This window comes from Dendropsophus ebraccatus, chromosome 8 (genome assembly GCF_027789765.1).
Source record: "Dendropsophus ebraccatus isolate aDenEbr1 chromosome 8, aDenEbr1.pat, whole genome shotgun sequence".
In the NCBI taxonomy this organism is placed as follows: domain Eukaryota; kingdom Metazoa; phylum Chordata; class Amphibia; order Anura; family Hylidae; genus Dendropsophus; species Dendropsophus ebraccatus.
In genome coordinates this window covers 98,046,314-98,172,204 of record NC_091461.1, presented here as the reverse complement: position 1 = coordinate 98,172,204, position 125,891 = coordinate 98,046,314, and the positions used below count along the sequence as shown (strand labels likewise).

At 42.7% G+C, this 125,891-nt stretch overlaps 2 protein-coding genes across 2 annotated transcripts; one reads left to right on the top strand and one right to left on the bottom strand.

Annotated features, from left to right (window-relative positions):
* The first annotated feature begins 9,385 nt into the window (after nt 1–9,385).
* Nucleotides 9,386–51,786, top strand: LHX4 (LIM homeobox 4). Its single transcript, XM_069981900.1, has 6 exons — nt 9,386–9,419; nt 18,764–18,935; nt 41,093–41,295; nt 45,664–45,818; nt 47,938–48,106; nt 50,987–51,786. Exons 1-6 carry the CDS (start codon nt 9,386–9,388, stop codon nt 51,346–51,348), a joined length of 1,095 nt encoding a protein of 364 aa, XP_069838001.1. The 3' UTR covers nt 51,349–51,786.
* Nucleotides 51,787–62,406: 10,620 nt separating this feature from the next.
* Nucleotides 62,407–125,675, bottom strand: ACBD6 (acyl-CoA binding domain containing 6). The gene is made up of 8 exons (XM_069979347.1): nt 125,283–125,675; nt 114,854–114,918; nt 104,997–105,093; nt 91,190–91,275; nt 86,871–86,976; nt 84,778–84,867; nt 64,395–64,425; nt 62,407–62,619 (listed from the first exon to the last, which is right to left on the bottom strand). The coding sequence occupies exons 1-8, from the start codon at nt 125,496–125,498 to the stop codon at nt 62,429–62,431; spliced, it is 882 nt and encodes a 293-aa protein (XP_069835448.1). The 5' UTR covers nt 125,499–125,675; the 3' UTR covers nt 62,407–62,428.
* Nucleotides 125,676–125,891: the final 216 nt, after the last annotated feature.

Genomic DNA, 125,891 nt, shown 5'->3' with positions numbered 1-125,891 from the left:
ATATATATATATATATATATATATATATATATATATATATATATATATATATATTACTGATCTAGCCACCAGTTGGTGTGTAGCGTTGTGTTGCAGGGCTATGTGCACAGTGGCCTCCTCCTCCTCCTCCTCCTCCTCCTCCTCCCCCTGTACAGTAGATGCTGCTCCGGGATATTACAGGCGGCCAGTGCCCTCCGCACCCCGGGCCATCCATCACTCCCTGGCAGCCGGGCACTGGGCAGCCACATAAATTCTTCTCCGATGCAATTCATGGGTATATTATTATGAATCTTCACTCCACCAGGGAAGCCACACAGCTTATGTATTATGTTCATTATTACAAAGGAGATTCATGTATTTATCTGTATGTCTATCTAGCTATCTCCTGTCGATCTAATTATCTATCTATCTATCTATCTATTATCTATCTATCTATCTATCTATCTATCTATCTATCTATCTCCTATCTATCTATCTATCTATCTATCTATCTATCTATCTCCTATCTATCTCCTATCTATCTATCTATCTATCTATCTATCTATCTCCTATCTATCTATCTATCTATCTATCTATCTCCTATCTATCCATCCATCCATCCATCCATCTATCTATCTATCTATCTATCTATCTATCTATCTATCTATTATCTATCTCCCATCTATCTATCTATCTATCTATCTATCTATCTATCTATCTATCTATCTATCATCTATTATCTATCTATCTATCTATCTATCTATCTATCTATCTATATCCCTCCTTTCTATCATTTATCTGTCTATCTCTCTATCTACACAAATGTAACAAGCAGGGGCACATTCTGTATATATATATATATATATATATATATATATATATACATATGTGAATACTACATACAAAGGCATGTACATCTATTATATAGAATAGATGATAGATAATTCGATAGACGATGTGAGATAAATACATAGATAGATAATACTAGATAGATAGATAGATAGTAAATATGCAAATGAATAGGAGATAGACAACTAGATAGATAGATAGATAATACTTAGGTATATACATATGTGAAAGATGGAGAGATGTGAAATAAGATAGATAAGAAATGGAAAGATAGATACACATGAAATAAATAAATAAATAATTATGGGAGATAAATATACAGATGATAGATAAACGAATTAATAAATAATTACAGACATATATATATGATAGATATGAGATGGAAATAGATAGATAGATAGATAGATAGACATAGACAGATAGATATATAGATAGATAGATAGAGAGATAGATGATAGATAGATAGATAGATAGATAGGAGATAGATAGAGAGATAGATGATAGATAGATAGATAGATAGATAGATAGATAGATAGATAATAGATAGATAGATTATAGATAGATAGATAATAGATAGATAGATAGATGATAGAGAGATAGATAGATAGATAATAGATAGATAGATAGAATATAGCTAGCTAGCTAGCTAGCTAGCTAGATAGATAGATAGATAGAAGATACATAGACAGATAGATGATAGATAGATAGATAGATAGATAGAAGATACATAGACAGATAGATGATAGATAGATAGATAGATAGAATATAGCTAGCTAGCTAGCTAGATAGATAGAAGATACATAGACAGATAGATGATAGATAGATAGATAGAAGACAGATAGATAATTGATATTAAGATAATAAGATAGATAAGAAATGGAAAGATAGATACACATGAAATAAATAAATAAATAATTATGGGAGATAAATATACAGATGATAGATAAACGAATTAATAAATAATTACAGACATATATATATGATAGATATGAGATGGAAATAGATAGATAGATAGATAGATAGATAGACATAGACAGATAGATATATAGATAGATAGATAGAGAGATAGATGATAGATAGATAGATAGATAGATAGATAGGAGATAGATAGAGAGATAGATGATAGATAGATAGATAGATAGATAGATAGATAATAGATAGATAGATTATAGATAGATAGATAATAGATAGATAGATAGATGATAGAGAGATAGATAGATAGATAATAGATAGATAGATAGATAGGAGATACATAGGAGATAGATAGGAGATAGATAGATAATAGATAGATAGATAGAATATAGCTAGCTAGCTAGCTAGCTAGCTAGATAGATAGATAGATAGAAGATACATAGACAGATAGATGATAGATAGATAGATAGATAGATAGATAGATAGAAGATACATAGACAGATAGATGATAGATAGATAGATAGATAGAATATAGCTAGCTAGCTAGCTAGATAGATAGAAGATACATAGACAGATAGATGATAGATAGATAGATAGAAGACAGATAGATAATTGATATTCAATATAGATAGATATACTGTAGATGATAGGCAACCAAATAAATAAATTAATGGGTAGATAGATAAGTAGAAATGGGATTGATACATTTATAGATAGGGAATAGATACATATATATATATAAATAAATAAATAAATAAATAAATAAGCAGCTATAGGATAGATAGATAGATAGATAGATAGATAGATAGATAGATAGATAGATAGATAGGAGATAGATAGATAGATAGATAGATAGATAGGAGATAGATATAGATAGATAGATAGGAGATAGATAGATAGATAGATAGATAGATAGATAGATAGATAGGAGATAGATATAGATAGATAGATAGATAGATAGATAGATAGATAGATAGCTGATGATACACACATAGTAATATAGAAGTAGATTGATGGATGTTGCTGATCCATTTATTTACATACACAGCAGACATAGATTGATAGACGTCAGTAAATCTCTTCTCCTGGTTCATTAGTTGATTGTATGCGGTATCAGTGCGGTATCCCTGGCTATAGAGATGCCGTGTGCTGTATGGACTGTCTATGGACCTCATACTAGTAGTGGGGATATGTCACTGCCTTATACTATACTAGCAGAAGGATCTTTGGTGTATAGAGCCCAGTGCTCACAGCTGCGGTTCTGCACAGATAACAGAACACAGATGAGATGGAACACACAAATCAATGTCAGCAAAGCCTCTCCCCATACATAAATTTTATGAGATGAAATATAATTTATTCTATTTCCTTACAAGAGCATAATAAAAAATCATAGCCCAGCCTCACATAGCCTTGTTTTCCCCCATTATATTATATTATATGCTGGTAATAAATATGCAGATCTAGCCCAGACTATAGCATCTCCTCCTGCATCATTAGGATTAGGGATCCCCACACCTTCCTGGTATAATCTGGGGCTTCCTGAGAAGAATAGAATAGAGAGTCCTATATATAACAGGACACTTCTGATTAATGAAGGTTGTAAACTTATTATAATGCCTATAAAAATAAACTTGTTGTTGACTTCCGGTTCCGGCGCCATGCTGTAAGCCACGCTTTGCCTCGGCTCCGCTCGGCGGCTCCCGTACCTGACATATATACACCCGCAGCTGCGATCTAAACAAGACCTTTTCCCCCCCCGCTCCTGTTGGGCATCCAGATGGATAAGTACGTCCACAAGAAAGGGCAGCAAATTAAGCAAAAGAGCCGCTCCCGGACCCGGAGGACAGAAGGAGTTGAGACCAACATGGCGCCTTCGCCCGCGTCATCCAGAGCACCCTCACCGACAAGGTCAGAGAGAGAGCTGTCCGGGGGAGAGGAGGAAGTAGATGCTCCTACCTTGGACTATGTAGCATTGGCTGCGGAGGTGGCCAGACACATTACGCCGGAATTGCACGGTACCGTCACGGCGGCGGTGACCGCGGCCATACAACAGCTGCAGGCGGAAGTAGGAGCCCAGGGGACACGTCTCACAGCAGCAGAGGAGAGAATCAGCGCCATAGAGGATTCGGCTGATTCCTGGCACACGAGAGTAGTCGAGGTGGAGAAAGAAAATAAAAGGCTGTGGGACAAAGTCGAGGACCTAGAAAATAGGTCTCGGCGAAATAACTTGCGAATAGTGGGGGTCCCGGAAGCGGTCCGCCAAAAAGACTTAATGCAGCTGTGTGAGGTAACCATACCCTCATTGTTGGGCCTCCCGCGTCCGTGCAAAGTGGAGCGAGCTCACCGGCTAGGCATGGAAGCCCGCCAGTCTCCCGATGTCGGGATCCCCCAAGGACTAGCACACAGAGACAGACCACGGCAAGTAATTGCCAAATACCTGGATTTCACTGATAAGGTTGCTATCCAGCGGGCCTTCCGCAATTTGCCTGAGGGACTTCGCTATGACGGGCAGCGTCTCCTTATCTTTGGCGACTTCTCAGCAGAGGTCACCCGCAAGAGAAAATTGTTTTCCCCCATCTGCACTATGCTGTTCAAAAAGCAAGTACGATTCGCATTGATATATCCGGCAGTGCTAAAGGTGTTTCATGCTGATGGCTCAATGCAAACCTTTCTGGGTGTTGATGAGGCTGCGGACGGCCTGAGAGAATATATCTCTATTCTCCCATCGGATGGTATCTCCAGCCCCCGCCGAGGTGGAACTACTGCAACGACGTCCTTGGCTATACCGAGACTCTCTCAAAACCAATGGCCCGAATTACCGCGGAGCCAGAGAGCTCGCCGGATGTAGCCCTGTGGAGTCTTGATTCAGATTTCGAGGCAACGTTTCCATGGCGGATGTAAATTGGCAACGTGGAGAAGGGTCATGCCGGGAACTGACTTTTGACACAAGGGGCTTTTTGGGTGCTACCCTGTTTAAACTTTTGTTCTCTTAGCTGTAGTAAGGAGTCAATTTTTTGGTTTCATCTAGGCTGCCCCCCTCTTCTTTCCCGGGGCTATGGTTGCTACCCCCCCCCTGTTCCCCCCTCCCTTTCCCACCCCTCCGCCACATCCCCTTCCCCCTCCCTTTTCCCCCTTCCCCTCTCTCCCCCCCCTCCTCCCTCCCCCCCTTCCCCCTCCCTTCCCCTTCCCCCCCTCCCCTCTCTCCCCCCCCCCTTCCCCCTCCCTCCCTCCCCCCTCCCCCCCCCTTCCCCTTCCCCCCTCCCCTCTCTCCTCCCCTCCCTTCCCCCTCCCCCTCTCCTTCCCCCTCCCCCCCTCCCTTCCCCTTCTTTCCCCTCCCCCCCCTCCCTTCCCCTGCTTCCCCCCTCCACCCCCCCCTCCCCCTTCCCTTTCTTTCTGGGTCTTGGATCCGTTGACGGCAACGGTTGGAAGATTGACGATACATGTGATCAATAATATGCTGCTTGAGCCTTAGAGCCGTAGGCGTTATTACTAGAAGTGTTGTGAGATTTCTGCGACTTTGCTGTGGAAGGCTCAGCATGGGAAGAAGTGAAGTCCTTAGCCATATGGCATGTACATGGTTTTATGTGTTGTTTTCTGTTGGGTGGGAGGGTTGTGTTTGTTGGGTTGGGGGTGGGGGGGTGGGAGTTCTCTGCTTGCGGTTCACCAGTGGTCACTCATCCGGGTTACATAGAGTTATCCTATATTTTGTCCAAACATGGTACATGTGATATCATGGAATGTTAAGGGCTTACGCTCTCCTCACAAGAGAAATATGGTTTTGCGCCACCTAAAGAGGCTTGCTCCCGACGTGGCGTTGTTACAAGAAACACACTTGGATGATGCGGACTTCTTTAGGATGCGCAAAGGGTGGGTGGGTGAAGTGTATGGGTCGGCCGCTGTCTCCCACAAGGCAGGGGTCATGATACTAATACATAGATCGTTTAGTCATGACACTATTGACACCTGGGCAGACTCCGAAGGGAGAGTGTGTAAAGTACGTCTCAAAACTGCAGCAGAGGAAATGGAGTTCATCAATGTCTACGCTCCTAATGATACTAACATAGCTTTTTTTGACTCTCTCACCCCTATAGTACTCCGGGAGGCAGTCCGGACAAAGGTGGTAGGGGGCGACTTTAATACTGTTATCAACCGTGAGGAGGACAGGAGATCGAGCAGGACCGTCAGCCAGGGGTCCCGGAGCAGGGATCAGGTACTGTCGCAGTGGACTCGAGCGGTGGGCATGGTGGACGCGTGGCGGTGGAAACACCCTGATGATAGGGAATATTCCCATTTCTCACACCCGCACAACTCGTGGTCCAGAATAGATTACGTTTTTGTCGCTGATTCTCTGCTGCCTCGCCTCCACCATGCGCAGATCGAGGACCTGGTCATCTCGGACCACTCACCTGTATCTATTCTACTGCAAGACACCATTCCGAGGGGCTCAGATTTTATATGGCGGTTCCCAATGGGCTTAGCCAGAGATGAAAATTTTCAGTCTCTCCTTAAACTCTGGTGGTGGGAGTATACTAGGGACAATGCAGAACACGTAGCTCAACCCCAATTATATTGGGAGGCCGCAAAGGCGGTTTTGCGGGGGCGCATAATGGCATATGTCTCAGGACAGAAGAAACAAATTGCATCTCAACTTAAAACACATAGTGATGCTCTTCGGAGGGCGTATACTGCTTTTGTGGGGGCTCCCTCCTCGGAGACCAAGGAGGCTTGGCAATCAGCCAAAACTGCCTATGAGAGTTGGTTAGAACGTAGTGAGAACATAAACAGGTCTCATTTTGAGGCATCGTTATTCCGATATGGCAATAAGCCGGGTAGAATGCTGGCCAGGCTAGCAAAAGGCAGACAGAATCTTAATCATATTCAGTCTCTCCGGGATGGTGCGGGGACTCTCCGCACCCATCCGGGTGAGATTAACGATGTCTTGAGATCCTTTTATGAAACTCTATACGCTGACTCACCCTCCCAGGCGTCCTCTGTCAGGGACTGGTTACGGGAGGCGGGCCTCCCTACGCTGACCCCTGAAGAAAATGAATCTCTCAATGCTACCATCACCATTGAGGATATTACTAAGGCCATCAAGGATATCAAGCCCAATAAGGCCCCTGGGCCTGATGGTTTCACCGGAGACTTCTACAAGGTGGCAATTTCAGAGATTGGCCCGGCCCTACAGTCCTTGTTCAACGCCTATTTGCAGGGGTCTCCGGTGTCCCCCACCATGAACACAGCTGTCATCAAGGTGTTGCCCAAACTTGGGAAAGACCTGACATCTCCGGGGGGATATAGGCCTATATCCCTCATCAACGTTGACCTAAAAATTATGTCCAAAATCTTGGCGGACCGGTTGGCGGCGGTCCTCCCTCGCCTTATCTCTCCGGCACAGGTGGGATTCGTCAAGGGACGATCGGCAGTATCCAACTTGCGCAAAGTGATAGGTGTCTTGGACACCATCCGCCTACATCCTGACTCACACCCCACCCCCGCAATTCTTTCCATAGATGCCGAAAAGGCTTTCGATAATGTGCGGTGGGAGTGGGTGTGGGCGGTGATGTCCCGGATGGGTTTTGAGGGGTCATTTATGCATTATCTCTTTGCATTATACTGTGAGCCATGGGCCAGGGTGGGAACCCCGGGTTTTTTATCTCGTCCATTCAGGTTGTACAAGGGGACCAGGCAGGGATGCCCACTATCACCCCTTTTATTCAACATAGCTCTTGAGCCTCTGTCAAGGGTCTTGACGGCTCTTCCAGATGTTAGGGGCATAATGGTAGGTGGCATCCCTGTCAAAACTGCCCTTTTTGCGGACGACTTACTTTTGTTCTTGGAGCAACCTGAAGTGGATCTCCCCGTGGTACTGGACTGCCTCCAGGACTTTGGGGTCAGCTCAGGCTTTAGAATCAATGTTGCCAAGAGCACGTTGCTAGACCTTTCCACTGGACAAGAGGGATTCCGGGACGGGACATCTGTGGCAGTCACGCGAACTGCCATTAGATATTTGGGCATTATGATAGGCCAAACTCCGGGCTCGCTTTATGGGCTCAATTACCCACCCCTCATCCAGTCGATCCTCGGAGATGTGGAAAGGTGGAGGTCGCTCCCCTTGCCTACCATGGCTAGGTGCCACTTACTCAAAATGCTAGCCTTTCCAAGATTACTATACCCTATGCAGACCCTTCCTGTTCTACTGAGGCATGCAGACATCCATAAGTTACAATCGGCCTTTCTTAAATTTATTTGGAAGGGGAAAAGGCCTCGGATAGCCCTCAAAAAATTACAACTGTCTCGGGATCAGGGGGGATTAAATTTCCCGGATCTTAGAAGATATAACATTGCGTGTTTGCTCCGCCACGGTTTTGACTGGATGAGGGGGGGAGGTCCATACTCTAATTATAGTATAGAGGCGGCTATGGCGGCCCCCTGGTCTCTGAGAGCAATGCTCTACGCCAAATTCTCGGAGATACCCTCCTTTATAAAACGTTCCTTGCTACTTCGTGACACCATTGCAGCCTGGAAGGCCGGATTGAAGGATATCAAACTCCCTGCTTTTATAGGAAAACATATGCCATTGTGGGCCCATCCAGGGTTATGTACGAGTCAATTGGACAAGTCTTACCTTATTTGGCAGGGAAAAGGGATAACTCAGGTACTCCACCTTCTGCATGATACAGAACATCGGTACCTCACCTTTCCCGAGTTGAGGGCGAAGTTTGGTTTGATGGTTGGACATTTCCTGCTGTACGGCCAGATCATGGCTTTTCTCAGACCTAAACTGAAAGATCTTTCCTCTTTCTATTGCTCGCATTTGGTACATGATTTGTCACAGCTGGAGACCCCCAACCATTCACTTTCTTACATTTACTGGGCGCTACGTCAACGGGCCTCTCAACCCTTTGGGGCGGGAATCTTCCGATATTGGGAGGATAAGCTAGGCAAAACTGAACTGGTGAAGCCGATCTTAGATGGGTGGGCAATGGTGCGGAAGGCGGTGGTGAGCGAACACTGGAGGGAGACTCAGTTTCGCATTATACACCACGCCACATATGGCTTTACATTACCTAGAACGGTAGATAGACCTGATAGGATAGATGCATGCCCTAATTGTAATCTCAGAGGAACTGACTTGTTACATGGGTTGGTGACGTGCCCTATGACTCGTCATTTCTGGGTAGGACTGAAGGACCTCTTATACACAAAGATTCATGTGCGTCTCTCATTGAAGCCCGATTTCCTCTTGCTGCATATCCCTTCAGGTGATGGGGCGCCAACGCTACTTACTCATGTCTTTGTGTTGGTAGCCAAGCGCTGCTTGTTGGCTCACTGGTTAGAGTCATCCATGCCCTCCACTGCTGAGGTGGTTTCCCAGGTTAAGAAATACTTGCTATACGACCAGTTGGAGGTGTCGCGCACAAAGGAGAAATCCACGAAGGGCTTCTTTAAAAAGTGGACGACCTTCATTTGCAACTTTCTTACTCAGACTGAAATAAGACAAGTAGTCCTGCCCTTTAAGAATACCAAATGGTATCTGGCTAAAGATGTAGCCGGAACTTTGGGACGACTGAAGGTGTAGAGGTTCTTACAATAACCTGCAGATAGTGCCTCTATACTGCCTTTCCATGGTACCTACGTGATGAGTGATGATCTGGAATTCTCAGGGGACACGGGTGTGACCGCAGGAGGGGGGAGGGGGGGAATTTTCTATTGTTTCTATTGTTTCTGTTTATGTAATTGTTGCTTTTCACCTGTTGCATTATGGAACTTTAAGTCACGGTCTGTGCCAGAACTGTCATTGAGAGATGCAATGTGATGTGCCTTTGAATATCTGAAGTGGAGGTTTGTCTCCGCTAACTTTGTTGACATATGTAAAAGGGTGGAAAATTTTGAATAAAGTATTTAAAAAAAAAAAAAAAAAATAAACTTGTTTTGAGTAGATACTATATGGAGTTATCATCTAGGTTTGTACATTGACCAAGTCACTGCCCTAAGATTGATTGTCCTAGAAAATATACCTAAATAGCATTTCCCTCTCTCCAATGTGTATGGGAAATACAGCTCATGACTAGGGCTGATCTGTGAGAGGCAAGAAATAATGACAGATAGATAGATAGATAGATAGATAGATAGAAGATAGATAGATAGATAGATAGATGATAGATAGATAGATAGATAGATAGATAGATAGATAGATAGAAGATAGATAGATAGAAGATATATAGATAAATAGAAGATATATAGATAAATAGATAGGAGATAGATATGAGATAGATAGATAGATAGATAGATAGATAGATAGATAGATAGATAGATAGATAAATAGATAGGAGATAGATAGCTAGATGGATTGGCAAGAGATAGATATATAAATTATATGTAGGAGATAGATAGGAGATAGATCGATTGATAGATAATAGATAGATAGATAGATAGATAGACAGATATGAGATAGATGATAGATAAATAAATAGATAGGAGAGAGATGGGCAAGAGATAGATATATAAATTATAAGTAGGAGATAGATAGATAGATAGATAGATAGATAGATAATGCCTAGTTAGACAAATAGATTTAATATAGACAAACATAACCAAACCCATATGACATAGGTGAGAGATAGTTATAATACAATATTTTTATATAGATACATTTTCAATAGATAAAACAGTATACACATAGATAAGATATGGATATATATGAGCTAGGTAAAAACCATTAGATAGATAATAGATATATAGATAATAGATAGATAGATAGGAGATAGATAGATAGGAGATAGATAGATAGGAGATAGATAGATAGATAGATAGGAGATAGATAGATAATAGATAGATAGATAGATAGATAGATAGGAGATAGATAGATAGATAGATGACATAGATAGATAGATAGATAGGAGATAGATAGATAGATGACAGATAGATAGATAGATAGATAGATAGATAGGAGATAGATAGATAGATAGATGACATAGATAGATAGATAGATAGATAGGAGATAGATAGATAGATGACAGATAGATAGATAGATAGATAGATAGGAGATAGATAGATAATAGATAGATAGATGAAGAAAAGGCTGCACTTCCAATACTCATTGCAGCAGCTGCTCAGGAGAATAGTCCCTTGATATGGGATCCCACATGTAGCAAATGAGAATCCGTAGCCCACCAGTTCTGGTGGAAGAAGGTGTATTTTATTGCAAAGAAAAAAAGAGACAAACAGGATGCAACATTTTTATTCTCTCACAGAATCATTGTCAAGCCTGCTTTATCCTTACTCCCTCCTCCAGCCTGCCCCCCACCCCCATACACCAGGTAGCATTCTGTCAGTCAATGAGAAGAGAACATATTGCAGGACTGCATAATCTTTCTCTTTTTAAAGAGGTTCTGTAGCAGCTGAGAGGTGCAGAATGGTAGATTGTTTGGTTATTTTCAGACAACATTTTTTGATCTCCGTTTAAAATGGCGTCTGTCATTTTGAGTCTAAAATAACGGACGTTATTTAGCACCCTGACCTCTCCTTAGTGCACTGACAGGTGTTTGTACATTATTCTAGTTTGGTTACTAATTGGACTTGGGATGCGGCTTAATTAAAAAGTCCATTGAATTTAACAGTAAAAACGGAGACAGAACGATGACAAAAGGAAAACTGTGTGTGAACTACAAATAAAAACGTCCGCTGTTTGCAAAAGATGTCCGAAAATAATGATCATGCTCATTATTTTGACGCCCGCTGCAAAAACGTCCGTTATTCAATATGCTGTGTGCATTGGACGTCTGTCTTCCCATTGACTTCAATGCATTGCATTGCAGTCAGTTAAATCTCGGCAAAAACGGATGTTATTTTAAGTATGAAAATCGGCCGCCTTTTTAATATTTTTGGCGTTGTGTGAACATAGCCTTTCTAAGTACAATTTCTCTCCTGTTTTCCTAACCTTCACGCTGCCAGCCTGCTAGTTCCTTGGCCGCTGCCTGTGTACATTCCTACATGATGTCCCTATGAAGGACGTATCAAGTGAACCTTCATCTTCTGGAGACTGAAATAACATCACTTGTGTACAATATCTTGTATAGGAAATATTGATTTGGCCACAAACATATGAGCATTTGTAGCCATCTGCAACTGCATGGACGCATTCATAGGTGAGTGGTTGTCTGTACTAGGGCCTGCCAGTATTCTTTGCAGTACGGATCACAGCCCCATCATGGACGCGTAACACCAACAGCCATGTGAATGGCGTCATACAATTGAATGGGTCCTGTAATCTGTCCAATTGTGGACAGAAATTGCCCTCTAAGGCCTTATTCACACGCCCCGTAATCTACAGATCCGTATTTCCATACTCTGGCTAGTGCACATTGATGTCTGTAGGGTTATTTACACGATCAGTAGATTACAAGGACACAAACCAATCCTGGAAAAAAACATGTCCTACTGCGGACCCAGATTGTTTTTGGATTCTCTCGTAGACATCAATAAGATCCGCTATTTTCTATGGATTGTAACTTTTTGGCATCCGTATTTCCGTAAAAAAAATAAGGAGTCATTAGTCACATGTTGAAAGGTTATAGGGGAGATTTATCAGACATGGTGGAAAGTGAAACTGACTCAGTTGCCCCTAGCAACCAATCAGATTCCACATTTTCTTTTCCAAAGAGTCTGTGAGGAATGAAAGGTGGAATCTGATTGGTTGCTAGGGGCAACTGAGCCAGTTTCACTTTACACCATGCTTGATAAATCTGCCCCATAGTATATGCTCCGGCCGTGATTCCATCCGGCCGCATGAAAAACTGTCAGTTTTCTGCGGCCGCCATTGTGTGCAGGGGTGATTTGGGATGCGGTCGCACATGGGTGCACCCGCATCTGAATTCAGTAGAAATGAAGATCATCTGTCTGGTACTGCAGTGTTAGCCGGGATGATCTTCAGTAACTACGGCCGTTCTGTGACCCAGCCGCGTCACAGAACGGCTGGTCTTATACTTCGTGTGAACAGGACCTATAGAACCAAAGGAACTTTGCCATGTGTTTCTGACATCCATCAATTTACTTCTTTCATCTTTTTATAATTTATTTTAACTTCTAGAATTCTTTGGGTCCTCTAGAAAAAATTAGATTAACACCCCATTCTCAATCCAAGTTGTTTCTATCATTGTACAATTTCATACAGTAATACATCTTAGTAGTAAGTGAGTCAGCCCCAGATGGGGTTTATCATCTGCTAGGCTGACTGTGTTAGAGCCCGGACCTACCTGAGAATTGTCCGGTATTCCGTTGGGCCAGTCTGTCCCTCATTCAGTCTGGATTTCAGGGCACAACCCTGCAGGGTGCTATGTCGTGCCACCAATGGTGTCAATCCATGTAACTGTCCATACATATCAGTATCAGCAAGCCAGAGACTAAAGGGACTATTACACAGAACGATTAGCGGCCAAATACCTTTGTAATGGAACACAGCGACCAGCCGACATGAATGATGTTGGCTGATCGTTGTAGTCGTTTGTCTTTCAACATGTGGAAAGACAAACGACTCATATAGCAGCGATCTGCTGTCGCTCCGTGGAACATTTCGTTTACAAATCCCTTAAGGGTGCGTTCACACGTACAGGATCTGCAGCAGATCTGCAGCAGATCTGCAGCAGATTTGATGGTCCAGAGTTACTTTGCATTGAATCTGCAACTTCAAATCTGCGCCATCAAATGGCTGCTGCAGATCCTGTACGTGTGAACGCACCCTAATTAAAGGTGAACCAGACATCCTCTGCTCTGCCAAGCCGGGGGCACTTAATTAAATGCTCAAGTCTTCAATTGATTTTAATGAGGTTTGTTGTGCTAGAGTAAAGGCAACATTTTTTATTAAAGTATTGTATTGCCCCACCAGTTATACAACTCCCCAATATACACTGATTACGGGAAATTCTTATAAAGTGCTTTTTTTCCCTGCACTTACTACTGCATCAAGGCTTCACTTCCTGGATAACATGGTGATGTCACTTCCTGGATAACATGGTGAGGTCACTTCCTGGATTACATGGTGATGTCACTTCCTGGATAACATGGTTATGTCACGCTCTGACTTCCAGAGCTGTGCGGGCTGTGGCTGCTGGAGAGGATGATGGCAGAGGGATGCTCAGTGTCCCTCCAGTGCCCTGTGTCCCTCAGTGTCTCCCCGCCATCATCCTTTCCAGCAGCCACAGCCCGCACAGCTCTGGGAGTCGGGTCGCGCTGGCGGGTGATTTACACAGTATACTACTATAGGTGACAATGAAGGGGTTACACTAAGCATTGATCTGCCTTTCTGTCTCTCTCTAGCACAGAGCAGTGGCTAAGACCCGCCCACACTTTCTGTGATTTGTCTTTAACTACATTCCAGAATTCAGAATTGCCTTAACAACAGGCATGGGACAGCAAATATCAGGGAAGGGAGACACCTAGTGGCTATTTTTTCTAGGGTAAGGAGTCATTTTTTGGTAAATGGATGATTTACAGAAATGTTAGGAATGCCATTGAATATCACATGGAGGAAAATTATTTGAAATGAGAGTGACCATTTGAGGCTTTGATAAGTAAACTAGTGCATGGACCTTTAGAAATGTAGTTGCATAAGATCCAGCTTCATCCCCTCATTTGCCTCAGTTGTTCACTCGCCTGCTTCTTCTGTTTTCAGCACTCGATATTGCCCTAATTTCCTGGTTTGGGAGGGCAAGATGTTCTAGTTTTGTGTTCACCCCCAGTGCTGTTGTGGTAAGCACTCACAGCAGCATAGGGACCAACAGAAGGATCACAGAACCAGACCTGAAGTTGGGAATCAGAGACTCAGTCAGATTGGGGCCACAAGTTACTGCGCATGTAATAGGATGCGCACTGCCAAGACCCAACCATCTCCAGATGTTATGTAGCTGGTAACAAGTGCGCAGGCATCTCCCCTACTGCATTGGTCGTAAATAAAGTATATTGCGATAATACTAGGTATGGCTAGGTGGGTCTTTACAGATATATTTGCATAGATGGGAGGAGGAAGGAAGGGAGGAGGAGGACAGAGTGGTAAGGAGTGCTAGAGTACGTCATTAGCGCAGCACCTCACCATAACTCCTCTTTGACTCTTGGTTAGGGTACGTTCACACTACAGAATTATTGCGGATAATATCCCACGACATCCGCCAATCGCTTCTGCGCACTCCCACTTGACTCTTCATAATCTGCCCGTGCATAGAATGGAGTCTATGTCACGGGCAGAGAGTCAATCTGGAGCACAAGGGGGGCGAGTGGCAGAATTTGTGGGATGTTATCTTTCGTAGTGTGAACGCACCCTTACAGTTGAAAACTAGCCACAGGTAACCTGCTAACTGATGTAGTACCACATACAGCATACTGTCAGCACCGCGGGTAGGATTTCCTTAAAGTATACTTTGCACCTACATGAATGAAAAGACATTTCTCCCATGTGGGTGCAGCCTGTATACACCCCGCTGGGTCACGGAACGTTCGGTCTCAAAAAAGATCATCTTTAGCGCCGCTGAGTTCTGAAGCGGGTAAATCAGTGTGCGCCCGCATCAGAACTCCCCACAGCACACAATGGAGCGTGCGGCCGGAGCCGCTAGCTCCATTGTGTGAACTGCCTAAGGCTATGTTCACACTACATAAGTTCCGCAGAAATCATTTCTGCAGTACTTACGTAGTGCTGCAGGCTGAGGACCCCTAGCGACGCTGTAGAAAACTGACATGTCAGTTCACACAATGGAGCGAGCGGCTCCAGCTGCACGGAGTTCTGTGGGGAGTTCTGATGCGGGCGCGCACAGAACTCGGCGGCACTAAAGATCATTCAGCCAGTACTGCAGTCCCGGCCGGGATGATATTTTCTGAGACCCAGTCTCATACAGGGCCGTCTTACCCATTGGGCATGGTAGGCGGCTGCCCGGGGGCCCTTGCGTTCTAGGGGGCCCCTGTCCGCTGTGACATACCCGTATTTTTCGATTTATAAGACGCACTTTTTTTCCTCCCACAGTGGGAGGAAAAACTAAGTGCGTCCTATAAAGCGAAGACGGCTCCCAAGCAGTGCCGAGCACCGCAAGGAAGCCGCCCCGCCCGCCCCCTTTATTGACGCTCACTATACATATGCCCTGAGCGACCCCCTCCGCCTGCCCAGCCCGCCCCTTCTATCGCCGTTCAGCTGAGCCGATCAGAAGCCCAGGAAAGTGCAATGAGCAGCAGGGGAATGGCTACTATGGGGGGCACTATATGGGGGCATTGGCTACTATGTGGGGCACTATATGGGCGCATTGGCTACTATGTGGGGCACTTTATAGGGGCATTGGCTACTATGTGGGGCACTATATGCAAAGATGGGGGGTTTTGATGGCAGCGGCCATAATGCTGTTAAGACATACTACGTGTGACCATAGCCTAATGGCGGGAAAGTCACATAAAAACCCTGTGACCAGGTAACACCATGCTAGTAAATAAGACCATCTTAGAACACAAACGTCTGTGTATCAGCAGTGTCCTCTGCTCCTCTATACAAGTGCATTCACACACAGATGGACACCAATCTGCCAATCCATTAGCATATTGCAGCCTTTCATAGAAAGTATACACTTACTGCACAGTATTTAATACTAGGCACAATCCTATTTACAGATAAACAGCAGCATTTTCTTAAGATGTATTGCTGTTCTGCTTCTTTGCGTGTCTGGAAGATTTTACTCTAATTCTTTTGTAGCAGATCTTGGAGAAGGGGGGGGGGGGGGAGGTTGGAGATTATGATCTGACCTTAATCTTAATCCCTCATTGCCCTGGGGACCTATAAGGAACTCATAGGCAATGTGTCATCCCCGAGAATATATCTTCTGCAATATTGCTACAGAATTTCACTGCAAGTTCTCTTAACGTCGCCTCCCTCTAAAAAAGGGGTAGGGAACCTTGGCCCTCCAGCTGTTGCAAAACTACAACGCCCATCATCCCTAGACAGCTAAAACTTTAGCTCTGGCTGGCCAGGCATGATGGGAGTTGTCGTTTTGCGACAGCTGGAGAGCGAAGGTTTCCTACCACTGCTCTAAAAGCTGTGTGGCTTAATGGGATATAGGATTCTGCTATAAAGCTTATTGGCAGTGGTTCTGGGTGATCCTGTGTGGATAGGCCATCGGAGTAAAATGTCTGGAAAACCCCTTTAAGTGAAAGTGTTTAGACCTATATGTAGTGGTTTGGCATTGCCGAAACATTGGGGTACTGGATAAACATGCAACTGGAGTGACATAGGAAAAGAATTGTATGTCCCGCAGCTGCTCGTTTCCTCTTGCACATCAATATTACAGTACATCTTGTGTAATTGTTCTTTCTATAATCTAGGATGAATATAAAAGCTTGTAAAGGTAGCCATATGTGTTTGTTTTAAAGTTGCTCAAAACAGACAATTTTAATTAAAACTATCTTTTGTCAGATGAAATTTAAAGGGAATCTGTCACTAGGTTTATGCTGCCTTAAATGAGGGCAGCATAAACTAGTGACAGAAACGCTGAACAGTTCAGTGTATTACTGACATCATTCTGTTCAGCTGTTCTCCTAATAGGCAGGAGAATAGGATTCTTGCCACACCCCTCCTCCCACCCTCCAGCTGCTGATTGGGAGTTGATTGACTATACACAGCATGGATAGATAACCGCCAATCAGCAGCTGGTGGGTGGAGTTTTCTGCTTCTCATGAATATTGAGGACTACTGGGCTCACGCACATAATGGAGAGGACTACTTATTGTCCATGTTAGTTACTAGTCCTGAATATGGTGCTGTCGGCCATTACATGAACAACAGGTGTGTGATAAAACATTTCAAATGAAAAGGTTTGGTGTCATTGATCATGTATGGTATGTTTAAAGAAGCACTCACCCCAATTTATTTTTTTGGGGCTCCCCGCGTGCAAGCTGACATGTATACTCATGATGATGATACTCTCTTTCCTGTGGCACGGTGTTATTCTGCTGCTTCGACTCGGCGCCAGGGTGACCTCTTCTGCACCCAGCCTGCATATTCCGAGTTTTCTATGTATCCAGTCTTTAAAACCACCTGTGGGTTTTGAATGGCGTTTGAGCACCAGAATAACACCGTGCCGCAGGAAAGCCATCATAAGGGGTGAGTATACTTGTGAACCTGCAGCCGATTAAAAATTAGGGGGAGTGCTTCTTTAAATGACTATAATGTGGACTAAGATACTGTGGGGGAGATTTATCAAACATGGTGTAAAGTGAAACTGGCTCAGTTGCCCCTAGCAACCAATCAGATTCCACCTTTCATTTTCCAAAGAGTCTGTGAGGAATGAAAAGTGGAATCTGATTGGTTGCTAGGGGCAACTGAGCCAGGTTCACTTCACACCATGTTTGGTAAATCTCCCCCTGTATGTCTGGGTGCATCTGCAAAACAATTATTCACCAGATTGTTCACCCATCAACCTCCTATTTAATCTGCAGAAATTACCGTCATTGAATATTGTGGCATACAATTTTTTGACACTATATTATAGGGGTAGTTCATTAAAAAAAATCTTTCAAATCAGCTAGTGCCAGAGATTTGTAATTTACTTCAATTACAAAAATTACAAAAATTCGATGGGGATTTTCTAATGCTCTGGACAGTTCTTGTCACGGACAAAGGTGGCAGCAGAGAGCACTTTGTCGGAATGGAAAGAATACACTACTTCCTGCAGGACATACAGCAGCTGATAAGTACTGGAAGACTTGAGATTTTTTAATGGAAGTAAATTACAAATTTCTGGCACTTTCCCCCCCCCCTGAATCAACATAAGAGATACATTACCATAAAGTGCTGGGTTTATGAGACTATAGTTAGGGATTTGTCTACTTATCCGATGTCCCTAGAAACAAGAAAAGACATACCCAACTCCTCAATGGGTTCTTGAAGAAGTGTTGGACACTGTCTTATATACTGAGGACTGTTACAGTACCTGGCGATGTTCTCGTTCCCCTTTCGTTTACGGCTTCTTGTCTTTGCTCTTTCTTTTCACAGAGATCCCGCGCTGCTCTGGATGTAATGAGCACATATTAGATAAATTCATCCTGAAGGTTCTAGATCGGCACTGGCACAGTGCATGCCTTAAGTGCTGCGAGTGCCAGGTCCCCCTGGCTGAACGCTGCTTCTCCCGGGCTGGAAATGTTTACTGTAAAGACGACTTCTTCAAGTGAGTTCCAAACCTTTAATTGCATTTCAGCATCTTTGAATATTTATACAGGATAGGGCTATGTTCAGACCTCGTATGAAACAGGCCGTTCCGTGACCCATGGCCGGTCTCTGAAAAGATCATCCCGGCCGATACTGCAGAGTTCTAAAGCGGGTGCATCCATGCGCGCCCGCATCAGAACTCCTCACAGCACACTATGGAGCAAGTGGCCGGAGCCGCTCGCTCCATAGTGTGCACTGACATGGTTTTCTGCGGCCGCTATTCAATGAATAGCGGCCACAGAAAACTGACATGTGCATACACTCCGTCCGGAGGCAATATTACGTATATTTTAGTAATAACAACTGCGGTAGTTTTACAAAAATATACATTATGTGAACATAGCCTAGGAGTAGATGGAATAAGAGTCAATTAGAATCCATCCGCTTATACCCTAAGTCTTATGATGTGAAGATTTCTATAGACACCAACTACATTTTCTGCTCGTACTTGCAGCATCTGCATTGCATATGGTGGGAGTGATTTCTTGTTCGTTGGCTCATTGTATTGCATGAACTATTTTTTGTATAATGTACTGTATATGAGTTAAAGGTTTTTGGGGGGCTAATATCAATGACACAGGATATCCAGGGGATGGGTCATCAATTGCTGATCTGTTTGGTGCCGACACTCCCCCCCCCCCCCCCCCCCCCCACCGATCAGCTGTTCGCTTCGCTTCGGCTGTCCAGACATGATGGGATTTGTAGTTTTGGAACAGCTGGATGGCCGAAGGTTCCCCATCACTGCACTACACAGTGAATGGGGCTGGAAGCAGTAGGCTTCATTCACTGTGTAGCTGTGCTATATGATCTGCAGTAACCAGGCCCAGCTACTTCTCACTGAATAGAGTTGACTGTTTCTGGCCCCCTGCTGTGTAGGTGTATGGGTAGGCCATTAATCATATTAACCCAGAAAACTCCTTTAAGGGTGCATTCACAAGTACAGGATCCGCAGCAGATCTGCAGCAGATTTGATGGTGCAGATTTGATGCTGTGTTCAGCTATTTAGATCAAATCTGCTGCAGATCTGCAGCAGAAAATCCTAAAAGGGTTGTTCACCATTTTGTTTCCTTTCAAATCACTTGGTGTCAGAAAGTGCCAGGGATTTGTAATTTACTTCTATTAAAAAATCTCAAGTCTTCCAGTACTTATCAGCTGTTGTATGTCCTGCCGGAAGTGGTGTTTTCTTTTCAGTCTGAGACAGTGCTCTCTGCTGCCACCTCTATCCATGTCAGGAACTGTCCAGAGCAGTAGCAAATCCCCATAGAAAACATCTCCTGCTCTCCAGACTGAAAAGAGTACCACTTCCTGCAGGACATACAGCAGCTGATAAGTACCGGAAGATTTGAGGTTTTTTTGGGGGGTGAACAACCCCTTTAAGGGTGTTTTTAAAGTACATACAGTAGAACACTATAGGAAAGCCTTTGGAGTACATATGTCTTACAAAGTGGTTCTCTTGCAATTTACCTAAAGCCCTTCAATTCTGTGATGGTACGATCCATGTTTGACCATAAGGCTGCCCAGTGGGCACAAAGATTGCTCCTCATGGTCGTATTCCGGGATGAGATGCATGAAAACAAACCATATTTCTCATCTTGTAGTTGTGATCCACAAGACTGAGGAAGAGTCTTTAGTGGCAAATTGGCAATCGTAGTGGCAAATCCATCTACAGTATGTGATATACTGTACATTACTGGCTCTTAAATAGAAACGAGCGAACTTTAAGCACACTCGGATGAGGACAAACCTGAGTTTGCGACATTACCGGTGGCTGGAGGAGGTAGATGCAGCCCTAGAGAGTCCTGGAAAACATAGATACAACATATGGCCTATGGCTGTACCCTAGTTTTCTAGGCAGCCCTAGGGACTGTATTAAAGGGCAACTCCGGCGATTTTCTTTTTCAGCTTATTTAACACACATTAAAAAGTTATATAAGCTATCTGGCCCTGTCCTCCCCCCCTTTCCGACCCCCAGTTGTTATTGCTGAGGAAACAATTGGTCATGTGGACGCACTAAGGAAACAATTAACACCAATTGTATCTGTTTGTAAAACTAAAGATTTAATAAAAACCTGTATAAAAATAAAATAATTTAAGTAGGAAGTTTATGTATAGGGCCTTGTTATTTTAGGCTTAGTGTTGTAATTCATACAATTCCCCATAGAGAGATGAGAGAGAAGTTAGAAATGATTGGACTTGATTCCCTGGATAGTTTAGTGGTTTTGTTGTTGGCTGAAGGATAGATATCAGAGGGTTGTTGGTAATGGTGTATATTCTGAGCAGAGACTGGTTACAGTGGTGGCCACAAGGGTCTGTTCTGGGTCCTGTTCTTTTTAATATGTCTGTAAGTGACATAGGAGAAGGTTTGGTAGGTAAGGATAGTGACATAGGAGAAGGGTTGGTAGGTAAGGATAGTGACATAGGAGAAGGTATGGTAGATAAGGATAGTGATATAGGAGAAGGTTTGGTAACTAAGGTTAGTGACATAGGAGAAGGTTTGGTAGGTAAGGATAGTGACATAGGAGAAGGTTTGGTAGGTAAGGATAGTGACATAGGAGCAGGTTTGGTAGGTAAGGATAGTGACATAGGAGAAGGTTTGGTAGGTAAGGATAATGACATAGGAGAAATTTTGGTAGGTAAGGATAGTGACATAGGAGAAGGTTTGGTAGGTAAGGATAGTGACATAGGAGCAGGTTTGGTAGGTAAGGATAGTGACATAGGAGAAGGTCTGGTAGGTAAGGATAGTGACATAGGAGAAGGTTTGGTAGGTAAGGTTAGTGACATAGGAGAAAGTTTGGTAGGTAAGGATAGTGACATAGGAGAAGGTCTGGTAGGTAAGGATAATGACATAGGAGAAAGTTTGGTAGGTAAGGATAGTGACATAGAGGAAGGTTTGGTAGGTAAGGATAGTGACATAGGAGAAGGTTTGGTAGGTAAGGTTAGTGACATAGGAGAAAGTTTGATAGGTAAGGATAGTGACATAGGAGAAGGGTTGGTAGGTAAGGATAGTGACATAGGAGAAGGTTTGGTAGGTAAGGATAGTGACATAGGAGAAGGGTTGGTAGGTAAGGATAGTGACATAGGAGAAGGTTTGGTAGGTAAGGATAGTGACATAGGAGAAGGTTTGGTAGGTAAGGATAGTGACATAGGATAAGGTTTGGTAGGTAAGGATAGTGACAGAGGAGAAGGTTTGGTAGGTAAGGTTATTGACATAGGAGAAGGGTTGGTAAGTAAGGATAATGAAGTAGGAGAAGGTTTGGTAGGTAAGGATAGTGACATAGGAGAACTTTTGGTAGGTAAGGATAGTGACATAGGAGAAGGTTTGGTAGGTAAGGATAGTGACATAGGAGAAGGTTTGGTAGGTAAGGATAATGACATAGGAGAAATTTTGGTAGGTAAGGATAGTGACATAGGAGAAGGTTTGGTAGGTAAGGATAATGACATAGGAGAAATTTTGGTAGGTAAGGATAGTGACATAGGAGAAGGGTTGGTAGGTAAGGTTAGTGACATAGGAGCAGGTTTGGTAGGTAAGGATAGTGACATAGGAGAAGGTCTGGTAGGTAAGGATAATGACATAGGAGAAAGTTTGGTAGGTAAGGATAGTGACATAGAGGAAGGTTTGGTAGGTAAGGATAGTGACATAGGAGAAGGTTTGGTAGGTAAGGTTAGTGACATAGGAGAAAGTTTGATAGGTAAGGATAGTGACATAGGAGAAGGGTTGGTAGGTAAGGATAGTGACATAGGAGAAGGTTTGGTAGGTAAGGATAGTGACATAGGAGAAGGGTTGGTAGGTAAGGATAGTGACATAGGAGAAGGTTTGGTAGGTAAGGATAGTGACATAGGAGAAGGTTTGGTAGGTAAGGATAGTGACATAGGAGAAGGTTTGGTAGGTAAGGATAGTGACATAGGAGAAGGTATGGTAGGTAAGGTTTGTCTATCTGCTGACACAATAGTGTTTACCTATGTTGTTGTCTATTTTATATGTATTGTACCTGGTTGTTTTTAAATACTTTTTAGTGATATTTTTATATTATTTTTTATCATGTCATCATTATAATTGTGATAAATAAACTTTGTAGTGATTCAGAATCTATGTCCATGGCTGTTTTTTGTATTCATCTTTATGGTGGGTTTTTCTGATAATTGAGTAGAGTGACACCCATAGCTATAACTAATTAGTAAGCTATACTGTGATTAAGGGTGATTAAGTCCCTCTACCGTGAACCTTTTTGTATATATGACACAATAGTGTGCAATGAGGTTGATATTCCTGAAGGTGTCAGTAATATAGAGTATGCTTTAGCTTTACTAGATATGTGGTCAAAACACTGTAAAATAATGCACTTGGGGAGGAGGAATCCTCAATGTAAGTATCATAACAGTAGTTCTGCATTAGCAAAGACCTCAGAACAGAAGGGTTTAGGGGTAGTAATTTCTGGCAGCCTTAAAATGAGTCACCAGTGCAACCAGGCGGTAGGAAAAGCAAATCGTATGCTGGGTTGTATAGCTAGAGGTATAACCAGTAGGAAGAGACATACTGTGATCCCGCTGTATAGAGCTCTGGTGAGACCACATCTGGAATACTGTGACCAGTTCTGGAGACCTCATCTAAAAAAAAAAAAAAAAATAGAAACCTTTAAATATGTTAAAGGGATAAATAAAGGTCGGGAAGGCAGTGTTTTAAAAAAAACCTGAATAGAAGAACAAGGAGACATAATCTGAGATTAGTTGGGAGAAAGGTCAGAAACAACACAAGAAAATATTACTTTACTGAAAGAGTAGTAGATGCTTGGAACAAACTTCCAGCAGATGTGGTTGGTTAATCCACTGTAACTGAATGTAAACCTGCCTGGATAAACATCTATCTATCCTAAAAAGGGGCAGATTAGATGGTCCAAGTGGTCTTTTCTGCAGACAATCCTTTATATTTTTTTAAGCTTGATGTGTTCAGCCATAACTGCACATAGGGATTCATGGGTGTAACACAAGAAGATAGAGCAGGCACTACGGCTTTCTAGGCCCCGTAGACACAGCGTACCGGTGGCGACGTGCTCGCTCAGGTGGTGCTCGTAGGAATAGCACTAGGTGCAACAATGGTATAAATGTCCAACAGAGAATACCACGGCACTCACCGATGTCAGCGAAGTAGATGCAGATTACAGGAAGATATATACAACAGTGGCAGGTGCGTCCCACAGAAAGGAGGATTCATGGGTGTGCGGCCTCTGTGACCACTTAGGATGTAGGAGTATTTCCTCCTGAATGGGCCATCAAAGACTGACCAACTTTATATGAATTGTATACCATTGTTGTTAGCTTACTTTATATATAGATGTGTTATTTGTGCCCCATATGTTGCCATTATTTGTCTTCTATATGTTGAAATCATTTGTGCCCTGTATATTGTTAGTATTTGTGCCCCGTATATTGTTAGTATTTGTGCCCCGTATATTGTTAGTATTTGTGCCCTGTATATTGTTAGTATTTGTGCCCTTTACGTTGTTAGTATTTGTGCCCTTTACGTTGTTATTATTTGTGCCCTGTATATTGTTAGTATTTGTGCCCTGTATATTGTTAGTATTTGTGCCCTTTATATTGTTATTATTTGTGCCCTGTATATTGTTAGTATTTGTGCCCTTTATATTGTTATTATTTGTGCCCTGTATATTGTTATTATTTGTGCCCTTTACGTTGTTAGTATTTGTGCCCTTTACGTTGTTAGTATTTGTGCCCTTTATATTGTTAGTATTTGTGCCCTGTATGTTGTTAGTATTTGTGCCCTTTACGTTGTTAGTATTTGTGCCCTGTATATTGTTATTATTTGTGCCCTTTATATTGTTATTATTTGTGCCCTGTATGTTGTTAGTATTTGTGCCCTGTATATTGTTAGTATTTGTGCCCTTTATATTGTTATTATTTGTGCACTTTATATTGTTATTATTTGTGCACTTTACGTTGTTAGTATTTGTGCCCTGTATGTTGTTAGTATTTGTGCCCTTTACGTTGTTAGTATTTGTGCCCTTTATATTGTTATTATTTGTGCCCTGTATATTGTTAGTATTTGTGCCCTTTACATTGTTATTATTTGTGCCCTTAACATTGTTACTATTTGTGCCCTTTACATTTTTAGTATTTGTGCCCTTTACATTGTTATTATTTGTGCCCTGTATATTGTTAGTATTTGTGCCCTTTACGTTGTTAGTATTTGTGCCCTTTACGTTGTTAGTATTTGTGCCCTTTATATTGTTATTATTTGTGCCCTGTATATTGTTATTATTTGTGCCCTGTATGTTGTTAGTATTTGTGCCCTTTACGTTGTTAGTATTTGTGCCCTGTATATTGTTATTATTTGTGCCCTTTACGTTGTTAGTATTTGTGCCCTGTATATTGTTAGTATTTGTGCCCTTTACATTGTTATTATTTGTGCCCTGTATATTGTTATTATTTGTGCCCTGTATATTGTTAGTATTTGTGCCCTTTATATTGTTAGTATTTGTGCCCTGTATATTGTTAGTATTTGTGCCCTTTACGTTGTTAGTATTTGTGCCCTTTACGTTGTTAGTATTTGTGCCCTTTATATTGTTATTATTTGTGCCCTTTATATTGTTATTATTTGTGCCCTGTATGTTGTTAGTATTTGTGCCCTTTACGTTGTTAGTATTTGTGCCCTGTACGTTGTTATTATTTGTGCCCTTTACATTGTTATTATTTGTGCACTTTACATTGTTATTATTTGTGCCCTTTACATTTTTAGTATTTGTGCCCTTTACATTGTTATTATTTGTGCCCTTTACATTGTTATTATTTGTGCCCTGTATGTTGTTAGTATTTGTGCCCTGTATATTGTTAGTATTTGTGCCCTTTACATTGTTATTATTTGTGCCCTTTACATTGTTATTATTTGTGCCCTGTATGTTGTTAGTATTTGTGCCCTGTATATTGTTAGTATTTGTGCCCTTGACATTGTTATTATTTGTGCCCTTTACATTGTTATTATTTATGCACTTTACATTGTTATTATTTGTGCCCTTTACATTTTTAGTATTTGTGCCCTTTACATTGTTATTATTTGTGCCCTTTACATTGTTATTATTTGTGCCCTGTATATTGTTAGTATTTGTGCCCTTTACATTGTTATTATTTGTGCCCTGTATATTGTTATTATTTGTGCCCTTTACATTTTTAGTATTTGTGCCCTTTACATTGTTATTATTTGTGCCCTGTATATTGTTATTATTTGTGCCCTGTATATTGTTATTATTTGTGCCCTGTATATTGTTAGTGTTTGTGCCCTGTATATTGTTATTATTTGTGCCCTGTATATTGTTATTATTTGTGCCCTGTACATTATAATTTGGGAGCTGTATTTTATTATTATTTGAGCACTATATGATGGTATTTATGCCCAGTAGACATGAGTGAACTTATAGTAAGTTCGGCCGAACGTGACCTCTTAAAACATTAAATCCTGTTGCCTGAAAAAGATGGATGCAGCCCTAAGAGACCTATGACTGTATTTGTGTTTGGTTGAACTTACTGTAAGTTTCATCTCTGATGTCTTATATGTTGGTATTATTTGTGCCCTGTATGTTGGTATAATTTGGGCACTGCATATTGGCATTAATTGAGCACTATGTTGGTATTATTTCTGCTCTGCATGCTGGTTTTTATATGAGCACTGTATGTTGGTATTATATCAGCGCTGTATGTTTGTATTATATGAGCGCTATATGTTGGTATAATATGAGTGCTGTACGTTAGTATTATTTAAGCCCTCTATGTTGGTATTATTTGAGCACTGTATGTTGGTATTATATGAGCGCTGTATGTTGGTAATATTTTTTGCCTTATATGCTGGTTTTATATGAGCACTGTATGTTGGTAGTATATCAGCGCTGTATGTTGGTATTATTTGTGCCTTATATTTGATGATTTTATTTGAGCCCTCTATGTTGGTATTATTTGAACACTGTATGTTGGTATTAGATGAGTGCTGTATGTTGTTATTATATGAGCGCTGTAAGTTGGTATTATATGAGCGTTCTATGTTGGTCTTATATGAGCGCTGTATGTTGTTATTATATGAGCGCTGTATGTTGTTATTATATGAACACTATGTTATTATATAAGCGCTGTATGTTGGTATTATATGAGCACTCTATGTTAGTCTTATATGAGCGCTGTATGTTGGTATTAGATGAGCGCTGTATGTTGTTATTATATAAGCGCTGTATGTTGGTATTATATGAGCACTCTATGTTGGTATTATATGAGCGCTGTATGTTGGTATTAGATGAGCGCTGTATGTTGTTATTATATAAGCGCTGTATGTTGGTATTATATGAGCACTCTATGTTGGTATTATATGAGCGCTGTATGTTGGTATTAGATGAGCGCTGTATGTTGTTATTATATAAGCGCTGTATGTTGGTATTATATGAGCACTCTATGTTGGTCTTATGAGCGCTGTATGTTGGTATTATATGAGCACTGTATGTTGTTATTATATAAGCACTGTATGTTGGTATTATATGAGCACTCTATGTTGGTATTCTATGAGCGCTGTATGTTAGTATTGTTTGTGCCCTGTATGTTTGTGCCCTGGTTCTATATGGCGGCATTATATGAGCTCCACTAAGTGGCATTGTGTTCTTTTTTTCAGGTGCCATCATATGGCACTATTATTTAGGCATCTTCCTGTATGAGGATAATTCAGCACATGATAAAATAGTTAGTAGCCTCTAGGATAGTACATCATATGCAGACACTGGCAGAAGTCACCACAAAACGCATTGTCAAACCTATGCTTGTATGCTTGGTCCGATGGCCAGTAAGCAGTGAAATACCAGTAAAAGTGTGTAATGTCTCTGGTTGGTGTTATACAGCAACACGTCTGACTTTCTTCCCTATCCAGAGCAGCTAGTAACTAAGGGAAGAGTCATTCCAAATCAATCAAAAAGTTTCTACCTCCACAGGATTTATATTTATAGTGATCAATACCCAATGGTACTATTCTTAATAAATATGTCACAGTTTTAAGATTTATATGTAAATGTGATGTTTTTTGATTTTTTTTTTATAATTTTTTTAGCAGTGCCCTCCCTATGCCCACAGACAGCAATACAGTGAAAAGTCACACCTGTGAAAAGACAATAAACCATTCTCAATAGATGAAGCTCACAGCTCAGCCTCCCCCTTCCCTTTGCAGAGGTCACAGAGCATACCTAGAAAACACTATTTATGTGAATAGGGTCTGCTATAAAAAAAAATAAAAATAGCTAACTAATAAATAGATAATAAAATGAAATAAATAAAATAAAACAATAAATAAAATTAATAATAAATAAATAATAAAGTACAAGAAATTAAATAATCAATACAAACAGAAATTAAAAACCAATTAGGTGGCATTCACTTTTCAATTACTTTTTTCCCCCCTCTTTGCATTTAAACAAAAGGTAGGTAAATTTATGAAATTTTGAATATATGAGCTTTAGAATTTATTTTTTTAGCTTTTAAATTTTGCAGCTCTATGGGAGTTTTACTGAGGCTATGAAGGGCTGAGGCCCAGTTTAGAGCCTTCATTGGTAAGTCCATTTACTGCCACAGAATGGAGATGAATGGTCTATTCAAGAACAGACACTAACTGATGCAGATGGATACCTGAGAGATCCTATTGACTTCAGTGGGGTCCAGTGGGTTTCCCATTTATTTTGCAGTATTTGCACGGACAAAAAAATTACTGCTTGCATTATTTTGCAGTTTCCACAAAATAAATGGAATTTGAGACGTTGCACTGTGGAGTTATATTGCAGTACCTTGCACCAGTGCTACTAATAGTAATAGTGGAGATGCAGGTACCAGTGCTTGTAAACATCAAAGGGGCTGCAACACTTACACAAGCAGCGCAGTTCCTTCAGCAGGGGTGCTGGGAGTGGGACCCCCAGTGATCACTTATCCAGAGGACAGATCATCAGTTTTATAAGGTTTGATAAACCCTTTAAACTATGGGACAAACTTGCCCAATATGATGGGGGGAAAAAGTTGTCCAAGTTTCCATGTTTTCCCAGACTCCCTAGGGCTGCATCTAACTTCTTTAGCCACCAGTATTCAAATACTGAGCTATGAGACTCAAGAATGCCCGAGTTGCACTCTGCACCATTGTTCTATTGCACGGAAGGACCCTTTACGACTGTGTTCACACTCCGTAAGAAAAAAAAAAATACTGCCATAATTATGAGGTTAAAATACGGCTGTAACAATGTCCTCCATTGATGTCAATGAGAAATTGTCCAGCAGTAAAAACAGCATAAGGAATTATAGCCGTAGTTGATTATGACCATCCAAATAATGAAAATGCTTATATTTACCTCCTGATTTTAAAAAATACAGCAGTTTTTCCCCCCACCTGTTCCCATTGTTTTATTTTCCATCACAATTTCGACTGTATTTTTAATAATTATTATTATTTAAACATTACTGTTTTTACTGTGTGAACATTGCCTTGGACTGTGTAGTTTTGTATTATGTATTAGTTTTATGGCAAAAATGTGCTCCTAAAGTGCTGCATTTTTTGGTGTAAATAAACCACACCCCCTTTTAGCAAAGCCATGTCAGTAAGCCCTGCCCCTTTGTCACTCAACGCCCAAAAATGCCTATAAAGTGTCTAAAGCACATTGAAAATCTGTTGGAAGTCTGGTAAACAAGTTATAAGTATGGGGTTACTCAATACACAGCTCCACACCCAATGCACAGAACTCCCCCTGGACTGACCGCTGCAGCTTTCTCATCACTAAGACTCCTGTGTACAAGTAGCTTCATTCCCTTAGATTTGGTGGCTTTGGATTATGTAAGCCCTGTAATGCCGTCTCTGAGTAGTTAAGTCACATACTGCTGCAGGAAACATTGACCTGAGGGGTAACGCTGTCTACTAAACAGCAAATGGCCCCCTTACATAATGTTATATAAGTAACAATAAGTGTGCCCCGCCACCATGGTGTGAGAATAAATCCTAAGATCATCATCCATAATACTGATGGTATTTACATGTAAATGAGATATTAGTACAGGCAATCTAATGGCCAATGTCACCATGGATGCAGAATAAAACATCTATCTATCTATCTATCTATCTATCTATCTATCTATCTATCTATCTATCTATCTATCTTTCTATCTATCTATCTATCTATCTATCTATCTATCTATCTATCTATCTATCTTTCTATCTATCTATCTATCTATCTATCTATCTATCTATCTATCTATCCAGGGCCGGATTAAGGTTGGTGGAGGTCCTGGGCAACAATTTTGTTGGGGGCCCCCCATTTTCTTCTCCCACAAATAAAACATACAGCAATCTATATAGGTGGCTGATTACTGTAGTGGACTTAGCACCTACCCCTCCTCACTCCTGGCTGTATGGCTCAGCATCCTCCTCTGTTCTGCATATGATGGTCCCTAGAGGCTGCAGTGCAGAGGAAGATGCCAGGCCCTAGAGACAGGATGGGGGAGGGGTGAGCATTGCGGTGTGTTTAATGCGAGAACACAGCACTTCAGTACTTTCTGTGCTCTCCTGCCCACTGTGTCAGCCACCACAGCTAGCATATGCAGTTGTGAATCGCAGGCAGAACCTGGACTTGCAAGTCTAGGTCCCATCTTCAGTTCCCAACCATATAAACTACCTGAAGCAGTAAAGAGCACCCAGAAAGTACTTAAAGGTTGTGTATAATCTATAGCGGATATGGTACATATGAATATACCCTAAGGATCATGGCATATATAGCTGCACACAGGCTACATGTCATATGCTGCACACAGGCTATATATCATACTCTACACACAGGCTATATATCATACTCTGCACACAGGCTATATATCATACACTGTAAACAGGCTATATATCATACACTGCACACAGGCTAAATATCATACACTGTACACAGGCTATATGTCATACACTGCACACAGGCTAAATACCATACACTGCACACAGGCTAAATACCATACACTGCACACAGGCTATATATATCATACACTGCACACAGGCTATATATCATACACTGCACACAGGCTGCATATCACACACTGCACACAGGCTAAATACCATACACTGCACACAGGCTGTATATCATACACTGCACATACATATACCCCTGCTCTGATATATGCCCCCATAGTATATACCCCTGCTCTGATATATGCCCCCATAGTATATACCCCTGCTCTGATATATGCCCCCATAGTACATGCCCCCTGCTCTGATATATGCCCCTATAGTATATACCCCTGCTCTGATAAATGCCCCGATAGTATATACCCCTGCTCTGATATATGCCCCCATAGTATATGCCCCCTGCTCTGATATATGCCCCCATAGTATATGCCCCCTGCTCTGATATATGCCCCTATAGTATATATCCCTGCTCTGATATATGCCCCTATAGTATATATCCCTGCTCTGATATATGCCCCTATAGTATATATCCCTGCTCTGATATATGCCCCTATAGTATATATCCCTGCTCTGATGTGCCAATACAAAACAAAGCCTTATACTCACCTGATTTGGGCAGATGACAGGTCTTCTCTCCTCTGGCTCTTCTCTGTTCCTTCAGCCTGAAAGCCACTGTGACAGATCCTCCAGCATGCTTCATGATGTCACATCCCTGCTGGAGAGATCAGGTTTCCTTGCTGAGGTCCCACGCTGTCCTTTCCTCAGTGAGGGGGAGGGGCGAGGGGGGGAGTGAGGGCCTCAGCAGGAGACAGGTACCCGGAAGCTTGACAGGAAGAATCCATTCAAAGACCCACCAGGGGGGAGTCTGAGCCTGCCAGGAGGGAGATGCTTACACAGGATTAACCCTACACCTCCCTACCTGGACAGCATGCAGTGTGGCCAGTACTGTGTCCAGGTAGGGTTTCCACATGCTTTTTGTGCGTGGGACTGGCTCCCAGACACCACTTCCAGGTTTGGGCTAGTGGAGGCCCCCTAGTGGTGGAGGCCCCTGGGCACGTGCCCATGGTGCCCTCTCTTTAATCCGGCTCTGTATCTATCTATCATCTATCTATCTCCTATCTATCTATCTATCTATCTCCTATCGATCTATCTATCTATCTATCTCCTATCTATCTATGAAAACCAAGCTGAGCTGGTTAGATATCACTGGGCACCTCTGCTCCTTTGTCTTGCAGTTGGCGGGGGTCTCAGTATGATATGTACATTTTTATTTTATATCCTTTTTAAAAGGGCTTTCCTACAATAGTAAATGATAGCATATAGTGTGAACATTTCATCACTTTCCAATTGATCGTATCCATCTTCTGAGTGTCTAGTGCTAGGTAAGGCTATGTTCTCACACCATAAAATATGTCCGTATTTCCAATATAATAATTTGCTCGATTGAAGTTAATGGGAAATTGGCCATATAGAATAACATCCGTAATTTATTACGACCATCCAAATACTGAACGTGCTCATTATTTACCACCTGCAAAATACATCCGTTTTTTTTCCATCTGTTCCCACATTTATTTTTACTCGAAGTTACAGTCCTATTTAGCTTTTATTTTACTGTGTCTGAACCTGCCCTATAGGAAAGGTATCACCTACTTGGTATTGAAACATGTGTATGTTCTTTTTTTTCTGTTTCTATTTTCTGAATAAATAATTTTATGTTACATTTTTAATAAATTTTTATGAGGACAGCAAACTGAGCTGCTATTAACAGCATTTAGAGGTATGCTTTACAGCAATCCCCATGGACATATAAAACAATAGACATTGGGGGACATTTACTATTGAGTCTAAAACATGCCATTTTTCTATTGAGTATTTGTCTGTTTATTTTCCCAGCTGAATAGCACTACATTAACAAATATTCATAAATTTGTGAATAAAAATAACCATGGATTATGCAAATTTTTGGGTGAATATTTTAAACAGACAGATATTAAAAAATCGCATCTAAAAAAATATTCCCCCAAAGAGTGCAAAAACAAAAAAATAGGTGTAAAATGGTATGTTTGGTAAATATATGGGGGAGATTTATCAAACTGGTATATATAAGAATTGTCTCAGTTGCCCCTAGCAAACAGATTCCACCTTTCATTCCTCACAGATTCTTTGGAAAATGAAAGGTGGAATCTGATTGGTTGCTAGGGGCGACTGAGCCAGTTCTACTTTACACCAGTTTGATAAGTCTCCCCCATGGTTTTTACACCCATTTTTGGACTAAGTTCTATTTATGAACCAGGCGAAAATTTTTTAGAAACAATTTTCTCGTAATCTGCCTTTTTTCAGTATTGGCCTAAAAATTTGCATATTACAGGATTTGTGCCCAATTTATCATTTGTGCAATTTAAAAAATAATCACAAAAACAAGTGTAGGCGTTCATCTGGTCAGTAGTAGGTGAATTTTTTTTTGCACAATTTGTTTGTGAATATTCTGCAATTTTTATTCACATATTTATTAATTCTTGAACTAGTCCTATCTGACTGGGTAAAAATTTTTTTTTTAATATGTCATTTATTTTTAAAATCACATTTTAGACTCAATAGTAAGTGTCCTTCATTGAGTTTTCTCAATGTAATGTATCACCTATAGAGAATTAGTCTGGTCCGATCTATATAGTGGTGTCAACTTTCGTGGTGATGTTGCCTGTAATGAGGAGGAGGGGAGTATCTGTTAACTTATTGATAGGCTTCGTAGTCGGATTAAAAACTGCAAGATTACCGGATTATTTTATAATATAGTGAAATGGAAAATTACAGAAATATTTTCAAAAAGTCTTAAAAATATGTTTAACAAGACAAGTTGATTTAGAAAATAAGTAATTTTCCGATAACATTTTTCTTTAGGCTATGTTTTTACAAAGGGAAAATGATGTCTGTCTTTCTGGGTGGCTGCTATTTTAGCAGCAAAGGATGGCCTTCTATTAATAATGACGGACACAAGTAATGATCATGAACGTTATTTCATAAAACTGTTGGCGTGATAATATTATTATTATTTGTGGGCATCATTACTAATAAATAGATGGTCATCTTTTGGTGCTAAAATGACCCTATCCAGAAAGATGGCCATCATGACCAGACATGTCGAAACGTTTGATTGGTCAAGGTCCCTTTATTCTTGTGCACTTCACTCACTGGCTCGTGTACTGATCCGACTCAGTATATGGGCTCCGTAGACTAAGGGCCCTATTACACGGCACGATTATCGTGTGAAAAATCGTTAAATTGTTTAAATTTAAACGATAATCTTTCTGTGTAATTTCAGGCAATGATCGAAAAATCGTTCGTATGTCGTTGATCGTTGATATAGATCTGAACCTAAAATTATCGTTAATCGTTCGCTAATCGTTGTAATTGCACATTGTCCATTGTTTTTCTGGGCTCAGAAGCAATAAACGATCATAGTAACGATCGCAATAGATTGTAGTAACGACTGTAAGTAACGATTATCGTTCTGTGTAATATGGTGAACGATTTCAGGTTAGCGATAAACAATCTCGTTTGCGATCCTTTATCGTTATGTTGGGTTTACACATAGCAATAATTGGCCCGATCGTATGATTAACGATTTCGAAGTAACGTTTTTTTTATAACGATTAGCGTTTAGATGGAACAATACATTGTACGCAAAAATTGTTTTGCGATCGCTTAAGTCTATTTTGCACATAGGTTAAATCGGTGAACACGGAACTATCTGCGACTTTTTTGCAAACGACCAACGACGATTTGAGAACTTGTTTAAGGGTCAAAATGAACGATTTCTCGCTCGTCGCTTGCTTGTTCGCTGCGTTTGCACATACGATAATCGTTCGAATTCGTTCCATGCCGTGTAAACACAGCAATAGTCGTTAATCGTTAAAAATCGCTCAGTGTAATAGGACCCTTACAATAGAGTCTCTGTCCTGCAATCAAATTGGGCGGTGAGCTGAAGAGTGACCTGTTAAAGCCATCACTTCAACAGGTCATGGTTTTTAAGATATCTTAGGGTTGCCTGTTTTATCCAGGTCATGTGATAGACATCCAAGTACTGTGCTCTACTATTCCTGGACATACAGATAGTGCCGGACTGGCCCACCCGCGGACCGAGGAATCCTCCGGTAGGCCCCCAGCTTTAGAACCTACCACTAACACTGAATGACATGCCGTTTCTCACTGATTCTTCATTGGTGGGCCCCCAGGATCATTTTTCTCTGGTGAGCCCCAGATACTCCAGTCCGACACTGCATACAGGTATTGGCCTATACCTGTACTATAACAAGCCTTGGACGGACTGGGGTATCTGGGGCCCACCAGAGGAAATGACCCTGAGGGGCCCACCAATGAAGAATCAGTGAGAAACGACATGTCAGTCAGTATTAGTGTAGGTTCTAAAGCTGGGGGCCCACCGGAATATTCTCCGGTTCTCTGGTTGGCCAGTCCAACACTGCGACCTGTGTGATCATCACATGACCAGGACCCAGTAAATAAGGAGGGATCCCATTTGATGACAGCAAATAGCACTATTGCCACTTAGCCCTAATAATGTACAGATTGTATAAAAACAATGAATATATCTCACATGCGTATCATATAGCACCAGAAAGAAGCGTATATTCCAGTTGGTGTTTTGGCCTTTCACCTATATAAAAGACAGAGCATGGAGTGGCTCAGTAAGGGTCTTAGGCATTCACAAGCAGTCTAAGCCCAGCTGTGCCCTATGACACAGAATACATAATGCAATCTTCTCCTGTTGGCGCCCCCCCTCCCGGATGGTCACCCTAACCTCTGTAATCATTGCTGTAGAGCGGCAGATAGCTGGCTTGTATTTATAGGCTGTATTTGTTATGGTCTTTTACTGATACTCAAATGGCCGGTATTACTGAACATATTCTCCCCAGCCTTGAGAATGTAATCCCAGCAATGCAGGCTTTATCCTTGGAAGTACTGAGATAGCTGGAAGCCGTCACCGTCTTGATGCTTAGAATGTCAAGAAGCTTGGAAGGATTCGGAGACGGAGGCCAAGTGTAACAGTCAGGAACATTTATTCCGGGGTGAGGCTTAATTACATTTAAAGCGGCCCTGTCACCGTGAATTAACATGTCCTGAATCAATGGGAGAGAAATACTTTGATGCCAGCCATTAGGACCAGAAATCAAGATTTTAAGGCTGTTTACTGAAATCGTCTCTCATTTCTATCCTGTTTAGAACCAACACCTTTACAGCTTTGCTTAATTGAATAAATAGCAGTTAAAATTTATTATTTAAAGGAGTTGTTCACCCCCAAATTTTTTCATTCAAATCGACTGGTCTTAGCAAGTGCCAGAGATTTGTAAATTACTTCTATTAAAAAATCTCCAGTCTTCCAGTACTTATCAGCTGCAGTATGTCCTACAGGAAGTGGTGTATTTTTTTTTCCAGTCTGACACAGTGCTCTCTGCTGCCACCTTTGTCCATGGCAGGAACTGTCCAGAGCAGTAGCAAATCCCTAAAGAAAACCTCTCCTGCTTTACAGACTGGAAAATATACACCACTTCCTGCAAGACATGCAGCAGCTGATAAGAACTGGAAGAATGGAGATTTTTTTTATAGAAGTAAATTACAAATTTCTGGCACTTTCTGTGTAATGCGCCCCTATTCACTTGAATGATTCGTGGAGTCACATGATGAGAAATTGCTACATGCTGGTTTCTGACCAGAAATCTGAATAAATAGCAATTAAAATTTAATTCCAGTATGTAAATTTTAAATCTAATAAATCTCACACTGGTGCAGTAGCTGAATCTAGACCTGGTACTTAAAGGGGTACTCCAGTGTATATTTTTGTCTTTCAGAACATCTGGTGTGGTCTGCAGGAAGTGGTGTATTCTTTTCAGTCTGACACAGTGCTCTCTGCTGCCACCTCTGTCTGTGTAAGGAACTGTTCAGAGCAGTAGCAAATCCCCATAGAAAACCTCTCCTGCTCTCCAGACTCTACCGTAGATTTGAATGGGTTTGTTATGGTTGTCTCAAAAAAGCCATTGCTGTGCGTATTTTTCTGGCACTTTTGTCACCTTTTGTGGTCCCGCAGCTAGGTCATGTGATGGCAGAGGGGAAAAAAGTTCAGTACAAAAAAACGCCTAAACCACAAAAAAGATCATTCACACATAAAGTCAAAAACACCAGAAAAAAATGCCTGAAAAAACGCAAATGCATGGGTTGGCAGATTTTGGAGGCCTGAAAAACGCCACAAAAAAAGGATGTGTGAGGGCACCCTCAAAGAAGTAAATTACAAATCTGCAACATTGCACAGCTATTGGCAAGAAATTTGTGTAACTATGAACATGACCACATCGGATCTCTAGCCTTCCAGTACTTATCAACTGCTGTATGTTCTGCAGGAAGTGGGTTATTCTTTCCAGACTGACACAGTGCTCTCTGCTGCCACCTCTGTCCATGACAAGAACTGTTCAGAGCAGTAGCAAATCCCCATAGAAAACTTATTCTGCTCTCCAGACTGGAAAGAATACACCACTTCCTGCAAGACACACAGCAGCTGATAAGTACTGGAAGATTTTTTAAATAGGAGTAAATTCAAATCAACTCGTGCCAGAGATTTGTAAAGATTTTTTTTTTTTTTGCCTTTAATCATGTCCACTTCTGTCCTATGATGTCTCTTTGTAAAGAATCTACTTATACTTTTCAAATGAAGTCTTTACCTACCTATATAGTAGGAGAGCTCATCTATAGTTATATATTATATAATATAGAGAGCTCCATCTAACCGCTAGTTATATATTATATAATATAGAGAGCTCCATCTAACCGCTAGTTATATATTATATAATATAGAGAGCTCCATCTAATTGCTAGTTATATATTATATAATATAGAGAGCTCCATCTAACAGCTAGTTATGTGTTATATAATATAGAGAGCTCCATCTAACAGCTAGTTATGTGTTATATAATATAGAGAGCTCCATCTCACTGCCAGTTATGTGTTATATAATATAGAGAGCTCATCTAACCGCCAGTCATGTGTTATATAATATAGAGAGCTCATCTAACCGCCAGTTATGTGTTATATAATATAGAGAGCTCATCTAACCGCCAGTCATGTGTTATATAATATAGAGAGCTCATCTAACCGCCAGTTATGTGTTATATAATATAGAGAGCTCCATCTAACCGCCAGTTATGTGTTATATAATATAGAGAGCTCCATCTAACCGCCAGTCATGTGTTATATAATATAGAGAGCTCCATCTAACCGCCAGTTATGTGTTATATAATATAGAGAGCTCATCTAACCGCCAGTTATGTGTTATATAATATAGAGAGCTCATCTAACCGCCAGTCATGTGTTTTATAATATAGAGAGCTCATCTAACAGCTAGTTATGTGTTATATAATATAGAGAGCTCCATCTAACCGCCAGTCATGTGTTATATAATATAGAGAGCTCCATCTAACCGCCAGTCATGTGTTATATAATATAGAGAGCTCATTCTAACCGCCAGTCATGTGTTTTATAATATAGAGAACTTATCTAACCGCCAGTCATGTGTTATATAATATAGAGAGCTCCACCTAGCCACCAGTCATGTGTTATATAATATAGAGAGCTCCATCTAACCGCCAGTTATGTGTTATGTAATATAGAAAGCTCATCTAACCACCAGTTATGTGTTATATGATATAGAGAGCTCCATCTCATCACCAGTTATGTGTTATATAATATAGAGAGCTCCATCTAACCGCCAGTCATGTGTTATATAATAGAGAGCTCATCTAACCGCCAGTTATGTTATATAATATAAAGAGCTCATCTAACCGCCAGTTATGTGTTATATAATATAGCGAGCTGCATCTAACCGCCAGTCATGTGTTATATAATATAGAGAGCTCCATCTAACCGCCAGTCATGTGTTATATGACATAGAGAGCTCATTCTAACCGCCAGTCATGTGTTATATAACATAGAGAACTTATCTAACCGTCCGCCATTCATGTGTTATATAATATAGAGAACTCATCTAACTGCCAGTCATGTGTTATATAATATAGAGAACTCATCTAACCGCCAGTCATGTGCTATATAATATAGAGAGCTCATCTAACCGCCAGTTATGTGTTATCTAATATAGAGAGCTCATCTAACCACCAGTTATGTGTTATATAATATAGAGAGCTCATCTAACCGCCAGTCATGTGTTATATAATATAGAGAGCTCCATCTAACCGCCAGTCATGTGTTATATAATATAGAGAGCTCCATCTCACTGCCAGTTGTGTTATATAATATAGAGAGCTCATCTAACCGCCAGTCATGTGTTATATAATAGAGAGCTCATCTAACCGCCAGTTATGTTATATAATATAAAGAGCTCATCTAACCACCAGTTATGTGTTATATAATATAGAGAGCTCATCTAACCGCCAGTCATGTGTTATATAATATAGAGAGCTCCATCAAACTGCCGGTGATGTGTTATATAATATAGAGCTCCATCTCACCACCAGTTATGTGTTTTATAATATAGAGAGCTCCATCTAACCGCCAGTCATGTGTTATATAATATAGAGAGCTTTATCTAACTGCCAGTAATGTTTTATATAATATAGAGAGCTCATCTAACCGCCAGTCATGTGTTATATAATATAGAGACTCATCTAACCACCAGTCATGTGTTATATAATATAGAGACTCATCTAACCGCCAGTCATGTGTTATATAATATAGAGAGCTCATCTAACCGCCAGTTATGTGTTATATAATATAGAGAGCTCCATCTAACCGCCAGTCATGTGTTATATAATATAGATAGCTACATCTAACCGCCAGTCCTGTGTTATATAATATAGAGAGCTCCATCTAACCGCAAGTTATGTGTTATATAATATAGAGAGCTCATCTAACCGCCAGTCATGTGTTATATAATATAGATAGCTACATCTAACCGCCAGTCATGTTATATAATATAGTGCTCAGTGTTTTGACTGTTACTCATGTTTTACCATCCCCCTATGAGGAGAGTAATATTTGCTGCCATTTTAAAGTATAAAGTTTTATATATATATTTATTTTTTTAATTTTTTTTTCACTTTTACCCATTTTGTACTGTATTGCTAATACATATAGATAATTATTAACATGTATGTAGGAGTGGATTGACCATTCGTGGATCAGGGCAGTGCCTGGAGGGCCCTACACCTCTGGGAGCCCACGGCCCCTCAAAAAGTGCAGGACTAGTAACAATTGAAAAAGTATTGTATGGAATAGAGATGAGTGGCGGGTAATAACTGAGAGGAGGTTACTGCATAACATCACATTCTCTGGCTTTGTACACAAGGGCCAAATCATCAGCGAGGTCTCATTGGTCATTTGTGTATTATCTCATAAGAGATTAACGATAGCGGCAAATGATTTCATCCAAAGCCAACCTTAAATGTCTTCTGCAGAACACTTGGGGCCCTGTTGTATTAGGAGCCCATATGGTGGCCAGCCAGTGGTGGTCCAGTCTCATGCTATTAAGAATTAGTAAATATATATTACATATGGTAACAGTACATGACTAAAGCTTCACCACTCATCAGCGAACAGAAACCCTAGTATTAAAATGCAAACAGTAATGTTTTTTTTTTTTGTTTTGTCATTACAGGGATGTTCCGGAGAAAAAAAAATGTTTTAAAATCAACTGAACGTTATACAGATTTGTACATTACCTCCATTTAAAAAATGTGAAGTCTTCCAGTACTTATCAGCTGCTTTATGTCCTGCAGGAAGTGGTGTATTCTTTTCTGCGATCTCGGCTGCCACCCCTGTCCATGTCAGGAACTGTCCAAAGCAGTAAAGGTTTTCTATGGGGATTTGCTGCTGCTCTGGACAGTTCCTGACATGGACAGAGGTGTCAGCAGAGAGCAGTGTGTCAGACTGGAAAGAATACACCGCTTCCTGCAGGACATACAGCAGCTGATAAGTACTAGAAGACTTTAAAACAGAAGTAAATTACAAACCTATAAAACCTTCTGCCACCAGTTGATTTGAAAACATTTTCTTTTCTCTCTCGAGTACCCCTATTATTTCTTTGACATCTTTTCGAGGTTTTTCTATTGTAATTTCTAATAATTATATATTTTTTTTACCAGACGATTTGGCACTAAGTGTACAGCCTGTCAGCAGGGGATCCCTCCAACCCAAGTGGTACGGAAAGCTCAAGACTTTGTATATCACTTACACTGCTTCTCCTGCATCATCTGTAGTCGACAGCTGGCCACCGGAGATGAGTTTTACCTAATGGAGGATGGCCGGTTAGTCTGTAAAGAGGACTACGAGACTGCAAAACAGAACGGTGAGAATTGGTTTATTTTATGTTGGTGTATGCTGGAGTCTATATTGCAGTGGTTATATGTAGTGGTTTTCTTTGGTGGTTTGGGTGTATAGTTAGCTTGATCAGTGTGTGATCATTGGTTTGGATGTATGGTTAGCTTGATCATTGGTTTGGATGTATGCATAGTTGCCAAAATTAGTTTTTTTTCCCCCAGGGACACTTTAGCGTTTACAAGAACGGATGTGGTTTAATGTGGGTGGGTATTGATGGGGTGTGGCCTAGAGAGGTGTGTAGTTTGCAGGGTGTGGCTTGTCACCAGTGTTTTTTTCCCCCACAATTTTTCAGTTAGAACAACACAAAAGGAGCATTACACACCCCAGTATCAGGTATCCAGCAAATTAGACACCCCAGTATCACGCCTCAGCATATTCCACACCCCAGTATCAGGTCCCCAGCATATTACACACCCCAGTATTAGGTCCCCAGCATATTACACACCCCAGTATCAGGTCCCCAGCATATTACACACCCCAGTATTAGGTCCCCAGCATATTACACACACCAGTAACAGGTCCCCAGCATAATACACATCCCAGTATCAGGTCCCCAGCATATTACACACCCCAGTATCAGGTCCCCAGCATATTACACATCCCAGTATCAGGTCCCCAGCATATTACACACCACAGTATCAGGTCCCCAGCATATTACACACATCAGTATCAGGTCCCCAGCATATTACACATCCCAGTATCAGGTCCCCAGCATATTACACACCCCAGTATCAGGTCCCCAGCATATTACACACCCCAGTATCAGGTCCTCAGCATATTACACACCGCAGTATCAGGTCCCCAATATATTACACACCCCAGTATCAGGTCCCCAGTATATTACACACCCCAGTATCAGGTCCCCAGTATATTACACACCCCACCTCAGAGCAGCATACAGACTGTGACCCAGGCATAGCACTCCTTCTGACTGACTGTATATACTTGTAGTTTGTGCCAATATGATGCAGCTGCACCCCATATCATAATACTACTACGCCCTTTTACCTCCTGCCCCTCCATCATCATGCTACTACCCCCTTCCTCCTCCTGCTCCTCCATCATCATACTACTACCCTTTCATCCTCCTGCACCTCCATGATCATACTACTACTCCCTTCATCGTCCTGTTCCTCTATCATCATACTACTACCCCCTTCATCCTCCTGCCCATTCATCATCATTCCACTACTCCCTTTTTCTGTAATGAAAACAAAAAAACTATACTCACCTGTGAGTGAGATCACTTGCGTGGACAGGGGGCAGGGCTTCCCACAACAGGGGTGGAGCTTCCCAAGACATACCCAGGACATGGTTTATCGGGGCTGTCTCCGGAAAATCAGGCAGTGTTGGCAACTATATGTATGGTTAGCTTGATCAGTGTGTGAACATTGCTTTGGATGTATGGTTAGCTTGATCAGTGTGTAATCATTGGAAAGACCAAGGTAGATTCAGACTTCACTTCTTATGTGATGTTGGGCAGAAATTGATATTGGGCAAACCATCTACAGCAGGGACGGGGAACCTTCGGCTCTCTGGCTGTTGCAAAACTACAATTGTAGTTTTGCATTAACTGGAGGGCTGAAGGTTCCCTGTCCCTGATCTACAGTAACATTGATGATTTGTTTTTGTGTCTCTGACACATTTTATGGAATGTTTGGTGGGAATTGCTATTTACAGATGTCATGCCCACATGGCTAGATTAATGGGGTGCGCCAGCAAAAATGTTATTCTTTCAAATCAACTGATGTCAGAAAGTTAGAAAGATTTGTAATTTAATCTCTAGTCTTCCAGTCCTTATCAGCTGACGTATGTTGTGGTGTATTCTTTCCAGTCTGACACAGTGCTCTCTGCTGCCACCTCTGTCCATGATAGGAACTGTTCAGAGCAGCAGCAAATCTCCATAGAAAACCTCTCCTGCTCTAAACAGTTCCTAACATGGACAGAGGTGGCAGCAGAGAGCACTGTGTCAGACTGGAAAGAACACACCACTTCCTGTAGGACAAACAGCAGCTGATAAGTACTGGAAGGATTGAGATTTTTAAATAGAAGTAAATTATATATCTGTATAACTTTCTTATACCAGTGGATTTGAAAGATTTTTATTTTTTTTTTGCCAGAGAACCCCTTTATAGGGTTATGGTAGTTCAATGGCTGTGTAACCATGAGGCACTAGTAAAGTATATGTCCATGTGTTGGATAGAGCAATGTTAGAATGTTACAGGAATAATCCAGTACTAAGGCTTGTATTATGCGTATTATACTTCCTAGAGAAGCCTGAGAGCCCCAGTTCTTGTCTCTGCAATTTGTACAGAATGTAAATTTTGCTGCAACTTTTTGGTAGCCAAATGTTTGATTGAAATAGAATGTAGTAATTGGCTTGATGACATCATCACTGACAGCAGAAAACGACCGCTTTCTGGTAACAGATGAAGCCTCTTCCCAGATGTGCTATTCGTCATGTACGGTGTGAATGATGATGATGAGAGTCCCTGAATGATGATACTCTCAATCTGTGAATCAGGAATAAAACAGTTGGCTATAAATACATCACAACTTTTAAAGGGGAACACATTGTCATTGTCTTATTGCACTATTAAAATACATAGCATAAAAAATACAATTTGGCATTAAAGTACCCAGTTTGGGACCGACTTAAACATTGATGGCATAATGTACCACACAACTGGGGGTACTGGTGACATCAGTAAACAGGCTTGTATCAATATATACCAGTAGAAGTGTAAATTGAACCCAAACCCTGTAATGGTACCCCAATCTCTCATGTGACATTTAGAATCCTGGTGTCTTGTTATGGGACAGAGAGGTACAGTATTATGGGCTCCTTAGGTTGTAGGGCCCAGGTGCATGGCTGCATCCTCTATAGCTACACCTCTGCCAATGCTAGTGCAGCATCATGTATTACAGGGGTAAACATACCGAATAGATGCAGGAAAAGTAAGCAATTTTTCTGAAATCACCTTCATTTCTGCAGGTGCCGCAGTCACTTTAAACAGTTGACCAGTAGTGGTGACAAGAGTCAGACCCCCACTATTCTAATACTGATGGCTTAGGCTGGGTTCACACTACGTTTTTGAAGTCCGTTTATTTTTCTCCCCATCCGTTTTTGCAAAAAACAAATAGAAAGGCGGGTGCAATTTTGGTCCGTATTTCGATTGACTTTATATAAAAACTATTACTATTGACTATTATAAAAAAAATAAAAAAAAAGGATCAAAAAAGATTTTTTTTTTAGCTAACACAAAAAACATGGTCTACTGAATATTTGTGTACGCTAAAAAAATGCACCCGTTTTGATCCCTTTTCTTTTAGAATGGACCAAAATAGATTGCATACAGTTTTGCAAAAACGGATGGAAAAAAAAAACGACTGGAAAAACATAGTGTGGCTCTAGTCTTATCCAGATTTTAAGATAACCAGGCTTTCGGCCTGTGTAAAAGTGTCAGCAGTCAATCGGCCGTTCACATCTTTTGTGTGGTGCTTAAATTCATCACTATCAGACGCACATGTGTCCTGTAAACAGGACACGTGTGGCTGATAATGGCCACACAAAAGATACAGTGCGGCCCTGGAAGCGTGATTAACAGCAATGCAATGCGAGCTCTGATCTCGCTGATCGTCGCTCATTTGTGTCCGTGTAAACGGACCTTAATGCAAGAAAATCACAATGTGTGCAAAGGTAATGACAGCTCACGTATAGGCAATGTGGTGGGATATCCCGATATCGCATTAAGATTCCAGCATCAGCATCTTCACAGCCAAGAAAGTCGATTAAATCTTCATCCTGGCCATTATAAAGTCATTGGGGGAGATATATCAAACATAGTGTAAAGTGAAACTGGCTCAGTTGCCCCCAGCAACCAATCAGATTTTAACTTTCATTTTCCAAAGAGTCTGTGAGGAATGAAAAGTGGAATCTGATTGGTTGCTAGGGGCAACTGAGCCAGTTTCACTTTACACCATGTCTGAAAAATCTCTCCCAATGTGCTTGAAAACCGTAACTGTTTCTTGTGTATAAAATAACCTGAAGGTTGGATTAACCAGAATCTTAATGCAATATTATACGTGGGAAAAATCACCTATGCATTTTAAACTTCCAATTTTTCGACTCCTGTGCCTAAAGTACCTATCAGCAGACACCGGCTGTTTGTTACCAACCACTGCACCAATATAGTCTGCTGACAGGTTTACTAGGTGACCATGGTGAACCTGAAATCTTGCGCAGCCCAGGAATAAATTATTATTGCACTAACTATATTTGGTACATATGATATGTATAATTTCTAATGGTATTCTATATCCCTGTATTATTTAGATGATTCAGAGGGTGGAGCTAAAAGGCCTCGTACCACGATAACAGCCAAACAGCTTGAGACGTTAAAGAACGCTTATAAGAACTCACCAAAACCGGCCCGGCATGTGAGGGAACAGCTGTCGTCTGAGACTGGGCTGGATATGCGTGTTGTGCAGGTATATCACAAAAACATATATATTATATAAATTGTTGTAGCAACCACAAAAAATATGGACAATCGCTATAGCAATGGTAAATTTCTATCTTTTATTATATACTGCCCTTATGATTGTCTAACTGGTCCCAACATAATTGACCTTGCACATAATTCATGCAGATGGTGCCAAATCACATGCTAACCATCCATGGTATAGAACAGGGGTGTCAAACTGAAATACACAGTGGGCCAAAATTTAAAAATTGGAGAAAGCCGCGGGCCATGATATTTAATGAAGATTGCATGCAGCGTTTTTGGCACTGCCTATCCTAAAGTAATTTTCCCAACATGGTAGTTACCCATTATCCCTCAAGCAGTAGGTAATCCCATAATTGTGCCCCATGTAGTAGCCCCCCTCCCAATAGTGCCCCACATACTAGCCAGGCCTACTATTAGAGCCCCACATAGTAGCCAGCTCTCCCAATAGTGATCCATATAAAAGCACACCTAATAGTGCCCGATATAGTAGCCAGACCCCCGATAGCATCCCATATAGTAGCCAGCCCCCAATATGTCTTATATAGTAGCCCCCCTCCCACTAGTGTCTTACATAGTAGCCAGCCCTCCCAATAGTCTCTTATATAGTAGCCAGCCCTCTCCCATAGTCTCTTATATAGTAGCCAGCCTTCCCAATAGTCTCTTATGTAGAAGCCAGTCCCTAAAATAGTCTCTTTATATAGTAGCCAGCCCTCTCCAATAGTCTCTTATATAATAGTCTCATAAAGTAGCCAGCCCTCCCCAATAGTGTCTTATATAGAAGCCAGTCCCTAAAATAGTCTCATATAGTAGCCAGCTCTCTCCAATAGTCTCTTATATAACAGTCATCTATACCCAATAGTGTCTTATATAGAAGCCAGTCCCTAAAATAGTCTCTTATATAGTGGCATGCAGCCTATGAGATTATAATATGGGCGGTCTGAGTGGCCATCCGGACCACCCATATTATAATCTGCTGCAATGTCAGGAAGGCCAGATTTAACACAGCAATGGAAAAGTGTGGCGGGCCATAAATAATGGCACCATGGGCCAGATTTGGCCCGCGGGCCAGAGTTTGTCATGACTGGTATAGAACTTGCATATAGCAACAAAACCATATGGTGAAAGATGGTATTGTTTGTGGGAACACCAATAAAAGGGGCTACTAGGTAGTGATGACAGTGGTGCAGGTGGCTTTATACCAAACTATGGTCTACCTAAATCCAGTGATATGCCTAAAGAGCATATTGGAAACAGCTCTCTTGTGCTACCTTCAAAGTTAGTTTTTCTTTCAGGCCACTGTTTGTGCTCATTTAAGAAGCCTCAGACCATGACTGGGGAATAAGCCAAGCAAAAAAACTTCTCCTAATGAATATGATTGGGGAAGTATTTCTCCCCCTTTTTTTTAGCTTGGCTTATTAAATTCCCAGTGCACTTCTTAAAGGGGTTAGAAAACATTCTAGAAGACAGCGCCACTCTTGTCTCCAGTTTGGTTGGTGTTTCGCAAATCAGTTCCATTGAAGTGAAGGGAGCTTATTTGCAAATCAAGAGTGATGCTGTCTCTAGAAAAAAAGTGGCCAGGTTTTCCTAATGCTGGAAAATCCCTTTAAGGAGAAACATTACAAGACACTACCCCTTTGGCCGCCATCAGAGCCTGTACCTCCCTAAATTTTTCTTGGATGGACTCTACCAGTACCAGCGTTGTATGAATATCAAGTTGGAATATCACTAAGTATTGGACTGGGCAAATCTACAATACTTTAAGTCAAGGATGGGAAACCTTTGGCCCTCTAGTGGCAAAACTACAATTCCCATCATGCCTGGACAGCCAAAGCTTGAGCCTACAGAGTGGGGGATTTTTCACACTGATCTATCTAAAAGACCAAAACCTAGAAGGGCATAGTCTGATCTTAGATTCTTCTTAAGTATCTCATACTGGCAACATCTCTAATGAAGATAAGGCCAACGTCACCAATGAGTTGGCTTTATTAATGTGTGTCAGTAAATGGTACACTTAATCTGATATTATAGAACATTATGTCCTCACCCTTCCTTTCCTTATACATTGTGTTCAGAGGATGACGTGACTCTTCTCTCCTCAGGTTTGGTTCCAGAACAGAAGAGCTAAAGAGAAAAGGCTGAAAAAGGATGCAGGCCGGCAGCGATGGGGTCAGTTCTACAAAAGCGTAAGGAAATCACGGGTAGGAAAACCAGGGAAAGAGAGTTCTACAGAGGATTGTGGAGTCAGTGACAGCGAACTAAGTTACAGAGGTAAGTAGCATTACACTTCCCAATGTTCCTAAGCCATATACTCTTACCCAAGACTATGATAATGCTCATAGAGACTGGGCTACACATACCACATTTTGGCATCCTAGACTCTTAACCCACAAGATCATATTTCAGTGGACCATTGGTACACAACAAGGGGCTGCTTAAAGGGATTATTCCAATTGTCAATGCAGTGTGCCTGCCTGGCTACCACTTCCTTCACTTTTTATGGGACCTACAAACATAGTGGAGTTTAGCACCTGGTAATGTTTGGAAGTAGAACATAGAATGAAAAGTGTGGTGATTGAGTGTGTGTGTGTGTGTAACATGTATATATTTAAATATATTTGTTTAATGTATATATGTGTAATGTGTGTATATAAGTGTGTGTGTGTGTGAATATATGTATATAAGTGCATATGTGTGTGTGTAGTGTGTGTATATATGTACCTAATGTGTGTGTATATGCGCTTAAAGGGAACCTGTCACCCTCCGTGCCGGGGTGACAGGCTCCCGACCCCCGCTACAGCCCCCTATACTCACCTGATCCCGCCGGGTCCCGCTTCTGTATCGGGTCCGGTCACGGAGATCTCAGCCGCTGCAGCCCGGCGCGAGAGATGAGTCCAACGCTCATAGAGAATGACGGAGAGTCCAGCACACCGTCATTCTCTATGAGCCCTGGACTCATCTCTCAGCGCGCGCGGCGGGCTGCATCGGCTGATATCGCCGTGACCCGACCGGATCCAGAAGCGGGACTCGGTGGGATCAGGTGAGTATAGGGGGCTGTAGCGGGGGGTCGGGAGCCGGTCACCCCGGCACGGGGGGTGACAGGTTCCCTTTAATGTGTATATGTGTTTGTGTATATATGTGCCTAATGTGTTATATGAGTAGTGTGCGTGTGTGTGTGTATATATATATATATATATATATATATATATATATGTGTGTGTGTGTAATGTGTATATATGTGCTTAATGTGTATATATTTATATATGTGCTTAACATGTATATGTGTGTGTCTGTCTATATATGTGCTTAATGTGTATAAATGCATGGTATGTGTATATACATGTGTATGTGTACATCTTGCATACACGTGTTTATGTAGCCACTGTATGAATGGGATGAGAAGCCCAAACACACATCTCTTACCAAGACCTTGTGTTGTCGGAGTCCACTTCCGATGAGCAAATGTGATCCTGTTTCTGGAAGAAAGCAATGATGTTTTTCTAACCCCGTCCAACCCCTTTAAAAGTGCCATTAGAATATTCACGTCCAATTTAGAAAAGTTACAGTGTTAAATGTCAGAGCACATAGAAGCCTGTATAGCTCAATAGCCATAAAGGACTATAAAAAATTCTGCTTGCGCTCCATTAGCTTCATGATGCCAGTAGCTGGCTCAGAATCAAGCAACATCTGGAATGCTGAAGATGGCCCATTTTAAAAAGTGCAAAGCAATTCACCCAAGCCTTAAAGTTCCAATGAATTATGGGAGTTGATGCAGTGTTGTTGTGAAATATAGTGTATTGTAATGAACTTTGTATTTGTCGGCCGTTTCTAGAGCTGCAGGAAAGTTGTAGCCACAACGGAGATGACAGCAATCGGTAGTTACAAACCCCTCTCCATCTCCAGTAAATACCTGAGTAGTATTCCCTGCAGTCCATTTGTCAAACACGGCCGTGAACCAGGCAATTGATCAAATAAATAAGGACGCGGAAGGACGATTAATCATACCTCTAGTTCAGCCATCAAGCGGTTTATGATGATTTTTGTGCGTGTGGAATATTAAACAGCTTATAATTCAAAGCCGCTGCCTATTATTTTATATCAGACTAATTTCTTCATTATATCTATGCTTTAGTATACTATAAAGAAGAGCTTTATACTGTGACTTGTCATGTTTAATGACATACTAGGACCGTCCTGGAACCTAGCCCCTGGCCAACATTCAACTATCTAGGAACACAACTCCATGCTCTATATATTGTATTCAAAAGGTTGACTTGCAGAAACCATTTTTATATCCTCTGTATAGTCTTAAAGGGGGATTTCTGCATTATTATTATGTTGCTAGGGCTAAGTTAAGATTTAAACGCCTATACTTACCTAGCCCCGGTACCCCGTTACCCCCATTCAGCTCCTGTTATTCCTGCAGCGACCAGTGATTGGCTGAGCCATCATGTCCTGCACTTGTCTTGGAAGAAGACAGAAAATCGCGGGACTGGACAGGGCTGAATAGATAGTGGTCCGCAATTCATAGACCACTACATTCTAGACAGTAGCCCATTCCGCAATTGCTACAGCATGTTCCTTTTTTTTTTTTTTTTTGGGGCCTATTGCGGATGTGTGAAATCAATGGGGGACATGTATAAAAGGCGAAAATGCCTTATTTTGGCGCAGATGGGGCAGAGTGGTGTAAAAATTATCGCAAAAAGGGTATTTTTTTTTAATTTTTTTTTTGCATCAGCCCCATCTGCGCAACCTTAAACAGTGGGGCGAAGAGGGGGCATTACAGGGGGTTCGGCAATGAGCCTCTACATAAATCCCCTGAGCTCCGGAGCTGCGGGAACATTTGTAAGCCCCGCGTAAAAAAAACACCGGACTTCATAAATGTCCCCCAATGTGTTTTCAATTTTCCATTATTGCAGATACGCAATTACGGACAAATTTTGCGGCCGTTTGAACTCTCATTGACTTTCATCAATGCATTATAGACCAATTAAATAGAACATTATGCTGCAGATGTAAAGACATCTCTACCAGAAATATCATGGTTACAGCTGTGTATTATTACACAGTCTAAATCTCCTTAAAATTTTGTATATTTAAAAATATAAGAATTTTAAATTTCATTACATTGTGTTTTTTTTAACCCCCCAGATGACCAGATTTTGTCAGAACTGGGATCAACGGCTGGTCTTTACAGTACTGGAGGGGACCTTGTGAATGGGCCTCTAGTCAACGGAGGATTTACAATAGATGCAACAGGACAGTCCTACCAAGAACTTCATGATGGTAGCCCATATGATATACCACAATCGCCCTCTTCTATTTCATCCCTTCCATCTCATGGCTTACCTTACAACATGGACAATGCAGGAGGGCTTCTCAACCACCCTCCTTTACGAGCACTACCAGCTGCTCCAACCTCCGACATCTCCACAGAAAGCAGCATGGGCTATCCAGACTTCCCAACCAGCCCAGGTTCCTGGTTAGATGAGATGGACCATCCTCCATTTTAGAGAGAAAGGGATTGAGGTCAGATGATTATCGAGTTTGCCAAACTCTGCAGACACCACACTCAGCCTTTGGAAATCTCCGAAAATAAAATGTCATGCTCCCCCATTCTGGACAGTTCTGCAAAACTGAAACTACTGACACCCATATCCAGTCAACTTGGAGATGGTGACGTAGGGTGGAGGATCTCCCATAGACGATGCTCGGTAAAACAATGTATTGATATAGAAACGGAATGTTTGCACTTTTGTGGGTTCTGAATCTCCCTGCCTAATCCTGGGTGATCAAGAGACGTCTTCCCACATTTCTCAATTCTCAAGAGTCCATACTCACGAGTATTTGTGTCATCTTGCCACTTGACAACATCAGATGGATCCAACCAACACCAACACCAGCCTTTGTACAAGGCACAGACCATCAGTTTAACATGCAACCGACAATCTATACCCATTATAACGCAGCATTTGTTGTGGGACAGAATCATATGTTTCTGAATAAATGAAATAGTGAGATGAAAGTATTTGAGTTTATTATCTCATTTTCCGTTAAAGAAATCTACAAAAGCTAATGGAAACTGTTAAGCATACTACAGATTAATGTTTATTGGATGGCAATGGGGGTAATTACTAAAAATATTAACAAGGAGGGGAACCACATTTCCCGGAAGTAAAGGGTTAAAAGTATATACTAATGGTTCCCATACACCTTATACTTTTTCCGACAGTACCTTTTTCTAGCTTGTGGCAGGTTCAGCTGTCAGTATACAGTGTATGGGGATCTCCCCCAGGTGTCCACCGAAGATGACGTTGGTGGAGATAGGGTTTGGGCATGATGGAAAATCAGGAATGCTAAGCTGTGACGAACGTTCCTGTGTTTGGGGAGGATGGGGGCTAGACAGGAGAGATACCTGGCGGCTGAATTATCCGTTTTGCCATCAGTTAGTGAAGGTGTATGCCCACCTTTAGGCAGACTCTCACAATTTTTCCCCCCCCCCTGATGTCTTTAATGTCACTACGCACATGTGGAACTGTAGAAACCACCTCTATTGGGCTAGGCTCATATTATGACTTTGACTTCCATGGTATGTGTATGTTAGCAGTTTGTCAAAATGGGATGCCGACAGGCACAGGCCCTATTGACTTCAATGGCCCAAATATAGCCAACTAGTAATTATGTTTAACTAAGTTTTACGACTGTAATAGGCAATTACATTGCAGAAATAAAGATCCAATGTGGTTACCAATAGCAGTGCGACGTTGCCGATAATCTTGACCAATTCTCGCGGCTTTTGGTTATAAAATTCTGCAATTATGCGAACGTTGTATTAGTATTTTTGGACTTGGTATTAGGGTATGATGGGAACAACTGATCCTGAATAGACATGAGCCTGAACATACTGTAGTTTCGCTTATCTCTAATCCTAAATATTCTGTAGGGAATGTATCTTTAGTATTTCGAGTTTGGACAAAGAAACCTGTGGGTCAACCCAGGTATTCTGTATACCTTACTGAATATTATCATGGACTCAAGGTTCCCATCTATTAATGTGCCGCACCTATATATCAGACATAACTATATATCAGACATGGACTAGACTTGGTCTGTTTTCTGCTGATTTGTTTTATTTGTGGGACTAGTATAGCGGTGTATGCAGGAATCCTTCAAACAAACTATATATGGCAGATGTAAAGCTTTGTCAAAAAATCTTGTGCTTGGTGGAGATTACAAGTAGAGATAATTAAACATCGGAAGATCATAAGGTTCGATCAAACTCGAACATTCTCGAACCTTCCGCATTAGATTGCTGATGCCTTCCCGGTCCGTGGGGAATGAGGAACGCACCCGGAGACCACCTGGAATTCCGGGATTCAGCCTAGGTAACAGGCTGAATCCCGGAATTCCATGCGGTCCTCGGGCACTCTCCTCCTTCTGCACGGACCGGGAAGGTATCAGCAATCTAATGCGGAAGGTTTGAGATTGTTTGAGTTCGATCAAACCTACGATTTTCCAATGTTCGATCATTTCTAATTACAAGATTAATAAAAGTCAAAAAGTAAGTCGTAATGATTTCAGAGACGCGTTAAAGTGAATGACTATGGTTGTTACCAGAGATGAGCGAAACTACAGTAGAAACAAAGCAAATTGCTTCGTTCCTATTGGAACAAGTTTCCCAGGACTGGTTCCATCTTTTTCCAGCACCCCGGGAGGAGCAGCACGACACAGAGCGGAGCAGACTTCAAAGCCCACAGCATGATCAGCAGAATCCCGATAGGAACAAAGCGCTTCGCTTCGTTCCTGCCGTTGATTAGAGATGACCGAACATCGGGAATTTTCAGGTTTGTTCGAACTAGAACCATCGGCATTTAACTCCCGCTGCCTTCCCGTTCCGTGGGGAAGGTGGAGACAGCCCGAGTACCGCCTGGAAAAAAGGGATACAGACTATTACCTAGGCTGTATCCCTGTTTTCCAGGCGATACTCGGGCTGTCTTCACCTTCCCCACAGAACGGGAAGGCAGCGGGAGTCAAATGCTGATGGTTCGAGTTTGAACGAACCTGAAAATTCCCGCTGTTCGATCATCTCTACTGTTGATTCGCTCATCTCTTTTTATTTCCATATCAGCTTCTTTTGTTTCCTTCTCTGACCTTCTAAAATTTTACTCTGTCCATCATCCTTGTTGGCATTGTACCTGGGAGCTACTTTTGGCCTTTGTGAACATGCCTACTCGTCACCAGCTTCCATTTGACACTTGGTAGTGTTAAAAATTATTAATTATGAATAGAGATGAGAGAACCTCGAGCACGCCTGGGTTTGTCCGAACATGAGCGCTCAGCGTTTGATTTCCAGTGGCTGAAGATGTTGGATGCAGCCATAGGCTATGTTCACACATAGTATTTCCGTTAGTCTTTTGGTCAGTCTTTTTTCATCTAAAACCAGAAGTGGATTGAAAACGCAGAAACTGAAAATCTTTTCATTATAATTCTGCCCTGTCAGTTCCACTACTGATTTTGGTTGAAAAAAGACTGACGGACATACTGTGTGTGAACATAGCCATAGGTTGTATCCATATTTTCCAGGACTCCCTAGGGTGCAGCCACCGATATTCAAATGCCGAATGGTCCAACTCAAGCATGCTGATCGCACTGATCTCTACTGTCAAGCACTAGGAACATCAGCTGTCAATGGACAGTCATGTTTGTAGGAGAGGTAGTAGGAGAGTACTGACGGAGTTACAGGGTGTCACCAAGGCACAAACACTATGACAAATTTCTGGTGTCATTTGTGCCCCCAAAAACTGGTGCACATGCTTTGCACCACATTTATTACAAGGGGGCATGCCTTAGTTGTAAGAGGGTGTCTAGCCGGTGAGTTACAAAATTTTTGCCTACAACTTTCTTTTGACAAGGGGCAGCTGTTAATGTCTATATAAAAGAAAATGTTACTACGGTCTACCACCATTGGAAAACATATGACATGATGTCAGTTATTGGCCGTGGGAGACAGAAGGATTTTAATAGATTTTTTTTACTTGCACTAAGATATAAAGAAGAAGCGTAACTCACCATAAAATGATAAACAGGGGGCATTGCAATATCAGTGAATATGTGCCATTAAGGCGACTGACAATTTGCACTCCTGCGTATCCCCCGGCCTGGCAGTACCACTAGGCCAGAGGATTAGCTGGTGCACGAAACGTCCGTCACCTTAGTAGAACACACCTGCTGATATTGCAATACCCCGCTGTTTATCGGTTGCTGTTTGCACACAATAAATGACCATACGAATTTATGGTGAGTGCTGCTTCTACTTCTACAAGTATTATTGGCATCCCTGGTGATGAAGCTGTTGTGACAAAGTGAGTGTCCCTGTTTAGAGATGAGCAAATTTTCAGTAATAATGAGGCGAAGTTCTTTGTTAGCTCAGCAGTCGGCTGGGTAATTTATTAGTGTGAATTCGGTCATCTCTATCCCTATTATTTGCACAAATTAATGACACGTCACACAGATACATGAATAGATCTGATGGGTGAGGGTCTTGGTGTCCCACTGATTCTGGGACACTGCAAACACGGAAAGAAAAACATCCAACTTCAACTACAATTTTTTCCATTGGTTGACTCACAAGATGTCAACCTGACTCATTTTCTATCCAGGATTTAGCTTTGTCCTGAATTAGCTTCTCTTCATTTAATCTTAAGAACCAGGTTAAGGCTCATTCACATTGGGCATTTCATGTCTTTTTGCGGATTCTCTTATAGAAATCAATGGGATCCGCTATTTTTTACGGATTGTAGCCTTTTTGCAACCGTATTTCCATAAAAAAAAATAAGGATGAGTCACACGTTGAAAGGTTGTATTTCTAAAAAAAAAACAACTAATTTACAGAAATACAGATGCACTACAAAAATTTTTAGCGGATTGTACGGGTGGATAGCGGGAGGAATCTGCGGACATAAAAAAATACTGAATGTGTGCATATGGCCTTACACACTGCAGTATGTAAGGGGTTAAGCAGAAGGCTCTTATCTTCCCTGTGCATCCTCGGGCCCTCTCCCCCACAGGCCCCATAGCAGCTGCCTATCCTGCCTCTTTGGTAGCTATGCCACTGCTCTGGTAGGACCTATTAGGATCACACATATGACTGCAAGTGTGTGCTAGGGGGCTGATGTGTTCCCAGTATAAGTCCCTCTGCTCTGTCTGACTATGTAGATGAGGGGATCACTATTGATCACATAATTTAGGCTAGGGTTAGGGCTAGCTCCAACTACTGAAACCCACTGAAGATTTTATGGGCAGAGTTGCCTAGTTTCCACAATCCAAAAGACATACAGGCTAGGGCTACCTTAAAAACATGAACACAGCTAATCTTCTCCAGCCGCCGGTAGTCAAATGCGTTTGCGATATGGCGAACCTAAACTTACTGTAGTTTCACTTCTCTCTACTACATTCACATCAACAAGCCCTTATGCCTTTAATAGCACATTGCCAACCTGACTCAGCACTAGATCTATAACTGTGCGGCTCCTTACTGACACAGCACAATCTCCCTCCTTTGCACTACTTGTATAGTAATGTTCTGCATGCTGACATTTTTAATGGTACTTTAAGTAAAGATCCTGAGCAAAAAATTCACCGCAGATTCATATCAGACATAGTCATCCTGAAGCAGAAAGACTGGATGTAATCTTCCCTACAAACACTATGACACATTTAGACGCTGATCAGTTTGCACACGGCTTCTGGATATCACATAGACGTGCAGCACAAGCAGTGACGTGTTTATCACAACATATACAGTCGCCACTGAGGAAGATCAAGTCTAACCTGCTGATAGTTCCCCTTACAAAATTCTGTGATCAGTGATATTTTACCGAATGTCAATGTTTTTAATGAAACTGAAGACAAGGTATAAAGTTAGTTGCTTTGCACATGACCTTTCTAGGTCAGGTTCACGACCAGTAGATCCCTAGCTGTCCAGATACAACAAACTGGATCCATTGCATTTTATATACTATATGGACATGATCTGGTATATAGTTACATAGTTAGTATGGTTGAAAAAAGACATGTCCATCAAGTTCGACCAAGGAGGGGATGGATTATGGGTAGATTTTATACCTATGTATTTATGTTATTTTGGTCTAAGAACTTGACTAAGGGTCCTATCACATGGGCTGATGGTGGCCCGATCAGTAATGTAAGCGAGCACCGATCTGCTATAATCGGCACTCTTTTATTGGGCCTTTTACATGGCCCAATAATTGTTTAGCCAGGGCCGCATGGACATCATTAGTGATGTCCATGCAGCCTTTGTCCAAAGGGCATGTCCACACTATAGAATCCCATCGGATCACCCGCAGCAGATTCCGCAGCTCGTCTCCGCTTGTGCACATCTCGCTCTTTGTAATAGGGCCTTAAGCCTGTTGTGAAGCCCTCTACCGTCCTTTCTGTGACCAGATCAGGGGATAGACTATTTCACAGATTCACAGTTCTCATGGTAAAGAAGACTTGTCACCTCCAGAGATGGAACCTTTTTTTTCTCCAGACGGAGGCAGTGCCCCCTTGTCCTTTGAGGGGGTTTTACCCAGAAGATCTTTTCCCATATTTCTTGTAGGGGCCATTTATATATTTAAATAAATTAATCATATCTCCCGTTAAACAGCTCTTCTCCAGACTAAACAAATGTAATTCTTTTAATCTCTCCTCATAACTAAGATGCTCCATTCCCCTTATTAGTTTAGTTGCCCGTCTTTGTACCCTCTCCAGCTCCTTTTTATGAATCGGGTTCCAGAACCAGACAGCATACTCCAGATGAGGCCGCACCAAAGCTTTATAAAGCGGTAATATTATATCCCTGTCCCGAGAGTCCATGCCTGTTTTAATGCATGACAATATCCTGCTGGCCTTAGAAGCAGCTGACTGACATTGTGTGCTGTTCTGTAGTCTATTATCTACAAGTAAACCCAGATCCTTCTCCATCAGTGACTCTCCCAGAGTAACTCCCCCCAGGACATATGATGCATGCGGGTTATTAGTACCCAGGTGCATAACTTTACATTTATCCACATTGAACCTCATTTGCCAAGTGGACGCCCAAACACTCAGTGTGTCTAAGTCATCCTGTAACATCTGCACATCCTCCATAGACTGTACTGTACTACAAAGCTTGGTGTCATCTGCAAAGATAGAAACATTGCTGTTAATTCCATTCTCAATATCACCAATAAACAAGTTAAACAGAAGGGGTCCCAGTACTAACCATTGGGGTACACCACTTATTACCGGGGAACATTCGGAGTAGGAATCTTTGACCACCACTCTCCAGGTACAGTCATTAAGCCAGTTTTCACCCAGTTACAAAAACTATGCCGCATGGTGAGAAATCTGTCTGGCCATATAACTGTACTAAGGGAACGAACATGGAGACTAATGCTGCGTTTACACAGAACGATTAACTTTAGAATTTTCGCGATAATCACATTTTAGTGACGAGCGAGAAATCATTCATTGTGATCTTTCAACTTGTTTTCAAATCGTCGTTGGTCGTTCGCTAAAAATTCACAGATTGCGACGTGTAAACAGTCAAATGATCGCAATATCAATTTTTCCAAATAATATATCGTTCTGTCTACCTGACACTGACCGTTATAAAAAACACATCGTTACCTCGAAATCGTTAATCATTCCATTGGGCGAATTATTGCTCAGTGCAAAAGGACCATTAGAAGTAACTATTTTTAAAGATAGTATTATGGGACAAGATTATTTTGCGTGAAAAAGTTGACGTATAAGAGACTAAAGATCAAACAGCAAAACATTGCTCAGCTGACAAACAATTGCCAATTGATTTCTTGTGAATAAGTACACCAGCATAGATACACACATTGCAGAGACAAGTCAAAAATTTTCATTGGGTGGGATCTGAGTGTTTAGACCCAACACTGATCTCTACATACAGCTGGGGGAAAAGCTCACAGGGTGTATATACCCAATGGTCACTTATTGAGGTTATATGAGATGCCACTGTGCCTAGCACTAAAGCCCCTATTACACGGGGTGATCAGCGGGGGCAAGCAAGCGCCCACCTGTGAAGTCATCGCCTGTTCTTGCTCGCTGCTGGTGCTATTACACGTGCCAACAGTGAGCAGATAACAGCTGCAGGGGGTAGCGTGGGAGATGTCGGCGGTCTGTTGCCGCCACTCCTTTTACACAGAGCGACAGCAGCAGATCGTTGCTACCTTCATCATTGGTCTTTCTACATGTTAAAAGAAAACGATGAGCTGATATTGTGCATGTCGGCAGATCGTTGCCTTTCATTACACGAAACAATTATTGGCCGGAATGGCTGAAAATACAGCCGATAATCTCTTTGTGTAATATGGCATTAACTCTAGGGGTTGGACAGCAAGGCCACATGTGTAATTAGGGCCACAAACAGAGTAAAAGAGGTGGAATCCCACCAGTCTCCGTGTCATACAAGCTGTCTATCGGAGGGCTCGCGCACCTCCACTCTAAGAATTGACATGTTGTAGAGGCGTGCGAGCCCTCCCCTAGACACGAAGGCTGGCGGGATTCCGTGGCGGAGAGTTCCATGGCGGAATTCCACCTATTTTACTCTGTGTGAACTGGCCCTTAGATATGAATGATAACTGTCCCCTCTCTCTAACTGTATGGGTAGAGTATGAAGGCACCAGATTTCTCAGTGTCTTGGGCCTGGTAAATCTTTTGCATGCCTAGACTGTCTAATCTAACTTTAGACCAGCTTTTACTTGGGTTAAACTGCAGAATTTTGATCCCGAATCTGGTGCATTTGTGATGCACGTTGTCACATCTAAAGCCAACAGGAATTTAAACATATTGTATGGGATAAGGAATACATGGCTGTAGTGGCCATGTGTCTTGTTTATGAGCTATTTCTAGTATTTCAGACTAATGTCAATTAAAGTGAAGACGCTAACCTGCAATACTAGGCACAGGCCATGGAAAAAAAAGAGGCGATGTTCTTACAGAGAAAAAAAAAATGAAAATCCAATCTTCTAATCCTGGTCAATTCCTTTAAGTGTATTGTGCATTAAGTTCAATAGTTCGATTCAGACAGGACGAGTTGGGAGTCCAATAAAGGACATGACTTAGCCACATGATGACCAGTGCGATGGTCTGGTTTTAATATTTGGAACTTTATAAGCCACAAGACAGATTCAGCACTCCCCCTCCCATCCCCATCACTGCAGATGCTGGTCTCAGCCTCTCTTTGGGTTTTATTTATATCATCTTTTTTTAATCATTTTAACATTTAATGCTCCTCAATTAAAGTGTTTTTAGAGTGGATCCAGCTTAAATTGTGCATTAAGCACTTTGGTTAACGGTAGTTAAGGGCAAGGAGAGGGATTATAGTTGAGCATGTGTGCGTGTCAGAGTATATATATGTGCAGAGCGCTCTGCTGTAAAGCAGATTACGCTGCGGCATTTGCAATGGTTAGGGCAGCTCACAACCTGCATGCATATGGCTTGAGAGGAGTTAACCCGTTCATGGGATGCAACAGTAATGCATGGTTAGCTCGTAGACAGAATACAAGGGATTAGTTCTTCTATGAAAACAGGATTCTAAACAGCTTTTAGGTTAAAGTGATATGATGAACAATCCTAATGTCACTTTAAAGACACAGAATCAATGTGGATTGAAACTGGTGGGAAGATATGTTGGCAGTGAACCTGCAACCTAAGCGCTCTTACTGTTTCGCCTGTGTTCAACTGCAGGTTACTGGCCCAAAATATACATAATATAAGGACCTACACTGAGCGATCAATGCATTCGGTAGTGGATATCTTCATTTCTAAACTGGACCCATGCTTGGTGAAATATATCATAGTGGCTGGGGAGGACCTCCTGCAGGTATGGTCAGTTAATAGGCCCCTATAGTGTTCACTATTCAAGAAATGTGGTATAACAACCAGCAGGGCTAAGATTGAGTCATCATGTGTTTCTTCTATTTTCTAAGAAATGTGCCAACAGTTGTTGCCTTCTCACCAAACGGCTTGCCTATTGTCCTATAGCCTAACCCAGCCTTGTGCAGGTTTACAATTTGTCCTCAGTGTCCACAGCTCATTGGTCTTAAACATGGTGGAGGTAGAAGTGTAATTGAGTGTGTGGATAGGTGTTTTATATATACAGGTAACAAATTTAAACAGGTACAACTAATACAGGTAATGAGTGCAGAGTAGGAGGAAATTCTTAAAAAGTATCAAATACTTATTTTCCATAGCAACGGTGCCACCCGCAACTTGGATCAATCACTCGTATCCTGCGATGGAGGTGGATGAGGGGGAATATGGTAATATGATGGAAATATTAAAAGCTGAACAATTGGGGAGGAAGGAGTGGGAGGATTTCCCCTTAGCTCAAATTATATAAAAAAAAAAGGGCTGGATGCAACTTAGGCTGGGTTCACACTACGTTTTTGCAATCCGTTTTTTGCAAAAAAAAACCAGATAAAAACAGATAGCAAACAGATGCAAGTGTGTGTGCATCTGTTTTGATGCGTTTTTCCATTGACTTCCATTAAAAAGAAAAAAAAACAAAAAACGGATCAAACGTGGTCGATCTCATTTTCGTGTCCGCTAAAAAAACTCATCCATTTTGATCATTTTTTTTATTTTTTATAATGGAAGTCAATGGAAAAACAGATGCACACAAACGCATGCTTTTTTTCTATGCATAAAAACGGATTGCAAAAACGTAGTGTGAACCCAGCCGAAGAGAGATACTAAAAATTACGAAGGCACTACATATCCCACCTTTATGGAATAATATATATTTGAAGGAGATTGATAGGATAAAGGAGTTTCAGAAAGGCATGGATCCATAAAGTACAAGATGTGTTTAATGGGGGAAGATGCAGCTATTGCAAAAGGGAATATAACTTGTCAGTCGGGGCCTAGCTGGAGTACAGGCGTTTGGATCATGCCTTTCGGGTGACTGAAAAGATTTGTTATACAAAAAATGGCTACAAAAACAAAAAAGGAAAAAAATACTATACCCTGTTTAAAATAGGGCAAAGAGATTCGCCCAACTGTGTTAGGTGTGGAGGAAGACCAGCAGATTAGGGCAGCTGGCACAACACCTCCAGGCATCAACAATCTGCCCATGGTGTAAAACACAAGTCACCAAGTTTACCAATGACTGGCAAATGTTGCCTTCTGCAGTGCATATGAGAGGTCAATACATTATCTGAAAGCCAATTGGGACGTGGCATGGTGGCCACCATTAGCCACAATACTGAAATCAAATCACCTTCTGCCTGAGACAAAAAACCCCAAACAAAATGGCAGCCTATCCGTAGAAGCTGCCTCCCTTCACCCACACAAAGTGCACCTGAACAGCTATGGAGAGTGCAGTATTCAGGTATAGGATTAATGGAGAAATAGCCATTTTTGAGATATATTACAAAGTTTATTATCTTTTCAAGTCAAGCATTATTAAGGAGTGTGTGACGGGGTAAGGGGTGTTTGACAACTGGTATGGTTTGCTTTAACACAGAAAAAAAAAAATACATTTGAAGACCAGAAATGGTTAACTTGCACCGAGCTTTATTTTGCACTTTGTAAAAGGCTTGGAGGCTTGTCATGTTCCCCGAATGTGGCATGTTGCTTTAACATATCTGAAATTTCTTTGTTGTCTGTGGCTTCATGTGGCTGGAAACCATCATTGTCCACGAGAGTGGGGTCAGCACCATGGTCCAAGAGCATGTCCACTATATCCGCAAACTCGCAAGCAGACGCTGCAAGGAACAAAACATTTACATAAGGGACAATAAGATACAAAAAAACAAACAAAAAAAAAAAACACGAAAACCATACCCTTATACAAAAAAAAAACAAAAAAACACAAAAAAAAAACACAAAAAATGTGTACAGTACTTTAGGGCTAAGCCTATTGCTGCCATTGAAAAATATCAGGGTGCCATGATCCCAGGAAGTCTGCGTCTATAGCTCATTGGTTAAGTGTGCATATGGTTGCTTCACACAATTATATGGAACACACCGAGTGCTCATTCGATTATTTCCATATTGCCCATAGAGTTTTATGGGGCTGCATTGTGCAGTTTACTAGTAATCCATTCAATTACTGAATAAGGACAAACCGGTGACGAAAAATAGAGACTCCAGTGCAACATATGCTGTTCGCACCTATCTAAAGTTAAGTTTTATTAGTTTCTTTAACTTTGTGTCAGATTTTTTTGTAAACTGATTTCACATAATGCTCTAACCTGCGAATACATATTGGGGTGATCATATAGCTGTTCTATGATAAAGCAAGCACATGTATGCAAATAACTTCCTGTGGAACAACAGTGGTCCCTGTGATCCTACGATCTGCACTTAACCCAATACTGACAGAATTTGATGACCTAAGGCTCCATTCACATCTTAGGTGGAGATTTCTATATGGCGCATTCAGTCATACGTAAGAAGAATAGTGCAGCACATGGCGAATCCAAAAACGGAAAAAAAATATGATAAAACTACTTTAAAAAAAAGAGATATTATTAATAATATCACAGGATCATAGTTTTATATGTAGTACTGCACAGTTCTGTTTGCAGTTGTATGAATATATATATATAATTATTCATACAACTGCAAAACGGAACTGTGCATTATATATCGGTAGGGGGACTGAATGCTCACTAGATGACATATTTAAAAAGGCATCTCAAATATTACTGCACATTTTTTTTTTTTGGGGGGGGGGGGGGGGGGGGGGGCAGGGAAGTAATGGCAATTCCTCCAAGCAATGTAACCACTTTAAAATCCAGATTGCAATTCTTTTCACAGTGATGACAGGAGAGATGTATATTGCCTCCTCCCCTGCGCCAGATGGGGACTAGTCCGATTCCAACCTCTCCCACCGTCTGAAGAGGACTGATTTCCACTGGGAGATGCGAGAAAATAGTATTTTATACCCCTATTCCAGGGCATCTTCAGAATAGAGGCAGCGACCAAGAGGGAGTGGAGCTGGATGCTGACCTTGGACAGGCACAAGCAAGAAAGATGGATTTACAGCCATTTTATGGGGTGCCTGACCTTTGTTATTACCTCTTGCTGTCAGGTTGCAGATAACTCATGCGTAAGGATCTGCCCCTTGCACATAAAGAGTTTAGGGACAGGCAGATGTTACTTTGAGGGTCTAGGGCAGTAGACTCCAACTGGTCACCCAAAGCCAGCTCAGAAGGCTATAGCAAAAGCAGGAAGAGTTTCCACCTGATATACATACTACACCTTTAAAAATCTGACGCTGAGAGTGGTTTACATTTAAAGCCCGTAGAATAAAAAAAAAAAAAAAAAAAAAAAATTAAATATAAAATCAAAAAGACTTCCATAGAGAAATTATGAAACAAAATAACTACCCTAAGGTTAAGGACTGAAGCTTTCAAAGCACAATCTCGCCCATACCCAATGTGTTAATGTCTCTTTATGATGAATCAGTAACATATACACATATATTGTGATAAGAATAATAAACAGAAGGTAAAGAAAGTAAAATCCCACTTACCATAATGTAACGGTGTCTGCCCTTCAGCGTCCTGAAAGAAGAAGAAAAAAAAATGGATCAATTGTTTCTACAAACCTACATATAGTTGTGTAAATGGATTGGCAGGTCTCCTAAAGATCCCTATAAGTGTCCCCGAGCTTCGGTGTGTATTGATAAACCGTCACATCTCTGACCGGGAAAGCATTAATGTATTCTGCTCCTTCATTCTGAGCGGCTAAACATGTGACTGATATATAGGAAAGACCCAAGCCTTGACAGATTTTTGGATTAGTCACTATAGAGCATAGGAGGTACAACTCAAAATGAATAAGGATAAAAAAAAAAAAAAAAAGTGATATTTTATCACTAATGTGAACTAGTTTAAACAATTACCAATACAGGTAAATTGCTTTGAGGGGTATTAGAAAATCGGTTATTCTTTCTATATTAAAGATTTCTACAATTTTTCTAATTACAAAATACACCGTGTGCAGTCATCTTATAGGGGCCAATGTCATTTACTTCAATTGGATAAAAATCTGACTTGGTCACGAGACGGACACACAGCAGCATGGATGGTTAGTGTTACAGGACAGCTATCAGAGCCGTGGCCTATACCCGAGAGCTAGGGCTAGGAGGCAGCACTCTATGATCCAGACAGAGGAAACAACCTCCAATGCACTAACACAGCAGAAGACTCCACACTCTCCATGTAGAACAAATAGAAGTATTTTTATTTATTCTATGTAAAAAACACCACTATGTAGTATGGCAATGCTTTAGGTTAATAACCCTTCATCAGGATAGGAAGCCATAGGTCAGGCATGGATAAAATAAAAATTCTACTGCTATTTTAGTCACTTTAAAATTTGGAAGTCAACATTTTTAACTATACATAATTTTTCAAACCATTTCTGGAGTTTGGTCCGTACAATGTTTAGGTAGTGGGTACAGGTTAAAGTAACATCCACGTGATGCCAGTACCCATGGATTCCCAGCAGAACATTGCCCAGAGCTTTATATTGCCACCTACAACTTGTTTTCTTTCCATTGTGCATCCTGGTGTAAAAGAAACCATGACTTGTCAGATCAGGATGCTTCCTTCCACTACGCCATGGTCTAGTTTACATGCCCACTGTATAAGCCTTCAGCAGTAGACGAGGCTCAGCACAGGCACAATGTGGCTACCCAGCCCCAAACACACCAATCTGTGATACCCTGTGTGTTCTAACACATCACAACCATTAACTTTTTGGTTTTTTTTAGCAATTTCTTCTACAGTAGCTTTTCTGTAGAATCTGGACATAAAGGCTAGGCTTCTGCAGGACCTGGCCAAATAGGCTTGTGTGCCCATGACCCCGTCATCCTGATCCTTTCTCTTACCCATTATTTCTCTGCATCCAACACATCAATTTCAAGAGCTGACGGTTCACATGCAGCCCGATATATCTCGACTGTAACATCATAACCTTAATGTGATGGTTAATCTGTGTCAATAGACGCACACAGGGTTTCTATATATTGATGGTTAGGTCGAAGGTCAGTTATAGGTTTTGCATTAGGGCTTGGATTAGCCCAAAACTTTGGTTATTTTGTAGCATATTGCCGGCAGAACAGTTTTTGCTGATCTGAATCAAATTCCTGACAAGTGCTACTACGATTAGTCAGGATTATTTCCCATCAAGTAGAGATACAAGAATAACAGACATCGTAGAAAATAGATGGGAAAGCGGACTGGTCACATGATGTGCTCCTACCGTTCTGCTTATATCGCTCTTGCATCCAAATATATAGCCCCATATTTCAAGTCTTGCTTGCATTGGAGCATTGCATATTTACTAGACCTTGTGAACTTTAGGCTGGGTTCACACTATGTTTTTGCAAAAAAACGGATGAAAAACAGATGGAAAAAATGGATTCATGCGTTTGCATCCATTTTGATTAGTTTTTCATTGAATTCCCTTATTAAGTATCAAAACTGATACTTTTTTTAACGGACACAAAATAAGGTTGACTACATTTTCGTGTACGTAAAAAAAAAAAAAAAAAAAAAAAAAACGGATTAAAACGGATCGTTTTTTTAAGAATGGAATTCAATGGAAAAACAGATCAAAACGTATGCGCACACACGAATCCGTTTTTTCCAAAAACGTAGTGTGAACCTAGCCTTATTACAGTCACATTTTCTCGTGTTGAAACCTCAAAAAAAAACAAAAAACTGAATAAAAAAACCTTAAACTGGTCCGACTAACAATACAGTAAGTTAAGAAAATTACAGATACCAACATGGATGCGACAAGTGACGATGCTGACGGACTGCGGACCACCCAGTAGTGCAGTGGTTAAATTGAACTGACGGTGCCCTTAATAGGGCGTCCCCGGAGAATGAATACAGAGGTCAATGGATACAAAGAGACACAAAGCTGCAGAGTGTTTCAGAATTCCACCTGACCCAAGCAGAGAGGCAGAGAATAGGGGACAGATGATGTGGGTGGGAGGATGGGACGGGAGACTCGTGCCAGCCCTTAAACAACCAAGCATCTGAGGCCTGCCACGCGTTTCTGATTGGATTAACATCTTAGCTCCCAACAGATGAGTAGTTTGTCTGATGGGATCACAGGAGGTAACAAAGGTCTTCTCCCATCATTTACTGTGTGTACGGCTGCTGGGGAATAACAGCTGAAACTCTCAAAATGGGTCTTAAACAAAAAAATACGCAGAACAGGAGGTGCAGGCCACGCATTTTGCAGCCCATCTATACAGAGTCATTTGCATTCATGATTTTGACTTCCTGGTCTTATAACCAGAGAACTGAATACAATAAAATAGGTTTTGCTCTGTGCATATAACAACTACAAGAGACCAGCAGTCTCCTACATGTCCACATGTTATATAAGCTGGTAACTAACTCTGCTATATCCAAGGGAAGGTCCATCACTGCCTCGATTTTCACATTAGTATTAAGAGACTCAAAAGTTCCAGAAGCCACTTTCCCGCTAAGATTTTTGGGACCCTGGACTAAAAGGTTCATTGCCAATCATTTGGATCCATTCACGGTGTCATAGCTTTAATTACCTTAAAGGGCCAGGATGTTCCGCAGGGGTCATACTCACTTTAGACAACTCTCTCTTCTGTGGGGTGGAGAGAAGACCAATAGAAAAGAAGTCTAACTCTAAAGTACCACGTTACACTGAAGCTTTGTAAAAGGATTTCATCACAAAATGATACAAACCAGTCTCTTCTGACAAGGAGGTAATAAATTACCTAGGAACTTACTAAAAGGGAATTTAAAGGGAATCCATCACAATGAAGAAACAGTCCAACCTGAGCAGATTGATATATAGTTTTTGGAGAAAATAATCAACAGAATCTGTAATTTATTAAACTGATTAGATCCTCCCACTGGACTCTTAAACCTAGAATGAGCAGAGTTTTAAATGAATAAAATTACAAGTTACACAGAATCTTTTCCTGCAAAGCTATATATCAATCCTTTCTAGCGACAGTTTGGACAGCATTTTCATTGTGACACGTTCCCTTTAAGTTACTGCCTATTGCTCAGAACACCACATACTAGATGCAGTATGGTTGTATGAGGCATAGTGGATAACAGAAGAAAAAAATCATTGTAAGAAGTTCAACAATCTCATTTGTCACCGATTTGTCCAAGGACAGGGTGGTACTGTACTTTAAAGGGAACCATTCACCCCGTGGCCCCCGTTAGAAACAGACAAACAGTTACATAAAGGTCAATATACTTACCATATCGCTCCCGGTCCCGTCCCGGATCTCGTTGTTGACACGGAGAAATCGCCGATTCTTCTTCTCGCGCCCATTATGGTAATGAGCGCCGCCGGCCCGAAGTCCAGCCTTCTCCCCGCCTCAGACACTTGATTGACGCCGGGTCTTCTTTCTTCTCGCCGGATCCCGCGCAGGCGCCGTGACGGTCGTTTTCGGCACATGCGCAGTTCACAATTGAAGCCGCTCCACAGCTTTAATGTTTACTGCGCGTGCGCCGATTGTCAGAGCTGAAGCGACGTGTTGGACTTCGCGCATGCGCGGTACACAGGAACGTCACGAGCACGTATCCTGTTCACCGCGCAGGCGCAGAAGAGATGACGAGACCTTCGCAACGGCGCCTGCGCGGGAATTCGTGAGGAGACTGAAGACTGAAGACGTCAATCAAGTTCCAGGAGGCGTGGATGGGCGGCGACGAGAAGAGGACCTCATGAATAAGTTGGACTCGTCCGTCGTTTCCTATGGACGTTGGACTCATCTCAGCTCATTACCATAATGGGCGGGAGAAGAAGAATCAGCGATTTCTCCGTGTCAACAACGAGATCCGGGACGGGACCGGGAGCGATATGGTAAGTATATTGACCTTTATGTAACTGTTTGTCTGTTTCTAACGGGGGCCACGGGGTGAATGGTTCCCTTTAAGGGGGTTTGGATCACCACTATAAAGCGTAAGCACAAATGACTGTGCAGGCCTAGTAATACACAATGGGGTTCAGATATGGCATTCAAAGCATTGTTAGATCTCAGAGCTTAAAGTGTAACTGTCATGTTTTTTTTTATTGCAGAAGTCAGTAGTATAAGCGATTTTAAGAAACTCTGTAATAGGTTTCATCAGCCAAAAAAGCCTCTTTCTGTACTCAAGAAGCAATCTCCCAGCCTCCCCCCCCCCCCCCCCGACTTCTTATCTGTGCATTATCAGGCAAATACGTCTTCATTACAGAGAAGCCAGTGAAGACGGGTTCTGCTCTCTCCATTGTAAGCCTATGAAGGGGGGAGGGGCTGAGGGAGATGAGGGAGCAGGAAGAGGTGACATGAAGGTCAGCTGTTTGTAGACTCTCTGGGCACCTAAACCACAGGATTCAGGTGTCAGAAAGGTCAGTGCTTATCTATGAACTTACTGAGAGAAGATTGCAGGGTGTTGTGCTGTGCAGAAATCCTCCGTGCTCAGTCACTCCTAACAGCCCCTCCCCTCTCCATAGCCACATAATGGAGACAGAAATCCTGCTTCTTCTGATGTGAGGGGGGAGGCTGGGAGATTGCTTTTTCACTACAGAAGGAAACTCTTTTAGTACATAAATCCTATTACAGAGTTTCTTAAAATCGCTTGTACTGTTGATATTTAATGTTTTCAGAAAAATGGCCCTGAAATGACAGTTACGCTTTAATAGATCTACAGGCAGAGTAGTCCATTACTATAGTAGGGCTGTCTGTAAATAAAGTATGATACATGAGGACTCTAATCTATGAGGATGAGCTCTAGTCATTTGCTTTTATATCGCCGCCACAACTAGATCATTTAGAATAAACTCTGGTAGACAACCCCATCCAAGGGGGGGGGGGGGGGAGAAGAAAAAACGGATTCTGTATATTTCTGTAATAGACAATGTCAGTAGGTTGAATTTAAAGGCGCACGGCTTTTATCGTAGAACCGTAATGTTATTAGGCCATTTACTGAGAAACCACATGAGTGGTCGGCAAGAGGAAAATAAAAGCGAGCCTCCGCGTTCCCACAGAACTAACCACCAGGCAGACTTACTTATATATGAGATCATAACGGAGACCGCTATATTTGCGCACATAATACCTTAACGCAATTTATCATCAAGGTATTGGCAATGTGGAGCCAGACTAGGGCAAGATATAAAAGAAAAACTTCATTGGGTTCATACCCTTTAGCAATGGTCTCTATAGAAGTGGTCTCCAGCAGACAACCCCTCAGAGTCGGCTAAGAGCCGTAGTTTCCATCAAATCAACTGGTTCCAGAAAATCACAGATTTTAAAATGTCTTCTATTTAAAAATCCCAAGTCTTCCAGGACTTATCAGCTACTGTATGTCTTGCAGGAAGTGAAGTCTGACACAGTGCTCTCTGTTGCCACCTCTGTCTGTGACAGGAACTGCCCAGAGCAGGAGAGGTTACTATACTGCGACTACTCCTCTGTAACTGCTCTGGACAGTTCCTGACATGGACAGAGGAGCCAGCAGAGAGTACTGTATCAGACTAGAAAGAATACACCACTTTCTGCAGGACATACAGCAGCTGATAAGTATTTGGAGACTGAGATTTTTTAATTTTTTTTAAATAATCTCCAAATCTGTGCAACTTTCAGACACCAGTTAAAGGACAACTCCCGCGGGCCCCATCCCCCCCCCCCCCCCCCCAAAAAAAAACAAACAAACCACAGACCCCATACTCACCGTCCCTCCGTTGACGATCGCCACTCGATTCGCCCGCTGTCCGCCTCTCCATCCAGCGATGTCTCTCACTTCCGGGTCCAGGGGATGGGAAAGGCTGCCAGTGCGCTTGCACACCGGCAGCCTTTTCATTGGCTGGAGCGCATTACATGGCTTCCAGCAAGCTCAGCCAATCAGGGCTGGTGCATGTGCACCAGCAGCCTTTTCTAGCTCATACACTTTCCATGAAGACGCCGAGGAGGAAGAAGACCCGGACCGGCCCCCGGCTCTGACGTCGTCGTCTCAAGATGGCGCCCGGGAGAAGAGGACGGTGACGACCGTAATAGGTAATGTATAATTTATTTCACTTCCCGGGGATGGGGGGGAGAAGTATACTTTGGTTAAAGAAAGTTCTAAACAAGGACATCATAAGCATGCATAGTGCTCACATTGGGATGGGGGGGCTCAACAAGCCCTAACAGTATATTCACACAATAAAAACTTAATCTTCGGCAGCTGAAACCTCTGAAGGTGTTAGCCAGGCTTACAAACCATGGTTGCTTTCTACCAGAAACATCACCTCTCTTGTCCTCAGTTTGGATGTGGGTTATCAGCTCCGCTCCATTTAAGTGAATGGAGTTCAATTGTAATACCACATACAACCTGAGGACAGGGTGGTGCGGTTTTTGCAAGAAAGTTGCTGTGTTTTGCAATCCCCCTTTGAGAAACTGCCATGGACTTGTGGCTTAAATGCTGCAGATTTGCTGAAATTTTTCGTAATGGTTACACTAGAAAATGCAAAAACAGAAAAGATTCTGCACCAATGAGCCGACACGTCCCTTCTGTTAAATATAACAGGAGGTAAATCTCTTTGTGCCAGGCAGGGAATGGCGCAATGTTAGGTCAAGATGAAAAAAAAAAAAAAGTCAAATGTACTAACAATCTATAAAGTTATAACTCGCTAAAATGCCCAGAAAGCGCCATAAATTTTAATTATAATAGTCCAAGCCCCATTTAGTCCTGGTGTTGTATCTGTCAGATCGGCTTATTGTCGGTGGACAGACAGGAAGGACCTGAGGAAGTGAAATGGAGAAATCTGCTGGTCTCCACTCATCACACCAACTAATCTGTCATACTTCTCATCTCCAAATCCAGGACACAGAATGGGGACACAGAAAAGATGGAAGGAGGGGACAGGTGGGACCTGCGGAGAGCAGACTGCAGCTTTTATAAATACATACAGAAATAATTAAAATCTAAGGGGTTTAGAAGGGTTAATCTGCTTTGTATAATCTGAAGCATAAAGCCAGCACAATCGCAGCTCAGGACCGGCTGTGCCATATCAGAGGCGGGAGAGCAATGGGGAGGAGGGGGGATAAGGGGGTGGATTAACAAAGCCTGGAGAAAGGCAGGGAGGCCTATTAGAGCCACATCTTAGGGATGAGATTGTGTGGCGATAGGTGACTTGTATGGACGTGAACAGAGCGGGACTATAAGTGGAAGAGTAGTGGAAGAGTAAGATGTGCATGAGAGCGATCTGTGTCCCACCTCCTCCCTGTTTGTCTCAGTAGCAGGTTGAGGGGTCAGCAGAGAATAACTTTCATCCTGTGGCAGCAGAGAGTGCTCAGCCTGTGCTGATGGAATCATGGAAATTGGATTGCACCCATTTACCATGCTGGAGTAAAGCAGAGTATTTATCCTATTACCGGGGACATTGCAAGAGCAGTTCCATTACCCCCTCCCCACCCACAGCGGCTGAGTGCTGGGCCCCCCGGAAACCTGTCACAGCCACTAAGTAACACAGCCCAGTGGAGGTCTAGGTAGTGGAGGGCTTACAGCGACATTATGGAGGAGAAGAAAGTGGGGGAAAGCTGGGCAATATTCTCAGCAATCCCATAAATAAATGGTGGATTGTGCCGACTGCTAATAGGACAAAAAGGTTGAATCCATTAGATCCGATTATTATCGCTCCAAAACACTTCTCTATGACCGATGTGGAACACTCCAAAACAGGTCACAAAGCTGCACTTTATTTGCTGACACTCCACCGACCGCCCCTCCCCCCCAAAAGAAGCAAAAACTTAAAAAGCAGTACTGTTAACACACAATATGATAAAACAGCAAGTGACAGAAAACTGGTGACGTGTTCAATTCTTCTAAGGAAATAGATTTCTAAAAAGTCCGATCCATTTATTTAAAGGGGTTATCCAGCGCTACAAAAACATGGCCACTTTCCCCCCTACTGTTGTCTCCAGTTCAGGTGCAGTTTGCAATTAAGCTCCATTTACTTCAATGGAACTGAGTTTCAAAACCCCACCCAATCTGGAGACAACAGTAGGGGGAAGGTGGCCATGTTTTTGTAGCGCTGGATAACCCCTTTAATGCTTGCCTTTCCAGGCGGTGACCGCTTCAAGACGCCCCCCCCCCCCCCCCCCCCCCCCCCCCCCCGTATGGAGATACTAGCAGCCTGAGTTGCTCAGGTGGGATTTGGGCCCATTCTTCCACACACTCTCTGCACGCTGATAGTTGGGTGGGCTGCTTCTATGAACTCTGAGTTTTGGTTCCTTCCATAGATTGGCTGGGCCAACTGAGAGTTTTCTTTGGCTGTGTGCTGAGGCTATGTTCACACACAGCGTTTAATTAGCCTTAATTAAAGGGGTTGTCCAGTGAAAATCTTTTTCTTTCAAAACAACCGATATCAGAAAGTTATATAGATTTGTAATTTACTTCTATTAAAAAATCTCAAGTCTTCCCGTACTTATCAGCTGTTGTATGTCCTGCAGGAAATGTTTTATTTTCAGTCTGACACACTGCTCTCTGCTGACATCTCTGGCCGAGACAGGAACTCTGTCTCAGTTTTCCATGAACCGCCATAGAAAACCTCTCCTGATCTGGACAGTTCCTGTATCGGCCAGAGAAGTCAGCAGAGAGCACTGTCAGACTGAAAAATAAAACATTTCCTGCAGGACATACAGAAGCTAATATGTATGAGAAGAACTCATTTTTTAATAGAAGTACAAATCTATAGAACTTTCTGATATCAGTTGATTTGAAAGAAAGATTTTCACTGGACAACCCATTTAATGCTCTCTTTTATAGGTCTGACAGTGCTCTCTGCTGCCACCTCTGTCCATGTCAGGAACAGTCAAGAGCAGTAGCAAATCCCCATAGAAAACCTCTCCTGCTTGCCAGACTAGAAAGAATACACCACTTCCTGTAGGACATACAGCAGCTGATAAGTATTGGAAAACGTGAAGTAAATTAAAAATCTCTGGCACCAGTTGATTTGAAAGATTTTTTAAATGAACTACCACTTTAATTTATGGACATCTATGGTTTGATTTCTTTGCCTGCATGGATCAGATGGGTTGTTACAGACATTTGGTGAGCATTTCATGTCGACAGAACCTTTAGAAATATATTTACTCAGAAAACTGGTCACCAGAGAAGAGCAAACTTCAAGTATGTTTGGGTTCAACCAAACCCGAGCACTCAGCATTTGATTACCAGTGACTTAAGAAGATGGATGCAGTCCTAGGGAGTCCTGGAAAATATGGATACAGCCTCTGGCCTATGGCTGTACCAATGTTTTCCAGGTAGTCTTAGTGCTACAGCCAACTTCTTCAGCCACCGGTAATAAAATGCTGAGAGTTTAGCTTTGGACGAACCCAAATGTACTCAAAGTTCACTCATCTTTATTGGTGACGTGTTCAATACTTATTTTACCTGTTGAACAAGAGGGAAAACTGGATGAATTGTGTCAAGGTAACAACGTTTGCGATATTACTTTTGCTATGGACCTATTGCTATGCTTACAAGGTGTCAGCAGCACACATCAGAACACTGGCAAAGAGGTACGTCTTCATCTACGGGTGAGTCCGTGGAGGGCCGGGGGGGGGGGGGGGGGGAACGCCCGGGTGATCGCTGCCTCCTATTCCATGGGACAATTATCGTCCGTAACAGCGGATATCGGCCTATAATCTTTCCGTGGAATAGGGACTTAAGGGCCCTATTACACGGGGAGCGATCGTGCGAAAAATAGTTATATAGTTGAAATTTAAACGATAATCGTTCTGTGTAATTGCAGTCAACGATCGAAAAATCGCTCGTATGTCGTTGATTTAGATCTGAACCTAAAGTTATCGTTAATCATTCGCTGTAATTCCACATTCGTTTGCTGTAGTTCCGCATTTTTTCACTAATTGTTCAGTGTAATTGCACATTGTTCTCATCTCGTTTGCGATCATTTATCGTTAGTCAGTAAAAATCACTCCGTGTAATAGGACCCTAAGGCTTTCCATCCCTTCAAATATTACTATACCCGAATGTGACAACTATCCCTAGCAGAGTAACAAGTAGGCACGAGGACCGAGAGGCCGGATCAAGAAACTAAACATTTAGGTAACTAAATAAAGCAGCAACTACAAGATATAGGCAGAAAGACTAACAGGGATGAACCAAGGTATAAGTGAAGAACTAGGAACAAAGTAAACTAGAACAAGGCACTCATAGTATATTGTAAGATCCATTGTATGTATTGTAAACTACACAATACTGCAAAAGTCAGGGGATTTTACAGGCCCTCTTACACTTGGCAGTATTAGCCACAGATGTCATGGATGTTCATGAATGCAAGTGACAGCTGGGTTCACCGATTTAAGGGGTTATTCATTGTTAGAAAATTTGGCCACTTTCTTCCAGAGACAGCACCAGGTCTGGGTTTTGCAACTCTGTTCCATTGAAGTAAATGGAGTTTACTTGCAAACCACAAACAAAGGAGACATGAGTGGCGCTGTCTCCGGAAGAAAGTGGCCAGGTTTTTTGAATGCTGGATAACCTCTTTAAGCAGTAGCTAGAGACGAGAGAACCGGGTTCGGGTTCGAGTCCATCCGAACCCGAACGTTCGGCATTTGATTAGCTGGGGCTGCTGAACTTGGATAAAGCTCTAAGGTTGTCTGGAAAACATGGATACAGCCAATGACTATATCCATGTTTTCCCACATAGCCTTAGGGCTTTATCCAACTTCAGCAGCCACCGCTAATCAAATGCCGAAAGTTCGGGTTTGGATGGACTCGAGCATGCTCCAGGTTCGCTCATCTCTAGCAGTAGCAGGTCCAGGAGCTACTGAATTGTAAGAGCTAATAGCCGCAGGTAGAGGTAAATTATAGGTGCTACTGGTAACTGTGGGCAGCATCTGGACTTGCATAAATGGGCAACATCATTAAAAGGGATTTTCCAGGAAAAAAAAAAAAAAAAAAAAAAAATTTTTTATATATATATATATATATATATATATATATATATATATATATATATATATAAAAAAAAAAACTTTACGAAAAACAAAAACAACTGTCAACAATGTCTGTGCCGGGAACTGCAGGACTTCAGAAGCACCGTCCTGACACACTTTGATATACTGACTCTCCCCCTAATGTCCATTCCAATGCATATTGACATTAAAATAGACATTACAACAAGGGAAGCTGCCTCTGTGAGGAGCACTGCCGCAGTATAATGAAGCAGAGCGAGCCGGGATTCACCGTTATCACTGCTCACTTTGCTTCCCTACGCCATGGCTGCAGCGTTCTTCACATACACCGCTTTCCTGGTTGTAGTATTTACTTTAATGCCAATATGCATTAGAACAAAAACTAGGAGGAGGCTCAGGATATCTGACTGTGCAGGGACCAGGGCTTCAAGTCCATCAGTTCCCAACACAGTCACTTGTGGGAGCAGAGGGGTCGTGTCGCCCTTTACTGCTTCCAGTCAATGAAAGCATAGCTAAAGGAAAAAAAAAATAGAAAATTATATTAAAATTTTATTACAAAGGTAACTTTATAAATATACAAAAATATTTTTTCCAGAATACCCCTTTAAAAAGGAGAAGTGCGCAGTAGCACGTTTCACTCCTCAGGTCACTGTGATCTTTGTCTAGACAACTACATTATAAATCTATGGGGACGCTGGATAGTTGCATCTACTAAAACCCTATAGCTATACTAGCAGCAGCGCCTGTGACTTTCTCTCTGCAACTGCTCCTTCCTCCCTCCTCCGTAGAATTCTAAGGACGTCTGCTGTAATAATGCTAAGCAAGTTGATAAAATGTCTAAATATCGGACTCCTGGTTTTTACTGGTAAAACAAAGTGAGAGATCAGTGCACCAGTGCGTGCGTGCATGTATGTATGTATGTATGTATGTATGTATGTATGTAGAGGGGGTTTGAGAAGTGGAGAACTTTTCTTGTTTAGTAAGACCTATCACAGTCTATTGGTGTGTTTACATGGAACGATTATCGTTTAACTTTTCACAACGATCGCATTTGAGAGATAAGCGTCTTGTGTAAACACTGCGTACAATCAAGCGACGAGCGATAAATCTTTCATTGTGATCTTTCAACATGTTTTCAAATAGTCGTTGGTCGTTCACTAACAATTAGCAGATCCCTCTGTCTTTCAACAATTCACCCTGTGTGTGAGATGGGCTTATGCGATCCTACAACAAATCGCAATAACGAATATATCATTCCGCCTAAATGCTGTTATAAAAAAGTTACTTCGAAATCGGGCGAATTATCGCTCCGTATAAATGCAGCATAACTCAGCCTGTACTACTGAATTATGGAAAAATATTAAAGTGATTGTTTACCACTTACACGTAATGAGGACAGGAAACCCCCTTTCAGTTATCCCCATTTCCCAAGATAGGAGATAAGAGGAGTAGCAGGGTCAGGGCCTGGGTCTAACAGCTAGGACCCTGTGATCTGGGATACAAGGGTCCCCGGAGTAAACGGTATTGAACCTGGAAATGTTCGATGACTCCACAGAGAATTAATGGGGCAGTGGTTGTTCATGCGAGTACTACACCATGCATTCATTATATATATATGTCCCCATTCTTGGGATCGGTGGTGATCCCAGTGGTTGGACCTCTACCGATCTATGTGTTTTTCCCCCCATCTTGTAAAATTGGGATAGCTTAAGGAGATTGGTTAACCCCTTTTAACGTAGTATAGTTAGTTAAAATGACTGCATATTGAAAAGAAATGAGCGCAACTCGAACATGCTCCGATCGATCGGCAATGGAATATCGGTGGCGGAAGAAGTTGAATGCAGCCCTAGGGAGTCTTCTTCAGCCACCGGTATTCAAGTGCCGAACAGTCGGAGCGGAGTGACGCTCATCTCTAATATTGGAATACTCATAGTATGTGCTTGCCTGCCTACCATATGTCTCTGTAGCAGCAACTACAAAAAACCCCCCCAAAATTTACATTACCACAACGCAGTTTATCGCCAATATGTGACGGAAGGAAAAATACACGCTGGTCATGAAGCTGAGCTCAAAGCGGTATCACTTAACCAAGTAGAATCGGAAGTCATCCCATTTTAGATATAGAACTGTAAGAAGCCTTGAAAACTCTTGGAGGAACTAATACCAGGAAGCAGATGTTACACACGTGCCGGCAGAGTAAATGTCTATTTAACCAGCGGTTCTAAAACTGGACGGAAGAATGATTGTGGAGCTTTTTGTGTACTACAAGTAATAACAGTATCTGCCTCCGCTGGGATTTGGAAATATAAAAAGCAATGGCAAGAGGTTTTAAGAGGCTCAAAGGGAGTGTCACGGTGCATGTTTTGCTATCGCCTGCTAATCCTCTCTGAGAGTTTCCTAATCTGCCTTGTGAGATGTCAGAATTGAGCTTGAAAAGGGAGCACAAGATGCTGCAATGGTTATTGGAGTGAGGGTCTGTGCTAAAAGGATCAGGAGGTGCTGGGTGGAGGGGGCTGGGGAACGGATAAAGCTGGAGGTCTAATCAAATCAGCTGGGAAAGCTGCAGTCTCTCAGCAGTAACCTTGCCAATCAGAGAGGGACGGAACATGCCTGTGCACACTAATCCCAGGGTGTCCTTCACCCCATCCTGATCACAAGGCAACCCCCAAAACACCGCTATACATCATCACATCTACAATCCAACCAGTGGGGTGCATTTATCCATCAGCTCAATGGGAGAAGTATCGGCGCTCTGTAGGAACAGTAATGTGACCGATGTGTCACAAGTCACAATGTTGTATCCAAAGGCTTAGTATATATGAAGACCCCTCATATAGGTATTATTCTGCAGCTTCTATGTGTTACATACCTTTAGGTTAGAGCTGTACAGTATGTAGCATCGTCGCCGCAGCATTTACAGTAACAGAAGAGGACGTAAAAGGCTCACCATAAATTCTTCTAGAAGGACTCGATCAATTCCTTTATAAAAATGTAGATTTATTGCATTCTTCATAAAAGGTTGTAGTAATTACAGGAAAAATCATAACAGCTATTGTACTTTACAGTCTTTAGTGTCACATTCCCTGGGCCTTCTCAGTGTGTCCCTCCTGATATCCTCATATCGCCTTATGGCTCATGGTGGTCGTCCATCCATATCTCCCCCCAATGTTATATAGTGGCAGCCATGTTCTTGTATACGCATATATGGAAGACTGATAACAGACTTCCTATACCCCCGCGCCCCAAGAGTGTCTCGGCCTCTATACAAATCATGAGGCAGACCTTACACGGAATGCAGCGTACAATTTTAGGTACCTGTATGTAAAAGAGTAGCCAGCTGAACTGGAGGAGGTGCAGAAGGCGGCAATTAAAGGTGTTTAAGAGGACCCGTCACAGTAATAATGCAGTCCAATCCAAAGCCTCAGGTGCTGAGCAGATTGATATATAGTTTTGTCCTGTAGTCAATGCTCACTGTAGGCTGAATAGCCAAGTGGGCGGTCCTACTTATCTTAGGCTAAGTGTGAAGAAAAAAAAAAAAAAAAATCTGTCTAGGACCACCCACTTGACTTTTTATCCCAGAATGATATTTACATGAAGAATTAATAAGTTATTCTAGAAAATAAATATATATGCATCAATCTGCTCAGTTCCTTAGTCACCTGCATTTCCAACGTAACAGGTTCTTTATCAGGAAAAAGGTGGATTGTAGGACTAGATGCAGCAGGTCAAGTTCCCCCGAAACAGCCTGTAGCCTGCCCTGTCAGACTAATGGCTAAACTTGTATTTTTTGGAATGAAATAAAGAAGTTTTCTACTAATGGTGAGTGCCGTATCTGTTTCATTCTTTGTGCACTTGAAGATTGTAGAACCATGAAAGGTTATCAAACTTGGGTTCATTCAGTTTGGATAACAGACGTCTTTGGAGTTAGCTGATCACAGAAAGCACAGCAATCTTGCATTTTTTTTTTCTTACACCTAGGCCTGTTGCCATGACAAGGGGGCATCCTCTACGTCTAGGGGAAAGAAGATGCTTATTCTTTACTGTAAAAGCAGTGATACTATGTAACTCTCTACCACATGATGTGGTCAAGGCTGACCCACTAAACAAGTTCAAGGGAGGACTGGATGCTTTTCTTAAAAAAACAAAAATATATATATATATATATATATATATATATATATATATATATATATATATATATATATATATATATATATATATATATATATATATATATATATATATGCACGCACACACACACATACACACACACACATATACACACACACACACACACACACACTATAATGGGCAATAGACTTGATGACAGGTCGCTGATCCAGGAATATATTCTGACTGCCATATTTGGGGTCAGGAAGGAATTATTCGCCTGGGTTTGGGGCATCCGGCATCTAGTTCATAAGAGTTTTTGCTCTCCATGGATTAGCACAGCAGGTCTATAGGTTGAACTTTATGGATTTGATGTCTTTAAAAAATAAATAACTAATTTTTTTCCCCCCAATCTTACCAACTATGTAACAAAAGTTGTCCCTGATCTCAAAATGCAGCTTCACTATTCTGTAATATACATACTTAAATGCCTTGTACCAAAGTAAAATCATGTGAAACAACAAGTATGGAAAGTCACATATATTGGTACTTCAAAACCAAACAGCTGGAAGTAGAGAGACAATCCTTGTGTCGGCTCTGCCCTGACTAGTCTGTATGTTCTAATAGGGGACCGCTGCAGTACATTACACAATGGGCTTCTATTTTCATTGAATCTGAATTCTCCATGAAGATTATTTTGTTTTCTGGTTTGCTCACACATCTTGTGTCATGCTGCGATCTTTGTGACAATAATGCATTGTGTGAGTAAACCCTTACAATACAGTCACACTATACTTTGTTGTGATCTATATTGTGGACTTTTAGCTAAATGAATGCTTCTGTATTAATAAGTGCTTTTAGCGAAAGAATCTTCTATCCAACATTCTTACAGTTTACGCTGCTATAATATACCATGCCTACAATTAGCTTTTTTTGTGTTAAGAGTCGATGAAACAGAAGCCGTCAGTCCCATCAGTGTTTCTCACATGTAACATCTTCTGTAAGACCCCTGTAACACACACATCTATAATTGTATGAGAAGCGTGGAGTAGGGTGACTAGACTTACACCTGTAGGTCAGGCTGGAGATGAGTGCTGGGAAGGTACAGATGGGAGGTGGAGCTGGCTCCTTTGGGAGAGATATTTATGGGTATTGATCTGCGGTGAGCGCAGTTAGGAGGGGGACTCTGCCCTCAATTAACTTATGAATCTGAATCCAATACAGCCGGAGCTCTGACCTCGTGCCTCACTCTGCCTGGGCTCATTACTGTTACCAAGACCTCTCTACCCCCTCCCGGACATAATCTGTGCCGCCGACTGGGATCCTGACTGATAGCGGGCCTGTGGCATCACTCACTCACTGCCAATACCAATTGACCAAACCGCCATGACATCACTTTTATAAAGTCAGATGGCAACTTCCTTGGAATTAAGAGGAAACAAACAATTGAGGGAATTGATAACTGCAGGGCACACTACAATACATTAGATGTAAAAGTCTAAAACAAAGACATAGAGACATTACATTAATACAGATCAGTTACTCTAGCAGGCTACAGCATTAATATGAGATACTATGCATCACTTAACTTCTGCTTCAAAGACTGGAAAATAACCCACATTACATAGTCCTGCTGAGTGATAAATACCTATAGCAGTTCTAAGGGATGCTGCACATGTGGCTGTTGCAAAACCACCATTAAAATCTACATGTACCCCTATATAACAATACAGTGAAAACATTTAATAATCCACATTGTTAGAATCTCCCCCACCCATACTGCACTGTAATCTGACCTGTGCGCAGTTACAGCACACAAAGGGGTTGCAGCCCTTCTTTTCTAAAAGCCCAACATATTATTCTGCATTGATATCACTGTAAATTTACAAACCTTGTACACCACTCGGGAAAGCTGGATGATATCCTCTAAAGCGTACAGGTCATTTCAGGTTGCACAGTCCTGTGTATTTACATGATGAGGACTGGCACTATTTCCAGTCATTATATACCTGGTGTATGGCATTTGTCGCCAGTTCTTTATGCTCAATCTCTAAAATTCAGTTGTCTGTGAGTTATTTGGTGAAGTTTAGCCTCAATTATGTCTCCTATACATACACACCATAAGAATCGTTGTCATTAAGAAGGACATTACAGAGCAGTTCTGAGCAGTCAGAACTGTAAATCAAGCCCTGAGGTAAGATTTAAAGGGAACCTGTCACCATGAAAATGCTACCTAAGTTATCAACATTATAAGTTACAGGTGGTGTTGAGCAAATTGAGATAGATATATCTATCTATCTATATCTATCTATCTTTATGGAGAAACATTTAGTATAAATTGCAATTTATTGATTGAAATCTCTGATGTTTCAATGCTAAAGAGTCTAGTCCAGAGTGACATTGCCCACTGGACTCCTTAAAGCGGTTAACCAGTGCTACAAAAACATGGCCACTTTTTCCCATCTTGTCTCCAGATTGGGTGGGGTTTGAAACTCCGTTCCATCAAAGTAAATGGAGCTTTACTGCAAATCGCACCTGAACTGGAGACGAGAGGGGGAAAAGTGGCCATGGCTCATACAAACTATGTTGTAACGACAGTGACCATTTAATGATCATTACCATGTGTTACAGAATGGCAGGTCATGTTCTTCAACTTCTGAATAAAATGCAAGAAACCATTTTTTTTTTCACTTAAAAGGAAATCCAGCCATGACTTGCTCTGACAAATTACAGAAACATGGATGCTCTATAGTGAAAATCTGGGGTGTCAAACTCGCAGACCTCCAGCTGACGCAAAACTACAATTCCCATCATGCCTGGACAGCCAAAACTTTAGCTATCCAGGCATGATGGGAATTGTAGTTTTGCCAGAGCTGGAGGGCTGTGAGTTTGACACCTGTTAACAGAATCCACTAATGCAGACACGTTACAAAGATTGGATTTCCCCTCTAAAATATTCAAAAACTTTCCATTATAATACAATACCTTAATACAAGCAAATGCTATAATGTTGATCTGGTCATTATTAATAGCTAAACAAAACATATGACGCTCCGTAGCAAGGTCTAAGAGCAGGAAAATCTTAAGACTTAAGGATGTCTGGACTGCAGGTTGTTGTCAGTAATGAGATGGATTTGGCAATGGATTGAGCGCTCAATAATAATGTTGTTTGTGAGAATCTCTCCCCGTGGAGACGCTCACTCTGCTATTTATTATCTCTGGATTGTCTTCCTCTGAAAGCTTTAAAAAGACCCCCACCCTGCTGCTTATTTCTCTCCTCCCCCTCCGAGCAATCTATTTATAACCACTTTTACCAACCTTGCCTCATATCAGGGGTTCCCTGCAAGCTACTTAGAGTGGGGGTAACCTCTCAAGCCTACAGGTTAATTCCTATCTCCCCCCCAAAAAAATTTTACTTAGGATCAGAAGAGGGAAAAAAAAAAAAAAAAAAAAAAAAAAAAAAAAAAAGGTGCAGCAAAGAGTCGCTATGAAACATAACAAAGCACTTAGGACTTGGACTAAAAACGATAAGAATCCCTTAGCCAGCACAGTGCCTTTACTAATCAGATCCTTTGTACCTACTACCTGTATCCCACTGGCACATCAATCAATAGCCTAAGTGAATTTACTTGTATGGACTTTAGGCATGAAACGATGAACCTTTCTACTAAACAATGTAGTAAAAAATAAATAAAAATAAGGCTTGTATGAAAGAACCAAGCCGCTACAGAAGAACTAAGCCAGAACTCTGGTGCTATGTAGGTGCATGGTGTTGCATCAAAGGAGAAGGCCGGCAGGGTGAAAAATCATTTTGGGCAGGGGGTAGGAGGAAAATAAAGAAAGTATGCTTACGGACCTCGTGCTGCCAGATGTAATTTTCTCCCGGCTGTGGGGCACATCATGACCCAGCTGACACGTCACTGAAGGGTGCGGATTTAGCCCGGGATGTGATGTAGCAGGTCAGATATGCAGACTGTAGGTGGGGTCCAGGAGCGGGATGCGCAGGCTCCGGAACAGGTAAATATACATTCTTTATTTTGTTACCCCCATGCCCAGACTGTAGCAATTTTTTTTTGCCCCCACTGGACTTCTCCTTTAAAGGGATACTATGATGCCTCTAACCTGCTAAATGAGGATAAAAATAACTGATTTTGACCCCCCCTCAGTGTACCCATCCACCCTGGCCGACCCACCCTCCTAATGAATATTCATCCAGGGCTCTGTAGTGATGAGCGTCAGAGTGACGTCAATGTAAAATCGCTCCGCTCCCAAGATGCCGCTTTTCCCGGCACACTGCTCTATACTTTACAGCCAATATCATTCAAGTAAATGGGCAACCAAACCCTGTCCGAATCTCTTGGAAGAGTCTCTAGTTTGGCTACAATGACTTGTGGAGACTAGAGAGGAGCGAACCCTTACTCTTGGCATTTGATTACCAGTGGCTGAAGAAACTGGATGCAGTACCTAGAATACTTGGATAAAACCATAGGGTGTATCCACGTTTTCCAGGACACCTTAGGGCTGCATCCAACTTCTTCAGCCACCGGTAAGCAAATGCTGAGAGTTCGGTTTCGCTAATCTCTAGTGAAAACTAATATAAGCTTTTTTTTTTCTCCATGAAGCATTGGTGGAAAATAAAGTTTTAAAATAAAAAACTTATCACTGCTATGGTCCCAAACATAACACAGAGGACCCAGGTGGATCACTTCACCCTCATGTGTGGTAGTCGTCCATGGATCAGCTACACATAAACCTTAACACACTTCAGTGAAATGTAAAGATGACAAGGCGTTAGGTTTGTTCTCCAGAAGTATTCTGGTAACATCCTTACCTGCATATTTATATGAGCGTTATGAAACAGTAGGAGAGACACCAACTCTGTTCGCCCTCTGTCACAAGCCCAGTGCAGGAGGCTACGGCCCTACAAAGGAGAAAAAAAAAAAAAAAAAACACAAAAAAAAAAACACATTACTCACAAACGTATACGGCTATATGTCCATGTTCACTTACTGTATGTGGCTGTATACAGGTGATCGGTAAACTATGGACCACAGACACCCCATTTTAGCAGGTACCCTTGCATCTGTTGATGTATTCATTGTCACCTGACATCTGACATCAGAGGACACAGGGGCCGCAGCACAGGTTGGACCGCTGGTTTACCCAGAAAGGCTTTGGAAGCTAATCCTGCTCTCACCATATAACATTTCAGCTTGGTGGACCCCAAAAGGTTTCTTTCTGAGATTGTTTTGGAGACCCCTCATACCTGAAAGGCGGCTGGCTGCAGACATATGTAGTAGTTTTATATAAAGAACATAATTCACTTACAGGGATTCTAGAATAAAAGGAGTTACACAAGCATTACAGAACTGATGGATTATCCTGAGAAGGGTCTGACACCCCTGGAGATCGGGTATTTGGAGGGGCTAGCACTGCAGCACAGTATTTTTCACTTTAATGGAACAATGCAGTACCGTGTAACCCTGCTACGGTGCTGTGCAAAAGTTTTAGTTAAGGGTGAAAAAATTCTGCAAAGCAAGACTCTTGCCATCTGACACCGAACCATTCGGCCAATGTCATTAAAGTGGTACCCCAAACTGACAAGCTAGCTGATTGTGGAGGGTGTAAACACTGAAGACCCCCATGCGCACCACCACAGTTAAGTAAAAGTATGTAGCACTACTGCCCCTTCTTCACTGACCTAATACTGATTGCCTATATGGAGCGTCAGCCATCATTTTATTAACTCTGGATAGCCTCTCTAATACAAAACAATGATGAGCCCCTTCCATGCCCCCATCATCTATTTCTCCATTAGTGATATTACCACCGGGCGCAGTATCCTCGATACCACTCATATGTAACCTGGGGATACTATGGAGTAATTACAAAGCAGCATCTATAGCCGTCCACTGGAACTTCCAGTAACTTGATTAAAAGCCAGATGATATCCCACGCCTGAATAAGTCAAAAGTATAAAATATAAAATTACTAGATCCCTCAAATGTATCAAAGATAAAATATGCAGTTAAAGGGGTGCTTAACATCCGAGTCTAGATCATATCGTACCTACCTCAGGGAGATTTATAGAAGATGGTTGGAGCAAAGTGGCCCCTTTTTATGCACATTAATTCCCCGTGCCTCAGGCCATGAATGGATAATTACTTTCCTCATTCAGAGGCGACATATTCAGGAGTGGCCAATGTCAGCGATCGGGCAGGCCAAAAACCAGAAAACATGCTGCCCGATAGGACATTACTGGCAAATATACCAATACAGCCACACACAACATGATACAATATACAAACCATACAGAAAAGAAACAAAATATGAATAAATAAGGGCACAGATTTAGGACCAGTTAACACACTACAGAATCAGCGCCGAAATTCCACTCAGAACCCCCATGGACTAGGTGCCAAATCCCGCCTGCTATATCTTTCAATGGGAGGCGTTACACGCCTCTCCGCTCAAAGAATTGACATGTCCATTCTTTGAAAAGAGAGGCGCGGAGAGCGGAAGCACTAAAGGCCTCCCATTTAAAGAGATAGCCAGGATTCGGCACGGAGTCCACAGGTTCCGATTCTGTAGTGTGAACGGGCCTTTACACAGCAAAGATTTTGGTCCAATATAGCTAGGCCATGAAAACCCACTCTCAGTGACCATGATACCAGGAACCCTGTGTTCCCCTATTTGACTGCAGTGGTGGCCAGACGTGTACTGACTTCGTAAAAATATATGAAAAATAAAGTGACAGTCTGCATGTCCGACTGCTGCTTCATTTAACCAGGGGGGCATAAAGGACCCTCATTCTTACTTTCAGGGTCCCGGCGCTCATGGGTAAACCCCATTAAATTGACCACATCTATCTATCAATATAACATGCACACGCACAGACAGTATATAGTTACACTTAGCACATACCTCATCATCTGCCACATTTACATCAATGGTTCCCAGAGCCAAAGCTTGGGAAATTCGAGAAATGTCATTTTCACGGCAATAGTCAAAGATGTCTTTATCTTCATCCCTACAAATATAAATGACAACATATTAGCAGAATATAAACAAACATTACAAAAAACAACCACATCTGTAGGAGTTTGACACACGGTTGAGAACCACATGGCAAAAACAGTCTACATGCCATGGAGGGCTGCCCCTTGGTTTTATTATATAAAAGCTGCAGTCACATGACTATCGTTGTGTAGCATTACGGCTGATGAACAGGTAAACACTAGTTTGGGAATTGTTACAGAATGTATGAAACCAGCATTTCAGGTATTTAATATTACGCCATGTTCACACTACAGGTGAGTATCAGGGAAGGAGCCAGTCATGATCATTGTTAGTGGCAGTCTATTTAACGAGACAGCCACCTTCCAACAATATTATTACGAAGTAGGGGTTGTACACCAAAAAGTTGTTTCTTTCAAATCTGGTGGCAGTAAGTGCCAGAGATTTGTAATTTTTATATTATTATTATATATATATATATATATATATATATATATATATATATATATATATATATATATATATATATATATATATATATATATAAAAATCTAAACTTTTCCAGCACTTATCAGCTGCTTTATGTCCTGCATTCTTTCCAGTCTGGAGAGCAGGAGAGGTTTTCTATGGGGATTTGGTACTGCTCTGGACAGTTTCTGACATGGACAGAGGTGGCAGCAGAGAAAAATGCACCACTACCTGTGGGACGTAAAGCAGCTGATAAGTACAAAAAGATTTTTTTTTTTTTTTTAAACAGAAGTAAATTACAAATCTCTCGCATTTTCTGGCACCAACTGATTTGAAAGAAAAACATTTTGGGTGGACAAATCCTTCAACAAGCAAAAAGATTGACTGTCTAAACTTTGGAGAGCATTATCTCTCTCTGACATGTTTTCCCTCTTTTGCTCATTTAAAAAAATTTGAGTTTTGTTGGACGTTCAGACCCCCACCAATTACTGAGGCTGAACACTTGTGTCCCCATCTCTCTATAGGAGATAGACTGTAAAGTAGAGCAGAGCTGGAAAGAAGTGCCAGCCAAGTGCTTCTCCCAGCTCATTCCATACAGACTCCTCTGTTACAATTATCCTGTGGGCGTCACTCCCAGTAAGGGTACATTTACACAACACTAATCTGAACGATTAGTAGGGGCCCCATTAGTGTGGCCCCCAGGGATTAGACATTTATTATGAATCCTGTGGAAAGCATCCAATGAGCCCCTCTGTTGCAGATTCTGGTAAAAACACCAGACAAAATAGGGTAGCTGGATTATTTTGTCCAATAAAAGGCCATACTGGGAACCCTAAGGACCCCATTAATATCAATAGGGTCTGGTAGGTGCAGTTTATATCCAGCCTGTCATTCAGGAAATGTCTCATCTAATTTTTTTTTCTAATTAAAACCAGAAACAGATATGCATATTTATCTACTTCTAATCAGTTTTTTTCATTTTCCATTTGTAGTTTGTTTTTATTTTTATTCCATTCAGTCTGATGGAGGCAGCCATTGTGCCTGATCTAACTCATGGACTTCTGTAAGAGATTATGGTTGTCAAGCCCTGTGACTTACAGAGACCATTGTGCGGGGTGGGGGGAGGATGGGCTGTGACCATCACCAATTGACAATAGTAGATCCTGTATTATCTGTGTAAAATTTATCAAGGTTTAAAGGGGTTGTCCGGCGATAAAAAATTATTCACAGAATAACACACATTACAAAGTTATACAACTTTGTAATGTATGTTATGTCTGTGAATGGCCCCCTTCCCCGTGTCCCACCACCCCCACCCGTGTACCCGGAAGTGTGGTGCGCTATACATTACCTGTCACGTGCCGACCACGGTCTCCGATCCTCAGCAGTGACGTCTTCTTCGGGAGGCCGGCGGATCTTCCCGAGTGCCGGCCGCCCTCTGCAGCGTCATCCGAAGCTCAGCCGCGATTGGCTGAGCATAACTGTGCTCAGCCAATCGCGGCTGAGCTTCGGATGACGCTGCAGAGGGTGGCCGGCACTCGGGAAGATCCGCCGGCCTCCCGAAGAAGACGTCACTGCTGAGGATCGGAGACTGCGGACGACACGAGATGCGGTGAGTATAATGCACCACACTTCCGGGTCTAGCGTGGGTGGGGGGAAACACGGGGAAGGGGGCCATTCACAGACATAACATACATTACAAAGTTGTATAACTTTGTAATGTGTGTTATTCTGTGAATAATTTTTTATCGCCGGACAACCCCTTTAAGCCTGGAAACAGGCATAAACCAGGCAAAAATCTACACCTGCTTGTAGATTTTTACGCAATGCCCGAGCCCGGCGCATGGCCAGCTATACCAAGAGTGTGCCTCTTAGTAAATACACCTAGGGAAAAGGGTGCGGGGCTTTATTTAGGATGAGTACGCCAGTCTTGATTAAACTAACAATAGAATGTGGCCCCTTAAGATTTCCTGGTGACTGTTTTGCACGGGCTTCACAGGCTCTTTTGCATATTCATGTTTCCCAGGGGGCAATGCACCTAGGATTTCACTGCATTGAGCGCTTTTACTAGCAGCCGGCAGTGTTATCGTTTGGCTGGTCTCCCTGAGATCAGTGAGCTGTTTCTCTTATGGCTTTACTAGGCATTGCTCCCACCTAGCCAGAATCCTGCTCCACCCTTGAGTGGCAAGTTGGCAACACCCCTGAAACTTCTTTCTGTGGATGGATACCTGGCCTTGGTTTTTCCCTTGTCATTACATTGATTTATGGGGCCACTTAATATGGTGGTTTCCCTACAGGAGCCAACCCTTGGCTGGGTCCTTCCCGGAGGGATATCTGGCTAGTCCTGTGTTACGAGACTCTTTGATAAGGCTCCACGGGCTCTTCTTTTGCATTTTCTTTTTTTGCAGACTGTATTTTAAAACAAGGTAAGGACAAACATAAAACCTAGGCAAGTACAAACAAGTGACTGTTTAGAGAACATAGAAAGTTTAAATTAACCAGGTTGAAAGAAGAAAAGAAAAAAAAAAAAAAAAAAAAAGAAAAGGCAAAAAAGCAACCCATTACAGTGATAGGTAGTAAGAGAAATGAGAGAAGGGTCCTAACAACTTCCTTCCTTCCTCCTGGGAGCTGGAGTCACATCACCTGTAATTATTTCCAGTCTTTAATCAGCCGATACTTGACGCCTCTCAGGGACCAGAAGAAGCGAAAGCTCATCAAGAGCAGCGTCCGCCGCCCTCCGCATCGCACTGAGCTTTTAATTGCTTAGTGTGATTAGGCAATGGTGCGCGAGTGATCATTTTCATAAGAATGGGGGAATGCGGGATGATGGGGGGGCTGCCTCCCCCGGGGTGTGCCGCACACACACACCCAACACTCATGCAATTATTCACACCAGCTGAGCTGCTCCATGGCTGCATGAACACAGGGCTGAACACATTGCAGGAGGTGGGAAGACGGGGTCTTGGGGGACAAAGCGGCACACAGTTATCCGGCGTGTGCCAGTATGCTAAGTAGGCAGGAGATCTGCCAGGACATCAGACTATCCACTGTTGGCAAATAACTTTAATTGCTACAAGTGTCTGGATCCTCCAGCTCTGGTATACACACAGGAACGTGCTATGTCCTATGACATCCATGCTGGCCAGTAATACACAGGAAATTATTTTAAATTTGGTGTGGGGAAAAAACTAAAGTAGTAAATTTTCTAAAGCTTCTGCAATATAGGGACCTTTAGATTTTTTTTCTTTTTCTTTTTACATCGATGTTAATGCTTAAATTCATATTAACATTGACAATGGTTTACAGACTCAAAAAAAACATGTATGGTCTGATCAAAAGCCAACAGGAATTCTGCTAGTCTGTGCACATCTCTGTCTTAAAAGCAAAAGCCTGACTGCCTGACCACACAGACTGACCTGTGATACTTCATGCCAAAACAGTCCATTTATCTGGCAGAGCAACTAATCAATTGCAGAGCCCATCAATCATCCTTGGTAGAACTAGTCGGGCCTGAGCGGAGAGGAGAGGACAGATGGCTGCCCGAGTGAGAAGGATTAATTCAATTCTGATAGATTACTGCAAAGCCTCATGGGACAGAGGAGAGGGAGGAGAAGAAGAGGCACAGAGGAATGTGGGAGACCTGTTATGTGGAGAGAATGAAACGTAAAAATGGAGACAGGGAAGATGAAGACGAGACAATAGGGTGGTAAAATAAAGGAAAATGCTTAAAAAGCTTCAGATATCAGTAAGTAAGTCACCTAAGTGTCTCCTGCACATGGTACAGGCTGCTGACCACTGGACCACCAAAGGATGTCTTGTGCTTTTCAACAGGTTCTTCAGATGCCTATGAGAAACAAGCAAGTAGAGAACTAAATGATAATGCCAAACATTATATACAGCAATTAGCCATGACATTTAGGGAGCTCTTACACTGGGCAGTTTGAAAGCCATAACCAGTTGTGGCTTATAATGAATTACATCCACTCTTTGGTTTGAAAATGATTCATGAGAATGTTTTTTTAGCTTCAAAAGTGCACAGTATAAGAGCACCCTGTGGATATTATATTGCAATAACAGATCCTGAAGCAGGAAGAAAGGGCAAGTGAGCCAGTTTGGCAAGGGCCAGGGGGTGACAGGGTGCTGTCTCCAGTGCACAGTAAGGCTGGGTTCACACTGCGTTTTCAGCATATGTTTAACGGATCCGTTTTTTTTAAACAGACAAAAAAAATTGTGTCAGCAACGTTTTTTGTGTCCGTAAAACAAAAAACGGATCTGTTTTGATCCGTTTTTTTTTTTTTTTTTATAATGGAAGTCAATGGAAAAACGGATCAAAACGGATGCACACATATGCATCCGTTTTTCATCAGTTTTTTTTTTCAAAAAACGGTTTGCAAAAATGCAGTGTGAACCCAGCCTAACTAGCACATCTTTATATCTGATCTTAAAGTGACTGTACCACCAGGCCCAGGTAGAAGCACTGGAGGCGGGCCGACCCACCCATAGTGGGAGGAAACCCCCGCCCCTCTATGATAGGGTTCCATTGATTCTAATAGAGTCACGTCATTGAGGGGCTGGGGTTTCTTCCCCCTGGGGGTGGGTTGGCCCGCCTCCAGTGCTTCAGCCTGGGCCTGGTGGTACAGTCACTTTAATCAAACTGAACAAAAATGGTGGGGACAGCATGGTGCTGCAGGGGGATAGTTCCCATTTAAACTTAATTTGCCATTTCCCTGCCCAAGCCTCCAGCTTCCTCAAATCCCTCTGTATTATATAATCCTCCTCTATGGTGATTACTTTACCAAGTTTAGTGTCATTTGCAAAAATGGAGATTATACTCTGTAGCCCTTCTACAAGGTCGTTAATAACTATATGAAAAAGTGGCCCCAATACTGACCCCTGCGGTACCCCACTAGTAACCGTGACCCAATCAGAGTATATTCCATCAGTAACCACCCTGTTTGCCATCACTCAGCCACTTACCCAATTGCATATATTTTCCCCTTGTCCAAGCATACTCATTTTATAGACCGCAACACAACTACACAATGACTAACTGGAAAGATGCGGTAACTGTTACTGGATACCCAAAATAAAAGTTTCCTTTTCCAACAGTAAAAAAAAAAAAAAAAATCTGGGAAGTTGTTTAGTTGGGGCAGGTGGGCTCAATACTGTTTAATACTGTCTGGTTGAGAATTGTGTTGCCCTTTTCAGCAAAGACATGCCTCTCTTCCAATATATCACACCCCTTTGTCATATGAGGGAGCTATAAAGTGTGTGTGGTTTTTTTTAGCAGTTAGCCATTAAAAAAAAAACCTTTGCCAAAGCTATCAAAACATTTACTAGGAACTTAGTAAATACAGTCCCTCAAAATTCAACAGTTGCATACACTTTATGGATTTTTTGCGGGCGTCTTTGCTCTGAATTGGACACAAAAAAAAAAAATAAACCACACACACACACACACTCCTGGTTGTACCAGCTTCGCCTGATCACACAAGCAAATGCCCTCTAAGCCAATCACTGGCTGAGGCGGGTCACAGGTTTGGCCAGTGATTAGACAAGTGGGGACTTCAGCAGGGTACATATTACTGGTAGTCACACATTGAAGTGACATGAATTTTTGGCTCTATTTTTACTGCACCATGTGAATACGGCCCAACAGCGGATGATTACACAACTATTTGTGTAGCAGGTTGCAATAGTTGGGAGACAAAACACGGCCAGTCTTAAGGAAGAGTTGGGGGGAAGTTTAATATTTTTTACTCTATAGATCACAAGAACAAAAAACCACAACATTAGAAGATTATACTTTTAGCTTACTCCAGCAGACTACAAAAGGCTGGAGATACAGGGGTCCTGTGCCCACCACTGTACAGGCAACTGGGGACACGGCTGAGGCAGCAGTAAAGCCATTTCCCAAAACCTTTAGATGCCATCCATCACTGTGTAATACCGGAATAAGAATGTGACTAGTCCTATGTTTAAAAACACACATTTCCAATGACAGCCGATGCTATATTTCAAGTGTCCATCTGCAGCGGACGCCCAGCCATAAATAAAGCTGCAGAGCTGTAAATTCCCACTGAGCAGGACATTAAAAGGCAGCAGGCAGGTAAACGGGAACCAGCAGAGGACGGGAGGAAGAAGAGGAAGAATACATTATGGATTCCACTTACCATATCTCAGCTATACAACTCTCTCCCAGCCTGTGACATTAACCTCAGGGCGTCACAAACCCTCTTAATAAAATCATACGGCAGATTCCTATGAAGCAGCTACTTACATAGCGGACGAGCGCCGCTGAATACATTCTCTGTAATACCGCTCAATAGATCAATCTGAAAAGCTTATGTCCCTCCACAGTCCCCTGGCCAGACACAAAAACACACATTTCCTGGTAGACATTAGGGCTGTGAATATCAGTCAATGATCCTGTCATCTTGGATTGAATTCACACTATAAAACAGCCTATCCCAAGTAAATCTGCAGCCATAATGTAATAGTCATCCAGCAATACCAGAAGCAGATAAAGGCAGAAAACACTGAACAGAATCCCCCCCTCTGGTACAGGACACTACAGCATTTATGAGATTCTAATAGAAAGGGATAACTAAGAACAATTCGGCATTCTCATGTGGGTTAGGACTTAAAGGGGCTGTCTAGTATTACAAAAATCACAGCTACTTTCTTACAAAATCGTCATCACCCCTGTCCTCAGGTTGGGTGTGATATTACAATTCAGCTCCGTTCACTTCAATGGAACTGAGCTGCAAAACCCACATCCAAACTGAGGACAAGAGTGGTGCTGTGTCTGTAAGAAAGCGTCAGTGTTTCTAAGCCAGGATAACCCATTTAAAATCCTCTCCACTGGCTGACAGACCCATGCCCACCTCTAATGTCGGCTAAGAAGGGGTAGCCATACTGCTTAGAATACATTCACACCACTAATCTGCCATACAGTTAAGTGTGTTATACATCATTGCCGGTGCTCACCCGCGGCAATCCCGACACCCCCACCCACCCCCCGGAACCCACGGGCGGCATGCACACGCCCGCCGCCCAGGAAAAGCAGCATACACCCCCCGGAACTCATGGGCTTCACCACCCCGGAACTCACGGGCGGCAAGCCCCACTGAACCACCGGCGGCACCTGCACCCTAATACCCCCCTCCCCTTCAAGGAACTCACAGGTGGCACCTGCACTGGCCTTCCCGGGAGCCATCACCTTGCCTGCACAGTGAAGGTGCAGGGGCTCACTCGCGGCAAACCTTCCCCCCTCTGAGGACTTCCCCCTGTCTCACCCGCACTCCTGTGAAAAGCAACATACACCCCTGGAACTCATGGGCTTTCACCCCCATCCCCCCCGCCCTTCCGAACCACCGGTGGCACCCGCACCTCTAATCCCCCCCAGGAACTCACAGGCGGCACCCGCACCGGCCTGACACGCTTCCCGGGAGCCATCACCTTGGCTGTACAGTGATGGTGTGTGGTGTCCACGGCTGCACCTCAACATGGTATGTCACACACTCAACTCGACTGTGTCAATCCACTCTGCTATGTCACTAAACTATGCAACCCACTCCACTCTGCTATGTCACTCAGCTATGCAACCCACTCCACTCTGCTATATCTTGTGGCTATCAGCTCTGCTACATTATGTACCAATCAGAGATAAGTATTGCATGATGGGAGATGTAGTTTTCTGACCAGCGCCATGTTGGATATAGTTCGGCTTTTTAAAAAACTTGTAACTATGGAACGGAAGCAGCTAGAAAGATGGGAGAAGGCTCAAAATTCTCAGGGGGACTTGGTGAGTAAGACCAGCTAGGTTTGGGAGCATTTTATTTTTTTTAGGTCTTGGGGGAATACCCCTTTAATTGGTTCTGAGAGGACCACAGTATGTTGAAACAATTATACCATTACATACGGAGTCCAGTGGCCCCAAAGTGTCATCCCAAAGTATATTTAAAAAAAAAACCCATAACAAATAAAAGATTAAATAAGCACAGAATAGAACAGACACTCAATAGAATTTGAGTATTTCATAAAGGGTTGTTTGGGGACTTATTTGGTCATTTTTCACCTGTAAAATGGTCATTTAATGGGTGCAAAAATACACTGTGTGAACATGACCTAAGCAAAACTACAAGTCTCAGCAGCTCTAGAAGGTCTGTCATGCTGGGACTTTTAGTTCAGGACATGAGAAAATTGGATTGCTTTTGCTACAGAACCTTTATTAGATAGAGACACACACACACACAGATATATACACAAACAGACAGACAAACATTCCCTAGTAATACATTACCATGAAGGAGGGAGTCTCTTGCATCTTCAGCAGCTCCCCTGCGCTCTATTTTGTTTCACTCTGCCTCATAGCCTAAAGACCTGAAAAATCATGGTCGGTACGGCTTGGAGTTTAAGGACAGTTGATGATGTCATCGAAGGTCCTTAAACTCCATGAGGTATGGATAATTATCTGTATGCTATCGATGTAGTCCATGCCTGAAGTCCCTGCTGTGTGCTGATGTTGGGCACAGGCAGGGACCAGTGATATCCTGGCATACTGATGAGAGCAGCAATTTAAGGGCCCTTTTACACAGAAAGATTAACTGACAGATTATCTACCAAAGATTTGAAGCCAAAACCAGGAACAGACTATAAACAGAGATCAGGTCATACATGAAAGCGTGAGATTTCTCCTCTTTTCAAATCCATTCCTGGCTTTAGCTTCAAATCTTTGGCAGATAATCTGTCAGATAATCTTTCTGTGTAAAAGGGCCCTTAGTTGATGTATTCTGCCATTATGGCCTCTGAGAAACCATTGTTCGTTCAATCTGTTGTATCGGGGATCACCGTACATTTATTTCTATAGATATTTTATTATAATATACCATTAAAAAATTTAAAAAAATCATATAGCTATATAACTGCATCCTACTGCAGCAGTTTATGTTATATTACATAACCTAAGCCGTAACTATACACCAAAACAATAATGGAAGAACCAAGGACCAGGTAGAAGTTCCATCACATTTCTGTGCGTTGCGGCAGATCCCAGCACATGTCTTCATGTTGTGCCATTATTCATGGTGCTGATCAGCCTTCCTTCCCTAGAAGAGATCTGTCTGCTACTGACTTGGTACACTTGCCAGCTGAGAGAAGGGAGGGGTACATGGACTAAAGAGTCCGCCGCAGCCCTGCTAACAAACAATAAAGCGGTTCTGTCTCTACAGACTTCCCTGGTGACAGATGTTCCTAAATGGCGCAGTTATTTTATGCAAATGTACGTCTGCTCCGGTCTCTCATTTACATACCTGAATAGTAGCAGCTATGATCTTGGCAATAAACTAGCAAGCAAAATTATAGCCACAGGTTGCAATGTGCAATGAGTATGTGAAGGGGGCTGTGTAACTCCTTATGTGCCAAGGGTGTTTTATACACTTGGTTTGTGATTCCTATAAATTGCCGTTCGCTGCCAGTAAAGAAGGCCACTGCAATCTGTTAATGGAAAGCATGGGGAAAGGTTAGATCAACCCTTTAATGTCACAAACGTCTTCTAAATAGTCCGTCCAGCAAGGACAAAACAGGAGAAGACAAACCATGTGTTGTATTAGAAAAGGCCGACACAGGAGGAAGGTCTCTTTGAGGGATCATCCTCTAGATATTCCCAAGTAGACCGCAGCAGAGGTTTGAGGCAAAGACTACCTCAGCCAGGAAAAATAGGTCAGAAAATTATGTAGATTACTAATTTACTTTTATTTAAATAGTCTTCCAGTACTTATCAGCTGTTGTATGTCCTGCTGGAAGTGGTGTATTCTTTCCAGTGTGACAGTGCTCTCTGCTGCCACCTCTGTATGTGACAGGAACTGTCCAGAGCAGGAGAAGTTTTCTACAGAGATTTGTTACTGCTTTGAACAGTTCCTGTCATCGACAGAGGGGCCAGCAGAGAGCACTGAGTCAGACTGGAAAGAATACACCACTTCCTGCAGGACATACAGCAGCTGATAAGTACTGGAAGACTAGCAATTTTGAAATAGAGGTAAATTACTACTCTATAAATATCCGGAGTACCCCTTTAAGTGATGTTTGTAAGGGTCCATTTACACAGAAAGATTATCTGCCAAAGATTTGAAGCCAAAGCCAGGAATGGATTTAGAGAGGGGAGAAATCTCAGGCTTTCCCTTATGACCAGATCTCTGTTATAGTCTGCCTTTGGCTTCAAATCTTTGGCAGATAATCTGTCAGATATTCTCTCTGTGTAAATGGACCCTAGAAGGTTATAATTTTATTACTTTAAGGTAAGGCTGGGTTTGGCTGAGCTGCAGCATACACATCTACTCCATCCCCAGCCTTAGGGTCCATTCACATGTAAAGGATCTGCAGTAAATTTGATGCTGTTTTCAGCCTTTTACTCCTGATGAAGTTATGATGGCATAACGGAACGCGTGGGGTGTAGGTGCTGTGTGCCAGGGGATCCTGCCATTGCTATAGGTCCTGTGTTTACATTATGGATTAGGTTATTTTGGTATACTTTGACTTTGATTACCTGATGTAAATACTTCATTTTTCTTTTCTTCATTTATTTTTTGTATTGATTTATGTGACTTAATATTGTACATTGCATAAAGGCAGGACATTTATTGTGAGGGTTGTACCCCACCTGGCACATTACTTGTTGCCCCTAGTATTTTTGGGGGGGGCACTTGTGTAGTTACATCTTGGCCTATGTATGTTTCTGTTGGTTGTTAATAAAATATATCTTTTTGCATTATATACATATTTCTTGTATACTTTTGGGTGTGCATTATCTTTGGTTAGTCTAGCCGCTGTTTCTTTCCTGTGTATTTATAGCGTTTTTTGGCTAGTTCCTTTTGCACCTCAACCATTATATTTGTTATATGCGGTGCCCGCCACATCAATCTGTACTGCTGGTGTGTTCAGCCTTTTATACTCCAGCGCAAAGTGTCAGAGAAGCATTCCCAAGTCTCTGATCTGAGTTCTATGAAGGCATAGAGAGGAGAAAAGGCCTTACAGTTCTCAGAAGATTAGGCACTTTGGAAAGCCCCCAACGAAAGCATTTAACTTTATACTTACGTGACCACTGCCAACCACAGAATCTTTAGCGCCATCTTGTGTCAACCATCACCAGATGACTGACAGCTTGCTCAGCTCCCGCTGGCTGAGCAAGCTGTAAGGCATGTGAGCAAATGAACGGACGGGTGGGAGTTTTGAATGGCCAAAGCAGGAAGCTTTAAAGAAAAGAAGACTGCTGGCATGTGGCAGGGTCCCAGAACAGACAAATTTTCCTGTGGTGAGTCTCTAAAGTCAGGGTAAGTATTAAAATTAGCTTTGGGGGCTTTTTTATTTTTTTTTATTTTCCCCCACAGGAGTTGTCCTTTAACAGCTAAGTTAGGAAAGTGAACGGCAGTTGACAGATTCACTTAAAAAAAAAAACAAAAAAAAAACAAAAACAAAACACTATCCTATAGTGAACATTAATGGGGTACTGTCCAGAACAAGGGCAATGGTGACTGATCATTACCTGCCATAACTGTACGGCCTGTACACAGTTCAGGCCTCCAGGGTACACAGTTCTCTCTTATCTCCATTTAGGAGGCCAAGACCAAGCTGGGCTCTCTGTCAGCAGTACTCACGCAGGGAAGTCCTTTCTATTACTTATCTGGTCAACCACATGACCACATCTACTTTCCTCTACTGTGCCATGACAGTGCTGATGACTAGGATGAATAGGATGGTTAGGACTGTGCTGGTATAGTAGAATACTAAGGATGGCATGTGAACATGGAAGCTGATGCACTAGATTTCAAGGTGCTATGTGAGCAGTAGGGAAAGAAACAGCAGCAGGATTACAGCAAGTTACACCAAGTACTCAATTGATCACATGGCTCAAGACTAAAGGGATGGGGGACTGGGAGATTACATTCAGGAGTCAGCACTGTGTACATACCATAACGGAAACATTGGTATTTACACAAGGGGAAGCTGTCCGAAACTGTTTGTGTGGCAGGCGATGAGTTTGAAGCCTTGAGTTACCTTGCAGGCACATCATGGACCTGGAGGAGGCAGACAGACTCCCATATTGCATGTACACAGCTCAGATTCTCTCCCTATTCCCTGTGAATAGCACTAAGCTCCTCCCCCGCTTCCTGTGTTCTGTCTTGGTTCTTTGTTGCTAAAGACAGAATTACCCTGAGAAACAGTGGGCAGCAGTTTGCATGAGGTCGCCAAGATTTTAGGAGTTTTTCTGGGGGTAAAAAATAAATTTTTGGTAAAGGTAACTGTAGAAGTGATTTCTAAAATATGTTCAGAATTACTAAGAGATCAGAAACAACTGCGACCATTTAAGTTAGTCACACAGCATGGAATTAAGGACTGTATTTTATAAATTAATATGTAATAGGACTGAAGTGATGGAAGTATTTGTAGCGTTTTTTTTTTTTTTACCTTTTTGTCATTGAAGGGTGGAAATATTCAACTATGCATCGTATATTTACCGCAGCTATCGATGTATATAACCCATGCATCACATACAGAGGATTTACAGCTTTGTATATGACGGCAGGGCTGTAAATTTACCATTTTACCAAGAATCTATAAATTGACAGATGCTCACTGTGTTCTGTACGGACAATATAGGCAAAATCTGTAGCTGGGACCAATGAGACATGATCAGCTGAAGTTATTCTAGGTTTTCATACCTCCCTTTAAGACACGGCATATGCAATGACCATTCAGTAAATAAGACTCTGGCACGGAGGTATTCTTGACAATGCAGATATATAGATTAGTAGATGTGTAACTCTCCGTATCTTACTGTAAGGAAAAGGTTTATGCTGTAAAGCAATATGCTACCATTGGCTCTCCAGCCCTATCCTTTGTCACTCCTCTCCCCCTCCCTCTCCGATATGATTTGTATTCCTACCATACTGACACCAAAGCCATAATTCAATTAGTTGGAGAGCAAAGGATCCCCCAGGAGTAGCATTCTCTTGGCCCAAATCACTGCATTTCTCTGGCAGATGACAGGAGGGCGAGTGTTTGTGTGCTGGGGAGAAACAAACAGGCACGGAGGAGAAAGCTGGCAGTGACAGGTCAGCCTGGTGGAATGAGGCGGCCCACTTACCCTCTCAGGTCCTTACGTGTCCCATAGGGAGGCAGGGAAATGATGTGCACAGACCCGAGATGGGCAGTTAACAAAACACACAGAGACAACCAACTCCCACTGCAACCATAACACATTAATTCACAAACTGCTCCCCTGGGCACCGAGAGTGAAGTATCCGACTCTGAAGAGGAGGGGGCCCAGCGCAAGCAGATGGCTCAATGTCTTGCGGGATCATTTTCCAGATTAAAGAGCAGCGTGATCACAGCCATGTCAGCCGGCGTCATCTCCTCCCTGGTCTTAGAATTGGCAGCAAAGTTTAAATAAAAACCAAGTCCAGGTAGAAAGACCTGAGAGCCCTGCAACCCCCGACACCGCTGTTACCTTATATAAGGGTGAAGGACTTTATATGGTGTTTCTGTGGGTAAGGGAGCCGCACGGCATATATACATGGTGTTTGTATTTTGTTTCCTATTCTGTGGTAGGCATTACAGCTCTGGTTTTTATCTGAGGTGACTCTTAGTTAATGCTAAGCACTTTTTGCACTTTGGGAGTTTACCTTCAGCACCTCAGATTACTAAACCGTATACAAACTTTGTTATTTATTTGATTATTTGTGTAAGCTTTGCCTTTGTTATGTCTGTTTATTGCATGTTGCACTATGTAATGTATACTATTCACTGGTCAAAGCATACCTTACATTTTCTTAATTTTTCACCTATGTGTCGTGTGGCTTCCTTTTCCTTTTGTTTGTCTTGTCGGTTGTTGTAATCCTCCTTTTCGTATGTACATCTTATGAAATAGTTTTTTAATCATGTCTGTTTACAATAATTGTTTCAAATAAACTTTATCATTGATTAATTCATTTTGGGCTCAAATATTTCTTCCTTGCGGGGAGGTCTGTTTGGTGGTATAATATCATTGAATGGTCTATAGTAACCACGTCCTATCTAAAAATCAAAATCTAATGTTCTATATGTCACCATAACTTGCAACTTATTATGTCATTTAGACTCGCTCAACAAGGTTGAGCTTAAAGGAGAAGTCCGGCAAAAATTTTTATTCAAGTATTGTGTTGCTCCCAAAAAGTTATACAAATTACCAATATACACTTATTACGGGAAATGCTTATAAAGTGCTTTTTCCCTGCACTTACTACTGCATCAAGGCTTTACTTCCTGGATAGCATGGTGAGGTCACGACCCGAATCCCAGGGCTGTGCGGGCTGTGGCTGCTGAAGAGGATAATGGCAGAGGGATGCTCAGTGTCCCTCCAGTGCCCTGTGTCCCTCAGTGTCCCCCTGCCATCACCCTCTCCAGCAGCCACAGCCCGCACAGCTCTGGGAGTTGGATCGTGAAATCACCATTTTATCCAGGAAGTGACATCACCATGTTATCCAGGAAGTGAAGCCTTGATGCAGTAGTAAGTGCAGGGAAAAAAGCACTTTATGTGCATTTCCCCATATAAGTGTATATTGGGGATTTGTAGAACTTTGGGGGGGCAATACAATACTTGAATAAAAATTTTCGCCAGACTTCTCCTTTAAAGGGGTTATCCAGGAATAGATAGCTGCTTTCGCCCAGAAACAGTGCCACTCTTGTCCTCAGTTTCCTCGGTTCCATTAAAATAAATGGAGCCTAGTTATAACAACACATACAATCTGAGGACAGGAGTGGCCAGTTTCTGGAAGAAAGCAGATGTTTTTGGTCTGTGTGAACCAAAAGGTATTTTGAGACAGAACATTCATTGTCTATGAGAGCTGCCAGAGATAGAGCACTGTACTAAGATTTTCCTGTTTACAGGTGCAGAAATCTCTATGTGAGCGAGGTTAGCAGACATCCAAAAACTTGCCACAACAACAATCCAGTTCAGGTGAATAGAACAGAATAACTTCTGTAACTAAAACCCATATGTGACTCTACCCTCACAGCACTGCCTCTACCCTCGTAACCCCTCCAGTGGGAAAAGTTTTCACAACCCTCAACAGAAAAAAAACCCCAAACCACGACAAGCCAGCAGCACATTGTAGCAGTTGTGGCCATCGGAGTCCGGGCATATTTCTAGGTCTGTACTGTGGGTAACTCAGGCTTAATGAAATCTGCAGTATCTGGCTACTGTGACGTCCCCGTGAGCTCTCCTCTATATAGAAGGTTAATCAGCGATTGCATGTAATGACTTTTTAATCAGGTTGACAATCCAGCCATAGATTAATCCTCCGTACTCGCTGCACGAGGCATCATACAGCAGTAAGTGATCTAATGGTAATCTATAAAAAGGTAGGGCTGAACAGGATCATATATATATATATATATATATATATATATATATATATATATATATATATATATATATATATATATATATACACACACACACACACATATACACACACACACACACACAAGTCCGTCTATCGAACCACCCATCCACCCCCCCCAATACACACACAGGGTAGGTTAGTTTGCATTTTGCCCCCCATCACTGTCAGTTCTGTGTCTGTAAGATAGACGTAAAAAGGCATTTTCACCTGTATTATATCCTATACTGCAGGTTAAAATATTGATGTATATGTGGGGCATCACAAGGTTGCTAGGTACATTGGTTTTACCCCAATATGAAATTTGTATGTTCTCCTTATTTCTATGGGTTTCCTCAAAAACGCACACGGAGAAACACACACACACACACTTTATCCCCAAAATAGCACCACCCCTGTCCTCAGGCTGTATGTAGTATGACAACTCAGCTCCGTCTGCTTCAACAGAACTCAGCTGCAATACAACAAACAGCCTGAGGAGTGGCAATTTTCAGCCAAAACCAGGAGTGGAATAAAAACACAGAAAGGCTATGGTCACAAACTACTGAAATTGAGTGGATGGCTGTCATTTAATGGCAAATAATGTCAGTTGTTTAAAAATAACAGCAATTGTGTTTTCAATCCACTCCTGGTTTTGGTTGAAAAATACTGAGCAAAATACTGTGTGGGAACAAAGCCTTAATGTAGAATTTAGACTGAGCCTCGTGTGTGCGTGATGAGATTCTCTGTACAGCTCTGCGGATTAGGTTGGTGGTATATACAAATATTATAATAGGTCTGCCGTTCTCACCATGTGTTTTATTTTCCTATTATAGACTTAAACAGTATAAAGTTGAAAACGGGAAACAATCTGTTTAGTGCGGTGTACAATTATTACCAGTGATTATTTAGAATGAGTAGGTTTTGAAATAGGTGAACTATTACCTCACATATTACCGGTCTGGTGAGCATATTTATTGATAGTAGAGATGTGCGAACCAGGTTCGGATTCAAAACCATCCGAACCAGAGCGCTCGGGATTTGATTAGCTGGGGCTGCTGTACTTGGATAAAGCACTAAGGTTGTCTGGAAAACATGGATACAGCCAATGACTATATCCAGGATTTCCACATAGCCTTAGGGCTTTATCCAAGTTCAGCAGCCACCGCTAATCAAATGCCGAAAGTTTGGGTTCGGATCGACTCGAGCATGTCTGAGGTTCGCTCATCTCTAATAGATAGTCATTTCTGCAATAATGTGCAAAGCTAAAACAGTCATACCCCGAGATGTTCTCCACAGGTCAAAATTACATATTTGCAGTACACCACAATATTACTGGTTTGGAAGTTTCCTGACTTTGCCTGGGGCTATAGCACCATCTAGTGGACACAGGTGGTAATGCATATACAGATATAATTACAGATGCTCTGGATTAATGGGAAAGCTTCCTACAAAGTGGTCAAAGGTTAATACAGTAGGAGAATTCGAAACCACTTTACAAAGGCTCAAGGCTTACTTATCGATAAAAAAAAAAAAGGCCAAAGACCAGGAGGGGCCTGATGTCTGCCGCTCTGTGCACTATGCAGTCTGGATTTTTTGCTATACTGTTTATGGTATATGCAGGTTACCCTGTAATTCAGAGATAACAATGGATGACTTGGGATAGTTAAAAAAAAAATAAAGAAAAGGCCATAAGTTACACTGAGGTTAATGGGGTTAACCAGACTTGTGACAGCAGCATACAGTGGCACAAAACATAATGATCCCCTTGGCAAATGCATCGATAGCCTCTACACCCAGATGGGCAATGAGACCGAAAGACGACAAGGTATGTAGTTCAATGTTAGATTTGCACTCACACTAGGTTCCATTTTACTAGAAATAACAGATCCTGACAGACAGGTTCCAAATTCCCCCAGACAAACAGCTCCCAATGCCTTTAAAAAGAGATATTTCAAATGGTATTTTCAGCGACACACACAGTAATATATAAATATATTTTAAAAAATTATATATATATACACACACACACACACACACACACACACACACACACACACACACGCGCAAGCCAGACCACTGGTTTTAGAGCAGAGTGGTGGTTGGTAACCTAAAGGATATTAGTCACATTACATTCATACTGAACCTTTGGTTTCCAGTCTGGATCTAGCTTCTTCACAGTTTCAATGTAATCTCGCATGGCTTGCTGACTGCTGTAATCGCCCAAGGATTTCCACGCTTCCCTGCAAATAAGAGGGGAACAATTTAAAAAAAGTATTGAACTACAGGCAATATAGAGTCAACAATTTGATTAAAAAACAAAACAAATTATTTCAGGCCACTAAACCACCAACCAGCGTGTCTCTATAGAGCTGGGGTTTAGAACCTGATCCTCCTCTCACTCAACATGGAGGAGTTCAGAGGCCACCATACACATCAGATCAATGACGTCAAACTTGCAGCCCTCCAGCGTTTGCTGAACAATTCTCATCATGCGTGGACAACTAAAGCTTTGGATTTGGCTGTCCGGGCATGACAGGAAATGTAGTATTGGAACTGCTGGAGGGTCGTAGTATTGGAACTGCTGGAGGGTCGCAGTTTGGAGACCCATGCATTAGATCAATGTCAAACCCACAGCCCTCAAGCTGTTGCAAAACTACAAATCCCATCATGCCTGGACAGCAAAAACTAACACTTTGCAACGGCCTGAGAGCAGCAAGTTCGTGCATTAGACGGTCGGCTGGTCCTGCCAGAATCTCCAGTTTTGGCTGACATTTGCCTCATGTGTATAGCCTTCTAGGCCTAGCTTTATACAGAAACACAGTAAAGATTTACATTTCATAAAGGTCACGTCAATGATGAAGGCGCAGAATATCGGCAGCACACATTGCTCCTTCCACCCTGAAAATTGACCGACTATACATTAAAAGAGCGCTTACTCCTCATGTGTATTACAGAATGGCCAGATCCATAATCTCATTTATAGACTGCCATTATACAGGGTACCTGAATAGCATCAGGGAATATAAAGAACAATGCAAAAAATTAATAACAAAACAAATTAAATAGAGCATGTGAATGGGAAGGTAGCCACCTGAACTGACTGCGGCTTGTGGAAATTAATTAAATGGAAGCTAGAATTCAGGGTGACTGGGCGATTCTCCTATCAAATGGACCTGTCACAAGGAATTAACCTGACGGGGTAGGCGGAGAAAGAAGCAGATGATACAACTAGGATGGCAGTGGTGACTTGTTGCTGAGAAGTATAGTGTGCTAATGTGAATAACTTGGTTCTGACACAACTTTTTGGATTGTTCTTTACTGACATCTATGGAACTTCAACGGCTGCTAAATGCTCTGCTCACAATGGTGAAAATCATCCAAAGCGGCACTAAAAGTAGGCCATAAAGGTAGATGGTTTTCTCAAAGAAGATGGGCAGCATGTACGATAAACGTCTGGTCTGGATAAGCGGTGGTCTTTTTAATGAATCCTAGACATTATACAAAGGCGCCGTTCTAATGATATGCTACACTAAAAGCGAATGTATCTGATGGTACATTCGCTTTAAAGAGGTTTCCTGTATTAGAACATAGTTGCTCTTTCTTCCAAAAAAAAAAATTAAAAATTCCATACCAGTTTCTTTTATCACAACAGTGCTATATTCAATTCAATAGAATTAAAGGAGAAGTCCGGGCCATAACCAAAAAAAGAATATATACTTACCCGTCCCTGTGCAGCATCATGACTCTCGGACCCTCGCTGGGAATGCCCACTCTGCCAGTCAGTGACTGAGGTGGGACACCACTGATCTGCTGAGCAGGTACTTTTCCCCACGTTGTGACACTCAAGGAAGTCGGGAGTGAAGCAGCTCAGCAGGGGCACAGATATGGGTAAGTATACAATCAGGGCTGTGGAGTCGGAACTAGTTTTGGCTGAAGTCGGAAAAAATGTACAGACTCAGATTCCAGCTTTAGGGTGCCTTCACACCTACCGTATCGCAGTAGAAAATCCGCTGCGGATCCGCAGCAGATTTAACTAAATGAATGAATACAGCATTAAATACGCACTGTCAAATCCGCTGCGGATCCGCAGCAGATTTGTAAGTGCGGATTTAGTGCTGTGTTCATTCATTTAGTTAAATCCGCTGCGATTTTCTACTGCGATACGGTAGGTGTGAAGGCACCCTTAAACAAATCTTAGAACAATTTAAAATTGAGTTTTGATATGAATTTTATAAGCTTTGCTCATCAATATATATTATGAGCAAGAGTCTAATAGGACACTGACCCTATTAGATAAGGGTGGTCGGGGAATATATCAGTAATAGGACACTGGCCCTATTAGATAAGGGTGGTCGGGGAATATATCAGTAATAGGACACTGGCCCTATTACATAAGGGTGGTCGAGGAAAAGTTGTTGTTCACTATTTGGCAGTTTGTTTCGGAGCTGGAAGAGTCCATTGTGTGGTGGGAGATCTGTGCTGTTCTCTTCCTGGATGCTGGATGACTGTATATGAGCAGCAGTGTAATATGAAGATATCCTGTGTAATATAGAGGAGGAGAAGACATAAGTAGTGTAGCAGTAACCGCTGTCCTCAATGTGGTGTTTTCTCTCTGGGAGAAAATTGTGTGTTTTTCTTCAGTGTTCTATGGCTGCAGGTGTGTGTGTGTGTGTGTGTGTGTGTGTGTGTGTGTGAGTGAGAGTGCATGTGTGCTATGGCTGCAGCAGGCTGTGTGTGTGTGTGAGTGAGAGTGCATGTGTGCTATGGCTGCAGCAGGCTGTGTGTGTGTGTGCTATGGCTGCAGCAATCTGTGTGTGTGTGTGTGTGTGTATATATATGCTATGGCTGCAGCAGGCTGTGTGTATGTGTGTGCGTGGTGTGCACTATGGCTACAGCAAGCTGTGTGTGCGTGTGTGTATGCTATGGCTGCAGCAGGCTGTGTGTGTGCTATTGCGTGCCCCCACAGTGACCTTCTATATCACTATGTGGGACCCCCTGTATATCACAGGGATCTGGCATTGTTAGCAGTGTTTCTTCAAGTATGGTGAATATTTAGTTAGAAACATAGAAGACTGTCAGCAGGAAAAGATCACCTGCTCCATCTAGTCTAGTTCTGAGTAGTTCAGGACATGGAGGCTGGAGACTGGCTGCATCCACTGCACACACAGGAGAAGCTGCTTTATATACAGTATTCCTTTATTCACTCAGAAGTCATCCCAGGATCATGTAGGACATTAGGGAGAAGCTGCTGAACCAGTGTGATATATAACTCTCCTGGTATATGACCGGCTATTTATGAAGGAACAGGAGTCGGAGTCGGTCCTGATAAAATTCAGAAGTCAGAGTTGCGGCTTACCAACTCCACAGCCCTGCGGGGCATCCTATGCTACTTGGTGGTAGTAATGTCTAACTTCATGAGGGTTGGCAATAGGTTGTATAAAGTAGTGTTTTACAAACAATCAAGTTCCCCCATGTGAGGAGATGCTTCAGCCAAGTGCCCCCAAGGTACCCCGATTAGTAATGTTGCATTTATAAGGCAGAGATCACATAGAGACTGTCTCTTGATTCCCAGATCAGATCCCCCATAACAAATTTCACTAATCTGTAGGACCCGGTAAAAATGCTCAAGTAATGTCAAATAATGAAGTACCCTTCCCTCATAATAATGCCTCCTTTCCAATAACAGCAGCCCTTGTGGCCAGTAATAATGCCCACCCTGTAGCTAGATGCATTGCTTTCTGCAGCCAACTATGTCCCCTTCATCTAGGTAGGACACATACAACCAAGTATGCCCACTGCAGCCAGATATGCCTACTGTAATTAGATACACCCCCTTTTAGTTAGGTATGCCCATGCAGGGCTCCAGATGGCGACCAAAATGGTCGCCAATGCGACTAATATTTTGCAAATGGCGCCCAGATTTATTAATCTGGGCGCCATTTGCGACTGGCCCCGGCGGCGGCGCGCTGTCTCTTTAAGTCCGGTCCCCGGCTGATGCGCGGCTGCCGGGGGTGTCCCGTCCTATCCCCGGCAGCGCGGCGCATCAGTGAGCTGCCTGGGGCCCTGACTTCCGGCACAGGAAGCGCGCGTCAGAGACGCTTCCTGTGTCAGAAGTCACAGCCCCGACGTACAGGGAGCTCACTGACGCGCCGCGCTGCCGGGGATAGGACGGGACACCCCCGGCAGCCGCGCATCAGCCGGGGACCGGACTTAAAGAGACAGCGCGCCGCCGCCGGGGACAGCGCCTGAAGAAGAAGAGGATCGCCGGGGGAGCGGGTTGTCAGGTGAGTTTGTGTGTTTATTTTTTTTAAATACTGCTTAGCATAGAGGAGGAGGGGGGGGGGCATCTATAATGGGGGGAAGAGAAGGGGGGGGCATCTATAATGGGGGGCATCTATAATGGGGGGAGAAGAGGGGCCATGTTCAAGGGGGGGAGAGGGGGCTAGCTATAAGGGGAGGGGGCATCTATAATGGGGGGGGGGAAGAGGGGGCATCTATAATGGGGGGGAGAGGGGGCATCTATAATGGGGGGGAGAAGGGGGCATCTATAATGGGGGGGAGAAGGGGGCATCTATAATGGGGGGGGAGAAGGGGGCATCTATAATGGGGGGGGAGAGGGGGCATCTATAATGGGGGGGAGGAGGGGGCATCTATAAGGGGAGGGGGTATCTATAAGGGGGGGAGAAGAGGGGGCATCTATAATGGGGGGGAGGAGGGGGCATCCATAAGGGGAGGGGGTATCTATAAGGGGGGGAGAAGAGGGGGCATCTATAATGGGGGGGGGAGAAGGGGGCATCTATAATGGGGGGGGAGAGGGGGCATCTATAATGGGGGGGGAGAGGGGGCATCTATAAGGGGGGAGGAGAGGGGGCATCTATAATGGGGGGGAGAGGGGGCATCTATAATGGGGGGGAGGAGGGGGCATCTATAAGGGGAGGGGGCCATCTATAAGTGTAGGGCAAACTGGCTGCAGACACTGGGAGATAGATATATGCACAATTATTATTATCAGGGCCCCTCAGGTGTCTGTATTGTAGGGGGTCACTTGCATTAGTCACTAGGTGAGAGATATATCTATCTATATACACATCTTGTGGGGGGTCACTATGGCTGCAGTCAGAAGTCTAGCTCAGTATGTATAGACTGTTGCAAGCTTTTAAAGGGAACCTGTCACCCCCGGTGCCGAGGTGACAGGCTCCCAACCCCCGTTAGAGCCCCCTATACTCACCTCATCCCGCCGGGTCCCGCTTCTGGAGGTGGTCAGGTCACGGAGATCTCAGCCGCTGCAGCCCGGCGCGCACACTGAGAGATGAGTCCAACGCTCATAGAGAATGACGGATCGCTGGACTCTCCCGTCATTCTCTGAGCGTTGGACTCATCTCTCAGCGCACGCCGGGCTGCAGCGGCTGAGATCTCCGTGACCCGACCATCTTCAGAAGCGGGATCCGGCGCAATGAGGTGAGTATAGGGGGCTCTAACGGGGGGTTGGGAGCCTGTCACCCTGGCACGGGGGTCAACAGGTTCCCTTAAGTTCAAGTTCAGAAGAGTAAGCCTCATTAAAAGCTGAAGTACTGAGTCAGACTGTATATGGTTGTCAGACTGTATATGGTTGTCAGACTGTATATGGTTGTCAGGTTGCAAGTTTCCATGTTGAACATTTTCAAACTAAGAAAAGAGAGAATCTAAAGGAGGAGGATGCTGCCGCGGCCTCTGCACACAGTAAGTCCCATGTAACATAACATTAATTTTACATGGTTTAAAATGTTGGCGACCAAATATTCTATTTGGCGCCTAAATTTTTCAGGTTAGGAGCCAATGGCTCCTAGGTAAATTTTTTAGTCTGGAGCCCTGCCATGGCGCTGGATACATCCCTAGCCAGGTATGTCCCCTGCAGCCACATAGACGCCCCTTTCTGCTAGGTATCATACTTGCAGCCAGATATGCCTCTTGCCGCAGGCTATGTCCCCTGGCCGCCAGATTTGAACCTATCAAGGTATGCTTCCTGCAGCCACATGCATAATCACGCCTCTATGGGCGTCATTCACAGCCCCGTTACTGCATCATCCAGGGGGCGGGGCTGGGACTGTGTAACTGAGATCCAGCATAGTGGCTGCCTATCCCCCCTGCACTCTATGTGTGAAGCGGCCTCTCATACAGGCAGCTGCTGCTGTACACAGCGTCTCTGAATGAAGGATCTTAGCCCAGCTTAAGCCAGCACAAGCCAAAGCAGTGTTATTCCTGGCTACACAAGGGTTAAAATCATTCATTCCTTCATAGAGCAGCACAAAAGAACATGTGGAAGGAGAGCAGGGGGAGGGGGGAGAAGAGCATCCCGAAATGAATGATTTTAACCCTTGTGTAGCCACCAGCACAGGAACACCACTGCTTTGGCTTGTGCTGGCTTCAGCTGGGCTTAGATCCTTCATTCAGAGACGCTGTGTACAGCAGCAGCTGCCTGTATGAGAGGCCGCTTCACACATACAGAGTGCAGGGGGGATAGGCAGCCACTATGCTGGATCTCAGTTACACAGTCCCAGCCCCTCCCCCTGGATGATGCAGTGTCAGGGGGCTGTGAGTGACGCCCATAGAGACGTGATTAAAGCCAAATCCCGCCCCCCGAGACCGTGACTACTTGATCTGAACGTGACTACTTGGAATGATGAAACACCCACATGACTACCTTCCTGGAATTAGCATACGGCGGGGACAAGATCAAAGTATGATTTTGGATTGTGCGGGGGATCAGGGGCAGCTGCTACAGACATATGTGTGGAAAGTGTGTTAGAGGGTGTATTAGCACAGATTATTGCCTCCATATCGATTTTTCATGTGATTGGTTCCCTTTAAGGCCTCTTTACACGGGCTGGCGCTGGTTGGCTAATCCCATTTTTAGTGCAGGTATTACAATCATTGCTATTTGACCGCACATCTTAGGCTGGGTTCACACTACGTTTTTGCAATCAGTTTTTTTCATCTGTTTTTTTTTTTGTAAAAAAAAAAAAAAAAAAAAAAAAAAAAAAAATGGATGAAAAACGAATGGAAAAAACGGATGCGTGTGTGCATCCGTTTTGACCTATTTTTCCATTGAATTCCATTATAAAAAAAAATGGATCAAAACGTATCCGTTTTTTTAACGTACACAAAAATGAGGTAGACTACGTTTTTGCGTAGGGCTACGTTTTAATCCTTTTTTTTATGGAATTCAATGAAAAAACGGATGCACACACACGCATCCGATTTTTTGCAAAAAACAGATTGTAAAAACGTAGTGTGAACCCAACCTTAGGCTGCATTCACACGTTCAGTGTTTTTCCTGGTCTGTGATTGTGGTCTGCTAGCTACCTCCGTGATCCGTGCAAAACAGTCCGTTTTGTCATCAGTTTTGCATCAATGTCAGTTTTTTTCACGGATCGGTTTTAAAGCATTTTAAATTACATTGGTTACATCACATCCGTGTTTTTCACTGTGTAGAAAGTAATACGTCACAGCTCTGGTGTCTGCTGTCCGTGCATGATGGCAATTTTAGTTTTCCAACAGCTGGAAGGCTGCACGGTTCAAACCTGTGATCTAACAGGATCCTTACTTAGCAGCGATTACTTACATACATTAAAGGGATGCAATAGTTATTATCGATTACCTATTATAAGACTCAGAGCTATATTGGTACAGCTAATAGTAATCTCTGTAAACTACCATGGTTAGGTTTGTGTGGCGCCCACATATTGCTCTTGCATTCCTGGTGCCAAGAGCCCAATGTTGAACCACTATGCTGATGCCAGGGTTACTTCAGTGCCAAGATGAGATGGCCTGGATCTGATGGCAGATTGATCTCATTGACCTAGTGTTATCCATCAGGCTTGTCCCCTATTTCTTTGCACTGCATTTCTTGTCAAGAGTTCTACTAAAATGAATTTTTAAAAACGTGAAAAAAAAATTGAGCAAATAAATAACACAAAATAAGCTTTTTTCATCTCTTAATCTCTTGCTGGCCTAGAGCCATTGCTCTGCTCCTGCCCATAATCCTTTGTTTACTAAGCTGCAGTGATGACACGTGCCCATATCCATGACCGCTACACTGACCTTTGTGGTGTACGTTAAATGTTAAGCTTTACGGTCATTTTAGACATGTCGCACAGACACATTTAGCTTTAGTTATAACTGGGTGGCGCGCTTCACTTTCTGGCTTGTTGTTAGTCAAGATTAGGACACGTCCTCTTGGTGTAAATATGTTTCTGCAGAATTAGGGTTAGGTTATATAGGTTATATAGGTTAGGTAGGTTATTCCTACATTCCGTATTTTATGTGCCCTAAAGACAGGGAAGCCCTGTAATGGAGTGTTTCCCCGCCGGGCATGATCTAGCAATATAATGCCGGGAGCGGAGAGACAGTCCAGGACAGGGTTTCCCGATGCCTATGGCCCGAAAAATACGGGATGTGGCAATAAGCCGTTAAAAGGAGCAGTCCGGCGCAAATTTTAATTAAAGGATTGTATTGCCCCCAAAAGTTATACAAATCACCAATATACACTTATTACAGGAAATGCTTATAGGGTAGCTTCACACACACCGTATCGCTGTGGTTGCGCAGCAGATTTGATGTAAATAACTGAACACAGCATCAAATCTGCACCATCAAATCTGCTGCGCATCGGTCATGTGTGTTAGCACCCTTAAAGTGCTTTTTCCCTGCACTTACTACTGCATCAAAAAGGATAACATGGTGATGTCACGACCCGACTCCCAGAGCTGTGCGGGCTGTGGCTGCTGGAGAGGATGATGGCAGAGGGACGCTCAGTGTCCCCCCAGTGCCCTGTGTCCCTCAGTGTCCCCCTGCCATCATCCTGTCCAGCAGCCACAGCCCGCACAGCTCTGGGAGTCGGGTCGTGACATCACCATGTTATCCAGGAAGTGACATCACCATGTTATCCAAGAAATGAAGCCTTGATGTAGTAGTAAGGGCAGGGAAAAGGCACTTTATAAGATTTTCCCGTAATAAGGCAACACAATACTTTAAAGGAGAAGTCTGTAGAAATTTTTTATTAAACATTGAAAAAAAAAAATAAAGATAAATGAGCAAACCTCACCTTACCAATCCTCTGACACACACTTGTCCTAGGAGATGTGACATGTATGAACACTAGAGATGAGCGAACCTGGAGCATGCGCGAGTCGATCCCAACCCGATCTTTCGGCATTTGATTAGCGGTGGCTGCTGAAGTTGGATAAAGCCCTAAGGCTATGTAGAAAACATGGATATAGTCATTGGCCGTATCTGTGTTTTCCACATAGCCTTAGAGATTCATCCAAGTTCAGCAGCCACCGCTAATCAAATGCCGAACGATCGGGTTCGGATGAAAACCGGTTCGCTCATCTCTAATGAACACACATCATTGTTAGAGTCTGGTAGCCAGAGACTGGTGTGTGATCAGGAAAGCATCAGTAGGGGACTGGTAAAAGCAAAAGTTGCCTTTATTTATGTTACCCACATGCAGAATTTATTGTGGAGCTAGAGGTAGGCTGCAGCAAACTCTTACTTGCAAATCTGATTGCAGATTTTTCTCTTTCCTATTGAAGGAATACTAATCTGATGCAGGCAGGGGGTGAGGGAACATAATAAAGAATGTGTACTTACTTGCCTCCCGGCTTACCCCCGCCTACATTCTCTAATTTGTGCTCCTGCAAAGTCACAGGATAGGGGACAAGTATAAGATTGCAGGGGGCCGATCTCCGTGCCTCACAGCTCTTTTTTATGAATGGAGTCCCGGGTCGCCGCATGACCCGCAGCTCCATTCATTCTCTAAGCAGCCACCAGAGAGCAGAGTACAGCACTCGGCTCTTTGCCACCCATGATCTCATGCTTACCCCCCCTATCCTGTGTGAAAGGCAGGGTGGTCATGGGAATGACCAGCAATGCAAAACTTTAATTGGTTTAAAAAAGAAAAAGTATATATATATATATATATATATGTGTCAATACAGTTAAATAGATCCATCATCTTACCATTTCTGCCTTCCTTCAAAATCAAAGAATCCTGGTTTGGACGTTGTACACTTGCCAACCTTCACCTGCCAAGCACAAAACATAATATTTTGGTACAAAGCAACATATAAATACTGGTGTCGAATAGGGAGGTTAAATAAAAAGACATCCCCCCCCCCAACTGACTGCTAAAATAAGTATAGAAGTGTTCCGCTTCCCCCAATGTCTCCTCATTTCTGCAAGACACAGGCTTTGTAGACTTTCTATAGAAAATGTCTCCTGCAACAAGGAGACCATGGGGACAAACAGTGATCACCCAAGGGCTTCTCTCGGTTTTAGTGATTGTGGGCGCTCAGCACCCAGACTCCCACTGATCAGAACTTTCTATGTGTCAAAGGTTTTTTTTAAAGGGTAATAACACTTTAAATACTTTGCAATACTAAAACACTTAAAGTGTCACTGTCGATTTATTTTTTATTTTTTTTTGCAGAAATCAATAGTCCAGGCGATTTTAAGAAACTTTGTAATTGGGTTTATTAGGCAAATATGTCATTATCTGCATTCAAAAAGACTTTCCCCAGGAAACCCCCCCTCCTCTCTCATTCACTGCTCATTATCAGGAAATCATGACTCTTTTACATCAGATGTACCCTGTGTAACCTATGGAGAGGGGAGAGGGGAGATTAGTCAGCAGCAGAGAACAAAGGATTACACAGTGGGAGCTGTGTGAAAGCCGCTATTCAGGAGGTCAGTGCTGACTTCAGAGGAGATAGCCCAGTGAGGTAACTGTAAATTAACTCTTTGCTGTCTTGTTTTGGTGCCTCATCTCCCTCCACCCCTTCATAAGAGAACCATGAAGACTGGGGGGAGAACTTCAAACTGCTTTTTCATGATAAAAATGCATTTTTCGGCTAATAAACCCAATTACAAAGTTTCTTTAAAAAAAAAAAAAAATTGCCTGTACTATTGATTTCTGCAAAAAAAAAAAAAAAAAAATTTAAACGTGAGTGACACTTTAAGTGTAAATGGTAAAATGTTTGTGTCAAAATAGACAGATGTATTCTAGAAGCAATTCCTTTATTAACAAATAATAGATATACATTTGTAACCTTTCACTCGCAGGCCCCTGTCACAGAGACATGTCAAAAGTTTAGATTGGTTAGGAACTCCCTGCTTGGAACCCCTCCAATCACTATCAATAGCGGGGGAAGCACCGGCAGCAGGTTCCACTCCCTGGCTCAGTGCTCATTTCAACTGATTGGAGACAGGCTACATTATAATGGTCCTTTTACACGGAACGATTTATCGTTCGAAGTTGCACGATATCGATCGAATTCGAACGACAATCGTACGTGTAAACACAGCGAACGATCAAACGACGAGCGATAAATCGTTCATTTTGATCTTTCAACATGTTCTCAAATCATCGTTGATCGTCCGCAAAAAATTCGCAGATTGTTCAGTGTAAAGTCTTTCAACGATTTCACCTATGTGCGAGATAGGCGTAAACGATCCATAGCGAATTTTCCGTACGAGTATCGTTCCGTCTAAACGCTGATCGTTATAAAAAAAACATTGTTCATTCGAAATCATTAATCGGGCGAATTATCACTCCGTGTAAAAGTACCATTAGTCTATATAGACCATCTTATGAAATCAGTGGGACTTAGTGCTGAGCCCTGCTACATGGACACCTGAACTGCTTGAGCGACAGGTCATAGGTTTATTTAACTGCCAGTAAGGTTAGGTTCACACTGAGGAATAGGTCAGGAAGTCAGCTTGAAATTCCTCCCGTAAAATATGTACAGAGCAATTGTGTTCAATAGGATTTCCGTTTGTTGGGAATTTCCAAGCAGAATTTTCTGCTGCTGATCTGCTTTCTGCCCAAAGAATTGACATGTCAATTCTTTGGGCGGATTCTGCTAGAGGAATCCTAGAGAAGTCAATAGGGGCTTAAATTCTGCTTGAATTCCGCTCAAAGTCTGCCTAAATTCTGCCAGAGCTGAATAGGCGAGGAATTTCAAGCAGAAAACTTTCTTCTACAATTCTCAGTGTGAACCCAAGAGCATCAAATCCCCCACTTTCCTTCAATCTGTCAATTACAGCAGTTGCCACAAGGGGGAGTAAGTTTAAAGTGAAAAGCATTTTTTTTTTTTTTTTTTTTTTTTTTAATATAGGAAGTAAGGCATGAACTACAGGAGGCCTGTACACTGAGCACATAATGCTGCAACCAATCACAAGCTTAAAGGGGTATTCCACTCACGCCCGGCACCCAGATAGGAGACATAACTGACAGCTAAGTATATCTGCCAGAAAGAGTAATAGAAGCTATGTGGTAGGATGGGGAACCTGCGGCCCTCCAGCTGTTGCAAAACTACTTATCCCATCATGCCCAGAGAGCTCGGTATCCGAACAAAACCAGGGGGATAACTGTCAGCTGCACTGATGTTCAGCTGACAGGTGTTTGGGAGGCAGGAGCGGGCGGCTATTTAAACTTGCCGCCGTGCTCCTGTCCTCTCAGCTGCGGGGGACACCCTGTAAAGAAGTGGGGAATCCCATCATAATGATGGGATTCCCCACTTCTTTACAGGGTGTCCCCGGCAGCTGAGGAGCAGGAGCACGGCGGCAAGTTTAAATAGCCGCCCGCTCCTGCCTCTCACTGCGGGAACGCGCTGTAAAGAAGCCGGCTCTTAGCACTGTCCTCCTGTCTCTCCCTACCAGCCCCCCCGCCGGCCCAGAGCATTTTACGATACACTTACACTTACCCAGCCTGTACACCTCTATAGCCTGCGACGCGCCCCGCTCACCAGCGTCTTGCTCCTGCTGATCCCCGCCGCCTCTGCAGACTCTCCCTTATCCTGCAGAGGCGGCGGGGAGCAGCAGGAGCAAGAAGCTGGTGAGCAGGGCGCGCCGCAGGCTATAGAGGTGTACAGGCTGGGTAAGTGTATCGGAAGATGCTCCGGGCCGGCGGGTCGGCTGGTGTGGAGAGACAGGACTGTGCAGGGAGCCGGCTTCTTTATAGCACGTCCCCGCAGTGAGAGGCAGGAGCGGGCGGCTATGATGGTATTCCCCACTTCTTTACAGGGTGCCCCCCGCAGCTGAGAGGAGCAGGAGTGCGGCGGCAAGTTTAAATAGCCACCCGCTCCTGCCTCTCACTGTTCTGGTGAACATTAATTGGTTCTCACACTCCGTAAGAACGCTCCATCACATTTACATTGTTCCCTATGGGAACTTACAGCTCGGTTCTCGAACTGCTCGGTTCTGGAACAGCCTTCCAGAACCGATTATGTTCGAGAACCAAAAGGTGTGTGTGGGTGTATGAAAGGGGTTGTCCAGTGAAAATATTTTCCTTTCAAATCAACTGGTGTCAAAGTTATATAGATTTGTAATTTACTTCTATTTAAAAAATCTTCCCATACTTAGCTGCTATATGTCCTGCAGGAAATATTTTCTTTTCAGTCTGACAGTGCTCTCTGCTGCCACCTCTGGTCGAGATAGGAACTGTGCAGAGTAGGAGAGGTTTTATATGTGAATCCCTATAGAAAACCTCTCTAGCTCTGGACAGTTCCTGTTCTGGCCAGCAATGTCAGCAGAGAGCACTGTGTCAGACTGAAAAAAAAATAAAAAAACTTTCCTGCAGGACATACAGCAGCTGCTAAGTATGGGAAGACTTTAGAGTTTTTAATTTAAGTAAATAACAAATCTATATAACTTTGACACCAGTTGATTTGAAAGAAAAAGATTTTTGCTGGACAACCCCTTTAATAGGTTTATCCAGTATAGCAGGACTCCGCCAGCTGGATATTGCTGCATGGCATAGTCAGGGCCCCCACAAAACCAGTACTACAGCCTCTTTACTCCCAGGTTTGGTGGGGGTCTGGGCCTTTCTATGAAACTTATCCCAAAACGTGTGTTTTATGTAAGGAGACTAGACTATAGGCTTCATTAGGTACGATGAGTGATGATGATCTATATACAGGACTGCGGAATATGTTCTACTAGAAGGTAATAAAAAGAGACTACTACAATGACCTAGAAAAGCATACATATAGGTCTCTTTCTAAATCCATGGCATATAGGCCTGGTATACACTACCGTTCAAAAGTTTGGGGTCACCCAAACAATTTTGTGTTTTCCATGAAAAGTCACACTTATTCACCACCATTCGTTGTGAAATTAATAGAAAATAGAGTCAAGACATTGACAAGGTTAGAAATAATGATTTGTATTTGAAATAACATTGTTTTTACATCACACTTTGCTTTCGTCAAAGAATCCTCCTTTTGCAGCAATTCCAGCATTGCACACCTTTGGCATTCTAGCTATTAATCTGTTGAGGTAAGCTGGAGAAATTGCACCCCACACTTCTAGAAGCAGCTCCGACAAGTTGCATTGGTTGGATAGGCACTTCTGGCGTACCATACGGTCCAGCTGCTCCCACAACAGCTCAATGGGGTTCAGATCTGGTGACTGCGCTGGCCACTCCATTACCTATGATAGAATACCAGCTGCTGCTTCTGCTGTAAATAGTTCTTGCACAATTTGGAGGTGTGTTTAGGGTCATTGTCCTGTTGTAGGATGAAATTGGCTCCAATCAAGCGCTGTCCACTGGCTATGCCATGCCGTTGCAAAATTGAGTGATAGCCTTCCTTATTCAGAATCCCTTTTACCCTGTACAAATCTCCCACCTTACCAGCACCAAAGCAACCCCAGACCATCACATTACCTCCACCATGCTTAACAGATGGCGTCAGGCATTCTTCCAGCATCTTTTCATTTGTTCTGCGTCTCACAAACGTTCTTTATGATCCAAACACCTCAAACCTGGCTTCATCCGTCAACAACACTTTTTTCCAGTCTTCCTGTGTCCAATGTCTGTGTTCTTTTGCCCATCTTAATCTTTTTCTTTTATTGGCCAGTCTCAGGTATGGCTTTTTCTTTGCCACTCTGCCCTGAAGCCCAAAATCCTGCAGCCGCCTCTTCACTGTAGATGTTGACACTGGTGTTTTGCGGGTACTATTTAATGAAGATGCCAGTTGGGGACCTGTGAGGCGTCTGTTTCTCAAACTAGAGACTCTAATGTGCTTATCTTCTTGCTTAGTTGTGCAACGCAGCCTCCCACTTCTTTTTCTACTCTGGTTAGAGCCTGTTTGTGCTGTCCTCTGAAGGGAGTAGTACACACCATTGTAGGAAATCTTCAATTTCTTAGCAATTTCTCGCATGGAATAGCCTTCATTTCTAAGAACAAGAATAGACTGTCGAGTTTCAGATGAAAGTTCTCTTTTTCTGGCCATTTTGGGTAAATAAAAGGTATATTGCACGTGTAAAACAGGCACTCCCGTATAACAAATGAAGCATTATAAGAGTACAAAAAGTTACAATCATCTGTGTCATCATCTTTAAGAAACCATAACCCTAAACAGGCTAAATTTCTCACACAGGAGTAACAGTAAATGCAAGGCACACACATCTACGACAAAACACCAGGAGTTTTCTGGCCATTTTGGGCGTTTAATTGACCCCACAAATGTGATGCTCCAGAAACACAATCTGCTCAAAGGAAGGTCAGTTTTGTAGCTTCTGTAACGAGCTAGACTGTTTTCTGATGTGTGAACATGATTGCACAAGGGTTTTCTAATCATCAATTAGCCTTCTGAGCCAATGAGCAAACACATTGTACCATTAGAACACTGGAGTGATAGTTGCTGGAAATGGGCCTCTATACACCTATGTAGATATTGCACCAAAAAACAGACATTTGCAGCAAGAATAGTCATTTACCACATTAGCAATGTATAGAGTGTATGTTTGAAGTTATCTTCATTAAAAAGTACAGTGCTTTTCCTTCAAAAATAAGGACATTTCAATGTGACCCCAAACTTTTGAACGGTAGTGTATATGCAGCAGAAATTACACGCAGGTATATGTCATCACCATGGAAGTGATGCCGATGTATGCCGAGGTGCATTGCTGCATGCCCATTCACTGTAATGGCCACTTCCAGAATGTATACATTTACTTAGTGAGTGACGTAGCTGATGACATGTGGGCCATTAAAGTAAACGGGTCCTCGGCAGTGTGCTTCAGCATACAGAGGCATCCTTGTTTTGATGGGATGTGGATGTAGACCTGGGACACGCTGCATTAGCAGTATGAACCCACCCGAAGGCTACGCTCACACACAGTATTTCAGTCAGTATTTGTCGCCACGATCGAGAACGGTACAGACATTCACTTACAGCCATGCAGTACAGAGACACAAACAACCTGCAAGCTATGCTGTGCCCCTTACTCGGCCACCCCCACCCACCATGACCTCTCCTGAGACATCAGCCAGTTACACAGTATAGAAGAAAGCTTTAGTAAACTGGGTCACAGCCTCCTATAAACCTTAGGGATTCTGAAGTGATGTCTGACGTGCAGCCACCTGCAGCTATATTAATCTGGGATGAAGAATCACACTAGATGCTTAAAGGGGGTTATTTGCTATATATAGAAAAATCACTCACTGGTTTCTAATGTATTTATACAATCATATACATGTATTTACCTACAATACATGTATTTAAAGTGTACCTGTCGTTATAACTTTCAAAATCTAAATAAACAGTAGATGTGATATAAAGCAAGTTTGCAGTTTGCAATTATTTTTTTTTAGTTATCGTTGAAAACACGGCACTTCCTGCTTTCTGACTCTTTCTCAAAAAACAGGAAACAGTCAGAAAACAGGAAGTCCTGTGTATCCCCGGCCATCTGAGCGCTCACAGAGAGAAGGCAGTCATGGGACTGATGGACACAGAGCCGTGACTCTCTGTACTGGTCGGAATTCCTGTGTTTAGTCTTTTGTTTTTCAAATAAGCACAAGTCAGAAAATCTGCCTTCTGGAGACTGGAGCTGGATTTCTGGAAAGTACAGCTTTGTTTTACACCATGATAACAACTAAAAAAAATAAAAATAATGAAGTATACTGCAACATCTCACATCTACATCTACATTTCACATCTAGTGTTGATTTACCATATTTTCCGGCATATAAGACGACCCCTGACTTTTAAGAAGATTCTCAGGGATTCGTCTTATACACCGAGAAAAGTTAACCTCTGCCTGACCGCAGCAGGGTTTACTAGCTGGAGCCCTGCTGCGGTCAGATCTGTGCTGTTCTCTTCCTGAATGCCTGTATATGAGCAGCAGTGTAATATGAAGATATCCTGTGTAATATAGAGGAGGAGGAGGAGAAGACATAAGTAGTGTAGCAGTAACCTCTGTCCTCAGTGTGGTGTTTTCTCTCTGGGAGAAGATTGTGTGGTTTTCTTCAGTGTTCTATGGCTGCAGCTTGTGTGTGTGCGTGCTATGGCTGCAGCAGGCTGTTTGTTCGCTATGGCTGCAGCAAGATGAGTGTGAGTGTGTGTGGTGTGCTATGGCTGCAGCAAGGTGTGTGTGTGTGCGTGCGCTCGCTATGGCTGCAGCAGGCGGAGTGTGTGTGTGCATGCTATTGCGTGTCCGCACAGTGACCTTCTATATCACTGTGTGACCTCTATATCACTATGTGTGACCCCTCTCTATATCACTATGTGTGACCCCTCTCTATATCACTATGGCTGACCTCTATTTCACAGGAATCTGGCATTGTAAGCAGTGTTTCTTTAAAGGAGACCTGTCACCTTGTTTCTTTATAGTGGTCGCCCAATACAGCGGGGATGCGGCCATTTTTGAACTCCCCAACTGTATGGGGCGACCATAACCGGTGTAAAGGACGATCCCCGACTTCTAAGAAGATTTTTCGTTCTAAAAAGTTGTCTTATGTGCCAGACAATACGGTAGAAGTTATAACGACAGTGACGCTTTAAAGCATTAGGGTCACACAGTGGGCCCTGTCTCATACAGTTGACTCGAGCAGCGAGTTGTGGAGTGAAGAGCCAAGCTGCACACTTCCCCTATATATATCCAATGAGCACAGTGGGTTTCAGCAGTAAGACCCCCAACCAATCAAATCTTTTCATATTTTAAAATTTTTGATCGTTCGGGGCTTGTGCGTTTTAGGGTTTTCAAGTTGGCAAGGCAACCGTACGATGCCAAGGAAGAGCCATTCACAAAGTGATTTCCAATTAATAGGACTCCTCTGTGTGATTTTGTAACTGTGTAACTTTATTAGTAACATGACAGGATTACCCAGAGACTGTTGTGCGTCGTGTTTAACACTAAAACCTACGGACACCTAGGAATGAATGTAACATTTTGTACGGTAGACTCCAGTTATCATTGAAGTCCCTCAGACATGCCCTTCTCTCATGAAGGAACTTTTAAAGACATACTCCGCAGAAAAAAAGAAAATACTGGTGTAAATGAATTCTATTAAAAATTATTAAAAACAAAAAAATCTCCAGTCTTCCAGTACTACTTAGCTGCTGTATGTCCTGCAGGAAGTGGTGTATTCTCTCCAGTCTGACAAAGTGCTCTCTGCTGCCACCTCTGTCCATGTCAGGAACTGTGCAGAGCAGGAGATTTTTTTCTATGGGGATATGCTACTTCTCTGGACAGTTCCTGAGATGGACAGAGGTGGCAGCAGAGAGTGCTGTGTCAGAATACACTTCTTCCTGCAGGACATTCAGCTGCTAATAAGTACTGGAGCAGTTGAGATTTTGAGAATAGAAATAATTTACAAATCTTTATACCTTTCTGACACCGGCCAATTTAAAAACTATTTTTTCCTCTGACACAGGGATAGAACGACACAGTCACAGGGAAGCCAGTGCCGCGGTCAATTTTTCGAACCGCGGCCCGGTTTCACCGTATTTTTCCACGGTTACCGGCCGGTGCTCAAGCACTGGAGGTAGGCCGGCCCGCCCCCAGTGGAAGGGAATTCCCTCCCCTCTATGACTCTGCATCCGATTACTTAATTAGCGGGCATGGCGATCGGACCGTGCCAGCTAATAGCTGTGCGGTACATGCGGTACCCGGGGGGGGGGGGGGGGGCGGCAGTTCAGAGCGTGGCCCCACTCTGAACACCCGTAGGCGGCCCTGGACATGGGTCGTCTAGGGGTTAACAACCTGACGTCAGCTAGAGACAGTTGTAAGGTTTTAGTTTTTTTACAGTTAACTTTATTAGCATGAGGACGTTACCTGGAGACAGACAGCAGAGGGATATATAATACACAATGATGAAGCTGCTGGAATACACATAATACCTATTATTCCTATTCATGTTACTCTACTGCCAAATGAATGCCAGGGGTCACATGATGTGCCAGATCACATGACTGACACCGCTTCTATTCATCTAACCCATTATAGGATGATCAGTAGGCTTTCCACTGGTAAGAGATTGGTAATAATATGTCAATATTACAAAATCATAGGATTTCTTATTCTGTACATGAAATAACCATAAACTGGACCATCCCTTCAAAGGCATGTGTGGTGCTGATACAGCGGGCAATCCATCTGGCATGGTGGCGCATTCAACTGGCACTGCTACAGGAGACGCCACTGTGACAACACTGCCTGGTACTATTATAGGACCCCACTGCACCAGGCACGTCTGGGAGGATGGCACTGCTGATGGCGGATGCACTATGACCAGCAATGCAGATGGGGGTGGCAATGGACTTGTATTGTTGATAGGGGTCACATTGCTCCTGGCCCTACTGTTGGGGATAGCAGTGACAACATGGATGGCACTGCTGATGGCAGACAAAACTGTGCCCGGCAGTGCTGGAGAGGTTGGCACTGTGTTGAGCATTACCAGCAATTGTGGTTGCACTGCTGATGGGGAAGGTACTATGACAGGCTCAGCTGAAGGGTGCCCAGCGCCACCAGTAATTGGGATGGCACAGCTGGAGACCGTGGCATGGTGCCCAGAATTACCAGTGACTGCTGCTGGGTTACATGGCGGCACACAGAGGGACGGCAGGGGGAGGCGGCGGCACACAGAGGGACGGCAGGGGGAGGCGGCGGCACACAGAGGGACGGCAGGGGGAGGCGACGGCACACAGAGGGACGGCAGGGGGAGGCGACGGCACACAGAGGGACGGCAGGGGGAGGCGGCGGCACACAGAGGGACGGCAGGGGGAGGCGGCGGAACACAGAGGGACGGCAGGGGGAGGGGGCGGCACACAGAGGGGCGGCAGCGGCACACAGAGGGACGGCAGCGGCACACAGAGGGACGGCAGCGGCACACAGAGGGACGGCAGCGGCACACAGAGGGACGGCAGCGGCACACAGAGGGACGGCAGCGGCAGGCGGCGGCACAAAGAGGGGCGGCAGGGGGAGGCGGCACACAGCGGGATGGCAGGGGGAGGCAGCACACAGCGGGATGGCAGGGGGGGGCAGCACACACAGGGATGGCAGGGGGAGGCAGCACACACAGGGATGGCAGGGGGAGGCAGCACACACAGGGATGGCAGGGGGAGGCAGCACACACAGGGATGGCAGGGGGAGGCAGCACCATTACCTGCTTGTACCTGGCATACAGGTAGAGAAGCTGCTGTGTGGTCGCCACATGGGCCAGTTTCTGGGCATGCTGTGCCGCCTGCTCGAAGTGCCCGCGCAGCTCTTCGTCCTCCTCCTCGTCAGCCCTCTCCTCCAGCAGGAACTCCCCGAGCTCCCCGTATCCCCCAGAACAGGCCTCTCCGGAGCTCGAGTCATCCAGCACCTCAGGGGACGCCATGTCTGGGCCTCACAGAGGCTCCGTGCACATAGCCGCTCCCCGGCACCGACCTCCGGTCACGGCTCCGCGCTCTATCGCTGTCTATCCGCACACAACCAGGATGCTCCGGCTCCACTGACGTCCTGATGTTTTAAAACTGCCAGGAAGCACTGCGCACGCGTGCGAAAACCTCGCTCCGCCGCGAGCATGCGCGACATAGAGGTTTAGTGCGCATGCGTGTTACAGGCGCCGGGGATCGCCGATGAAAGACGAGAGGGAGCGAAGTGCAGGTGTATGGGGGCGTCTGGTAATGAATTGTGTGCCGCATAACACCGCCTGTTAGTGCCAAGCCAGCAAATCTGTGGCTCTCCAGCCTGCTGGGAGCTGTAGTGCTACATGTGTAAGAATAACTGC

Coding starts and splice junctions, on each gene's coding strand:
- LHX4 (XM_069981900.1), top strand. CDS start 9,386: ATGAGTGATGATCTGGAATTCTCAGGGGACACGG. Junction 9,420..18,763: donor GGAATTCTCAGGGGACACGG/GTGTGACCGCAG, acceptor TTCTTTTCACAG/AGATCCCGCGCTGCTCTGGA. Junction 41,296..45,663: donor CGAGACTGCAAAACAGAACG/GTGAGAATTGGT, acceptor TGTATTATTTAG/ATGATTCAGAGGGTGGAGCT.
- ACBD6 (XM_069979347.1), bottom strand. CDS start 125,498: ATGGCGTCCCCTGAGGTGCTGGATGACTCGAGCTCCGGAGAGGCCTGT. Junction 91,276..104,996: donor ATCCAGACTGGAAACCAAAG/GTTCAGTATGAA, acceptor TGTTTCTCATAG/GCATCTGAAGAACCTGTTGA. Junction 86,977..91,189: donor CATGTGCAGGAGACACTTAG/GTGACTTACTTA, acceptor TTATATTTGTAG/GGATGAAGATAAAGACATCT.